Consider the following 144,179-nt stretch of genomic DNA (forward strand, 5'->3'; position numbering starts at 1 on the left):
CCATTTGTATGGAATATCATTTTCCATCCCCTCACTTTCAGTCTGTATGTGTCCCTCGGTCTGAAGTGGGTCTCTTGTAGACAGCATATATATGGGTCTTGTTTTCATATCCATTCAGCCAAGTCTGTGTCTTTTGGTAGGAGCATTTAATCCATTTACATTTAAGGTAATTATCAATATGTATGTTCCTATTCCCATTTTCTTAATTGTTTTGGGTTTGTTATTGTAGGTCTTTTCCTTCTCTTGTGTTTCTTGCCTAGAGAAGTTCCTTTAGCATTTGTTGTAAAGCCGGTTTCATGGTGCTGAACTCTTTGAGCTTTTGCTTGTCTGTAAAGGTTTTAATTTCTCCATCAAATCTGAATGAGATCCTTGCTGGGTAGAGTAATCTTGGTTGTAGGTGTTTCTCCTTCATCACTTTCAATATGTCCTGCCAGTCCCTTCTGGCTTGCAGAGTTTCTGCTGAAAGATCAGCTGTTAACCTTATGGGGATTCCCTTGTGTGTTATTTGTTGTTATTCCCTTGCTGCTTTTAATGTTTTCTTTCATTTAATTTTTGACAGTTTGATTAATATGTGTCTTGGCATGTTTCTCTTTGGATTTATCCTGTGTGGGACTCTCTGTGCTTCCTGGACTTGATTAACTATTTCCTTTCCCATATTAGGGAAGTTTTCAACTATAATCTCTTCAAATATTTTCTCAGTCCCTTTCTTTTGCTCTTCTTTTTCTGGAACCCCTATAATTCGAATGTTGGTGCGTTTAATGTTGTCTCAGAGGTCTCTGAGGCTGTCCTCAGTTCTTTTCATTCTTTTTTCTTTATTCTGCTCTGCAATAGTTATTTCCACTATTTTATCTTCCAGGTCACTTATCCGTTCTTCTGCCTCAGTTATTCTGCTATTGATCCCATCTAGAGTATTTTTTTTTTTTTTTGTGGTATGTGGGCCTCTCCCTGCTGTGGCCTCTCCCGTTGTGGAGCACAGGCTCCGGACGCACAGGGTCAGTGGCCATGGCTCACGGGCCCAGCCGCTCCACGGCATGTGGGATCTTCCTGGACCGGGGCATGAACCCGTGTCCCCTGCATCGGCAGGAAGACTCTCAACCACTGTGCCATCAGGGAAGCCCCCATCTAGAGTATTTTTTATTTCATTTATTGTGTTGTTCATCGTTACTTGTTTCATCTTTAGTTCTTCTAGGTCCTTGATAAATGTTTCTTGCATTTTACCTATTCTATTTCCAAGATTTTGGATCATCTTTACTATCAGTATTCTGAATTCTTTTTCAGGTAGACTGCCTATTTCCTCTTCATTTGTTAGGTCTGGTGGGTTTTTATCTTGCTCCTTAATCTGCTGTGTGTTTTTCTGTCTTCTCATTTTGCTTATCTTACTGTGTTTGGGTCTCCTTTTTGCAGGCTGCAGGTTCATAGTTCCTGTTGTTTTTGGTGTCTGTCCCCAGTGGCTAAGGTTGTTTCAGTAGGCTTCCTGGTGGAGGGGACTTGTGCCTGTGTTCTGGTGGATGAGCTCCATCTTGTCTTTCTGGTGGGCAGGTCCACGTCTGGTGGTGTGTTTTGGGGTGTCTGTGGACTTATGATGATTTTAGGCAGCCTCTTTGCTATGGGTGGGGTTGTGTTCCTGTCTTGCTAGTTGTTTGGCATAGGGTGTCCAGCACTGTAGCTTGCTGATCGTTGAGTGAAGCTGGGTGCTGGTGTTGAGATGGAGATCTCTGGGAGATTTTTGCCATTTGATATTACGTGGAGCTGGGAGGTGTCTTGTGGACCAGTGTCCTGAAGTTGGCTCTCCCACCTCAGAGGCACAGCACTGACTCCTGGCTGGAGCACCAAGAGCCTTTCATCCACACTGCTCAGAATAAAAGGGAGAAAAAGTGAAAGAAAGAAAGAAAGAAAGAAAAGAAAGAAAGAAAGAAAGAAAGAAAGAAAGAAAGAAAAGGAAGGAGGGAAGGAAGGAAGAAAGAAAGAAAGGATAAAATAAAATAAAGTAATATAAAATAAAGTTACTAAAATAAAAACTAATTATTAAGAAAAAAAGTTTTTTAAAGAAAACAGCAACAAAAAAACGGACGGATAGAACCCTAGGACAAATGGTGACAGCAAAGCTATACAGACAAAATCTCACACAGAAGCATATACATACACACTCACAAAAAGAGGAAAAGGGGAAAAAATCATAAATGTTGCTCTCAAAGTCCACCTCCTCAATTTGGGATGATTCGTTGTCTATTCATGTATTCAACAGAGGTAGGGTACATCAAGTTGATTGTGGAGCTTTAATCCGCTGCTTCTGAGGCTGCTGGCAGAGATTTCCCTTTCTCTTCTTTGTTCTCACAGCTCCTAGGGGCTCTGCTTTGGATTTGGCCCCGCCTGTGCGTGTAGGTCGCCGGAGGGCGTCTGTTCTTTGCTCAGACAGGACGGGGTTAAAGGAGCCGCTGATTCGGGGGCTCTGGCGCACTCAGGCTGAGGGGAGGGAGGGGCACGTAGTGCGGGGCGGGCCTGCGTCAGCAGAGGCCGCCGTGTCGTTGCACCAAGGTGAGGCGCGCCGTGCGTTCTCCCGGGGGAGTTGTCCCTGGATCACGGGATCCTGGCAGTGGCGGGCTGCGCAGGCTCCCCGGAAGGGGGGTGTGGATAGTGACCTGTGCTCGCACACAGGCTTCTTGGTGGCGGCAGCAGCAGCCTTAGCATCTCATGTCTGTCTCTGGGGTCCGCGCTGTTAGCAGCGGCTCGCGCCTGTCTCTGGAGCTCCTTTAAGCAGCGTTCTTAATCCCCTCTCCTCGCGCACCAGGAAACAAAGAGGCAGGAAAAAGTCTCTTGCCTCTTCGGCAGGTCCAGACTTTTCCCCGGACTCACTCACGGCTAGCCGCGGCGCACTAACCACGCCAGGCTGTGTTCACGCCACCAGTCCTCTCCCGGAGCTCCAACCGAAGCCCGAGACTCAACTCCAGGCCCTGCCCGCCCCGGCCGGTGAGCAGACAAGCCTCTTGGGCTGGTAAGTGGCACGGTCGGCCCTGATCCTCTGTGCGGGAATCTCTCCGCTTTGCCCTCCGCACCCCTGTTGCTGTGCTCTCCTCCACGGCCCCGAAGCTTCCCGCTCCGCCACCCGCAGTCTCCGCCCGCGAAGGTGCTTCCTAGTGTGTGGAAATCTTTCCTCCTTCACAGCTCCCTCCCGCTGGTGCAGGTCCCGTCCCTATCCTTTTGTCTCTGTTTATTCTTTTTTCTTTTGCCCTACCCAGGTACGGGGAGGGGGTTTCTTGCCTTTTGGGAGGTCTGAGGTCTTCTGCCAGCGTTCAGTAGGTGTTCTGTAGGAGTTGTTCCACATGTAGATGTATTTCTGGTGTATCTGTGGGGGGGAAGGTGATCTCCGCGTCTTACTCTTCTGCCATCTTCCCGATTCCCTCACCCAGGTCTACATTTGAGTTTCAGGTGAACAACACATTATTCTTTGGTATATATATGTCCCATACAATATTTGGACATACTCAAAGAAATTTTATTTTTCTTATCTGAAATTAAAATATATCTGTGCATCTTATATTTTTATTTACTAAATCTGGCAACCCTATCCATCAGTCACCATTTTAATGACAATCTCCTTATTCCCTCAACATTTTAGCCCCTGGATCTATGTCATTTTCCCTTCAAATTGTTCTGTCTTGGTAATATTAATTTTTCTGCAGATAATGTCTCCAGTACTTTGGTCTCTTACGTCCTTAACCTCTTTTCCTCCAGTGATCTTTCTCTATTATGTTAACCACCCTTCTACATTAATTATTATATTCTAGACCTCACCATTCCAAATATATGCACTTCCCTCATAATATTTAATTCCAAGAATTCCACTCTCCAGCTAACACTTCTGATTTTTTTATTGTACATCATTGAAAACCCACAGCTGTAGTATTTGTTCTTTTTTACTCCACTGGAACCTACAGTCCACTGATCCTTCTACCATTTCATTCTTCATGTTCTTAATTCACTCCTTATTTGATAGATTCCACAGTTGTTCATGGCAGTATGGAATTATTATTATATGGATCCAGACTACCTGGAATTAAAGGACTTAAATCCTGCCTTCACCATTCACTATCTATAACTTTCAACAATTTACTTAGTCATTCTGCCTCAGTTTACTCATCTATAAAATGGCAATACTAATAGTTAAACATGCCACATAAGGCTATGGTGAAGAATAAATAATTTATGTAATGTGTTTTGAACAGTTCCCTCCTGGTACAAAGTTTGCACTATAAATTTAGCTTTTGTTATCATTATCATCATTAACATTATTACCATTGGCAACATCAAAATGCCCTAATTTACACTCTTAAATCCTTTGTCCATCTCTCCCTTCACTTTTCTTGTCTGGCAAAACCTAAATCCTATTCAAATCCAACTGTACTCTGTACATGAACATAGAAAGTAGAGGGAAAAATTGCAAAGCAAACAGGCTGTCTGGTTTCACTTTAAATTAATAATTGTGAACTTCAGATTGTCCCTTACTGCTCCCCAGAAATCCAATTACATGTCCAAGATTCATTCTGTCTCTGTTTCACATGTCTCCTTTCTCACCAACCTTAAATGCTTCTCCTCATTCTTACATTGTACTTCACTGAGGAAGTGTGAACTGTCAGAAAAGAACTTCCAAAAACTCACAGCCATGTTTCCCAGCCTCTTGGAGTCTGTCCACCCTTTGGCTTCCCTCCTTTCACTCTGAATGGACTCTCCGTGACCCTACCTTGACCAGTCCCCCCATTTGTGCACTGCATCTCCTCTCCTCCTGGATGTTTGCATTTGGATGGATGTCTAATAGACACCTCAGAGTTAACACATCCAAAACCACACTGCTAAATTTTCCAGCAGATTATCTCATCTCAGGAAATGGCAGCTCCAGCCTCACAGTTCCTCAGGACAAAGCACTTGGCTTCTCTCTTCCTCTCACACCCCACATCCTTTTTGTGAGGCTCTGAAGAGCACCTGATGTACCCAAAAGTTATTTTATCCAATCTTTAGTTTTATAATTTGGAAAAGTAGATGAAACAAATAGTATCATCTATCAAAATTTGGGGAGAGAATTCAACCAATAATGCCTGGAAAGTGCTGGCCGCTGTGTCTGGTGTATAGTAAATATTCAATAAATGTTTGTAGCTATTTTTACTATTATTCATACTACTCCTTTTTCTGTTTCTCCTCCTCCAGACTATGCTAATGTAGGTAAATATACAAACACATGCAGCTGAATATAAAATGCTATGGGCTTAAACATCATTAGACGTGTATTAATACAAAATATACTATTTGCCCCAGTTTTGTAGAAAAGTAATTCCTTTTGGACTGCTTATATGAATTTAGTTTGAGATACCCAAAGAATCTCATCATTTAGTAATGATGTTGTATAATGTAAAAATTCAACTGGAGCCAGACTTCCTGAGCTTGTATTTTGCCTCTAGTATGACTTTGGTCACTTACTTGAACTCTATGCCTCAGTTTTCTCATCTGTAGTATGGGGATTATAATAGTACCTCCTCATAGGATTGTTCCACTGTTTTTCATATTTGTGCAGTTTTAGTGTGGTTACTGAGATATTATAAGTGCTTTATAAGTGTTCACCACTTTTGTTTCTATTTTATTTTTGTTTCTAAGAAGGGGTCTTCTTCATAAGCTTCCAAGGCATGAATTCAAAGGATTGTATTCTAGCTCATTTCTCTTGCAGGTATTATGGTCTATGTATATGAGTATAGTTTTTTACAACTTCAGAAATGTAAAGTACAGTGTGATTTTGCCCCAGATGCTTTGCCGTTTTTTTTGTTTTTTTGCGGTACGCAGGCCTCTCACTGTCGTGGCCTCTCCTGCTGTGGAGCACAGGCTCCGGACGCGCAGGCTCAGCGGCCATGGCTCAGGGGCCTAGCCGCTCCGCGGCGTGTGGGATTTTCCCGGACCGGGGCACGAACCCGTGTCCCCTGCAGCGGCAGGCGGACTCTCAACCACTGCGCCACCAGGGAAGCCCCGTTTTTTTTTGTTTTTGTTTTTGTTTTTTTGACATACATGTTTCTGAAACAAAAATGGATGACTTTGGCTGCATTTAAATTATAGGGAGTATAATCAATACCAAATATCTGTCAATTTCATGCATTCCACAGAGAGCTATTAAACACTAGTATATATATTGTGCACAAAGTTTTGTAGTGGGGTACAATGGTGATTAAACTGAAAAAGCTTTTGCCCTCTTTGAACTTATGGTATGAAACAAGGAAAAGATATTTTTCACATAAATAAGTATAAGCCTATTTCTTTTCTTTTTGCTAGTTGTGTTGGATTAAGGATCTGGCCAACTTTGTAGCATCACATGGTGCCAATTTTTAGGCAGCACTGCAACAACACGGGTTCTTTGGATCTGGTGTGCTAGTTTGCTCAGGTTTTGCCCACGCAATTCCTTACATAACTGGAAAAATTGAATTTGGTCTCCCTTCCACTGAAGTAGACAGTGCTGCTCAGTGTAAACAAATTTGGAAAAGAGAAACTTCTTCATGGGTGCCGCTTGTCCCAGTCAAGTATTTTAGATCTTACACAGGCAAGTTCCAGGTAGAACTACAGATCATGCCTCAGAGCCTGAGGCTGGGAAGCTGTCAGTTGCCTGGAATCAGCAGGTATAGGCAGTCAAAATACTGAAGAAGAGAATAACATTCAGCGTCTGGCTCTTTACCAGGAACCAGTGATTCATTTTATTACCTAACATTTAGACCCTTAAATATGCTTCCCAAGTGGTTGCTCAAAAAAACCGAGAAAACAAACACTAAAGGATTTGAAGGACATTTTGCTGATACAGTAACCAGAGGAAAATAAACTTACGTTCTAATAAGATTTTTTTTTTATTAATTAATTTATTAGTTATATTTGGTTGCATTGGGTCTTCGTTACTGTGCGCGGGCTTTCTCTAGTTGTGGTGAGCGGGGGCTACTCTTTGTTGTTGTTGCGGTGCGTAGGCTTCTCATTGCGGTGACTTGTTGCGGAGTACGGGCTCTAGGCCGTGCGGGCTTCAGTAGTTGCAGCATGTGGGCTCAGTAATTGTGGCTCTCATGCTCTAGAGCGCAGGCTCAGTAGTTGTGGCGCACAGGCTTAGTAGCTCCATGGCATGTGGGATCTTCCCAGACCAGGGCTCGAACCCATGTCCCCTGCATTGGCAGGCAGGTTCTTAACCACTGTGCCACCAGGGAAGCCCCTCTAATAAGATTTTATAACAAAGTAAGTGTAGGTCAGTTTATCTATTCTTGGTAACTATAACACTGTGAAAGGAAAATACATAATTTAAATTTTATGTTCAGAGCATGTAATAAATCTCTTATTTTGAATATAAGAGCTACACGATTAGTACTAATTTAAGAGCAAATGCCTATTCTCATTAAATAGATGCTGTACAAATACCTTAAAATATCAGTTAGAAGACAGTAACATTATCCTACTGCATGATATCCCATAAGGCTTGTTCTGACCATGATGGAGAATGTGCATAGAAGGACTTTAGAATGCTTAATGAATCCTACTCCTGTCTTCTTTGGGGCAAGTCACTTCTTTGTTTAATGTTCAGAGGCCCAAGTTTACAACTCCTGAGTAAAATTTAACATCGTTCACATTGGAAAACTTAGATTCTAATTCTGCCATAAATTTAAGTGATATACTTTTAGAGATTGTGGATTACCTTTTTATTTTTGAGAAAATAACTAAGCATTATTTGGCAGCTAAGGGTCCCGAAATTGGATACTAGTGGTTTTGTAGTTCCCATTCACAGGAAGGCCACATTTAGCACCCAGAAGAGTTTTCTTTCATAGTGTCACGATTCCCACCCATATATTCTACTTCATTAATCAAAGAATTCAGTAGTGTTTAGTTCATTTTGAGCCCTGCATAGACTGAATATGCATAAGAGGTTGACCTTGGATTTGTCAGGGTATGAGTGAACCCACTGGTGACCTCTCATGACATTTTTAGGTAAAGCATCTCAAATAGTCATACTCTGTTAAATACTAAAATATGCATTTTCATATGGGTTTCCTTTCCTTTTTGTTCTTAACTATTATTTGCAGGTAAAACTATATACTGTTGTTGATACTTTTTCTTTGAAAAATAAGAAATGGTTTATTTTTAACACATTTTGATAAATGTAAATAGAAATCTCAAATTTAATCATAGCTTGTTCAGCAAGATTTGCTAGGTGAGAGCCCCTTATTTTTACTTAAACCCTTACATATTGATTGATACTATGACAGTTTTAACAATTCATGTTTTAGCCCACCATCTTCTCGTAGGAATTTGATGAAGGATTTTTAAATGACTTTTTCCATTCATAAGCTTATTCCCCTTTGTATAACCTTCACTTATAGTGCATATACTTTTCAAAAACTTTGGTCCTCTGTTTGTAGAGTGTGAGATATCTATTATTAATGAAATATTGGTGGATTTTTTTTTCTGAATTGTCTTGAGAGAATAATGTTCTCTTACTCAGAAGAAAGTCCTTCAGAATGAGGTATTCTAACAAAAAAATCATTATATCCACATATGTTCATAAGATACACTATTAAATTTAGTAGTCCCATCACATGTAAGCTTCAGATATTGTTGCTTTAATGCATTCTCTCACTACTTTGATAAAAGCCTTAAGATGTTGCCACTAGTTCTTTGATGATTTCCTCTGATGTTACAGTACCTTTCTTTTTTTTCTCCAAAAAATCTGTTTTGCATAAACATGAGAAGTCAAGGCAGTTTGAGTTAACCAGTAAAAAGATTCAAGTTTTTGCAACAAAAGTACATATATTTGTAATCACATATTATAGCCCTCTCTCTCAATGTAAGGGAAGTTTATTTTCTATTTCTGGAAAATTTGAGCCTTTAGGTTTAAGAGAAGCCAAATATGTTATTCAGCTTTATAATTTTGAGCTTTATTCAGTTATTTCCATGTTGAATTCATGAGATTTATTAATGGAATTTAGAAGGAGAAGAGGCATATTGACCTAGATATTGACTTATTCATTTTTCCCCATCATCCCTGCCTGACTCCTGAATGAGTCCTGCATTCTGTTGGATTCAGGCATGGATAATTTTCTTTTTAATGTTTAGTTCTAGCTTCCAAATCTTTTTGCGGCAATTTCATTTAATAAAAAGCCATTCTGGATTACTTATTACATCCATAATTAGGTTTAATATTCCTATAAGGATGAAATATTAACAAATTAATAACAAACTTAAGTTTGTCCATTTTAACTACAAAGTTCTGCTTTCAACTAGACTATAGTTAATAATATGGTGTTACATACTTGAAATTTGCTGAGAGTAGAAAAGTGTTCTCAGCATTTAAAAAAAGAGTTAACTAAGTGAGGTGATGGATATGTTAATTATTTTCATCATGGTGATCATTCCACAATGTATATGTATATCATACTTCTTTTAAAGCCAAGCATGTTCTTCTGTGACTCTATTCTAGAAAAGAATGCCATTCTACCAACTATCAGTGGTACCTGTGGGTTTGCATTCATCTCGTTGTGCTAAAATGTCATTTTTCACTTTGCTACTTATATTCTGTGACTTGATAGTACAGACATCTAAAATCTAACTATTGCATCTGATACTTTTACCTGCATTTCCTTTTCTTTAAAATGAAGCTTACTAGGCACCACTTTCACTATTGTTTTTCCCATGTCACAGTTGTTTTTCTCTAATAACTGATCTGTAGCTTTATATCAGCTTGCCAGCAGAAGGTGAACAGTTGTAGGTCTATATATGGTGTGAGAGATGCATCTTTTGCCCCTTGTTTCAGGAACTGGCTGATTGTGAAGCTTTGCCATATTATTTTTGTGCATGTGTGTGTGTGTGTTTTCCTTGTTTCAGACCTGTCATCCAACACAGGGAGCATAGAACCTCTGAAATCCCTGGGTTTTTCAAAACTCAGCTCTGCCTGCTTTGAGTTGAAACCAGAAAATGAAGTATAGTTTTCTATATGATTAGCAAGATCCATACACATGAGAAAAGAATAACTTCTGAGCACACTATTACTTGTTATAGATTTTCAGATATACCAGCTCTGGTCACTGCCACTTACCAGCTCTCTTTTTCTCTTATTTAACATAGGAAGTTTTCAACGGGTTGAATTTTCCAATATTCTAACTTTATAATTTCTGAAGTATGTTACCTTTTTAAAAACTTTTAAATTACTGCATTTCATATTCAAGTGAAAGCACCTAGCACAGCTCCTGGCACATGACACACATGCCCCAAGTTACTTGAATCTAGAACTGATATCTGAATAGAGTTGTGCTTATATTTTGTAATACTTGGCCGACCTTCTCTAGCAGTTTAGTTGGATATGTATATATATATATATATATATATATATATATATATTCTACTTTTCCCTCATTAGTTGATAGCAAAATGAAAGGAAGCATTACCATATGGGAAATGCAATAAATACAAATGTTATATTGAAAGATAAGGCAATTCACATAGCTTACACCCAGTGTAATTAGTATGCTTACATGCTAGTCTAGATACACCCAGTTATTTATGTTTCAAGAAATATTTCAGTATATTTGACAGATCCTTCTCATTTCAGTGTCACAACAGGAGATAGATACTCAAGTTATGATATTCAAGTTACATTAACTAAGTATCCTGGGAAATTAAGTCTTACCGTTCCCTTGAGGGAAACCTCTACCTAAAAGAATGTGTTTCATTTTAAATTTCCTAAGCCATGGCAGTGTATTTAATTTATCCTAACATTTGAACTCTGACAAAATGAAAGTGAATAATCCAATGTTAATTCTTTAATATCTGGCATAAGAATCACAGTTCCTACAAATGCAAGAACCATTCATGGATTCTGGCGAATCTGGGTTAACCCGTATCAGATAAGGCCCAAATGCCAAAGGTGGGGATGGGAATGTGTTTTAGAAAGTGTAGGATGGTTTTCATTGGCCATGATGTTAGTGGCTCTGTGTCGTGAATATGTGGCTGAACGTTTGTGCTTGCCAGATTTGATGTCGTTAACCCAGGAACTCAAAGCTGACCATCACAACACTGTGCAATTTAAGCATTACAATAGATTCCTAATATGGGGAAAGAAAATAAATAAAAATGGAGTACTTAAAATGCAATTGTAAAACAAAAATAATATTAAAATATCAGGTCTTTCTATTTGTAATTTCTATTTTATGTGCCCTGTAAAAATGGAAATGAAAAGATATTTCCAAATCTAATTTGTGAATTTAGTTTGGCCTCCCTCTTCTGAGCCCAAATGAGGTGAAAAATCTTATTAATAGAAAATATTAATGCTCTTTCTCTCTTTCTCTCTCTGTATGTACATGTCTTCCTCAACTGACGATGGGATTACGTCCCAATAAACCCATTGTAGAAAATATTGTAAGTCGAAAATGTATTTAATACACCTAACTTACCAGACATCATGGCCTAGCCTAGCCTACCTTAAATGTGCTCAGAACACTTATATTAGCCTACAGTTAGGCAAGATCACCTAACTCAAAGCCTATTTTATAATAAAGTTTGAATATCTCATGTTATTTATTGAATACTGCACTGAAAGTGAAAAACAGAATGGTTGTGAGTGTATCTATTGTTTATCCTTGTGATCATGTGGCTGACGGCTCTGCAGCTCACTGATGCTGCCAGCATGGGGAGAGAGTGTCTTACCACATATGGCTAGCCTAGGAAAAGATCCAAATTCAAAATTTGATGCATGATTTCTGCTGAATTCGTATTGCTTTTGCACCATTGTAAAGTCGAAAATCATAAGTTGAACCATTGTAAGTTGGGGACTATCTGTATACATTTTTTTAAAAAATTAAGGAATAAGAACAAATTATGTTGGCTAATTACTAAAACATTATCAATTAAACAAAGACTATTCGTGCCAGTGCCATCATTTTCCTGGCATTTGTTGACACCTTTATTGAAGTCCTATGAGCCCCATTTTCATTTGTTGTATTCCCACATCATGATGCACCTACTGACCAAAGTAAATTTAAATACCACTAGCATTTCTTGTCACCAAGTGTATGAAGTATCCCCAGCAGAACATTTATACCTTGCTTTATTCTACTCTCTTTGTCTAGGTCACACCTAGACTTTGTAGATTATTGCATATTACTTCCTATCTTACTTGAGGAACAAGACAGTCTTACTCCCCTCTTCCCCCTTCTATTTCTTCTTATTTTACTTTGTCAGAGTGTAGTTTTATCGTAGTTAAAAATGTCAACCAAAAATTATAGATTAAAACAAGAGGTATACTTTTTTTTTTTTTTGCGGTATGCGGGCCTCTCACTGTTGTGGCCTCTCCCGTTGCGGAGCACAGGCTCCGGACGCGCAGGCTCAGCGACCATGGCTCACGGGCCCAGCCGCTCTGCGGCATGTGGGATCTTCCCGGACCGGGGCACGAACCCGTGTCCCCTGCATCGGCAGGCGGACTCTCAACCACTGTGTCACCAGGGAAGCCCCCAAGAAGTATACTTTGATGATTCTTTGGTGTGCATGGGCATTTTTTTAAACCTCTAAAGGAATTTTAAAAACCCTCAAAATGGAAATAGGAAACACATTTCTACACTTATCCTTTCTCTATCTCTGATCTTATTACCTTTCCAGATTGTATTCCTTTAAAAATTATTATACTGTTATAATTATTATAGTTTACTCAGGGAAACTTCATGTTTGCTTATAGCAAACTATGAATTTGTGAAGTGTCTCATATTTTTATACTTCTTTGAAGGATGGCAATTCCCTCCTTGCGGATTCCAGAAAGCATTTTGGCATAGATCTTAAGAACAAAAATAACAATACTGATAAGCACATATATACTCATACAGAGAGCTTTTCTTTTATTTTAGTTTTTATCTCCCCAAATCATGGTAATCAAAATTATCATCGTCATCTCTCTGTCAATCTACTCCCTCCCTTATTCCTGTACCTACTCTCTCTTCCTATTTGTATTTATAATGAGTTTCAGAATAAAGTTCATAACTTATTATTGCATGGACTGAATTTGTTTCTTAGGTGACAATACAGGAGAACTAAACTTTACTAAAGAGCGATTCCCTTGGGAAAAGTTGATAAGTTAAAGGCTATTAGGAGAGTTTATAGTCATTGATCCTAATAACAAATATCCCAGTTCTCTCAATATATGGAAGGATTATGCAGGTTAATTTCCTTTGAAGTAGACATGGTCATTGACAGCTCTGGCCAATGAATGACAAACAGAAGCTTTAAGAACCTGCATATGGTTCATTGCATCCTGTTTGCCTGCCTCAGTGGTGTTGAAAGCGTATATGGAGATGGAGCCTCCATTATCCTGGGTTCTTGAGTAACTGTGTGGAACACAGCCTCCCTTCCCCCACCCCCCGCAATCCACACTGGACTTATAGAGTATAAAATAACGTTTTGTTTTTAACACTATGTATTTTTTGAAGGTTTTTGTTACCACAGCATATCCTGTCCTCCCCTGTCTAGCAGAGAACAACTGTACAATTTTGGCAGACTGCAAAAGAATTATAATTTTCCCAATCTCTAGGGAGCTGCAGTGTTAATCATGGGAGATGCCTTCTCATTTGGAACTTCCTAATATTACAAAGGAAGAAGCTTTATACTTTTACTTATTTTACGGATAATAAATACATTGTCTCGTCTGAGTATAGGTTAGATGGTAGCCTCCATGGAATATTTCTGATTTCTGGAATTTTATATATAATTTTCCCTTCCCAATTTTAAATATATCTTCTGTCTTTACCTTAAGGATTTATTACCTTCCAAATGCAAATGCTTTGGGGAAGGAGAATATTTTAAGTCTTATTAGGCATTTATACCTTGGCGAATAAAGTACATAATGAATTAATTAGAGAGTTTCCTAAAAATAGTTTTAGATAGTGGCAAAGTGGGGAGATGATAAGGGATCATGGCACCTGTCTGGCAAAAGGGAAAAAGACATAGAGATTGCATGTTAAAGACAAATTTTGCCTACTTCATAATTTTTAGAAGAGCCGATTCTTTGTTTAATTCTCTGATGTATGCCGAGATTAAACATAAACTCTAGAGAATTCTTAAAGCCCTTGGCATCATAGAAGAATTAAATTATATTAATGCCTTAAAGGTTTGTAGAGACTTCGTGCTCTTCAAAACTGATTTGTTGGGGACAGAAAAACTTGCAAAAGTCATTTGATTCTCCATTTCTCACACAGCAATGTTAAGTCATGCACTTTTGCTGACACTGTGGATTGATGAGTTGATGTTTGTGAAGTTCATTGAAGTAGATGAGAGCATTTTAGAACTGAAAAAGTACTACTATTGCAATTGTATATTTATACTGATCTTACACGTGTTCCACAGCTCTCATGCCTAGTACGCTTCTTAAGGACACAATAACTTTGATGGAATAAAACCTAAATGCAGTTTTAAAAGATATATTGAAAGTTTGCAAATACTACACTTGCTAATGTGCTAGTGAAATAGTAGAAATCTAGATAAGTTTCAGTGTTAGTATTTTAGTGGGATGAACTCCTATATGTTTGATGGCCTGTAATTCTTAAATGATATTGGAATTTAAGATCAGATTTGATATTTAGTGTTTATTTTAAAGTGCTATTCAGGCAAAGTGTAGAGTAATCACATACAAACAGGGAACATTCACTTTCTAACTTACGCACTTCTGGTAATGAAATCAGACTTTTGAATAATCAATGTGAATTTTTTGCCAAATGACCTAATGGTAATATTAATCTCTCTGTAAAAGGATAATTTCTATCCCTGAGGGACATATAAACTCCAGTTCTATATACTCACATCTGATTTTGTTTGTTTTCTATGATAATATTGATTCTGGACTTTTTCTCCAAACTTCTTAGGAGAGTTGTATCTTTTCCTTGAATTTAGCTTTTTAAAAGAGAAGTTAGATTTCTTCAGTGTTTATCAGGTTGGAAGTTTTTAAAAAATTAATGATTATCTTAAACTAGGCTACTTGTTGGTAAGAAAAAGGCATACTTATGGGCATAATGACCCTCAACATCCAGGTATATATGTACAAAATCAATTGCCATTAAAAGGATTCTTTACCAATAATCTTTTATCTTTGAGACTTCTATGAAAGCAGTCTGAAGTTACAATGAATGCCTTGTTTTTCTTCTTTGAAGAGCTGGTATGCAATCTTCTTGTCTGCTTTCTACTTACTTGTAGGAATGTTTTTTGAGTCCATTTCCAAAAGTGCATTAGCTGCCATTTGGCAATCAGAAAATTTTTTTCTTCTATGGTCTGTTCATATGTTTTTAACTTAAACATTCTTTATCACAGACATTATCTATTACTGATTGTTACCTTAGTGCCCCCAAATATGTTTGACTTTAGAAACCAAGCAGCCTCTACTTTTGTGGCATTTCTCATTTCAATATCCCAGTCCTTCACAAAATCAGATGTAAGAAAACAGTCCATTTATTCCTTACATCATTTTTGTTTTGCTATTTCATATATTCATCTACTAAATTACTGTTTCTCCGCCTTTAACTAACTTAAACCATAGGTAATTTATCTTCCAAATTCTATTAGATTTTAATCTCCTTGAGGGTAAGGATCACAACAGCTTGTCTTTGTATCCTACTGCCTGATACATGGTAGACATTCAGTAGAAGCTGATTAATTAATAATAGATAAAATATTGGTTTTGATGGAGAAGCTACTGTGAAGAACATAAGGCTTAGTATTTAATATACATTGTCTATTGTGTGACAGGACTAATTATAAGTACTTGGAGCATATGCTGTCCATGTTCTGTCTATACTTCCATATACCACTTACCATCTCAGGCTTGTCTTCCAATTGCCTGCAATGGAAGTTTTGTCAGAAGGCTGCCCTCAGCAGAACAGATTCCACTTTGCCCAGCTGCAGCTTGGGCAGGATATGCTTGGGTGTTAATGTTCCCTTGGAGGCAGCCTGAAACCAGTGGCTGATGGATTTTAGGGGGGTCTAAATATCCCAGGTCCTTTGTTCCCTGCCTGGAATAAATCTAAGCATTTTACATAATTTCCAGTGTCATGAAACTAAGAATTACCAATACAAAGAAGAAAAAGTTATGGTCCAATCCAGCAATAAGTACATCTTTAGATAAGAAGACAATCAAACCTTTATAATACAGTGTAACGATTACCTACATGTTTTATGATTTAAAGCTAAGGAATAAAAACATTTCCCAAGATTTTTTTTAGTCATTAAAAAGTATTTTTCTTAGAGAGATTTTAATCTGTATGTGGTCAAATACGTTAGACTTTCTTGATATTTTTCTCTACTTTATGAATTACAAAATAGTCACATTTTGGCGGGTGATTTTGAAAATTTTATATTTGCATCTTTAAGATTTTGAAATTGAGTTTTTGGTATAGTAGAAGTATGGGTCTCTGTCTACTTCTCTCTTCCTCTCTCCCTCTCTCCCAACAAATTGCTAGCTATTTGCCCTTAAAGTATTTATTGAGAAATATATCTATTTCCTACTGATGTGAAATACAACCTTCAACATATACTAAATTTCTAAAAATGCATGTTTGAGTTTTCTGTCTACTGTATGCCATCAGTAAGCTGTTTTGATTAGTGTAGTTTTACAGTATGTCCAGTATCTCATTAGTCAAGTCCTTCTTCACTATTTTTTTAATTTCAAAATATTTTGGCTATGTTTTTCATTTATTCTTCTTAGTAAATAATAATAGAAACACCAATAGACTGTAACTAGAATTTTGATGGATATTATATTGAATTTACAAATTTATTTGGGATTAAAATATACTGACATTAATACTTATAGTAGAAAGATATGTAAAGTTCTGTTTGTTCACACACACAAGAGCATTTAATTCTTATCTTTCAAGAAAAGCCTACAGACAGGAGGTCAGACACAATTTAGACTTTGAAAAAGGGAGAGTCTTGTATCAGGACGTTCTAAGCAGAAGGAAGGAAGGATGTTTATGATGAAGCTTGAAATCCAGACTTAGATTTGGTTGTGAGGACTTTTATATGTTATTCTAGAGTAATGGGAATCAGTTTAGGCAGTAGGAATCTTCTGATGGTTACAAGTAAGGAGAATAAAATTATCAAACCTGTGATTTAGAAAAACAATGCTCTAATCACGTGGTTGTTTCCTCTGACAACCAGCCCTCATCCGGAAACTATTTTGGGGCCAAAGAAGTCACCTCTTCAACATAAACTCATGTACTAGTTGAAATGGGCTTACATGATTAACAAAAGATGCTCTTCTCACCCCTATTAAGAACCGTGAACCAGGAACCAAGGATGAAGACCAAATATTTATTTCTTATTATATCACAGTATCACACAAAGTAGTATACTATCCTTAAATGTTTTGGTGTACAAACTATTTTTAAAATCAAAACTATATTTTAATACAAATTACAAACATGTTTATTATATAAAATATAGAAGCTATAGGTAAACAAAACTTTTAAAATATCTTAAGTGCTCCTCTAGACCATCATTAAGATATAAGCACTGTTAACACATTGGTGCCTTTTGCTTCAGGTTTGTGTGTCCACGTGTGCATTTCCAACTTTTCAAAAACCAAAATGTATGCCCTTATAATAATAGAGCTTCAAAACTTACCTTCTGAATCACACAAATGTGTTTTAAATTATAATTCTATCTGAAGTAGTCTCTAATATGAGTTAAAATTCCATATGTTTCTCTTTCTTAACAATGTTTCTTATTAATCTTGTTTTCTTTCTAAAATTAGCTTAAATCAATCACCTTTGCTCTAAATTAAGTACTTACTCCTTCCCATCACCTTAGGAGATTTAAATGTGTGATAACATCATAAGAAGATGTAAGGTGACTCAAAAATTAGTTATTGATAATGAGAGAACTTTTAAAATTTTTACTTAATAGTTTTGCAGTTCTTCAGAGGAGACACAAAGTGCTGAGACATTTTCACATAAACCTCACTCCTTGACAAACATCAATGTCAATTTAATTGCATGATTTTATATATTTTATTTATTTATTTATGGCTGTGTTGGGTCTTCATTTCTGTGCGAGGGCTTTCTCCAGTTGCGGCAAGTGGGGGCCACTCTTCATCGCGGTGTGCGGGGCCTCTCACTATCGCGGCCTCTCTTGTTGCGGAGCACAGGCTCCAGACACGCAGGCTCAGTAATTGTGGCTCACGGGCCTAGTTGCTTCGCGGCATATGGGATCTTCACAGACCAGGGCTCGAACCCGTGTCCCCTGCATTAGCAGGCAGATTCTCAACCACTGTGCCACCAGGGAAGCCCAATTGCATGATTTTATAAAACACAAAGAGAGGAATTTGAATGTAACCTTTGCATGAAACAAAGTTGTATCTTTAGGTTTTTACTTTCATGCAGGTAACTAATATATAAAATGAGACCTCTTTAGATGTTTCATTTATAAAGGTAGTGAGTGAGTAACCAGTACTCATGTCCCTTAAAAATATGTCACACTGGGATATGAAAAATAATAATAAAAATTAGAAATCTTGTAAGTTGAAATATATATCTTCCGACTACATAGGAAAATAAAATATTCCTGGACAAGATGAAAATTATCCTGGAATTTGAGAGCAAAATCATATGTAAGGAAAATGTGATTATATGAAATATGGGAAATTTAATGGCCTAAAGCAAAAACTCAAAATCTGTTAACACTCTTAACAAAACTGCAATTCTTAAAAACTGAAAGTTGGTGCAGGTCAGCTTTTTGAAGAAACGTTAAGTGTGAGACTTGACACGTCGCAATAAATGTGGGACCTTAGTCCATTTTGATAACAACCATTTACTGCTTGTGTTTATTCTGGGAAGAAATGTTGATTATGGGGCAATAATGGGATCAACTAGAGCTTTTACTGTGGTCACATTACTGTGGAGTACTTTTGTTGGAGTGCTATTTCTCAAATTGGTAGCATATTTCACATAAAGAAAGGAAGTCCCCGTACATGAAACTGCTGTGTCATTTCTTCTTCCTTAACTGAAATTCCAACCAAGGTTCAGGAAATGCCCTAATGAGCCACTTCTCTTTTCTCTTTCCTCAACTAAGTGGATTCCAACCAGTCCAAACTATTCATTATTCATGATCAGGACGTTTACTTTGGTTGTCTCCTGTGGCATGGTGCTTATGTTATGGGAAGAGGGATTATAATTTGGTGCTGTTTGTAAAGGTGATAACACTGATAGAATCCAGTCATTGCTGGTAGGTAACTAAACTGGCAAGTTAATTTTCTGTACTTTAAACTGTGAAAGACAAGTCTAATCAATACCTATTTTACTTTGATATGTGTGACTTGCTGATAATTATAGTTTCATCTTGCATGATCACTGGATATCAGGATATTAGAGTAGTTGAGCTATGATTTGCTGTAATTTGGGTAAAATATATCTAAAACTCAATCTATTAATGTCTTATTTTAATCAAGATATAGAAAGCACTGTTTTATTTCATGATAACCAAAGGAATTTCTTCTTCCAGTTTAATATTCCTGGATATTTACTAAATTGGAACATGATTTAACATTTTATTGCATCTTTTATGTTATTTTATGAGTAAATGTTAATTTCTACTTTTAGCAATATATATTTTATTGGCTATTAAAGGTAAGAAAATATGCATACTATTCATAGCAGAAATAACACCAGATAGTATTTTAGCATATATTATTTTTCCAGCATTAAAAGTTATTCTGTTTTTTATGGAGATTTGAATCTGAAAAATTTGTGTAGGAGATGTCAAAATCCCAAAGCAATAACTTTTTATTATAATAGTTTTCAATTAGTTTATTAGTAATAGTTTTCAACTGTAATAATTAGCAGAGTTGTAGTAGGGACTGGAAGATTATATATATATTTGTTTATATATATATGTACATAAAAATATATTTTATATATATTTGTTTATATGAATTATAATCCCATGCTTTCGGTATCATCTTAAAATGTTTCATTGGGAATACACATTTTGAGAAGAAAATAAACCTGAGGTAATCTTTAATTCATTTTGGGTAGCTTTTTAGTAACTTATTTACTAGAAACTTCATTTAAAGTTAAGAGAATTTAAAATAACTTTCACAGTTCTTCCCTGTTCAGAGACTGTGTCAACAAAGCAAAGTGAAACAGAATATAGAGTTCATTATCAAGATTATTCAGACAATTCTGCTTCACTTCTATTTTAGATGAATCTGAGTGTAGCTTTACACTTTCAAGTAACTTTGGAATTAATACTAAATCTTTTACTGTTTTTGGTGGAAGTTACCTTAAATAGGCCAAACTTTGTAATCTCCATTTTGAGAATGAAAACTTTTTTTAGCTATAAAACAAATGGAATAGAGATAATTTTCATGTTGTCTATTTCTTTGGTTTGATTATCATTACTTTTTTAAAAATTTCTATTTCATTACAAAGCAGTAGAATAGTTCAATGTATGAGTAATTTTATTGAACTGGAAGTTGGAGCTGATGTCAAAAATGAAACAAACTGAAAAAAGTTCCTTAAAAATCAGCTTAATTTTAATGACTGTGACACAAGTGTTTATTATAAGTTTTAGATAGCCAAAATAATTATGAGGTATTTAAATCTGATGGAAATGTCTAGCATTAGTGACATTTTCAGAAATTCTGGTAACTAACACAGTGAAAATGGAAAATAATTTTGAAAACAGTGGTTTGAATAGTTAGAAAGGAGAAACTGAAAGAAATAAAATATTCTTACATGATAGTTTCAAATAAACTAGTGAAATATGATTCAAAGGAATAATGATGGATACTGATAAAGTAATAAATATACAAGTGGATGTATAATCATCAATTCTTTATTAATCAATTATAAATAGAAGTCAATTTTATTTTTGTACAAATCATTGTATAAAATGAAATTCACTAGACATACCAGATTCTTCATGGAGGAAAATTTAATTAACTCTTTATAGTAAAAAATATTGGATTAAGCAATGGAGTGATAGCAGATCCAGAGAAGCGATGTTTACAAATAGCAGATTGCAAATTTTATACTATTTGGCAAAAAAACCCAAAACAAATGTATAGTGCAAAATGTAGTTCTTGCTCAGGTTTTACTGATTATATTTACTAAGATTAGGAAGAAGAGTCAGTGAGGCATAGAGCAGAGGATGTATGAGGAAAACAGTAAGAATCACAAGTGTTTTCAAAAACATAACCTATGAGGGGAGAGCTTAACAGTAGTCTTATAGAAAAATGAGTAACAATAAATTAACATACAAAAATATCCCTTATTTTCTAGAGTTGTGAATTGCCAGCCTGTTCAGGAATCTGTAGGTCAGGGTATAGGTGTTTGGAGATACACCAGAATTGGTCAGACATTATTTTGCTTGTGAGAACTTAGTTGATGATAATTTTGTGATTCCATTAAATTGTAGCTATTGGAGCATGGATGTCTTGGCCAATTACTCATCAGCAAAAAAGAATGATATGAGAATGAATTACAGGTAGTTTATGTTAAACATTAGGAAAATTGGGGAATCTGTATTATTGAAAAGTGAGATAGTAAGATAGGTTGTGGAATTTCCTTAGGTGACAATTTTAAGAACAGATTGGTTAAGGACAGAAAACCCTAGGTTCTAATGTTGTAATTGTTCTCAGAATACAGCAGGAGGTTGAGCCTAATGATCTTAAAGCCCATGCGGTTGCTGTTTTTCTTTTTATCACTTCACATTTGAAAGAACATGTGAAATTCAAAAATAGAACTAAAAAAGGCAATTGAAAGGAATGAGTCTAGGAAAGAGATTGAGGTTTAATACGAATTCCCATATCCCCTTACGTTTATTCCCAAGAGTTACCATGGAAGAGTGTTTCCAAATCATTTCTTGCCTTTCCTGAAACACTCCTCCTCAGCCTGTGTACTGGAACAGATTGTGATTCACTTTCTAGCTTCTTCCACTGGGCCAGAGAATCCTTCTATCCCTCCCTTTGTTCCTTTCTTTATTCCTTGTTTTGTGAACATGTTTCCAATACAAAAGTTCTATGCACATGAACAATTAAGTTCTGAAAGATATTTAGCTTCCTTGTGTGGTTTTCCATCCAGAAAAGCATTTGAGCCAGGGTTATGTGTTCAGTCAGACATTTCACTGTATCCCTTTTTTTCTCCATTGGTGAAAACTCATTCTATTAGACATCTTTCCACACTCCCCAAAAATCTAGACCAGTACCTATTTGCCTTGAAAATCTCTCTATAGACAGGTAATGCTGTCAGCTAGTGTCTGCAGGGAATTCCTCAGCAGCTAGGATGTTTACATTCTCTGCTCCCTTTGATCCTGTGCAAATTCAAATAGATTTGAACTTACTGAACTATTGAGGTCTGTAACAGAAGTTTTGTCAGTAGCATTTTTACCATCAGACTCTAAGGTTTGGTAAACTTTTAGGCTTCTCTTTAATTAGTCTTAGGCTAAGAGGCATCTCTCAAATGTTTCTCTCCATTTAATCAATCACTTTTCCTCTTCTATAGCTTATGATTGTCCTACACATATGTAAGGCACTTTTCACATGATGGATGATTTGCTCTTTCCATCAGAGCAGAGATGTGAAAAGCATGGCACATTCAGGGGTCTTTGATTATAGCTTGGAACCATTGTGGGGAATAACATAAAGAAGAGCTGGAGAGTTAAGGTGGGGGCAGACCATAAGAACTATGCTTTTAAGGGTTGTACAGTTTTAACAAGAGTAGCTTGTTCTGATTGTGTTTTAGCAGGATATCTCTGGCCATTTGGAACACAGATTGGTGGGATGAAAGACCAGAGTCATAAGTTTTAGATTTTGTTTGTAGAGTGCTCCTGTATCTGCTTTAAGACAGCAAAGACAATTATATGTCTCTGGATAATACTTTGCAAAGTGGTTGTACCTCTGGCAACAACAGAAGGCAAGTTCTTTATTAAAAATATTGTAGAACCTACTTCATAAGAAAATCAAAGGTGGTGGACTGTGTCATTTTCCACTGTAAAAATAACCACTTAAACTGAACATGGATTAGCTCCCAAACCAGTGGGCCAAGGAAATATTTGCAAGTGATTCAGTGATTTCTTTGTGGTTGCTTTGTTTAGTGCTGATAGAACACACTGTAAAATAGGAAGTCAGAAGTTCAGCATTTTTAGCTTGCTACTAACTTGCCATGTGACTTTAAATAAGGCTGTGTGTGTATATGTGCGAGTGTTAGCTGAATATTTTATATTGAATTAGTACCTAGCGTGGAGAGTGAATGAACAGCTGGGGCTGGGCCTGAGTGTGAAGGAAGAGGGGTCTGGTTGTGTTAAAGTCTCCTGTGCTTGAAGAGTAGTTCTGAATTTGCTCCTAGGATATCAAATTTAGATTGGTCATGGGAGCTCTAAGATTGGAAATAAAGGTCACAACCCAAAGGGAGGACTTCTCTGCTTCTCCCTATGGGATCCCTGATCTCACATTTCTGACAGATTTCTAGAGCACAGAACATAACCAGGGGCTACTGTCTCATATATTCTCTCCTATGAAAATAGCCTTGGAGGACTCTGCCTTAGGACAGAGCTCTCAGAGCAAAATGAAGTAGAGAATGAAGCAACTCTGCATAATTTGCCTTTTCTTCATGGGTCACATCTACTTTTCCATATTTTCTAAAACTGCATTGCCAGTTCATTTTCATTTCTATTTGTTTCAATAGGAAATACTGGTGTACTAAGTAGTATCTGAATTCATTTAGATTCAGCCCCACTGAACACACCAAGTGAAATATGTAACACAACCAGTTGCTTAAGATGTATTTGTCAAAGACAAAACAAGCAGCAACAATGACAAAATAGCAAGCAAAAATATCCTATAATATGTTAGGAGAAGGAAAGAATTTATAAAATAAATGCATAAGCTGAAATATTAAGTCCTCTATTGAGGGATAAAAGAGAGACAGTGAATGTTAATTACTTCTGCTTGATAGCAGTAATCTTAGAAGGAGTTTTAACCAGTATCAAAATCAGATATTGTACATGAAATAGTCTTTTCTCTTCCACAGTTGATAATAGTTAACATCCATTGGGCTCTCAGCATGTACTAAAGACTTTATCACCTCATTTGAGCCTGACATGCCCTTGAGGCAAGTCCGCTCTTGCCATTGTTGAGAAAAGTGAGGCTTTTGAAGGATAGGTAACTTTTCCAAGGTGACCAGTGGGTAAGTGATGGAGCAGCGACCTAGATCTAGGTCTGTAAGGGTCTTAGACCTAAGTAAACTCTGTAGTCTTTTCTGGGGAACTTTTAAACTTAAACTGTATCTTTGTTGTTCTACTTTATTCATTTTGAACAAATGTTCTACTTTATCCCATCTTTATAGCAGAGAAGGGGAAACAGTTCAAGGGAGAAGGGTTGGGGGAAATCAGAAATCACAGCTCTGCTAAAAGTGGTTCCTAGGCTTATACATGGATAACGAGGTCTTTGACTACATTAAATTTGCGAAAATGGCAGTTGCAGAGGTAACAAGGGACCAGAATAGATGGCTCTATTTCATAAAAGAAAGGGGCAAAGTGAAGAGACTCATTAATGTTGAAGCAGTAGATGGATAACCAGTGACAAATATCAAGCAGATTTGCTTCAGTTTGGTCAGAGAAAGGTCATTGATTATTTTTGGTTAAACTGGTTCACAGAGGCCAGGTCTCCACTAAAAAAGGGAATTAATTGCTTCCATTTCCCACTAATTGCCTCAACATTTCCCTATGCTTTGTCATTGGAGATTTGGTCAGAGAGGCAAAAAGTCAAAAGTCAGAGTTTGATGGAATCTACATAAAAAGGGAATCTGAGGAGACCAAATTATGGCATTTGGTGTAATAATGATAATGATATTTAGCATTTTTCCCTGGGAGTGCTGTGGATTTTTAGAGACCTTTTCAATCTTTAATCAGACCATAGGGCACATTTAAGAGAGTTCACTGCTTTTATTTCCATCTAGAGGATAAGGCATCACAGAGAGATGAACTGACCTAGGGCAAATCTCCTGAGATGTTAAACCTCTATGTTGGATTACACCCTCTATGTTGAGTTTTAGCTGGAAGGCTGGGCACTTCCCAGAGGTATCATTCATTCATACTCCTTCAGAGTCTAGACTTTTGGTACATTACTCTCTGAGATTACTACTCTCTGAAAAATCACCCAAGAAATTGGCATGAAATAGTTTTGATGTCACAAGAATTACTTAGTTTTCAGGCTATTAATTGATTCTTGAGCCATCTTCAATTAATGAGATATTCTACCTGTATTTTCTTAATTAACCAGTCTTTAAAATCCTTTATAGCTCTAAATCCTTTGGAATCTGTGAGTTTTGTCGTCCAGAAATTTTGTACTTTTTTGGAACCCAAAGTGGCAGTGTAGAGAGTAGGAAGAACATGGGCTCTGGATATGCCAGGTCAGTGTTCAATCTTCCTGGTTCCTCTGATTTACTTGTAATACCTTTGGAGGCCCAATAGACAAATGTTGCTCTTTAGGAAGTCCCAAACCTGCAATATCAGCTACTCTTCTTTGCTGGAAGAACCAGAAATATGTTATTATTAGTTAGATATTTATTACATTGTAGGTTCTTAGAAACATGGTGTATTAGAATGAGCATAGGTTTTAAAGCAAGGCACTTAGGTTTCAAAACCAGCTCTGTCATAATCACCTGTTTGATCCCAGACAGGTCATGTAATTTGATTGAAACTCATGTGTAAACTCATTTCTTCATGTGTAAACCTGATATACCTCATTGGGTTTCATATTAAATAAGAAAGTAAAGGTAAAGCACCCAGCTCAATGTCCACATATACTTATCAGCCATGTATCTATTAACATCATTATTAGAAATGATAAAGATATTAAATGGTAAAACTATTAATTGGGGCATGACTTAAAACATAAAACCCGAGTATAAAAGAAGTCTAGTACTTTATAAAAATCCTTCCTTTGAATAAGATACTCTCACAGTTATGGTGAACTTGAGGTGGACCATCTTCTGGTCAGATGCCTCACTACAGCAAGTCTTCCTTACCTTCCCCAATAAAAGTGCTTTACTCACATTAAGTCATTTAGTAATCAGAACAATTCTGGAAATTAAGCAGTATTATTGTGCTCAGTGAACAGGTAAGAGTGTTTACATATGGGGAGGGAAATACGTGGTCCAAAGTCATACAACTTGTCAGTGAGGAGCCCAGCTTTGAAGCCAGGTGGGCTGATTCCAAACCCTATAATCCTAACTGCTCCTCTAACACTGCTTTGGAAACATCAGACTGCAGTTCAAGGTTGTCATTTGTGCAAGCTGAGAAATTAAATAGTCCTCACCCTCATTTTTAAATTAAGGGGATTCTTAAAGCTTATCTTTTGTCTGACAGAAATGGCTCTTCGCACCAAGAATCAAAAACCGTTGTTAACAGTGATATCTGTGTCACCAAACCCTTCCTTGGATTCTTTCTAAGTGTTTCTATTTAATTTCAAAAGGTACAACCAGCCCTTGTCAGAACACATATCAGCCCTCTATAACCAAGAAATGTTAGGAGCTGGGCATATGGTTTCTTCCTGCTCCCATGGTGCTTTTCCCTTGTCTGCCCCTGCCCTTGCCTCCCAGGCCCCATGAGCCTTTTCTCCCCAGTGCTGAAGCTGAGGTCCAGCTCTGAGGGGAGCCCTAATTGTCAAACTAGGTGCTCATAACTTTTTTGACTTGTTTCTCTTAAACAATGTAACTTAATAAAACTCTTTCAAATACTTAAACAGGGCACAGCTACTAACACAGGAAGAGCTAAGACCGTGTACACATGGGAAAGCTGGTTTGACTGTTTTGATTAACTTGACTGCACAAGTCAGTCAAAAAGTAATCACCAGTGAAGCAAACCATTCTGACAGATTTTTGACCCACTGTGACTGCTTATTTGACCGGCTTCAGCTTGAAGTGGTCAGATTGACTGGAGACAGTCTAACTGGAAAATTTAACTTTGGAGTATGTGTATACCAGAATCTACTTTAAATAACTTTATTCTAAATCTGTACATATTTTCCTGGGACCAGTGAGAGAAGTTTGCAAGTGACACATTGCAGCATTTGACTTTCTAGAGTGAGATAGATGTCTTGCCACTTGCTAGCACTGGCAATATATTTATAGGCTACAAAACAATCACATTTCACCCCATGCACATATAGAGTTTAATAAAATTGAAACTCTACCTTAACTTGGCCAAGTCCTAATGTAAGGCATTATATTCTCTTACTCTTCTGAAGCGTTGGTGATAGACTTATGACAGCAAATGACTTCTCAGATATCAGGTTACCAATTCAGTCATTAGTGACTAGGGTAAGGCAAAGTTGACCTTACCACTAAGAGTAGTCCTTCTAAGAAGAATTTATGAGAGAAGGAAAAACAAAACAAAACCTTTGATGAGAGGCAAAAGAATCTGGTTGACATTATTATTTGAGCTGCTTTTTCAAAGCAAGCCCCTTTATATCTATCTATCTATCTATCTATCTATCTATATACCTATCTATCTATCCTTATGTTCCTTTAGGAAATTTACTTTGAAATGAGCTCCAGCTTTGGGCAAGACATAAACAACATTATAAGGATGGAAAGAATGATTTATTCTCACATTATAGTGTTGGATTTTATGGGGAGAACATAATGAGGTTATTGTCTGCTGTAAGCACATTTTTATAAGGTCTGGTTTATGCTGGTTGAACATCCTAATACATTTATGTTGAGATTTTGAAATATCCTGTTACTGTTTGAAAGACATTCATGTGCTGCTCTTCAACACTCCTAAAATTCTAACTTTTCCCATGGAAATGTTTTGTAAATGTTCAGGACTTAGATGCTATCTCATGTACTTCTATTAAAGTTCAGTGGTAAGGCTAGATAGAACTTAAAGCCAGAGTGTTAGTAATGACTAAAATAATGATACTTTTCTTAAAATAGCTTGCTTAATAGTCATATTTTCTCTTGTGTTAGAGTCACTTGATATATAATTCTATTTTAAAAATTTTGTGATTAATAGAGAGAAAGGAAGCTTACTTTAACTTTGCTTTCAAAGTTTATGCTTTCTAGTCATTTTACGATTAAGTGGCTTTAGCAGTAAAGCCCTTTGACCTGAGTAAAAGAGAGAAATAAATTAAATCTCACCGTTTGAAGAATGCTATAGAGAGTCCACTGGGGTATATATTTAAATTGTATATTTTCTCTACATTATAGAATCATTGTTAATAATGTTTCAATGATCATCTTGATGCTTTTTACACATCTAGGATTATTTCCTTAAGCTATGCAAATGTACTAATTTACTTCCCCAGCAGCAACTCACACAGATACCTATTGCATTGTTTCCTCCTCAGCCCTAGGTATTATCATTTAAAAATATTGGTTAATTTGAAAGGAAAACAGCTTCATTTTAATAATCAATTCTGATGAGGAACAAAGACTCAGTAGTGAGACCAGTGAGGCTTTGAACTTAGGCTTTGCTTCAGAGCTCCTCAACCTATCCTTTATCTCCACTTTCTCATGAAAGTGCGGAGAAAGGCTACTCACCTCACAGCTTTCTGCGAGGATTATATGAGACATGGTGGGTAGCACTCCGTGCTCTGTGCCTGACACAAAGCAAACTTTCTATACTTATCGGCAATGTATGCCATTATTATCATTATGATTATTAACATACTTTCCGGAGAACACCAGCATAGAGATGAGCAGACTTCGATTGATTTTAACTCTGCGTGCTGCTTTGTTAACATGCTTAACATGAGCCTTAATTAGCTTATCAAAAAAATGGGTCAAATAAGGGATCATAATCATAAGGGATCAAATGAAAAATGAAGTTGAATAGGTAGGTGGGGGACAACCTATCCATAGGCCACGATAAGGAAACTGAACTTTATTCTAGATGAAATGGGAAGCAACTGAAAGATTTTTAATCAGGAGAGAGGTTAATCCATTTTATGATTTAAAAAGTCCATTCTGAAGGGTGTATGAAGAATGGTTGAAGAGAGCAAAGGAGGGGGCTGGGAGATGAGTAATGAGAGAGTCACAGTAAGGGATGATAGTGGCTTGTACTAGAGCTCTGGTAGTTAGAGATAGAGATGACTATATTTGAGGTCCATTTGTGAGTTAGAATGGATGGGGTAGATTATATATGAGGGTAAAGGAAAATGAAGGACAAAAGGAAGACTGCTCAGTTTCTGAGTTGAGAAATTGGATGAATAATTATGCCATTAACTGATTTGGAGAAGAATGAAGAGAAACAGGCTTTGGGGAGGATTATCACAAGTGGTTGGACATGTAAATTTTAAATTTTGCGATATTTGTGAGATATCTATCTATTTATCTAATATACATAAACCTCGGCCTCCCAGAGAGAAACTTTGGGATTTATGTTTTGTTAGTGTGTAACTGGTATTTATAACTGAGGGGATAGACGATATCATCCACATACATGAGAAAGAAGGTGTCTGGTGCTGAGTCCTGTGTCATCTCCAATTCACTTTTCAAGTTACTGCATTCCAGTTTCCATTTCATAGAGAGTTCTGGAAGAGAATTGCAAATTTGGGTATCATTAGCATATTGGTGGTATTTAAAGCCAGGGGAAGAGATGAGACCCTCTTTGGGGAGAGTGTGGAGAGAGAGTAGAAGTGCCTAGTGCTAAGCCCCGAGGTCTCCTCATTTACAATTTGCAATGTCCCTCCTGTCCCTGCAGGCTGACTTCTATTCTCACTGTGTCCCTGAGATCATTCTCCTGAGGGTCACCAGTGACCCAGTTATTTCCCAATCTGCCAGCAATATCTCCTGCTCTTTCTATTTCCTCATCCCTGTGCTATTTGACTCTGTTAACCACTTTTTCCTTGAAATTCTATCCTACTTTGGCTTTGTTATATCATTCTGTCCTAATTTTCATTATACTTTCTTGAGATTTCTTTAGTCTTTTCTGCCCATTACATGTTGATATTCCTCAGAGTTCTTTACCTGGATTTTGTCTTTTTAATTCTAATTCTTTGTCCTGTGTGATTTTAACTAAAACCCTGATTCAGTGATTTGTTCTAAGCTGGCCACCATATCTGTTTCTCTAAATCCACACATCTAGCTGTTGACTAGGCATCCCTGTTGGATGTTTCACAGCCACTCTGACTTCATTATGTCCAATACTGAAGTTATCATCTTTCCTTCTAATCTTTTGCCTCCACTTTTATTCTTTATTTTGATAAATGCCATCTTCTCCACCACTTCATCATATGTGAATCTTCCCCTTCACCACATGTATAAACGAATCAGAAATCCTGTACATATTTTAAAATTTTTATCCTCTATATTATGGGTAATATTTAACCTATCTTTTTAATATCAAATACTATTGCCTTAGCTTGGGCCTTCTATTCTTCTCTCCTGGAATATTACTAAACACTCCTAATTGTTTTCTTTGTGCCTTGGTCTTTCAATAATTCAGTTTCCATATTGTTGCCTAAGGGATATTTCTGAAATAATAGTTGATCATATTACTGTCCTGCTAAAAGTCTTACATGGGACATCAGGGCTATAAGCACAAAGCTTAAGGTTGTATTTATTTCTCTTTATGAGCTGGCTTCTGCCTAGTTTTCTATTTTCATTTGTCCTCACCTACACTTTATTCAGATCATACTGAGGAAGAAAGGAAGGGAGGAAGGGGGTAGGAAAGAACATTTTGTCTTTATAACTTCTGCTATTGGAGCATTTTAATAACATTGAGAGCTTAATTAAAGACATGAGATTTGGGGAACTGAACTCTGTAGGATTTTCCTCAAATGACTTCAGCTATGATGAGGAAATCCCATAGCACTAGAATTTCCAGGCAGGGTGTTTCCTAGAAGCCATCATCAAGATTCTTAATGCTACAAGAATGAGAAACTCAGAATTTAAAAGGAGTACCTATTAGTTTCCTATTGCTGCTGTAACAAAATTACCACAAACTTAGTGATTTAAAACAATACACATTTATTATCTTACAATTCTAGAGGATAGACATCTGAAATCATTTAAACAGGGCTAAAATCAAAGTGTCACCAGGGTTTAGTTTGTTTCTGGAACTTCTAAGGGAAAATCTGTTTCCTTGCCTTTTCTAGCTTCTAGAGGCTGCCCACATTCTTTGGCTTAATTCTCATAACTGTGTCATCTGCTTCCATAGTCATATCTCTCTCCTTTGTCTAATTCTGACACTCCTGTCTCTCTTTTATAAGGACCCTCCCTTGAGGTTACATTGGACCTATCCAGATAATCCAGGATAATTTCCCCATCTCAAGATCCTTAATTTAATCACAGCTACAAAGTTTCTTTTATAGTGTAAGGTCAGATATCCACAGGTTCTGGGGATTAAGATGTGGACATCTTTGGTGAAGGAGGCATTATTTCACCTACCACAAAATAATTGAAAATAAATGGAAAAAGTTTAAAAAGGCTAAAACAAATATGTTCAAATATATTTTTGTTTTCAATGAAAAAGTTTTGTTTTACTTAGTTTGTCTGCTCAAATTAGTGTGGAAAATAGAATCCTGTATCCTCATATATGAAGTTTCAGTAAGAATATTTTCCATATATTCCAAAGCTATAATATTAACTAGCACTTTGATTTTTCTTTATTTCTCAAAAGTAATTGACATAAAAGAAAGCTCTTACAAAGAACTTCTTTATTATTTCAACTCTTACCAACTTTTTATATGCAGTTATTCATTTCTTAAATTTATCCCCGAGAGCAGGAAGTTTAAATATACTGAATAGAATAGTCATGATATTTATTTAGAATAAGCCAAGCTGAAACTAATATTATTTTCTGCTCTTTCCACCTGCTGCCTTCCCATCCACCCTTGTGAAAAGGAGTAAAAGGTTTTTGGGAAAGGTAACAGTAAAATGATATAAGGGAAATAAAATTTCTCATGGGTAAGGAGGCTAATACTCTTCAGAATAGTGTATATTTAATACATAGATCTAGAGACTAAAGTGGAGAAAGCATCTTAAAAAAGGAAACACTTATCTAGAGTTCATATTTTCTGATGGTAGCTTTCAATTATAGCATTACCCCACTTGTATGGAAAACCCAGGTCTTGCACCATAAGGTGGTTACAACATAGATGAAGTGAAACACAAAATAATACAAAATCAAAAGTGAATCAAGCCAAACTCAACTAATAATGGGGAAGCAACCCCAAAGGTTTTTCCACTACAGAGTAGAGTCAATTGATTCATATTTGTATACAGATATGGGACATATTTTTTTCTAATTGCAGGGCCTGGAGTTTTACTATTCTTGTGCACTGATAATAAATAACTTGCAATTGAAAGAATACCCTCCTTGTACTCAAAAGACAAGAAGTCAAATTCACTTTTCTTCCTGTGTGATTGTAAGCGAGTCTGATAACCTGTTTGAGCTTCAGTTTCTTCATCTCTAAAATGAGGATAAAAGTCTTTACTTAAATCGTTGGAGTGTTTGATTCAACTTGTGACTGTGGCTACTATTATCTTGCATTCTGGGGCTTTCAACTAGTCCATGAGGTCCTGTGATCAATCTTCTCAACAAATTGATGTTTCATGGCTATATACTTTCCATAACCATAAAAAAATTAAAATGGCAATATATTTTTTTGATTCTAAAGGAACATTATTCTTCAGGGATAAGTGGAAAGTAAAACTGCAACTTTGTAACTGAAGGCCTTTCGTACATGAGGGCACAATTACTTGAGGAGTTTGATTTATGTAAATGTAGTAACAGGTGCCTTTAAAACATAGAGAACCAAAAGTAATTATATGTACTAGTTAGGTAAAACAAAGACAAGATAAATTTTACTTTTTTTTTTCTCCAGAAATACTAGTAATATCTACGAAAATTGAGTGATAAAATGTACTTATGAAACAAAGCCATTTTCTGCCGTTTGCCAATCAAAATGAATAATTTTAAAGTCTCATTTTCAATTAGATTATTTTAATATTTAACTACCTAAAATGCCCCAATCATATTTTTTAGAAAATGGTTACACTATAATACTGCAGTTCTAATGATGACATTTTATTATGATAAAAATGACTTCATTAATTGATGACCATATATCAACTCATAAAGTAGATAAGGGATATAAAAAGTTTTCAAGTCTAAGGTAATATAAACCAATTTGAATTGTTTAGATTTTCTTTTTTAGGAATAAACATTTATGATCCTTTTATTCTTACAAAATACATAAATTTGTTATAAATTTACCTGCATTAAGTGGCCTATGAATTTCTTTTATAAGGTCTGCATAAGTCGACAATATATTGATATTATCCCAAATCTTACCATTAAGATATACTAAAAATTAAAAATGTAATGTATTTGCAGCATAATGATACAAGAGATGAAAAGTATTATATGGAAGTTTGTCCCAGATATTCCTATTTATGGCTTTGGATCTATTTTAGAATGTGTAAAATTTTTTTTAAAAAAACATTGATGACTTTCCAAGATATTTGAAATATGACCTTTTGAAGAAGTCAGTATTGTTTCTCCTTTATTCTCTGCATCCTTGAAAGAACATTCACAACTTCATAATGAAAATGATATCAAAAAGTCACTATACGGAAGATGAAAAATAGTACATTTAAGCATTACATGAGAGCTTTGTTTTAAGTTGAAAGTAACTGTGAAGTATAAGTCATCATTTAAACACAATTGTTGATTTCTGAAGCAAAATGTCTTTTGTTTTATAAAAGTCTTATTAATAAATATTAATGTTTAAGTCTTAATGCCCTTAGATAAATTTTTTTTTAAAGAAGTTAAGAGTTTTTACTGAATCTAGCTTAAATAATTAGCTTGTATATTTCCACATTTACAGGAAACAATTTAATTGTATGAGAAGCTTCTAAAAAGAATATAAACTGTAGTATTAACTTACTTAAATACAGCCAAAGCACTAAACATAAATATGTCTAATAATATCAAAGTATAATGTTACAACTGGACAATTCTTTCTTATTAAAGGAAGAATACATCATTCATTCATTCAACTGGTTTGTTGAATTGGAAAGGACATTTCTTCATCTTGTTATTTCTCCAAGAGAGAATATGCTCAATTTTAATTTAATTTTTGATACTCTATAATTTCTGAAAACAAAATGCAGTTAAATATTGTACTGAAGTTTTAGAAAATAATTGTGGAGGCCCAATTGAGTATTTATTTATGATATTGTAGGATTAAATAAGATAATATATGCAAAGTATATAGCATAGTCCTTTCTATAGGCTGTTCACTCAATAAACAAGAAAAGGTACAAAATTTATTATTTAAAAACCTAGGGCTAGATGTGTTTCAAAATTATCAATACTTTAAATTTTGAAAGGTAATATGGTACATATTCCTTGATACCCTGCAGCAGTCCAAGACAGCATCCCATAATCAAACACATTAATATACCTGCAACAGTACATGTGAATATCTACTGTAAGTAGGATAAAGAAAGACTTTAACTAACCTTACTTCATTTCAAGTTTGATTTTGCCACCAATTGGGTTTGTGTCAAACATAAAAAGAAAAGAAGAAAACTCCTACTTTCAGAGCTTTTTGGATTTTGGAATTGCAGTTAAGAGGTAGAGGACTGATAGAATTGTAATGCAATTGGACTAGGAAAATAGGGCTGTATCTACATCAAAAGGTTGAATGCATAATTTTAGAAATAGGGCAAACTAACTATTAATTAAGGAGGATTTACCTGACAATGTAACACACACAAACTTCAAATAAGCATTTTGCAAAATGTGAGAAAAAAAATCAATGGAGCCAAAGGGAAAAATAAACTTTAGAATCGGAATAGATTTCCCTATGTGTAGTTAGAACATGGGAGTTAACCATCTTTGGCACTAGGTCCTCTCATCTTCTATTCTGTACGTCCTCCAACGATCATCTCAGTTATCACCTCAGTGTAGATGTTATGTAAATTTTATCCAGAGTCCATACCTTACCTCTGAATTCCATACCCATAAATGCAGCTGCCTACTTCACATACCTTCTTGGACACTTGCAAAACATCACAAACTCAACGTGTTCAAAACTGACCTTATAATTCTCTGTCCCCCTCAAAAAACCTAGTCTTCTCTGTGAAAGCCATCACTAACTATTTAGTCACTTAAGCCAGAAACCTCAGGTGTCATTTCTTAATCCATTTCTAAACATCTCTTGAATCCATCTACTTGTTTCCATGTGACTATGCAACCCTTATCACATGACCCTAGTTCAAGCAGCCCTTTTTTCTTTCCTAGACTCTCTCATTTTACCTCTCTAAAATTCATCCCGCTGAACTGCTACTGCCCCTTTTCTTATGATAAAGAAAGTAAGACATCTTTGTATACCGAAAAATTGCATGAATTGGCCCTACTGGCCTCCCCAGCCTCATACCACACTCTGCTCTAGTCCTATCATCTCCTTTCAGTGCATTTTTTTCATCTTGTTTCTTCCCACCAGGGTCTTCACATATGCTGCTTTATCTCTCTAAATGTTTTTTCTACTCTTCCTCTCTTTATTTCCTACTCATCCTCCAGATCCAGCCCTATCATCCCTTCTTTAGGAAAGTTGTCCCTAACTTCTGTCTAGATAATCTTTTTCTACAGGCTCCTAGTCATGTGTTATCTCTCCTGCCTATCACTTGTTACACTTGAAAATTTACAGTCATTTGTGTGATTATTAGATTAAAATCTGTCTCTTCCACATGTCCATAAGCTGCATGGGGAAAGGGACCATGTTTCACTTTATTCATCATTGTTACCCACACAACTGGCTACTACTATATATAGTAGCCAGTATATATATATATAGGCACACACATATCTATTAAGTGAATGAATCAGTGAAATTAATAGCAGAAACTGTCATTTGAATGACTCTTTCCCATTTTATCTAGGTCTTTCTGCTTGATTTTGTGACACCTTTTACTTTCACAGGGTTTATCACATTGTGTTATAATTATATTTTAATTATCTATTTCTCCTAGTAGACTGTGAACTCTTTGAAGACTGGGTTATGTCTATTTTGTTCATAATTATATCCCCAGAGCTTATCACAGTTGCATAAAACCTGATGTGTAGTGGCACTCAAAAATATTTATAGAATTAATGAATACTAAGCCTGAGAATGCATTGTCAAATATATTTTAAAGTATTATGGCTTAAGTTATCTGCATTTTTCATATTAACTTATTTTCGTTATTGATGATATTGCCGGTTGACTTTAGTGTGTACATGGCTGCTCTGTAATTTTGAAGTCAGTGGGAAGTGGTCAGTGTCTGCTGTGATTCTTAGTTGCTATTTATGGCTCTATATTTCTATATACACATACACTTATAAAACAGATCAGACTAAATAAACCACAGTTATTTCTGGCATTAGTTCTAATTCTTTTAAAGATATAAAATGGTAATTTTCCTGAGATACTAACATAAACAAATCAAATCAATGCAAGTATAAATGGAGATAGATGGAGTTGTAAGGGAAGCTTAGTCTTTACAGTAATAATATAAGTGCTCATAGAGTGCAAGCATTTTTACTTCTAGAACACTATCGAATTAGGAAAACTACGCTTAATAATATTCATGCCTCTTTAAAGTCTCTTAAGTGTGGATCTCTTCTAAAGACACACCATTGGAATTATCCAAATTCAAGTGATAGGGACTGAAGGAATATGTTACAATCACATTTTATATTATTATCCATTAAATAGCTTTGGATTATATAATGCTCCGCTGAAATATGCTGACAGTTATTCAGAAACCTAAGTAAAACTTTTGATGAACCCGGCCCTACTTTGTTCAGTAGTTATATCTCAATCAGACAAGCTCGACTGTATAATTTTAGGTTTAGTCAGGATGAGATTTATGGGTATATCATATCCAAAGACTGCTGTGAAGAAAGTAAGATTTGAAGAAACGAGTTATTAATCTTTGCTACAGAATATTAACAAACATCATGTGGCTTTTATGAGTAGGTATCTATGAGGTAGTAGATTCATAAGCCCCCCAAAATAGATTTCTTCTTATATACCTCTGCTACTAGGAACATAATTAATAGTTACCTATTACTCACTTGTGAAGTCCAAGCTTTTACTTCATTTATTAATTTCAACCTTAGTACAAAATTAACAAAATTAAATGAGGGTTGTCATGTTGTAGTGAATGGGATTGTCTGTCTTGCTTTTTGATGGGGCTGTGTGTATACACCTGCCTGTATGTGTATGTGTGTGTGTGTTTAGCGGTAGTGCATGTGTTTTTATTTACTATCACTACATAGTAAATATGTATAGAATAAATATTTTTCTTGCTGAAAATATTTCTGTTTCTCTTTTTGCAGATAATCTAAACACACTCATTAAGTAGGTGCCCATATTTGCCTGATTGATTTGTTTGGCTAGTCAAATTAATGGTGATAAAATGTCTTATTATTCAGATGATTGCTTGTGTGATGTTTGCCACGACTTTTTAGTTTTGAATTTCAAAAGGCCAGTACCCAGAGGGTGTTTCATCTCCTCCCAGGTTCTGTGCCCTCAGTTTAGATAAGTGATCTCCAGGTGGATGGTGACACATGGATCATAGACCTGCTTTCTGGAGAGGAATGACTTTCCCTTGGGACTGGCGTTAACAAAGAACAAACTCTCATTAAATGTTTGCTGAGTGAATGTTAAAAGAATTAGCTGAGGGCTTTTATGATTATCTTATGGTTTCTCTATAAAAAGGTAACTTTTTAAAGAGGCTATCATATATATGCATATATATGAATTATGTTTAAAAGTATTTATATGATTTGTAGCAATATTTAAGAAGATATGATACAAGTAGACAATATTATAGACAGAGAATCACAGGGTTGGTGTTTTTGTTTTTTTGTACAACTATCCACCCAATTGTTTCTAAAATTTCCTCATTCAAAATACTCTCCTTGTCCGCCTGCCGATGCAGGGGACACGGGTTCGTGCCCCGGGCAGGGAAGATCCCACATGCCGCGGAGCGGCTGGGCCCGTGAGCCATGGCCGCTGAGCCTGCGCGTCCGGAGCCTGTGCTCCGCAACGGGAGAGGCCACAACGGTGAGAGGCCCGCGTACCGCAAAAAAACCCAAAAAACAAAAAACAACTCTCCTTGTTGTTTATCTACTGGATAGGACTGAAACCCATATGAGAACTAAATCAAAAGACTACAGTGTGGAACAATGAAACGTAAATTGGGAGAATTAATTCATGTATTTAGGAGCATAATTTGAAAACCACTGTGTGAAAATAAGAATGCCTCCACTGCTTGCCTGGCCCACATTACTCCATAGCTCTTCTACCTACCAGCAGATTTTAAATACAAATGCATATAGGGCCACATAACATTTTGTTAGCCTTAATTTCTAATTAAATATTTGCTGATTTACAGAGTTGAAACCTCCCAAGACTGGATCTAAACTCTGGAATTAAAAAAACAAACAAAAGAAAATTTCAGGTATCAGATACCCTAAATCATCTTCTGTAGTGTCAGAGAATGAGATCTGACCTTTTTCTATGGCATTGGGCTGCTGGCTCATGAATTTCCATCAATGCTCTCAATAGTCAGGATTCCTGCATCTCTTCTAGTCTAAAAATAGGAGAAGGAAAAAAAACCCTACAGATACATAAATTTTTTTTTAACATCTTTATTGGAGTATAATTGCTTTACAATGGTGTGTTTGTTTCTGCTATATAACAAAGTGAATCAGCTATACATATATCCCCGTATCTCCTCTCTCTTGCGTCTCCCTCCCACCCTACCTATCCCACCCCTCTAGGTAGACACAAAGCACAGAGCTGATCTCCCTGTGCCGTGCAGCTGCTCTCCACTAGCTATCTGTTTTACATTTGGTAGTGTATATATGTCAATGCTACTCTCTCACTTCGTCCTAGCTTACCCTTTCCCCTCCCCGTGTCCTCAAGTCCATTCTCTATGTCTGCGTCTTTACTCCTGTCCTGACCCCAGGTTCTTCAGAACTTTTTTTTTTTTTAGATTCCATATATAGGTGTTAGCATACGGTATTTGTTTTCCTCGTTCCTCGTTACTTCACTCTGTATGAGTCTCTAGGTCCATCCACCTCACTACAAATAACTCAATTTTTTTTCTTTTTACGGCTGAGTAATATTCCATTGTATATATGTGCCACATCTTCTTTATCCATTCATCTGTCGATGGACACTTAGGTTGCTTCCATGTCCTGGCTATTGTAAATAGAGCTGCAATGAACATTGTGGTACATGACTCTTTTTGAATTAGATACATACATTTTGTATTTGTGATTGTGATTCCCCAGTGATTATATTTTCTACAACCAGAATGCTTTTTTCTTCCCAACCAATTTCTTCCCATTAGCTTGTTGTACTTGCAGGAATTTATGTATTTCTAATTTTAAAAAAATACTTCAATTGACCCATTAAGCACATTGCTTGGTTCTCTTATTAATGAATCTAAGCATTTTTTAAAACTCATCAATACATGCATTTCTAATTTTTTAAAATATCCACATCCCTTTATATGAGAACTTAACTACATTTGAAACATATTTTAAAAAATAATTGGATGTTTTAAGCTAAGTTTCATTTTTGTAACTCCAAATAATGGAACTTTTTGGAAAAAAACAACATAATTTCTATTGAAAGCCTAGGTTGAGATAATTGATATTGGGTTAATGGTCTAACCAGGTGATCCTCTAGGTTAGTGTATTTAAATATGGAGTCTGAAATATAAATTGATTTGGAAAACATTGCTCTGCCTGCTCTAAGTGCTGTCTAAGGTATCTAAGGGTCAAGTCAGATCACTATAAAGTTATATGTTCGGGCTTTCACTTGAGCTGATTCATATTATGCTTTGGGCCTTTGATCAAGCATAAATGTAGTGGATGTTACGGTGCATGGCCAACATTATCCCCTTCATGACTGAACCGCTCTTGCCTCCACCTGATCCTGTTTCCCTCACCCTACTGCAGCGCCGATTCTGAGAGCACCCCCCAATAAACATCCTACAGGCAAGTTTCAGATTATGTTTCCCAGCTAACTCAATTGAAGATGATAAATATTTATTTTTAAATATGGGCATATAAAGAACTTCACTGCCTATTTTGCAAGTTGGAATTTTGTTCAAGATATCATTCAAGTCTTCCGTGAAAATATCTGGTTTATAAATTCTCAGATATTATTCTGAAAAATATTTGTCTTTCCTCAGAGCTGGCATGATTTAATTACTTATTAAGAAATATATATTAGGTTGAACTATACAGAAGGGACAATTCGTAGATCAAAAATTGTCAAATATCTGCAATTTCACAAGGCTCCACCTAATATGTTTTTAAAATTTTCCTTTTCCTTGGCTGTCAGGATGCTCGTGGGTAAATTTTGTACTCGATTGCAATATTAATCTTCAGCCTACATTTTCTGGTATAAATACCTCTCACCACATTTATGCCTTATATTTATTTATAATGTTTTGGAAAAGAGGGAGAATTAAGTAAATAAATTCTTTTAATTTAAATAAAACAGATCTCTGCACATAGACAAAACCTTGAACTTAAGCTGACCATCATTATTTTTAGTTTGCAATAACAGCATGCCAGAGAGATAATGCTGAGACATAATTCAGAGTTAGGAGATAATGTTTTACTTATTACTGTCAATAGCAAAACTTCCCTACATCTGGGTGGTCTTAATCTCTTTGATAGTCCAAAGAACCAAAATCACAATCTACAGCTGCTCTAGCCTTCTAGGTGAAGACTTTGGTATTCTGATTATGGTTTCCCTGCTTCCTCTAGTGGGTTCTCAAAGCTCTCTGCCACTGTACTTTAATGATTGATTCATAAAATCACTCATTGAACACATGTGAACACATATTTTTAAGTGCCTGCTGTGTGCCCCTCTCTGGGTTATGTATAGGAAGTATGGCAGTCCAGCAGCCAGCAAGATAAATGCAGCCCTTGCCCTTGGAGATCTATTTTTCTTCCCTGACTAGACTACGAGCTCTTTGAAGGCAGATACTGTGGTTATCTCCCTTTTACCTTCAATGCATGACTCAGCGCACACACACTTGACACTCAAAAGTATTTCTTAAATAAATGAATAAATGAACAATGGCAACATATAGTTTCATTTACCTCATCTCACCAACTACCAAGACCTTCAGTGAAACCAATCCAACAGATAGTTTTATAGTTGTGTCTTCAGATCCCAGGCAATTTAAAAGTATTTTAAAATTGACTGCACATGGTTTAACTGATGTTTTACAGTTAGTTGTCTCATTGTTCTGATATCAGTCCATGCTTGGAAAAGATGGAGGTTTACTGGGGAGTAATTTCATTGCATTCCATTTAATCTTCCCTGGCTCCACTGATCTTTCAGATTCTCATGCTTAGTTTATAGCTGTTGTATACAGATGTTGTATATCTATGTAGGATCCAAGAGAGTCTTCACTTTTGCCTGCTAAACCCTTGTAATTCCCTATAAATAACCAATAATTTAGGCAGAATTAGAATTTCATATTTTTTATTGCATCTCTGTATAGAGTGATCTAATGAGATGGTAGTTTTGCTTTGAGAAAGGAAAAGTATTCATGTGAATTCCTTTTCATGACTAATATTTGTGACTGTCTCCCAACTTCTTTTCTTCTTTCATTTTGATCTTTTACATTTGAGTTTTCCTTCTTTCTGTCCCCTATCCCAGGACCATCTCCTTCCAACACCTGATTTATAACCATTTTCTCTTTCAATTAGTTTTTTAAAACCACTGCTTCTTGTGGCATTCTAAATTCATTGTATACATTACTGAGCTTTTTCTTTGTATTCCAGTCATTTCAATCAGGAGCCAATATCATGTAGTGTTTAGGAAGCCAGGCCCTGTATTCCAGTTCCATCTCTTACTAGCAGAGTGATAACAGCCACACCATTTAACCTCTCTAAGTCTCAGTGGCTTCAATTATATGGTGCAATGGGGGTACTATTGATACCTATCTCCTAATGTTGTAACAAGGATTAAATGAAACAATGTGTGTAAAATGCTTAGCACAGTGCCTGATACCTGCTGCATATTATTATTTTTATCATCATCATCATTTTGGCTGTAGTTGATATTAATATTGCCCAAGTATATTGTAAATTCCTAGAGCCCTAGGATCACATTTATGACTTCCCTTGGACTCCTGATGTAACACAAAACACAATAAGTACTATAATGATGCTTTTAGCATCCATAGATGAAAAGTGAAAAATGAATTAGTTAATGAATGTTGTAAATTCTGATTCAACATACTTTTCTTAAAATAATATACAATGTTCTTTAACATTCAGTTACGTTGTGTGAAAGTCATTCAGATTTGTGAATCTGAAAATGCTGTTTATAGTGTATATTTTGTAAATGTATGTGGATTAAGGATTAATTTAAAACTGTAGGATAATCTAAATAGCTATCCCCCAAAAATTACCACAGGCATTTTAATGAAATGTTGTTTTACAACTTTAAAGCTCACAGCAATATAATTAGTAATATGTGTAATCTTTATTACCAATCTTAATCTTTTTTATATGACTGAAAAATTATTTTATGGTAGTACAATTAAAATAATGCTAAAAATGTCAGCATAACAGAATTAAACTAAAGTAACTACTACAATATTGTACCCCAAACCAGCTAATTTAAATGCAAAATACTTTGTAAAGGCTATTTATCTGAGCTAATGCATGTTAAGGGATTTAAGGAGTAGTTTGTGTAGCTGAAATAAAAGGAAAAATAAGCACTGTACAGCAATCTTTACTATTGTTTAACACGAGGGAAATATTAAATAGGTTTATATATAGGCCTCTTGAGGAAAATGTATTAGAAGTCACATCGCAGCATAGTAAATATAAAGGGGACTGGCAGGCAATACTATTTTCAGAGGTTTTTAAAGGGAAAGCTTGAAATACTTAAAATTGTCCTTATACAAATAATGGTATATCATTAACTATGATAGCTACACTGAAGATGCCCAGAATTTTATGTCTATGATTTGAAAAAGGGATTTCAATATACTGGATAGTTGCTTAGTTGGCACATGACACTGGTTAGATTTTTCTCTGAATGCTTCTTTCTGTCAATTCATAATGATTCTACCAAAGTATTGTTATTATAAAGTGAGAATATGGAAGAGTTTAAAATTAAGATTTTTAAAAAATTAAAATAAAACTCAGTATAGAAACTCTGGAAAATACAGAAAACTGAAAAAAATCACCTAGATTTTCACCACCCATAAAGTATCAGACAATATTTAGTATATATATTTCTAGTCTCTGCTCCCTCATGGATAATTTTTTAAAATCTTTCATTAAAAATAGAGATTATAGCCAATGGAATATTTATATGTAATATAAAGGAATACAAGAGATATATGTTATATAAAAATCACTAATAATAGTAAATCAGCTGTGTTTTCCTTTTATTATTTTAGTCATTCTTTTTCAGACCCTCAAAAAGTTTTGCTGCTTTTTTATTTATTCCAAGTTGGTTTCAGTTGCATATTATTTTAAGAGCTGTTCTTAAACACTTGGTTAGCATTTAAAATATTTTAGTAAAGTTTTAATGACTTCTCAAAAACTATAGTCCATTAATATCTTATGTAAATTATGACAGAAGCATAGACAATAAATTAGAAACAAACTAGATGTTACAGTGTTTATTGTCATAATCCAGTTGTTGAAAGTGGAACTCATTTACCAGATGATGCTACACATTGCATTTGTTTGGTTTTTATTTGGTAGGTCCCAGCACACCTGGAAAGTTCTGCTAGGACTCAGCTACAGAAAGTTCAGAGACAGCAAGTAAAACCTTTCATGACCCTTGACCACCAGATCGTCCACCAGACTCTTAAACGGTCACACCCTCCAACACCAAGCAGTGCACTTCTGGTACAGCATGGACACCAGTCTCCTGAGAGTAACACTGGACCCACTGGAAATCCACTCACCAAGTTGCTAACTCTTGGGAAAGAAGATGACAATGTGGAATGGCATGTATGTCTAATGGCTGCTTATGAAAATATATCATCAGTTTCTTGGGAAAAAAAATACCTCAAGAAATTGAAGTCAAATTTTTATAGTAAACATTCCATATGCAAATTTATTTAACAAAAGGATGTCTTAATTTATTAATTTGTAGTAATTAGTTATGCCCATAAGAATTGTTATGCATAAAATATAACAATTCATTTTTTAACACTCATTTCAGTTTTGTATCAATGTGAGTCAAAGCAGGTTCTAATAGTAATATGTTAAGAAGATTTAGCTTTAATTGTAATGGTTTTCTGATAACTTTAGTTAAAACATTTATCAACAGTTACATTATCTGAAGTACCCATTAAGATAAAACAAGCAAAAGAATAAATAACAGTAAACATGTGCTCTAGAAATGTTTATCAGAATGAGACTAATAATCTTCTTGCACTTAATATTTTGTAGAATTATATCGGAATTTATTACTATTGATTATCTATCCATTCATTTCTATTTTCAACAAATACTTGCCTACCATTTACTAAATAAGAGGAAATTAGAGGTGCTGAGGATACAAAATTAATGAGTGTCTAGCTTCGTGGAGTTCATAATTATTGTGACTTGCTTGTAAATGAACCTTCAAAAAATACTGAAGAATGAGTAGAAGTGGGAGAAAACTAGAACTAGAAAACTAGAACTGGGAAAAAGAGTTCCTTTAATATCTCAATGTAGAAAAACTACATCAGTAACTGAGCTTTCTATTCTTTTCTTTTTCTTTTTTTCCATTTGATTTTTAGATGGAGACATGGTTCTATGATCTCCCAGATTTAATCTCCCAATCTACATTCCTGGTGATTATTACTGATTTCAGGTCACTGCTTTTTAGCTAAGTCTGTAGCCTCCAGGTACAAAATAGATGTTAAGTATATCATTATTTGAATTCCAAATGTTAGAGGAAGATTTTCTTTTGCAAATTTTATGTTAATCTAGAAAAGAGAAAAGAATAAGGACCTGGTAGATTGTTTAATGTAATATAAAACAACCACAAAACAGGACTAGTTGAAATCTAAAACTAAACATAGATCTCTACATGTATATTTACTTAAACTTTTCAGTAGTGGATATACAAAGAATTTTCAAAAAAAATGTAGAACTAGGTTCTCTATTCACTCTATGAAGATAATAAAAATATATGTAGGTTGAAAATCATCTGTACAATAAATATTAGAACTCACCCAATACAACTTTTCTTACAACCACCTTCTTCCCAAGTTCATTTCCTTGTGTGGAAGAGTGATTCCCAAAGGAAAAAACAAACCGCAAAGGATATGCATATGCCAGTCAATTCTAGGCAAAACCCAGAAAATGATCTTATTATGTGTCTTATGAAATATGTCTTCTAAAAGATGAGAAAGGATAACTAACATATATCAGTCTTCTCGGTTTTTCTTAGATAACATTTTTATTCCTTAGGCACACAGATTACCTTTTATTTTATAATAAGTTTGTATAAGAGAAATTTACCTGATCTTAGTGGACCTTTAGGTGGTGTCAGTCAAAAGGAGTTGCATGGCTGGGAAGGGTTGAAAGCCTCATTAAGTGCAGTGGTCTAGGGACAACATGCACATTGGCTGCAGACAAACACTTTCTATTTTTTTAACCATTGTTCTTTAAACTGTGTATATAAGTCTCTTCAACCATTAATGTCAATCACAATTTTATTCCATCTGTTATAGTTTTAATGTGTGTTTTCTTTGAATTTGACTTATCGTGTACACATTTTCACATAGTGCCGTCAATTCCAGTCTTGCTATCTTTAGTAGCTAAGATGTATCCTACCTTGTTGCCATTTCCTAATATTCTTTTTTTTTTAAACATCTTTATTGGAGTATAATTGCTTTACAATGTTGCGTTAGTTTCTGCTGTATAACAAAGTGAATCAGCTATATGTATACATATATCCCAATATCCCCTCCCTGTTGCGTCTCCCTCCCACCCTCCCTACCCCACCCCTCTAGGTGGTCACAAAGCAATGAGCTGATTTCCCTGTGCTATGCGGCTGCTTCCCACTAGCTATCTGTTTTACATTTGGTAGTGTATATGTGTCAATGCTACTCTCTCACTTCGTCCCAGCTCACCCTTCCCCTTCCCTGTGTCCTCAAGTCCATTCTCTACATCTGCGTCTTTATTCCTGTCCTTCCCCTAGGTTCATCAGAAACATTTTTTTTTTTTTCGATTCCATATATATGTGTTAGCATGCGGTATTTGTTTTTCTCTTTCTGACTTACTTCACTCTGTATGACAGACTCTAGATCCATCCACCTCAATACAAATAACTCAGTTTCGTTTCTTTTTATGAGTCAGTAATATTCTATTGTATATATGTGCCACATCTTCTTCATCCATTCATCTGTGAGTGGACACCTAGGTTGCTTCCATGTTCCAGCTATTGAGAATAATGCTGCAATGAACATGTGGTACATGACTCTTTTTGAATTATGGTTTTCTCAGGGTATATGCCCAGTAGTGGGATTGCTGGGTCATATGGTAGTTCTATTTTTAGTTTTTTAGGGAAACTCCATACTGTTCTCCATAGTGGCTGTATCAATTCACATTCCCACCGACAGTGCAAGAGGGTTCCCTTTTCTCCACCCCTCTCCAGCATTTATTGTTTGTAGATTTTTTGATGCTGGCCATTCTGACTGGTGTGAGGTGATACCTCATTGTAGCTTTGATTTGCATTTCTCTAATAATTTGTGATGTTGAGCATCCTTTCATATGTTTGTTGGCAATCTGTATATCTTCTCTGGAGAAATGTCTATTTAGATCTTCTGCCCAGTTTTGGATTGCGTTGTTTGTATTTTTGATATTGAGCTGCATGAGCTCCTTGTATATTTTGGAAGTTCATCCTTTGTCGGTTGTTTCATTTGCAAATATTTTCTCCCTTTCTGAGCATTGTCTTTTCATCTTGTTTATGGTTTCCTTTGCTGTGCAAAAGCTTTTAAGTTTCATTAGGTCCCACTTGTTTATTTGAACTGTGATTAAAAATCTTCAAACAAACAAAGCCCAGGACCAGATGGCTTCACAGGCGAATTCTATCAAACATTTAGAGAAGAGCCAACACTTATGCTTCTCACTCTTCCAAAATATAGCAGAGGGAGGAACACTCCCAAACTCAATCTATGAGGCCACCATCACCCTGATACCAAAACCCGACAAAGATGTCACAAAAAAAGAAAACTACAGACCAATATCACTGATAAACATTGATGCAAAATCCTCAACAAACTACTAGCAAACAGATTCCAACAGCACATTAAAAGGATCACACACCACCATCAAGTGGGGTTTATCCCAGGAATACAAGGATTCTTCAATATTCACAAATCAATGTGATACACCATATTAACAAACTGAAGGATAAAAACCATATGATCATCTGAATAGATGCAGAAAAAGCTTTTGACAAAATTCAACACCGATTTATGATAAAAAAACTCTCCAGAAAGTAGACATAGAGGGAACTTACCTCAACATCCTAATATTCTTTGATTGGTGCTAAGAGTCATTGTCACAAAGCAGAAAGTTTGGAGTCTTCAGAGTCAGGCACCATGAGATTAGCACCACCACTTAGTTGTTGTGTGGTCTCAATCCTTAACCTCTCTCACCAACATTTCTATGGTTTGAAGAGTTGTCTTATATATAAATTTATATATTTATTTACATTTTATTTTTGGCTGTGTTGGGTCTTCATTGCGGCAAGTGGGGGCTACTCTTCATTGTGGTGTGTGAGCTTCTCATTGCAGTGGCTTCTCTTGTTGTGGAGCACGGGCTGTAGGCACACGGGCTTCAGTAGTTGTTGTATGTGGGCTCAGTACTTGTGGCTCGCGGGCTCTAGAGTGCAGGCTCAGTAGTTATGGCACACGAGCTTTGTTGCTCCACGGCATGTGGGATCTTCCTGGACCAGGGCTCGAACCTGTGTCCTCTACATTGGCAGGCGGATTCCTAACCACTGCACCACCAAGGAATTCCTTGAAGAGTTGTTTTGATGCTTACATTTCCAGGTGGGTTGTGGGGAGCTTCTGTCATCTTTTATTTTTATAATTATTTTAACATTATTTTATTTTTTCAGCTTGATTGTGAAATAATTGACATAATCATTATATATGTTTGAGGAATACAGCATGATGATTTAATTTACACATACTGTGACATGATTACCACAATAGGTTCAGCTAACATCCATCTTATCATATAGATACAGTAAAAAAAAAAAACAAAAAGAAGAAAAGAAAAAATTTCCTCTTAATGACTTTCCTGTATGTCATACAACATTGTTAAATATAGTCATCACGTTGTAGTACATTATATTATATAAGTACTAGTTGTAGTACTTATATAAGTACTAAGGTACTTATTTATCTTAGTACTGAAGTTTGTACCTTTTCACCACCTTCCTCCAATTCCTCACCACTCCGACCACCAACTTCTGGTAGCCACAAGTCTGGTCTCTTTTTTTTGTTTGTTTTTTAACATCTTTCTTGGAGTATAATTGCTTTACAATGTTGTGTTAGTTTCTGCTCTATAACAAAGTGAATCAGTTACACGTATACATATGTCCCAATATCTCTTCCCTCTTGCATCTCCCTCCCTCCTAACCTCCCTATCCCACCCCGCTAGGTGGTCACAAAGCACCAAGCTGATCTCCCTGTGCTATGCGGCTACTTCCCAATAGCTATCTATTTTACATTTGGTAGTGTATATATGTCCATGTCACTCTCTCACTTTGTCCCAGCTTACCCTTCCCCCTCCCCATATCCTCAAGTCCATTCTCTAGTAGGTCTGCATCTTTATTCCTGTCTTGCCCCTAGGTTCTTCTGACTATTTTTTTTCTTTTATTCTTTTCTTTTAGATTCCATATATATGTGTTAGCATATGGTATTTGTTTTTCTCTTTCTGACTTACTTCACTCTGTATGACAGTATCTAGGTCCATCCACCTCACTACAAATAACTCAGTTTCATTCCTTTTTATGGCTGAGTGATATTCCATTGTATATATGTGTCACATCTTCTTTATCCATTCATCTGTTGATGGACACTTAGGTTGCTTCCATGTCCTGGCTATTGTAAATAGAACTGCAATGAACATTTTGGTATATGACTATTTTTGAACTATGGTTTTCTCAGGGTATATGCCCAGTAGTGGGATTGCTGGGTCGTATGCTAGTTCTATTTTTAGTTTCTTAAGGAACCTCCATACTGTTCTCTATAGTGGCTGTATCAATTTACATTCCCACCAACAGTGCAAGAGTGTTCCCTTTTCTCCACACCCTCTCCAGCATTTATTGTTTGTAGATTTTTTGATGATGTCTATTCTGACCAGTATGAGATGATATCTCATTGCAGTTTTGATTTGCATTTCTCTAATGATTAATGATGTTGAGCATTCTTTCACATGTTTGTTGGCAATCTGTATATCTTCTTTGGAGAAGTGTCTATTTAGGACTTCTGCCGCTTTTTGGATTGGGTTGTTTGTTTTTTTGATATTGAGCTGCATGTATTGCTTGTATGTTTCGGAGATTAATCCTTTGTCAGTTGCTTCATTTGCAAATATTTTCTCCCATTCTGAGCGTTGTCTATTCATCTTGTTTATGGTTTCCTTTGCTGTGCAAAAGCTTTAAGTTTCATTAGGTCCCATTTGTTTATTTTTGTTTTTATTTCCATTTCTCTAGGAGGTGGGTCAAAAGGATCTTGCTGTGATTTATGTCATAGAGTGTTCTGCCTATGTTATCCTCTAAGAGTTTGATGGTGTCTGGCCTTACATTTAGGTCTTTAATCCATTTTGAGTTTAATTTTGTGTATGGTGTTAGGGAGAGTTCTAATTTCATTGTTTTACATGTAGCTGTCCAGTTTTCCCAGCACCACTTATTGAAGAGGCTGTCTTTTATCCACTATATATTCTTGCCTCCTTTATCAAAGATAAGGTGACCATATGTGCGTGGGTTTATCTATGGGCTTTCTATCCTGTTCCATTGATCTATATTTCTGTTTTTGTGCCAGTACCATACTGTCTTGATTACTGTAGCTTTGTAGTATAGTCTGAAGTCAGGGAGCCTGATTCTTCCAGCTCCATTTTTCTTTCACAAGATTGCTTTGGCTACTTGGGGTCTTTTGTGTTTCCATACAAATTGTGAAATTTTTGGTTCTAGTTCTGTGAAAAATGCCAGTGGTAGTTTGATAGGGATTGCATTGAATCTGTAGACTGCTTTGGGTAGTAAAGTCATTTTCACAATGCTGATTCTTCCAATCCAAGAACATGGTATATCTCTCCATCCGTTTGTATCATCTTTAATTTCTTGCATCAGTTTCTTATAGTTTTCTGCATACAGGTTTTTTGTCTTCTTAAGTAGGTTTATTCTTAGGTATTTTATTCTTCATGTTGCAATGGTAAATAGGAGTATTTCCTTAATTTCTCTTTCAGATATTTCATCATTAGTGTAGAGGCATGCAAGAGATTTCTGTACATTCATTGTGTATCCTGCTACTTTACCAAATTCATTGATTAGCTCTAGTAGTTTTCTGGTAGCATCTTTAGGATTCTCTATGTATAGTATCATGTCATCTGCAAACAGTGACAGCTTTACTTCTTCTTTTCCAATTTGGATTCCTTTTATTTCTTTTTCTTCTCTGATTGCTGTGGCTAAAACTTCAAAAACTATGGTGAATAATAGTGGTGAGAGTGGGCAACCTTGTCTTGTTCCTGATCTTACTGGAGATGGTTTCAGTTTTTCACCATTGAGTACAATGTTAGCTGTGCGTTTGTCATATATGGCCTTTGTTATGTTGAGTTAAGTTCCCTCTATTTATTGTCATTTGCTTCTAGGTATTTTTGATTTCCTCTTGATTTCTTCGGTGATCTCTTGGTTATTAAGTAGTGTGTTGTTTACCCTCCATGTGTTTGTATTTCTTACAAATTTTTTCCTGTAATTGATATCTAGCCTCATAGCGTTGTGGTCAGAAAAGATACTTGATATGATTTCAATTTTCTTAAATTTACCAAGGCTTTATTTGTGACCCAAGATATGATCTATCCTGGAGAATGTTCCATGAGCACTTGAGAAGAATGTGTATTCTGTTGTTTTTGGATGGAATGTCCTATAAATATCAACTAAGTCCATCTTGTTTGATGTATCATTTAAAGCTTGTGTTTCCTTATTTATTTTCTTTTTTGATGATCTGTCCATTGGTGAAAGTGGGGTGTTAAAGTCCCCTACTATGATTGTGTTAATTTCCCCTTTTAGGCTGTTAGTAATTTCCTTATGTATTGAGGTGCTCCTCTGTTGAGAGCATAAATATTTACAATTGTTATATCTTCTTCTTGGATTGATCCCTTGATCATTATGTAGTGTCCTTCTTTGCCTCTTGTAATAGTCTTTGTTTTAAAGTCTATTTTGTCTGATATGAGAATTGCTACTCCAGCTTTCTTTTGATTTCCATTTGCATGGAATATCTTTTTCCATCCCCTCACTTTCAGTCTGTATGAAGTGGGTCTCTTGTAGACAGCATATATATGGGTCTTGTTTTTGTTTCCATTCAGCAAGCCTGTGTCTTTTGGTTGGAACATTTAATCCATTCACGTTTACAGTAATTATGGATATGTATGTTCCTATTACCATTTTCTTAATTGTTTGGGGTGTTTTTTTGTAGGTCCTTTTCTTCTCTTGTGTTTCCCACTTAGAGAAGTTCCTTTAGCACTTGTTGTAGAGCTGATTTGGTGCTGCTGAATTCTCTTAGCTTTTGCTTGTCTGTAAAGCTTTTAATTTCTCCGTCAAATCTGAATGAGACCCTTGCTGGGTAGAGTAATCTTGGTTGTAGGTGTTTCTCTTTCATCACTTTAAGTATGACCTGCCAGTCCCTTCTGGCTTGCAGAGCTTCTGCTGAAAGATCAGCTGTTAACCTTATGGAGATTCCCTTATTTGTTACTTGTTGTTTTTCCCCTGCTGGTTTTAATATTTATTTTTTGTATTTAATTTTTTATAGTTTGATTAATATGTGTCTTGGCATATTTCTCCTTGGATTTATCCTGTATGGGACTCTCTGTGCTTCCTGGACTTGATTAACTATTTCTTTTTCCATATTAGGAAGTTTTCAACTATAATCTCTTCAAATATTTTCTCAGTCCCTTTCTTTTTCTCTTCTTCTTCTGGGACCCCTATAATTCAAATGTTGGTGTGTTTAATGTTGTCCCAGAGGTCTCTAAGACTGTCTTCAATTCTTTTCATTCTTTTTTCTTTATTCCTCTCTGCAGTAGTTATTTCCACTATTTTATCTTCCAGGTCACTTATCTGTTCTTCTGCCTCAGTTATTCTGGTATTGATCCCTTCTAGAGAATTTTTAATTTCATTTATTGTGTTGTTCATCACTGTTTGTTTGCTCTTTAGTTCTTCTAGGTCCTTGTTAAATGTTTCTTGTATTTTCTACATTCTATTTCCAAGATTTTGGATCATCTTTACTATCATTATTCTGAATTATTTTTCAGGTAGACTGCCTATTTCCTCTTCATTTTTTAGGTCTGGTGGGTTTTTGCCTTACTCCTTCATATGCTGTGTGTTTCTCTGTCTTCTCATTTTGCTTAACTTACTGTGTTTGGGGTCTCCTTATTGCAGGCTGCAGGTTTGTAGTTTCCATTGTTTTTGGTATCTGTCCCCAGTGGCTAAGGTCGGTTCAGTGGGTTGTGTAGGCTTCATGGTGGAGGAGACTAATGCCTGTGTTCTGGGGGATGAGGCTGGATCTTGTCTTTCTGGTTGGCAGGTCCATGTCTGGTGGTGTGTTTTGGGGTATCTGTGGCCTTATTATGATTTTAGGCAGCCTCTGTGCTAATGGGTGGGGTTGTGTTCCTTTCTTGCTAGTTGTTTGGCATAGGGTGTCCTGCACTCCAGCTTGCTGGTCGTTGACTGGATTTGGGTCTTGGCATTGTGATGGGGATCTCTGGAAGATTTTCACTGTTTGATATTACATGCAGCTGGGAGGTCTGTTGTGGACCAGTGTCCTGAACTTGGCTCTCCCATCTCAGTGGCAGAGTCCTGATGCCTGTTTGGAGCACCAAGAGCCTGTCCTCCACACGGCTCAGAATAAAAGGGAGAAAAGAAAGAAAGAAAGAAAGAAAGAAGAAGATAAAATAAAATAAAATAAACTATTAAAATAAAAAATAATTATTTAGAGAAAAAAATTTTTAAGCAGTAAAAAAAAAAAAAAAAAGGCAAGACAGAACCCTAGGACAAATGGTAAAAGCAAAGCTATACAGAAAAAATCACATAGAAGCATAGACATACTCACAAAAAGAGAAAAAGGGAAATATACATATATATATCATTGCTCCCTAAGTCCCCCTCCTCAATTTGTGATGATTCGTTGTCTATTCATGTATTCCACAGATGCAGGGTACATCAAGTTGATTGTGGAGATTTAATCCACTGCTTCTGAGGCTGCTGGGTGAAATTTCCCTTTCTTTTCTTTGTTCGCACAGCTCCCAGGTTTCAGCTTTGGATTTGGGCCTGCCTCTGCATGTATTTCGCCTGAGGGCGTCTGTTCGTCGCTCAGACAGGATGGGGTTAAAGGAACCGCTGATTCGGGGGCTCTGGCTCACTCAAGCCGGGAGGAGGGAGGGGTACGGAGTACGGGGCGAGCCTGCGGCGGCAGAGGCCGGCAGGACGTTGCACCGGCCTGAGGCGCGCTGTGTGTTCTCCCGGGGAAGTTGCCCCTGGATCACTGGATCCTGGCAGTGGCGGGCTGCAGAGGCTCCCAGGAGGGGAGGTGTGGATAGTGACCTGTGCTCGCACACAGGCTTCTTGGTGGCAGCAGCAGCAGCCTGAGTGTCTCATGCGCAAACAATCCTCTCGGGCTGGTGAGTGCTGGTCAGCTCCGATCCTCTGTGCGGGAATCTCTCCACTTTGCCCTCCGCACTCCGGTGGCTGCATTCTCCTCCGTGGCTCTGAAGCTTCCCCGCTCCGCGCCCCTGCAGTCTCTGCCCGCTAAGGGGCTTCCTAGTGTGTGGAAACCTTTCCTCCTTAACAGCTCCCTCCCCCGGTGCAGGGCCCGTCCCTATCCTTTTGTCTCTGTTTATTCTTTTTTCTTTTGCCCTACCCAGGTACGTGGGGAGTTTCTTGCCTTTTGGGAGGTCTGAGGTCTTCTGCCAGCGTTCAGTAGGTGTTCTGTGGGAGTTTTTCCACGTGTAGATGTATTTCTGATGTATTTCTGGGAAGGTAATCTCCAGGTCTTACTGTTCTGCCATCTTGAAGGTCCTCTGATCTCTTTTTTTTTTTTTTGGCGGTACGCGGGCCTCTCACTTTTGTGGCCTCTCCCATTGCGGAGCACAGGCTCCGGACGTGCAGGCTCAGCAGCCATGGCTCACGGGCCTAGCTGCTCCACAGCATGTGGGATCTTCCCGGACCGGGACACAAACCCCCGTCCCCTGCATCGGCAGGCGGACTCTCAACCACTGCACCACCAAGGAAGCCCCTCTGATCTCTTTTTCTACGAGTTTTTTTTGTTTTTGTTTTTGCTTTAGTTTCCACATATAAGTGAGATCATGCAGTATTTGTCTTTCTTTGTCTGACTTCCTTCACTTAGCATAATGCCTTCAAGGCCTGCTTTTGCTGTATCCCGTAAGTTCTGGTTTGTCATGTCTCTAGTTTTGTTTGTCTTAATAAACATTTTTATTTCCCTTTTAATTTCCTCTTTGATCCATTGAATGTTCAGGAGAGTGTTGTGTAATTTCAATGTGTTTGTGAATTTTCTAGTTTCCTCTTGTTGATTTCTAGTTTCATGCCATTGTGATTAGCAAAGACACTTAGTATTACTCCATTCTTGAATTTGTTAAGACTTGTTTTGTGGTCTAACATATGGTCTATCCTAGAAAATGTCACATGTATACTTGAGAGTACACATGTGTATTCTGCTGTCAATGGACAGAATGTTCTTTGTGTATCTTTTAGGTCCAGGACATGTATAGTGTTGATCAAATCCACTGTTTCCTTATTGATTCTCTGTGTGGATGATCTATCCATTGTTGAGAGTGGGGTACAAAAGTCTTCAAATATTATTGTTTATAGTAACTATACCATTTATTTTTCTCTTTAGCGCTGTTAGTTTTTTCTTTATATACTTAGGTGCTGTGATGTTGGACTCATAAATAGTTACATCTTTTTGATGCATTGACCCCTGTATCATTATATAATGACCTTCTTTGTCTCTTTTTACCATTTTTAGTTTAGTCTGTTTTGTCTGATGTAAGCAATATAAGCTGTCTACCCCTGCTTTCTTTTGGTTACCACTGCTTGAAATGTCTTTTTCCATCCCTTCACTCTCAGTCTATTTGTGTCTTTAAGGTGAAAGTGAGTCTCCTGTAGACAGCACATTTTGGATCTTCTATTTTTAATCCATTCATCCATACTATGTCTTTGAATTGGAGAATTTAATTCATTTATATTTAAAGTAATTACTGATAGATAAGGGCTCACTACAATAAAATGTTTTTAGTTGTTTTCTGGTTATTTTGTAGCTCCATCATTCCCTGTTTCTTATCCTGCTATCATTTTTTGTGTTCTGCCTTTTGGTATCAATATGCTTTGACTTCTTTATTGAGTTCTTTTGCGTAATTACAATACTATAAGATTTTCCTGTGTTTATCATGAGGCTTACATAAAATAACTTAAACTTATAACACCCTATTTTAAATTGCTAGCAACTTAACTTCAATAGAATTTGTATTCTTTACACTTTTACTTCTTCTCCCCGTCACACTTTAGGTTATTGCTGTTAAAATTTATACTTTTTTAAATATTGGGTTATTAATAATAGATTATTGTATTTCTTAATTTTGTTTAGTTACCTGTCTATGTTTCCATGTAGGTCACTAAACTTCCTTAAAAGGATTATTCTGAATTCTTTATCTGACAGTTCATAGATCTCCATTTCTTTAGGGTCAGTTATTGGAGTTTAATTAGTTTCCTTTGGTGGTGTCATATTTACCTGATTTTTTATGATCCTTAATTCCTTATGTTGGTATCTGTGCATTTGAGTAATAGGGCTCCTCTTGCAGACTTTACAGGTTTGCTTTGCCAGAGACAGTTCTTCATCAGTCTGCTCATTTTGGGTTTCTGGTGTGTCTGCCACTAATGCCTTTGGGCAGGTGGAGCCTGATATTATGATATATTTGGGTGAGGCAACTGTTAGAACTCTGAAGACAGGGATTGGGGGTTGTGCCGCTAGCTGAGAGCAGTTGGATAGGACTGTTGGCTTTGTTTCTTACTCAAGTGAGGCTGTAGAATGGGCTCCACAGTTGCCTGAATTCTCTGATCAGGCTTACTAGATGGTTGGGACTGGATGTAGCTGGTGGGGCTATGAATTAGCTTCCCTGTCCTAGCAGGGAAGTAGGTCAGGGCCCGGGGCCTGTGCAGTTCATTGTTTGGAGGCCTGAATAAGGCCTGAGTATGCACTGAATACCCTGGTCAGATGAGGCCACTGATTTTGCTCTGCAGATAGGGGAAGCCATGGCTGTGCTCTCTGTTCAAGTGCCACTGTATGTGGGACTGTTGAATGGGCTATGCAACTTCCCATGTGTTCTGATTAGGTTTCCTTGTTGGATGGGCTGAAGGCTGTATTCAATGATGAGCAAGACTATGAATTAGATTCTCTGCCCAGACACAGTTGCAGAAGCTGCTCTAAAACAAGTGAAGCTCTTTGTTGTCTTAACTCAAGCTGACCCACACCCAAGTTCCTTGGCTGAACAGGGCTGCTGGCTTTGCTCTCCAGACTATCAGTTCTGTCTGCCCTTTGCTCAACTTGAGTGCTGCTGTGCTGCAAAACTTTCAGGTATTTTTGCTAGCCCTTCTGATCAGTTGGGGCCAGAGGAATAGCCTTCCAGACTATTCTCAATTTTCCAAGGAGGTTCTCAGTTTGAGAGACACCAAGAGCTACCCTTGGCTATGAATTAATCTTCCTGCCTGTGCATAGCATGGGAAGACCCCATGACTGGTACTGGCTTTGCTCTGTGGGTGATCTGCTCTGCCTGTCCACCTGCCTCTTGACTCAAGCCCCACTGTGCCACACAACTTCCAGGAGTTGTCACTAGCTCTTCTGTTCAGATGGGGCTGGAAAGTACTTTTCACTGTGGGTGGGGCCATGACTCAGCACCGTGACTGGGTGTGGACAAATGGGCTCTAGGGCTGATAAAACTCCTTGAGTATCTGAATCAGTCAGATCTGTGCCCCCTCCCCCCAAGTTACCTGGTCAAAGTGTACCCCTGATTTGGTTCTGCAGACCAACGATGTCGCTGGTTGGATTTACTAGGCAGGCACTGCAGATACGAACTGTCTGCCAAGATCTGTGTGTTGATTGTTGCAAGCCCCTCCCTGCTTCTCTGTCACAGATTCCCAGTGGCTGGGCCCCATAGATTCCTCTGCAATTACCATAGTGCGAGATCAAAGTAGGGGCTCCCACAGAGCAGCCCACAATGTTGAAGGAGATTGGTTGTCCGCCCTGGGTTCTCTTTCCCTCTGGACGAACCAGTGGCTCAGAGAAGACCTCTCTGCATAGTGTTGCACTGTCCTACGGGAGGGTCAATGTGGTCAACGTGTAGCTGCTTCTCTCGCCTTCTGATGCAGTCTGCCTTGATCTCTGAGGTTCAGTGGGTATTTCAGCCTCACCCCCGTGCTCTAGGATTCTCTTAGTGGTGTCTTGTTTCTGAATAGATGTTAATTGTTCTTCTCATGATGGTGAGTGAATTCAGGAGCTAACTAAGTTGCCATCTTGGTGATGTCACTCTGATGCTTACATTTTTTGAAGTTTCTAACACAAGGGCAGTGAGATTGCTCAGGATTTGGTGGCTGTTGCCATATTTTTGTGTTTCTTTCTTCTATGCTTGTCCTCCTGTGACATCACGGAACATTTCATTAATTCAAAGACCCCAGAAATCATAGCTACCACAGAAGAAATCTATGAGAGCATCCATAGATTTAGGATTTGGGGGTTGCAATTAGGAGTAATTAGGTGATTAAAGCGCTCCAAGACAATCAGATATAAAGTCAAATAAGCATTTTATAGCATGGGTCTTTCCAAGATAAAATTCAAATTTGTACTCACGGCACACAGGACTCTTCCACACTTAACCCTTGCTACCCTACCCAGACTTATCATTACACATCTGCATGGTACTGTGTTCTTCAGCCATATGGTTCACTAGTGATTTTCACAGCGGCCAGGTTCTTCCTTATATCCTTTCTTTACCAACTACTCATTCAGTCTCCATTTATCTGGATAATTCTGACTGACTCTTCAAAATTCGTCTCAGGTTTCTTCTTTCCCTGGGGGTATTCTGTGTGGATTAGGTGCCTATTCTCTGAGTTTTCATAGTAACACCTATATCATGTGGATAAAAATTGCTCTTGTCATAGCATTTTTACAGCACATGCTATATTTTAATTATTCCTTGTCTTGTTTTTCTTATCCTCTGTACTCTACAAGAACTCTAAGTTGAAGGGAAGAGAAAAAAAGGGAAGCAAATACTTATACTATTATGTAGAAAAAGCTATGGTATATGTAGAAGTGCAGAAGTGCTGTTCTGCTTCAGAAGTATGTCAAGTAGACTTAGAGGAAAATGGCTAGTGGGGCAATTTAGCCAAGTAAGATAGCATGAGCAAAGAATAGGAAACAGCATGAGGTGATGACAAAAGGTCACACTAGAGAAGCAGGTAATAGACAAATCACAGAAAGGCTGGTGCTCCATGTTAAGTAATTTCAAATCCTTGAAAGGCTTAAATGTAAGGGCTAGGGCGACATAATCAGATTTGACTTTAATATCACTCTGTCAACTATGTAGAAGAAGAAACCTGGGGGGAGGGAGCGACCAGTGGGGAGGTTATTTCTATAGTACAATGAGAGATGATGAGGCCTTATATTAGAACATGTTAGAACTGAGGTATCTGTGAGACCACAACGTGGAGATGCTGGTGACAGCTAGATATCCAAGTTTGTCTTGAGGAGGAGTAATCTAGACTGGAGGAAGAGATTTAAGAGTTGTCAGCCTATGGGTAGTACTTGAAAATTTGAATGAGGAAGAAAGCTCCTGAAGAACATGAAAACAATGAGGAGAGTAGGAAACCAAGGGTGGGATTGAGGAGATCACCCACATTTAAGGGGTGGTCAGAGGAAAAGGACTGTAAAGGTAAAGTAAGAAGATAACTAGTGTGGTGCCACTGAAGGAACCTGTTTAAAGAAGGAGGAAATGACCCACACACTCAAATGTAGTGACTGAGTCTAGTAAATAAGGACTGATAAATATCTATTGAATTTATCAGTCAAGCAGTCAAAGAAAATAGCAACAAAAGGAATTTCAGTAAGGTGGTGAGCAAGAACCATTCTACTTTGAATTCAGAGTTAACAGGAAGTAGAGAGAATGAACTCCTGGGGAGTTAGGGGTGGTTGGGCAGAAAGATAATAGGGTAAAAGCATAGAGAGTCATAATGAAAATTGTTCAGTTGATTTGCCATAGGGGGTCTAAATTGGATCTAAATGGAATATTGCATTTGATGAGTGAGATAATTGAATTTAAAATTTCAGAAATGGAGTGGTATAGACTAGAAGGTGATAGGACCCAGGCATGGCCTAGAGAATAGGTGAAGAGAAGGCTAAATTCAGATTTATGACTTTGAGAGTGGTGAGCTAAAATATTCAACTACAATTGAATTTATTTTTCATAGATTTCTGACAGCTGTTGCTACAGAGTTTTTTAGGTTTTTCTTTTTAGGTTTTTTAGGTTTCATGGTTACTTGGTATTATTTTTTTATTATTTTTGCTTTAACATTTGATCTTGAATTTTATATGGTCTAATATTAACATTGTTACTGTTGCTTTCCTTTTGGTCATTTTTGTGGTTCATCTTTGCACTTTATTTTCTGCTTTCTCTATTGTTTTATTTTAAATGTGTCCTTTATAGACAAAGTATTACAATACCTTTGAAAAATCCAATTTGAATGATAATTTCTTGAGCACTATGTTAACTCATTTACATTCTTGTAATTACTTTACCATTAGTATTTAATACTTACCTTTTTTCACGTTTTTTTTTAATTACTATGCTTTCTGTTTCCTTATTTGCCATCTTTTTTTCTATCCTCTATTGGATAGGTTAAATTTCTCTCTCTCTCTTTTTGGTTACACCTAACTTAAGACACATAGCTATATTTCTTCTTTATCTATGTCATTGTTTAACAATATCTATGTCATACCCTTAAGTAAAAGTCTGTCTGAGTATGGTCTTCTCCTTCTTGTTCTCACCTATCTTTCTGAAGTGATATTTTTAGAATGAATACACACACATACATTCTTCTTATTTAGACCACAAACATTTTACTGTTACTTCCTCATTCTTAAATTTTGTATTGATTTCATAGTTTTATTTATTATCTGACTAGTATACTTCCTGAAAGAGTGTTTTCCGAAGGTCTTTTTGCCCTAAAACTTGAGTTTTTATGTCTAAGAAAAGCTTTATTTCATGCACACACTTAAAGGATATTTTATTGGTTATAAATGTCTAGGTTCAAAATTCTTTACCTTTAACACTTCAAATGTTATCCCATTGTTTTCTTGCACCCAGGGTTGTTGAAAAGCTTGATTCTTAGTCTTTTGTAGACCTTTGCTTACAATCTTTTCCTTTGTCCTTGAGCCTCATTCTTTCCATAACTATTATTTCTATTTTTATTTTAGTAAAAATATTGTGTTCTTCCTTTGTATTTCATCATCTTCATTTATCACTTTGAGGACGCTTATTCTGCTGATTTGTAATTCTTCTTTTGTCTAATCTGTTCATTCTGTTTCATCTGATATAAAATGATGTGTTTGTTGTCTTTCTTAAAGTAGCAACTGGATTCCAAGGTGATTAATTATGAAGATTCCTGGAAGCTGTGAAGCAAAGTTTTGGTTTAGATTTTAAAGTCAATTTAGAATAATAGAAGAGACAGCAACTCCAACAAATTAGGGGAAAAGATAGTCATGTAGGTGGATGACAGAAATTATGGATAGAAGTGTTAGAGGCAAAAGTAGAGTCTCCAAGGAGGATGAACTTTGACATGTAGGAAAGAAGGGTTTCCTTCTGGAATAGAAGAAACCTGAGTATGTTTATAGGTAAGAGGAAAAAATGAGAGATGCAGGAGACTGAGTAATTTATGATGTAAGCTTCCAGAAAGAAAAGGGACAAATGACATGTGTAATTTTTATTGAAACTATCAGAAATGCTCCAAAGTAAACCACTTACCATGAATTGTGTTTAGCATCCTTCTTCCCTCAGGTTTCCTTCACATCTGTTCAATACAAATTTGTTGTCCATTTAATGGTGGAGTAGTAATAAGAAAACTGTCATGAAATTAAAATTTGAGTTTGGTAACAATCAATAATATACTTGAAAACTTTCAGAAAGTGGACTAACCAAAAGAAAGAAAACATGTATATTTATTTTCCTAGATCCTTTAGAGATCTCTCAGTGCACATGGAATAACATCTAAAGTCCAGAACAGGGCCTAGAGCCACACTCTGGAATATGGTACCCAATGGCCACGTGTGTGTGTATGTGTGTGTGTGTTTGTTTTTATTTTTTTGTGGTACGCGGACCTCTCACTGTTGTGGCCTCTCCCGTTGTGGAGCACAGGCTCCGGACGTGCAGGCTTAGCGGCCGTGGCTCACGGGCCCAGCCGCTCCGCGGCATGTGGGATCTTCCCTGCCCGGGGCACGAACCCATGTCCCCTGCATCGGCAGGCGGACTCTCAACCGCTGCGCCACCAGGGAAGCCCCCTATCAAAACATTTTAAAAGAAAAATAAAGTTTGTAGGAAGTCATCTCTCTACAAGCTAAGTATATGAGCTCTGGCTCAAGGTATTCATGATAATCACTCTATTTATGCAGATACTAATTTCCAAAGGACTAACCCAGGGTGATTTGCCCAGCCATCACCTGCCAGCTGGCGTAAGCTAATGCAAGGAAAAGCAACACAGATCAGAGTGTCAGGATTACTTCATTTTAAGTTCTAAAATATTCTGCGTTTTGATACACATATAATCTAAATATTCTAAAAAAACTTTTAAAGATTGCTAAAATTTTTCTCTCTGAACTCAGACTGACGTGCAACTTTTATCATTATGCACAATATTCTAAATGTATTATATTTTGCTAGATGGAGGACGTTATTGAGGATATAATCGGTACGGAATCGAGTTTTAAAGAGGAAGGAACAGACTCTCCTCTGCTAATGCAAAGAACAGTAAGTGTTTCCAGACCTGAGGAGGTCAATGAGATTAAAATCAATAATAGCATATGATGATAAAACAAGAAATTTCATTTGATTAATAAGTGGTGTTTTCTGCTGCACTTTTGAAACAGGTACAAGATAGATAAATATTAAAAAATATTTATTGGGGCAGAAAAAAAGATACATAATTTTATTGAGGAAGATAATAGGACGTGTACTATTCTATCTGTCTATCTATCTATCTACTTACCTACCTAATCTCTATAAACACCATCTAATTATATATCTAGTCTGCTATAGCATTTTCTGTGAAATCTTCAGATTTCCGTTTGAAGCACAACATATCATAATACCCTCATAAGTTCATGGCTAAATTTTAACTATTTTACCATGACTAACAGCTATCAGATTCAGAGGCTCTACACCTTATAGAGGAAAGAAAAAAATTATAACAACAAAAATATAACTTTACTTCTGAGCCAATAACCAGAGGTTAAAGATGAACTGAAGAAAGCTAGAAGAGCCTCACACTACTTTAAGGCATGTAGACAGATTTCTGTGTTGAAATCACAAATTCCTGGAATAATATGCAGTGAAGAGTTATCTTATCTCCTATTTGATTACTGTTGCCTTCTCATTGTTCATTTATTAATCTCTAGAAATGAATCTGTAAAGGGTGTGCAAGCTCTTTCTATACAGTTTGAAGGGTTGTTGTTGGTTTGTTTGTTTATGGTTTTAGACCTTTGAGAAAACATGAGAAAAAATATGAAAGATTGTGATTTAATTGTTAAACATTTCATTTAAAGAAAGTGAATTCTGACTAGATACTGTTCATCAGTAAATCAGTGGGCTAAGTTGTATTAATATTAACAATGGACATTTTAAATTTAAAACTTTAAGAAAAAAATTAGACAAAGCATCCCTCTTTTCTTTATTAATTCCCAAATAGACTACAAAAAGGAGAATTATCTCTTTCCTCCTTTTCTCTCGTACAAAGGACCTCCACTTTATAACAAGTCATTAATACCACTATTAGACAAAGATCAAATGAGGTTTAAAATCTAGGTTTTTTTTGGAGGTTTTTTTGGTGGATTTTTTTTGTTTGTTTTTTGCCTGTTTGTTCGTTCGTTTTTTAGAATGAAGTGACAATTCTTTCTACCTCTTCTCTCTTCAGGTTTTAAGCAGCATATTTATAGGAAATCTAACAAATTATCTATATAAATGTTATTAATGCTAAGTTTCCCCATCTAATTCAACAGCATGAGGTTACTATTTTCTTAACTAGTATTCAACTTCTGGGTCTGAGGAAATGATATTAATTTCCTGCAATCTTCTCTTCCTTGTATGTGGTACTTATTTCATTGAAATTGTATATTGAAACATTCTCTTTGTCAAATTATCTTACTTGTTTTGTAGAGGTTGCATAGATTGCTTATTCCATGCAAACTGGTGACAGTGAGTATTGGGAATTTGCTTTTGATATACAGAATGTAAAAGATAGATACTACTGGCCTATTTGTACTTATATAAAGAAGTATCTGCTGTTGGCCAATCAATAATCATTGATAAATCAGGATCAAGATATAACCCCAAGCAGTTCAACTGACCAAATATTTATTCAATAGTTATTATATGCAAAGCACAATACGTGCACTATAGGAAACTAAAAGTTGAGTGAGACACAATTCACATATCAAGAGGCAACATGATAGTGAGGCAGTGCAGTGAGGCACACCTGAGAGACAGGGAGGGAAAGAATATGGATCTTGGTATTAACCCAAGTTGTCATCTAGGTATTGTGCAAGTCACTTCTCTTTATTTCACTTTCTTCTTCTGCATTATGAGAATAATTGAAAATATTTATTGCCAAAGCTATTTTTATATTAAATCTTGGTAGATGGCATATATATATATATATATATATATATATATATATAATTTTTTTAAATGCTAGTCAGAGAGTTGCCCTGGAGTTTGACTAAAGTAGAAACCATGCGAAATTGAGATATTTTTGGAATGCTTTAGGAAAAGATGATATTTGAGATATAGTTATAAAGGAAGGTTAAGATTTTAAGAGGTAGACATGAAGGCAGCAAAGTATAACAAGTTGAGAGAACAACATAAGAAAAGGCAAGAAGTCAGAAAAAAAGAATGTATAAGAATAGGTGGTAGAACAGAGATAGGAAATTCTGAAGGATATTTATAGTTCATGTGGATAAAAATAAAGACCTGTTAGATTCAGAGGAATGCTTTGAGTAAGCATTTTAGCTAGTGAACTTTTGGTTGTAGATGATAGAACCTGGCTAATATGGGGCTTAAGTATGAAAGGAATTTGTTGGCTCATGTCATCCACAAATTCCTAAGTAATATTGTATGTGAACATCCCTCCATAACTTTGCCTTTGTTCTGTACTGGCCTTATTCTCAGCTGTTGAGCAGACACTATCACAGCTTATTCCTAGCTATGCACACAATTCTTCCTTGCTAACCCAGTTTTTTTTCAGACATCCAGTCCTTCACAAGGAAGAGGAAGTTTCTGATTAATTTAAGCCAACCCTGGTGACCCTGTTTCCCTGGCCAGAGATTGTTTTAAGAATGAGCTTGTGTTGCAATTCTGGCAAATTGAGCAGGTTCCTGGGGTCTTCTAGAATTTACTTTAGCCTTTAAAGGAGACCCAAGAAAGAGAAGGTTTTGCCTCTCCATGATGTTGTAAGACAATGTGACTTATGTAGTCATTTTATTGCCCAGAAGGTAAATAAACTGAGGAAAAACTAAAGAAACAAAGAGAGAGGAAAATCTAAACGGAATGCAAAGAAATACTGCTTATATGCCCCTGGAGAATTCTTTACCTATGGATCTCACACATTAAGTAAGATTTTTTTCCTTTATTTTATAAGCTAATTGTGTCAGGATTTTCTGATTGTCATAACCAAATGCATCCTGGTGGATACATTAAGTCAAGCTTAAAAACTTAAGAGGAGAGCTTCCTTTCCCGCTTAGTTCCAGTTCAATCTCTGGGCTAATTCCTTGTGGAGCAATTTCTGTCATATATCTAACTGTCAGCTAATTTTTCTGGGTCTTGGGCCCACGCTAGAGCTGTGAATCAGGCAGCTCCACAAAACAAATTATCTAGGTTAAGAGTGAGAACCAGGAGAGCAGGAGTTGTTACCAAAATAAATGTAAATGAATTCTAGAGAGGCTGAAACAACAGATGCCCATAATGGTAAGCTTCAAAAGTGAGGATATTTATCAATAATAATAATTTTTCTTAATGTCTCACCTACTATGTCACAGGCACGTTGCTGAGTATTTTACATATTTTCTGTAGTTCTCACAGAAATTGCAAAGTCTTAGGGGCAGTCTACTGATTGTGCTGTTAGTCACTTTGGGGTTCTTTTGTTGTGACTTAAGCAGAAAACCTTGAGTGTAGATTTATCCCAGGACCACTGCATATAGGCTTAATTAAAAATCATGTTCTAACTTCTGTTGGTGGAAAGCTTGGAAGCTGCTAAGGGTCCACTTGTGGTGGTCCTTCACATTTCCCCAGATTGAATGGAATAGTTCAAGGTTTTCACAGATCAATTTAGCCCAGGTATTTCTGACCCAGAAATGAATATTGAGTGATTAGTGACTAGACTCAGAATAATTAAGCAGAAGTTACCTCTCAATTCCTATTTGACCAAGAGAACTAGGCAACTGTCAATTCGTTCTTACTGCAACAATTTTGTAAATTGGACTGAAAAGACCCAAAGTGCAAGAAACATTCAGTGAAATCAGCTGTGTTTTCATCAACACCTTAACCTCTCAGTTTCTCAGTCTCCTTGGTGTCAATGGTATTTTTCTCCTTCCTATCCAGCGATCCCTTCACATGACGGTATCTTAGATCTTGTTATTATGTATTTCTCTATCCTATAACATTTTTATTTCATACTTTTTGACCATTACATTCTGTTTTTCAGTGCACCTACTCTAATGTTCTTACTTCACCATTGCTCAAGCTTGTGGAGACTCCAAATCAATTGACTCTACCACTGTTTTTCTCAATAGCTATTATTTCTCACTCATGACATCTTTTTTGATATAGAATATGTTTATTATACATAATCTAGGTATATTGAGTATAAAATAACTATCAGTGCAAATAATTACACACACACATTATTAGGGTTAAGCGTCAGGTTAGGGTTTTTGTGTCTCAAAGGCTTGTGTTGTGCAACTTCTCAGTCTGTTTTCCAGATGATCGCCATTCTCAGATACAACATTTGCAAATCAGTGTTTTCTCACATTCGGTCCACTGCCTCTTTCGTCATGCATACGCTTGCCTGTGCTGTTGAAAACCTTTTCAGTCACCTGGAGCCCCAACTGGATTTATTGTGCTTCTCTTTCCCTTGCTTGGGGACACCAATCCACAAACATGGTTCCAAGACTGAGGTCCAAGAACGCAGTACCTATGGGTTTCTTCTAGGCCTCGCCTGGCTTCAGGTTTTACGTTGCAGTAGTCGATTTGGTGTGAGTTTCTTGTTGTAGGTGGCATTGTGATGCTTGTGCATGGAGCGGTCCTGTTTCCCCAACACCATTCATTGCACAGGCTATCATATCCCCACGGGACCTTCTCACCTCCTTTGTCAGAGACGAATAGACACATAAGCGTGGCTTTCTTTCTGGCCTCTCCTTTCTCCTCCATGGATCTATGTGGATGTCTTGTGTGCCTATACCATGATGTCTTGATGATGGCAGGTTGGCAGGCTAGTTGGAAATCAGGCAGTGTGGGAAGTCTGAAGTCTGTGCTTCTGTCTGAAGAGCGTACTGACACTCTCTAGGTTCTTTTGTGTTTCCAGACGCATTTTGGAATTCTTGGTTGTACTTGTCTGAGAAAATCTGTGGGTATTTTGAGAGGAATGGCATTGCATCTCTGGATTGCCTTGGGGGTGTGGAATCATTTCCACAAGACGGACTTTTGCGATCCATGAGCACCACCTATCTTTCCATGTTTTGTGTGTATCATTTTCATTTTCTTTCATTGGTATGTCTCTCATCCAGTTTTCTGAGTTACGGGTCTTGTAGGTCATGGGTTAGACGGACTCCTAGGTATTTTTTTTGTGTTGTTGCCGTCATTGTCCACAGGGTTCTCTTCTTCCTTCCTCATTCAGATAGTTTGTTGTGAGTGCACAGAAAGCAACCGATTTCTGTAGTGTCGATGAAGTTTCTACCCTGCAATCAAACTGAGTTTCCTGACGAGTTTTGTTCTGTTTTGTTCTGTTTTCTTTTGGGGGAAGAGGGGGTCACCTTCAGCATTCTCTGTGCAGAGAATCAGGTCCATTGGACTCTTTCCTCTGCAGTTGGATACCTCTTCTTTCTTTTTTCCATGCCATTAATATGGTGAGGATTTCCTCCACCTTGGAAGATGAAAGCGGCCAGTGTATGCAATAACTGGCCCCCTTCTCCTTCCTCCGTCTCTATCTCTCTGAGACCTCCAGGAAGGGCAGGACAAGGCCAGGGCTGCATAGAGCTCAGCTTGGTGAGCTGGATCACTGTTCGTCTGCCCCTCCATCCAGGGCGTAATTTGCTCTACCATCTGTGGCCGGGGGTGTGGTCGTGCGGGGTTGGGGGTCCCGTCAGCCTTTTCCCTCTTTGAACCAATCTTTTCTTCGTTATGTGTTGGCAAACTGCAGTCCACCAGACGGGTTGTCTGAGGCCAGCCTTTGGTTCGGGCCGAACACCAGCCTCTGTGGGTCACCCTGTGGTGCCCAGCATACAGCCCCACCCTGCTCACCTTTGTACTCCAACTGGCTGTACTCTGGGTCCTCCAGCTGACACTGGGGGAAGCGTGGCATGGTGCTCCAGGTCAGTGCCAGATGTGCTGTGCTCTTTTCAAAGCCGGGATTGGGTCCCGTGGACCTCTGGGCCCTGATTCCGGAGAACCCTCCATGGCCACACTCACCCAGAGCCCACGCTGGCCCTCGTAGGCAGTGGGGACGGGGCGGTGGGGTGGGCTGCCCCGGCCCCTCACTCATGACATTTTGACAATTTCTTTCTTAATCTATTCTTGGTCAAGTACTATAACCATTTCTCTTGCGAACACTCTTAGCACATACCCATTTTTCTTCATTTTATTCTCCTAACAAAAGCCCAACCCTGATTAAACTTATTTTTCATCTTACTCCACATCTTCACCTGGGTAGCTGAATGGATAAAATTTTACCACATTGCTCATAGTACTCACCTCCTATACATCACCAGAATTTCACAGGGGCTTTCACTACTACCAGACAATGCTACAGCTATTCCTTGGTGAAAATTCTCATTAATTAAGACAACATTATACTTCCTCTTCTCTTCTCAAATCTCCACCATTCCCCATCCATTCTCCATTTTCTAGCTGATTTCTCTTTCACAACATACTTCAGAGAGAAAATATATGCAATCAGGTTAGAACTTACTTGTTAGCTTTGCATCACAAATTCTATAAGACCACCTGCATCTGTTTTGATTTTCTCTGCCATCCCTTCTGTTAGAATAGAATTGTCCCAGCTCATAATCTGAAGCCAGCCCAACTACTTGTGTCCTAGATCTCACAAATTCTTACCTTCTCAAGCACTCTCCCTCTCTAAATAGCAGCTCCTCCTATATCATCAGTCTATTCTGATGTATTGAATTATAAATATCAGCATTACACTTGTCTTTACTAAGATTCCCCCCAAATAAAACCAAATCAAACAACTCCCTTTGAATGCAGTTCCTCTCCAGCTACCACATCATTTCCTGACTCCCTACCCCTCAGAACTCTCTCTGCTTCCATTTCCTTACCTCCCATTCTCTACTCTCCAATACAGCTGTTGCCCTTACAATTCTAAAAGAGCTCTTAAAACCAACCAGTACCGAAGCCAATAGTAAATTCTCCATTCTCACCAGGCTTGGTTTCTCTGTGGCAGTAGCCATGGTTGACCACTCCCTCCTTCTTGAAGTATTATCTGGGATTCTGTAGCGCCATATTTTTTGGCTTTTCACCCACCTTACTGGTTCTTTCTCTTCTAATAGACATCTACATGCTAAAGTGCTCCCAGGCTTAGACTTCAGTCTTCTTTTCTCACATATCTATACATTCTGTTGGTGATCTCAACTCTTCTCCAGCCTAGCTGTCTCCCCTAATGCTAGATTTGTATGTCTTACTGCTACCTTAACATCTTTTGTGCTTCCAACAGACATGTCAAACCTAATCTGACTGAAAAGAAGTTTTTGTCCCCCTCCTTATCCATCTAGAACCAACACCCTCCAAAAAAAGTAATTCTTCTTCTCTCTCTTACTTCCACACAACCACATTTACCAGTATGCCCTCCTACTCTGCATCCCAGATTTCCTGAATCTCACAGCTTATCAGCTCCTCTACTAAAACCCTTTTCCAGGCTATGATCATCTCTCACTTGAACTTCAGAACTAAGCTCTCTGCTACTTCTTTCCCCCGTACGGCTGTTGATCACACAGCAGCCAGAACGATCTTCACATAGCAAAACTCAGATCCTGTTTCTCTGACTGCTGAGCATTCTGTTAACTTCCTGAAATCCTCAGAATATAACCAGGACCCTTTGCCATAGTCAGCACTTCCCTGTAACTTTAGGCTCTGGTCTTGATAGCCTTCTTCCTACTCCTTGAATATGACATGCATATTATCATTTTAGGACCATGGAATTTCCTTTTTTGGGCTTGGAATGATTTTGTCCCAGATCTTTGCATGACTATCTCTTTATGCCTCAGATCTTTAGTCCATATCAACTTGTCAGAGAGGTCTTCCACAATCACCCTATTTGGAACACCCCATCCCACACTTCCTAAATCAATATCTTATTTAATTCCCTGGGACACTTAGGATTAGAGTTACAAAAATTATCTTGTGTTTTATTTTATTTACCTATTTATTGTGTGCTCCCACCCTTAAAATGTGAACTCCTGGAAGCTGGTGATCTTGTCTGTCTTGTTCACTGCTGTGTCCCTAAAGCCTAAAAGAGTGACCTGTTCATTATTTTATTCTCAGTACCCAGCACAAATGTCTAGCACATCATAGGTGCTCAGCAAATACATATGAAATAAATACTTTAAAATTCACACACAATATTTTAAAAAATTGTTCCCATTATACATTACCATTTAGGAAATTTTTTAATGGCTAAAATCGGCAGCAATAAGGATAACAACAATAATAATAGCTACTATGCCTTGGGTACTTGCTATGTGACAAGGATTGTGCAAAACACTTTTCATGAAAATTTAATCACCACAACAAACATATGAGATAGAGACTATTATTATGGATTATCATTTTACAAATGAGGAAAGAGGCTTAGAGAAGTTCAGTAACTCACTCACGTTCATATAGTTAGTGAATGTCAAGAGAGGGGTTTGAATCCAATCCTGTATGACACCAAATGCACAATCTTACCCACTCTGCTGTGCTAGCAGCCTCAGAAGGAAGCCATTTCATAGAATTGTAGAATCTTAGAATCTGAAGGGACCTTAGCCTGATCCGATCCTCTGTCACATTCCAGCCAAAGGATTGTTTAGCCTCTGAGTTTAAATCTGTCTCCCTATAATTTCTACCCTTTAGTCTTAGTTTCACCTCTCCCTTTCAGAGATGTGGTTGTGCACAGTAACTCACTTCTTTTATCATAGATGGGTATTTTTCAATCAAGTGTCTGTAAATGCTGGTGGCGTTTGACAATCTCAGTATACTGTTATAGTTCAAGACTATTTCAGAGACAAGGACTGAGTAAATATTAACAACCCCCTGTGCTTGGTTGGAACTTGAAAGGACTACAGAACACCAACAAGCAAGCTTTTGTCAATCACAATCTAGAGCAGATTAGACTTAAAGTCCAAGGAAGAACCAAAGTTCACCTTAGAAGTTTCTGCACAGCTCTCCCAGTTATTGCTTGCAAGTGTAAGGAAAAGAAAATGATGAAGGAGAAAGAGAAAACCATTGCTATTGTGAAGGTTATAGACACTTCAAAGTTAAAACTGGTGAGCAAGTGCATTTTGGAATTCTTTCAATGTTTGGAGATGAAACCACCTTAAATACTGAATTTAAACTTTATAAACTAATAGTCAATAAAATAAGGTATGTAGAAGTTGAGCATTGAAAAGTGTAACATATAGTCTGCTGTACTGACAAGCTTATTTACTTAGAAGATAGTTTTTAATGCTTTGGCTACAGTAAAAATATTTTTATAGTCTATTTAGTTAAACAATTGTTAAAAATAATGTTATATTGTGACCTTTTTATCAAAAAGTGAAGGTTCTACTAATTATTTGTTGCAGCGTTTACATTTGGTACTAAACAGATTATATATATATAAAGTGTATGATGCAAAAGCATTTATTATGTTACCATTCTCTGTTTTGTATTTTATCTTTTCTATTTGCTTTATGAACCAGCTGGTCAAGGACAGGAATCTCCCACTCCCGCCCAAAAGATTATTTTTATTCACTCATAATAGAACGAAAAAAAAAATAACTCAGTGGGATTTCTCTTTTCAATGTTTATCATTCAAACCTCATAGCCCTGCTTCAGCAAATAAAATAAAGTTAGGGGGAGATCAATTGTACATGTCCTAAAACTGGAAAAATCTAGTTTACTATGTTTAAAGGTAAACTAGAGGAAAGAATAAATACACAAAAGGAAAGAAAATATTCTCTTAAATGCCAGTTTTTATGTATGCTTACATTGTGTGATATATGCTCTCCTACAGTGTTCACTCTTTATTCCTGAAGTTTATCTTCTTTCTATGCCTACAATTATTCTATCTAACAGTATCAAGCTCAATTTTGCCATTTTGCATTCACAGTAAATGTCTTCAGAGAAAAGCAAAATAGAGGGTCCAAACAACTCAAAATCCCCTCACTTTCCCATGAAACTCACACTAAATATTTGATATAGATATAGATATATAGATATCACACATACACATCTATGTATGAGTTTAGAAGTTTTTCTTCTTTTAGTCTCTATACTGAAAAATTGTCTGGAAATATATGTATATATATATATGATTTTATTTCTTTTTTTGTATTTATAATGAGATTATCTGGGGGATAGGTACATCACACACACACCACACACACCCATATGTAATATACATATATGCATATTATATGTATGTATGCATATCCACAAATGCACATGTATGTATCTCCAGGAAATTCTCAGGGTTTTACATAATCAGTTTTCAGAAACATGATGAGTGTTCCTGGGTACTATAGTACCCTCTCTCTTGCTGAGTGAATATAAATGAAGAGGGGTAAAACAATAAAAATGAATTAAATTATTGAATTTGTGGTCAAGTTTCCTCATACTATAGCATTTTGGTGAAGAAAAAAATTAAGCCAGGTTGCCGTAGGGAGAGTGTTGGAGATGTTTGGACCTTAAGTTGAGCCTTAGAGAGTAGGTTGTAGTTTGATACTTAAAGAAAGCGTGAGGACATTTGAGGTGCAGAAAATAGTAGTGGGAAAGAATAAAACTGAGAAAAATATTCTCCAATGGCCTCCAACTTTTTTGAGTTTTCAAAACACTTCTTACCATTAAAAGTGTTAAGGCAAGAGCCCTTCCACAATGGGATAGGTAGTAAAGAATCCAGCCTCTGTGTTAGACGGACCTAGGTTTTAATCTCAAGTCTTTTATTTATTACAACTGTATGATCTTGAGATAAGTACTTAATTTTTCAGAGTTTTAATTATTTATATTTAAAATGGGAACTATGAGACTTCACTCACAAAGTTATTATAAAGATTACCTGAGAAGCTGTTTTTTGTTATTACTATGAAACATGCTTATCTGAATATCTGGTGTATAATAAATACTCAACTACCTATAATGTTGCATATATATATTATGATATTGCTTGTATTTTATTATCATTTAAAAATTCTCCATATGTGGATTCATAGGTTCCGTTTGGCAACATTCTATCTTCTTGCCTCTTCCCTCCCACTGGAGTAGGAGATCTATTTTTACAAGCTGTGACATAGTCTACATATATGTATGTGGTGATGAGAAACCTTTCAGAACTTGAGGGTAGTGGGAAATAATGTTGACCAGATAATGTGGGGCCATTTAATGAGATTTTGAAAGCTGGACACAAGGATTTGAACTTAATATATGAGTTAAAGGGGAGAGGTTTAAATTTTAGGTTTTTGAGCTGGGAGAGATCAGAAGAAAGTTGTATTTTTTAAAACATGAGTTGGTTTGAGAGGAGCAGTTGGAAACTAACTGAGAGGGATGGAAGGCTACTGGAGGGAGGGACATATCTTAGGCTGAAGGCCCTGAGGATCTTGAGATACGAGGATAGGGAAGACAATTTAAACTGACTAATGATTTAAAAGAAAAAAAATGTCATAACTGGGTAATAGATTGGACCTAGTACATGGAGAGGGAAGAGGGCAAAACAGAAAAAACATATGTGGAATTTAGGTCAGATCATTTATGCTGCCCTTTACTGTATTTGGCCTGAGAGTAAATGGTTGTATGAATATTTGTACAATAATTTTGGACACAGATTTTATTTTCTCATAGGGAAACACTGATTTTAAACACTGGCAAAGCTATATTTTTCTATTATTGAAAGTTATTGTCCTCTCACAAACTAAGAATTTTATAATAAATGGGATTGAATTTTATCACTTTTTAAAAATCTATTGAGATGACCATAGAGTTTTTTTTTTCTTTTTTAACGTCATAAAATATATTTATGGGAAATCCAACTTGATTATGGTAAGTTACCTTGTTTATATTCTCTTGAATTAAAATTACTAATAATATTTTGCTTAAGATTTATAGAATGAATGAAATGGGTCTATAATATTTGTTTCTAATAATGTTTTCATATGTTTTCAGTCTCAATGAATTGGAACATATTTTCTGTTGTCTCTATTGTCTGGAAATGCTTGTACAAAATTGAGATGGTATGTTTCTTGAAAATGTGACAGTTTTGCCCATAAAACTGTCTAGTCCAGATATTTTCTTGTGTAATATGTTTAAAGCTTGTTTTGATTTCTTCAGTAATCATACGACTATTCAAGACTATTAATTACTTGTGTAGTAAGTTCTACCAAATAATACTTTTCTAGAAGTTTATGTATTTTTCCTAAGCATTCACAGTCATTGGAAAATTATTATAGGTATTCTCTGTTATTATAGGTATTATAGGTATTATAGGTATTCTCTGTTATTATCTTTTTTATTGTGGTAAAACATGTATAACATAAAATTTGCTGTTATAAACATTTTAAAGTGTACAATTCAGTGGCATAACATAGATTCACATTGTTGTGCAACCATTACTGCTATACATTCCCAGAGCTTTTTCATTCTTCCAAACAGAAACCCTGAACCCATTAAACAATAACTTCCCATTTTCCCTTACCTCTAGCCCTTAGTAACCTCTATTCTCCTTTCTTCCTGCATAAATTTGACTATTCTAGGTACCTCATGTGAGTGGAATCATACAATATTTGTCCTTTTCTATTGGCTTATTTCACTTAGCATAATGTTTTCAAGACTCATACATGTTGTAACATGTATCCGTACTTCATTACCTTTTATGGCTGAATAATATCCCATTATGTATATACCACGTTTTACTTATCCATTCATCTATTGATGGGCATTTGGATTGTTTCTACCCTTTGGCTCTTTAATGCTTCTATGGACATTGGTGCAAATATCTGTTTGAGTATCTGCTTTCAACTCTTACTGGTATATACCTAGAGGTGAGAAATTGTTGGTCATATGCTAATTTTATGTTTAACTTTTGAAGAACTGTCATACTGTTTTCCACAGTGGCTGCATCATTTCACATTCTCAGTGGCAATGAACAAGGGTAATATTTTTTCCATAGCCTCACCAACATGTTTTCCTTTCTTTTTTTTTTTTTTTTTTGCGGTACGCGGGCCTCTCACTATTGTGGCCTCTCCCTTTGCGGAGCAAAGGCTCCGGACGCGCAGGCTCAGCGGCCATGGCTCACGGGCCTAGCTCTCCGCGGCATGTGGGATCTTCCCAGACCAGGGCATGAACCCGTGTCCCCTGCATCGGCAGGCAGACTCTCAACCACTGTGCCACCAGGGAAGTCCTCCTTTCTTTTAATAATAGTCATCTTAATGAGTGTGAAGTTATAAAACATTGTGGTATTGATTTATATTTCCCTAATGACTAATGATGTTGAGTATCTTTAAATGTCCTTATTGGTCATTTGTGTATCTTTTTCAGAGAAACGTCTATTCAAGTTCTTTGCTCATTTTTTAAATTGGATTGCTTTTGTTGTTGTTTTTGTGAGTCATATGAGTTTATTTTATGTAGTCTAGATATTAATCTCTGAACAGATATGTGATTTGCAAGTAATTTCTCCCATTTTGTGAGTTGTCCTTTCACTCACTTGATAGTGTCCTTCGATGTACAAAAGTTTTAGATTTTGATGAAGTCCAATTTATCTGTTTTGGTTGTTGTTGTTGCCTGTAATTTTGCTATCATATCCAAAAAATCATCACCAAACCCAATATCATGAAGATTTTCCCTCATCTTTTCTTCTAGGAGTGTTATAGCCTTAACTCTTATGTTTAAGTCGTTGATCCATTTAGAGAAATTTTTGTTTATGGTGTGAGAATCCAACCTCACCTTCTGCATGTGGCTATCCAGTTTCTCAAGATTGTTTGTTGAAAAAACTGTCTTGGTCTTGGCACTCTTGTCAAAACTCATTTGACCATATATTTGAGGACTAATTTCTGGGCTCTCTATTCCACTCTGTATGTCTGTCTTCATGTCAGTACCACACTGTTTTGATTATTGTTGCTTTGTAGTGAGCTTTGAAATATGGAAATTTGAGTCCTCCAACTTCGTTCTCTTTGAAGATTGTTTTTGCTATTCAGGGTCCTTTGAGATTCCATATGAGTTTTAATATGGGTTTTTCTATTTCTGCAAAAACTACTGTTAGGATTTTAATAGGGTTTGGATCGCATCTGTAGATTGCTCTGGGTAGAACTGTCATCTTAACAATATTAAGTCTTCTCATCAAAAAACATGGGATATCTTTCCATTTATTTATATCTTCTTTAATTTCTTTAAGCAATGTTTTTTAGTTTTCAGTGTCTAAGTCTTTTCCTCCTTGGGTAAATTTATTACCAAATATTTTATTCTTTTTGATGTTATTGTGAATGGAATTGACTTAATATCCTTTTCAGATTGTTCTTTGTTAGTGTGTAAAGATGCAACATATTTTGCATGTTGATTTTGTATCCTGCAACTTTGAATTTAGTTATTAGCTTTCATACTTGTGTGTGTGTGTGTGTGTGTGTGTGTAGCCTCATGATTTTCTAAATATAGGATCATATCATCTGTGAACAATATCATTTTACTTACTCTTTTCCAATTTGGATGACTTTCTTTTCCATGCCTAATTGCTCTGGCTAGGACTTCCAACACTATGTTAAAAAGAAGTGGCGAAAGAAAGTGGGTGGTGTCCCAGTCTTGTTTGTTCCTGATTCTTGAGGAAAAAAACTTATAAATCTCAACTTGTACTGTGGTTATATCCTCCTTTCATTTAAGATATCATTTGTTTAGTCTTCATTCTTTTTAATCAATCTTGTAAGAGGCATGTCAAGTTTGTTAATTGAAAAAACAAAACAAAACTTGTCTTTTGCATTGTTTTGTTTTTCACTGATTTATGATCTTATATTACTATCTATTTTACTTGCTTTGGGTTTATTTGGTTATTCTAACTTCTTGAGAAATTTACTTAGTTTATCAAATTTCAAATTTTTATCTATTTTTCTCATATTTAAGGGCATAAATTTCCTTCAAAGCATTATTTTGCCATATTCCAGAAGTTTCTTTATGTGTGTTTTCAGTATCTTTCATTTATTTTTAAATTACAGTATGATTTGGTCTTTACTCTTGAGTCACTTAAGAATTTCTAAATATATAGGAAATCAAGGACTCTATGAAATGTTTGAAATTTTTTTGGGGGGAGGAGTTGGTTTTAGTATTTTTTCTGCGTACGTGATCAATATTTATGTACGTTCCATACGTACTTGGAAAACTGTGTGTCCTCTAATTTGTAGATGTAGAACTATATATATATATTAGGCCAAGACTTTACTTTTATTGTTCACATCTAGAACATTACTGATTATTTTTGTCTACTTGATTTTTCAAAAAACAGGGAGAAATGTGTTGAAATCTCCCAATATGTTGATGGATTTATTAATTTCTCCTTTTAGTTACAAACATTTTGTTTCATATTTTGAGGTTATTCTATTAGGTACAAGCCTGCTCATAATTGCTGTGCCTTTTTGGAGAATTGAATTCTTTATTATTAGATAGTGACTCTCTCTAGCCCTAATTTTTCTAATTTTAAAGCCTATTTTCCTCTGATATTAATGTAGTTCACTGGTTTCCTATGGTTATAATTTGCTGGACATATCTTTTCTCATCTTTTAACTTTCAATCTTTTGTGTCCTTTTGCAATGTAGTGGTGTCTCTTTTAAGCTACATAGATCTAAATACTGTCTTTTTAACCAAACTGTCAACCTTTTAGCTGAGGAGTTTGACCTATTTACATTAATTATTCTTATTGATATATTTTCATCTGTTCCTCTCATCTTATTTTATTATTTAAGTGAGTCCTATATTTTAATATGTTTTTCTTTAGTAATTTTTTTTAACCACTTTCACATCCATTGGCTTTTTTACTACTCCAATCCAATCATACTGATATTATCTAGACTTTAATACTGAGTCATATGGTTATACATTTCTTTTTTTTTTTTTTTTTTTTTTTGCGGTACGCGGGCCTCTCACTGTTGTGGCCTCTCCCATTGTGGAGCACAGGCTCCAGACGTGCAGGCTCAGCAGCCATGGCTCACGGGCCCAGCCACTCCGCGGCATGTGGGATCTTCCGAGACCGGGGCACGAACCTGTGTCCCCTGCATCAGCAGGTGGACTCCCAACCACTGCGACACCAGGGAAGCCCTATACATTTCATTTTATCTTTGATTTTGATTCCCTTCTTCTTTTTTAGACTACAACCACTTTACCAAGATATTTGATTATTTTTTATGACATATTTTATTATATCATATTTACTTCATCCAAAACTGTTTTCAATGTTAGTCTTTGAGAGAAAATATTCTTAAGCATTTTATACCTCTAAGAATATTTTTCGTCATGACCTCATATGTGGATGATATTTGGGCTGGATATAAAACTCTGTATTTTAAGTCCTTTTCTTTAAACATTTGAAAAATACTGATTCACTTTCTTCTTTCATCCATTTTGCTATTGAAAAATTTTATGTTAATCAGATTCTTGTTCCTTTGAGCATGATCTTCTCTTTTTCTCTTTAGGCTTTTCGATCTTTCTCTTTGTCATTGTATACTCTTAAATTTCACTATAATGTGTCTGGGTGTAGGTTTTTCTTCTTTGATATTCTATAGGCCCTTTGATTTTTAAATCAAAATAAAACAATGATAAAATAAGATGAGATAAAATAAAAGACTTTTTGGTCTTTTATTTAGTGTTAATTCTAGGAAATGCATCTCCATTATTTCTTAAAATTTTTTCTTCCTTCCAGTTTTATTTATTCTTTTCCTCTGAGAGTCCTAATACCTGTCTGTATTTTAGTTCTAATAGTTCTATCCTACATACTAATTAGATTTTCTTTCATATGCTTTGTTTCTTGGTTCTTTTCATTACCCTCCTGAGAGATTACTTTAATTTGGTAATTCCTTTATATTTATGCTGTTTCTCCATAGTTTTATTTTGTTCAAGTATTATATTTTCATGGCTCCTATTTCTGCTTCATCACTTCAGCCATTTTATGCTTTCTTGTTATTATTTTATATTATAAATTATTACAAGTTATTTTATATTATAAAGATATTACAAATATCTTTGTTTCTTTTAGAATGTACACTAGGTCAATTTTAAAAACTTGGTTTCATGTGATCTTTTACTTTTTATTTCTAAAATTTTTGCTTTTGATGTTATTTCTAACACTCCATATTGTTTAACTTTTAAAATAGTCATTTTCCTCTAACGTTTTGATATATTGACCTGTGAGCTAATTTTCTTTAGGGAATATTGGCTACTCTGAAAGGTAGCATATGTGTGGAAAGGCCAGTGCTCAGTCCACTTAAGTCTCTATGATCTTAGTAATGAGATGTGACTAAAATCTAGGGTAGAGAATCTTGGACATCAGGAACCACTGCCAATCACTTCTCACTTCAAAGCAACTTCTTAGATCAGGAGTTCACTTTTTTCTACTGGAAAGAAGAATTGTCTTGAGGAGTATGTTTTTTACCTTGTTGAAAATATTTTATAATTAATTCTTTATTAGATGTCTTTAAAATTTGTGAGTTTATTTCTAATAATCATATTTCCCATTGTTATGTCAATGATTTTGCTTTTCTGAAAAAGTAACCTGTGTTTTAATCAGAATAATAAATGCTTCTTCATAAAATATCTATCAAGTTGCCTACTACTCTATAAAATAAAGCTAAGACTTAGACCTTAATACCTAAGTAACTTATACCTTTAAAAAAAGTAATTATAATTTTGCTTTGTAAGCCTTTTCCAATGTCTATGTAATCTTTAAATTTTCACTAACACTGTACCCTTATATCTTTTAATGGAGAAAAGGCTCTTTAGATTATGTGAGATGTATTACATACTTTGAAATTGAAACCAATTGTTTAATGATATTCAAAAAGTGATTAGCTATTTACATGAAATAGAGTAGTACCTACAGCATAAAATTAAATAGGATATTAATCATTGTGCTTCAGGGCATAAATTGACAATAACCAAGGTCAAGAGAGGATGTAATATACCCACAGTTAAGCAGGATTAGATTCATTTTCAGAATTCCAGACCCACTTCTAAGGAAAAATGCATTGGGTACAGTCTGATGAGGTAATATGGACCCAGTGAGATGCTATAGTTAGGAATCTATCACTTTATTGTTGCAGTGTATATGTAATATGGCTCCTTTTCTTCTCAAACATTTCTGCTATTTGCCACTGCTGCATTGAAATCCATCAGAATTCAAACTCTTCAGAGAAAAGTGCCCTTTTCCTAGTTCTTTCCCCCTTCCTTCTCCCTCACTCCCTGTCTTTTTGTTCAGCATGTCCATTATGTTTCTTAAAGGCACAGTGGAAATGAACAATTCAGGTTGGTGATGCCCCAGCTTATAACCAACAGGGTTTTCAAAAAAAGATTTTGGAAACTTTTAAATTTTACCAATATAACTAAATGACTCACATGTTAGGGAAATATCTGCCTTTAGGACTTCTTCCTAATTGTGTTGTACTGATACTAATACTCATCATCTATCCAATTTGGTCAACTTTGTCCCTGTCCCTACTTTTCAGTTGAGGAAATTGAGAGGGAATAAATATCCCACTTAAGGCGCTCCCTTCTAAGGTCCCAGAAGCAAAAATACATTTTAAAACAATGAATTTATATAAAATAAAGATGAGGAGTCCAAATAAAGTAAATAATGAGAAGAACCAATATATGAAAACATACATCAGAATACCATATGCAATCTATAATGTCTTTATTGATATGCACATACACTTAAATATTAGCCTGATTTCCACTGTATTTTCAATGATTTTTTTCCCTCAGAAATATACAATATTATTATATAGTTTAATAGATTATTATGTCAGAAACTAATTTTGGTCTTTCTTCACATTTATTTTCAGTCTGATTTTATAAGTATTAAAAAATTTCCCTCAGTTTGAACTGGAGTTTTACAAAAAGTGGGAATAAGATGTTAGAGTCTCCATAATAATCTGGTTATAGCTTTGCTTGGTTACTTGTATTATTTTTAGTTCTTTAGGAAATTAAAAAGATACTGCTTATTCAGCTCTTGGTTGACTTCCCAGAAATGAAATAAAGATACTTAGAATGGAAATATTTTAAACATTCAAATCATATATTTTAAATGTAGCTTGTTCTGGAATAATGAATATTAACTTGAGTTACAAATATTATTTAAATTTTTTTCTTGGGAGATCAAATCAATAAGCACATTTTAACTAACAAATTGGTACGATTTTAAATTGTGTATAAAGTATCTTAGCTTTCTGAAAAATTGTTCCCAAGAAGCACTTTAAGAATTGCAGTGTTGCTATAATTAGACATACCCTATATCCACTAGAGGTAAAAGCAGTTTTAGACTACTTTTGGTTACCAGCTAGGATATTTATAATAATCTAGAACATTAGGTGTACATTGAGAAAAGTATGCCTTCCAGGAAGGAAAGAAAGTTTTTCACTTAATTAACAGTGTAGAACACCTCTTGACTGTGAGTTGCTGGTAGCACTGATGGTATTAAGAAGGCTTCCAAAATGTTCAACCATTATACCTAATTTATGATATGCAATGAACTTTCCAGCTTTGCTAATATGTATATTGATTTTTGTCAAAAATGATATTTTCAATCTTTTTCATTTATAACCAGGTAATGTGCTGGATCAAATTCCCATAACTTTGTAAATATTAATCAAAATTTTTCTTCGTGAGTGAACTAATTTCTCCTTTTGCTTAAATACAAATAGCTTTTTTCAACATAACTTATCCATAAGCATGCCACAATGATTTTACAAAGTTAAGGCATACTCACTTTTGTTTAAAATTAAAATGCTATATATTACAAATTACTATTAATAAAGTGGTAAATTTAAAATGAACATCTAAATACTTTGTCAATATCCAACGAAGATTTGATTGATCTTTTCTTCCTTTTTCCTCTAAAGCTTTCTGGAAGTATTTTGGATGTGTATAGTGGTGAGCAGGGAATTTCACCAGTTAATATGGGCCTTACAAGTGCTTCTTGTCCAAGTAGTCTACCAATGAAAAGAGAAATTACAGGTAACATTGCTTTTGTAGTTTTATCCTTTTTAAAAATCAACTACATAAGACGTGAGTGACATATATTTCCAAGCTAAAGAGGATTTTAAAAATATTATTAAAATAGTTAGTTAAAATGGAAGACATTTAGAGAGTAAATCTATCTTTTTTTCCTCTATGACAACCAAACAGCAAGTTAGCATAACTTACAGTTCAATTGAATTAATTAATTATTTTAGGAATTGGGTGAATGTACACATAACTTCTATTCATATGTATATGACAGTTTGACTAAGTTCTTCACTTAACACAGGTTCATTTTGATATTGAATAGATGCAATTTATTAACATGATTGCAAAAGAACAGATTAATAGATTAAGGAAAATTAGATTTTCCCCTTTTTAGCTTGTTTTATGGATTTCATGATTCACATTTAATTTTCTCATGTGGGTAAAAAACCCTCAGTTTTCAATAGTAAATCTCAAAATTGTTACAACTCAAAGGAATTATAGGGGCACTGTCAAGTTCCTCCAATATGTTGATGTGGGAATCAAGAGTCAGAGGAGTTATTTTCCCAAAGTCATACAGCTGATTAGAAGCAGAAGTGGATCAAAATAAGGATTTCATGGCTTACCAGACCAGTGTTAGTTTCTCCATAAGAATAAAATAAAACTCAGTCGAAATTTCTATAACAAATTTTTAGTTTGGAGCTCAAACACTGATCTTTAAATATTTTTATACAGTTAATATAAACATTTTTAATAAATGCAATATACCCATTCTTGGAGTCTAACCAATAACTCAAAAATATCTATGCATTCAAATTATTTAGACTAAAATTAATGAATGTAGCCTTAACTAAATTTAAATAAATGTATTTTAAAACTAGAATAATTCAAAGAACATTGTATTAATTATCTATTGCTATATAACAAATTACTCAAAATTTAACAGCTTGAAATAATAAACATTTATTATCTCATACAATCCCTATGGTTCGGAAATTCCGGGGGTGACCTGTAAAACTGGTTTTGGCTCAGAGTCTCTCATAAGGTTGCAGTCAAGATGTTGGCCAGAGGTACAGACATTTGCCACTTGACGGGCTAGAGGATGCACTCCCAAGGTGGTTCACTCACAGGTCTTCCAAGTCGGTGCTGCTTGTTGGCAAGTGGCCTTGGTTCTTTACCACATTGACCTCTCCACAGGACTGCTGAGGTGTCCACATGACATGACAACTAGCAATTCAAGGGACACCAAAGTGGGAAGCTGAAAATGTCTTTTATGGTGTAGTCTGGGAAGCCACACTAATCATTCCCACAAAATTCTGTTGGTTTCACGGGTCAGCTTTATTCAGTGTGGAAGGGCACTAACAAAGGTGTGAATATCATGAGTGAGAATCATCGTGGGCCATATTGGAGACTGACTATCACAAATGCTCACAAGTACATAGCACATGAAGTGTCACTTACTGAAAGTATGGAGTTGTCCAATAGGAATATCTGAGAAATGTAGTTAGTTCCAATTCTTGGGATGTAGAAATCATAATTTTTTATAAAAAATTAAGGTTGTAATAATTTTGAATAATCTTAAAATTCTGAGAACAATACTAATAAAAATGATTAAGCAGTTTAATATTTTCTGTGTGCTGTACCCATTTTAATCATCACAGTGATTATCAGGTAAGTATTATATTATATCAGTTTTACAGATAAGAAGCCTGAGACACAGAGAACTTAGGTAACAGTTCACAAGGCTATTAAATGGAGGGCCAGAATACAAATCCAGGTTTTACTGCTCAAAGCCCATAGGTTTTGTCACTGCCTTCTTACTAAAGAGCACTCTGTTCCAAATTTCTGAATATTTGCAAAAAATATGTATATATATTTTACCACTTGGAGCAAGTAATATTGTATTTTCACTAGTATTTCTGAATTATGTTGACTGGAAGGATTGTAAGGTAAAAATAAGGACTGTTTCAATTGTCTTCCTTTCGATCAGAAACTGATACTCGAGCTTTGGCAAAAGAGAGACAAAAAAAGGACAACCACAACCTCAGTGAGTATATTTTCCTTTTTTCGAAACAAAATTAATTAGTGCAAGAGGAAATGCAGAATTTAAAATGTGTGATGTTTTATTGTTGCCCCATAAATATTTTGAGGTCAGATGACCAGAAGTGTACATGCTCACTGGTAGAGCTATGTTGGGAAATTAAAACAATGCGAACTCTCAGAAAAACTAGACATTTTTATGCAGTTCAGCATCTCAAGTTCTCTCCTTGATCATTCTCTCTCTCTCTCTCTCTCTCTCTCTCTCTCTCTCTCTCTCTCTCTCAGGCTGCATGTGAGCATTGAGTTATGTCTGAACTCAGTTGTGACTCATGACTCCAAGGTTTAAAGAGATAAAAGTGACTTTAGAAAATATACACCATTTAAATAGCAAGAAATGTGACTCCAGGTTCTTATCTTTCTGTGTCAATCTGCTCCTCCCTTCCTAATGATAAGGCCTCTTACACCTTCCTGGGGGTCAATTTGACTCTGATAATGGGTCACATGAGATGGGTAAATGCAGTCCAGGGAAGTTGTTGAGGGGCAAGTTGAGTTTTAGAGTGCTTTGTCATGTCTCAAATGCTTAACTGTCTTAAGTGAGCTTGACTAATTGGGTGTGAAGCTTTTTTGTTCTCGGAGCCAAATCAAAAAATGAGAAAAAAATAGAATAGAATAAAATTAAATAAAAACTTTAAAGCCCTAAAACAAACCAGGAATTTCCTTACATGTGGTTAGTTGAAATTGATTCTACATGTACCTGTGAAACCTGCATATATCTGTTCATCAAGCATCTGCCTACGTCACAGAGTAGGTTGACTGTGTGACTGAGGAGAGGGCTGACCTGTGGTTATAACGGTCCTTAGAGTAATTGTGGAGAGGGAAATGATTTGATTCTGATCACTTAGTGGCAGAGCAGATAAGTGTTGGTGCAGTTTATGAGACAAGTAGAACCTGAAAGACAGAGCTAGTTGTTGCCAGAAGGAATTAATGATACATCGAGGAGATAAAGGCTTCTCTCTTAGTTTTAAGCCTGCTAACTATTACCTTCCTTGCTCCTTTCTTCTCTCCTCTATGTTTGCACTTTAAATAACAGGTCACTTAATGTAAAGTATGATAGGTGCCTGGTATGACCATTATCAAAGAGTTTTCTAATTTGGATTCTCTTACTTAGGGATCTTCCTTTTTGGAGATATCAATGTTACAAAAAATTAATATCACATTTTAAATATGAATCTAGGATATCCCTTAACATTTGTGAGGATCATGGCTGGAGGACAAATAAAGTCCCACTTACCAGATGTCTAAATACTTAAAAGCTATAACTCAAGCTAGAAATGCTAAATTAAGTATGTTCTATCCTTCCTAAAGATTGGAAGGCCAGGTGTGAAATAACAATTCTCAGATCCTTGGAATTCTGAGTAGGAATATCAGGGTGGGGCAATGCCAGCCTTTAGCCAGCAGCCCATCTCACTTCTCTGTCTACCCCCTAGAGGCCACTTGCATTTCTATGCTGCAAGTGGCCTCAAACACGAGTGGGAACCCCTCATTCTGTATATTCAAGTTCTATACATATCTCTGCAAACAGTTGCCCCTTGTCTGCATCTTGGGACTAGGGTAAGCACCTTGGTGTCCTGATCCTCCTTCAAGAGGATGGACCTGGGAAGCAGCCTGAACAGGCTCAGGGTGTTTGGGAAGATATTCCTGTTGCAAATTAGCCGGAATATAGTTTAGAAGGGGGATCCCTTTGTCCTGTGGCTGCCTTGCTCAGTGTGGATGGGTGTGGTAAGAAAAGGCAAAGGGGGCTCCTCATCAGTATGGGGTCTGAGAAGAGAGGCCCCTTTTGCTTGGATCTAAGGACAGGAATGAGTGAATATATCAAAAACTTGGTGACGAGTGAAATCACGTGTAGCATGAAATAGTTTAGTAATTTCTTAAAACTTGACTCCTTTACAGACAACTAGTACTGGAGATGAAAACATTGAGGAACGAAACTTCTCATCATAATTAGCCATTAAAAGTTTTACTGGGCACAATCTAAGAAGAGCTGGGTAGGAATTTCTGATATTTTACGTAAGGTGCATCTAAATAATAGATTTTGATAAAACATTATAGGACTAAACCAGTCTCCTATTTTGAGATAAAACTGTGAACATCCTTCCTAGCTGCTCTTCATCTTATATTTAAAAGTCTGTTTTATAATATAGGAGTGAATATGTGTGAACATAGACTTACTAATAAATTCTCACTGTAAAATATAAATGTATTTCTATCAGCATTATCTTTGTTTATTTTCTTTTCAGTTTTTTATATGGTGTCAGTTTTTTGAATCACATGCATAGGAAAACAGGATTGGTAAAGAGGGAAAATAAACTCTCCCAAGAATCAATTATATCCTAATTTCAGAGGAATCCCAATGTATTATTTTTGAAGGTCAAGTTCATTCATGGTAAATTGCTTTGTAGAGTAGGTTCACCAAGACAATTGATATATTTTTGATGACTTTCCTTGTTTCTAGTAGCAGATCTTATTTTTGAAGCACGTATGGTTTAATGTTTTTGACATAGTTTTCTTCTTCTTCATGACATTTTACTTCCTTCGTTTCCCTAAAAAGCTTTAAAAATGTTATCTACTTAAACAATATTATGCATAAGTTGTGGTTCCTGATACTGGAAATATAGAGCACTGGGAATATAGGACTACTCTGTGCTCTGTAAGACTGCTCTTAGGTAAGGGTCAATATAGAAAACTCTACTTATTTGTATATTTGACATTTATTGAACATTTACTAGATGCACAAAATTTCTATAAGCAATGGATGCATAGAAATGCAAACAGAGAAAACAGTCTCTGAATAAAAACCTACATCAGTAGTTCTCAAAGTGTGAGCCCTAGACGAGCAGCGTCGGCATCACCTGGGAACTTGTTAGAAATGCAAATTCTTGGGCCCAACCCAATCCTACTAAAATCAGAATCTCTAGGTGCGGGGTACAAATTTATTTTAACTATCCCTCCAGGTGTGTCTGATGCATGCCAGAGTTTAAGAATCACTGCTCTATGTATTATTGAAAGTTGTTAATTAGAAAACTATATTTATAGTCTAATCAACGTACATTTATTTAGCACCTTTTACATGCCAAGGCCGCTGGAGATACAAAAGAAATGGTCCCTGCCCTCAAAGAGGTCATAGTCTATTTGGGCACACATACCTACCATGTAGCAAACTTTGTGTTAGCCTTTCAGTGGCGTGTATGAGAAAGGAGAGTGTATAAATATATATATATATCAGTATGAGTGAATATTATTGCATTTCAAAGAATGATAAAAATGTTGTTTTTGAGAGAAAATGTTTTAAAATAATTGTGAATAATAGACTCACAATTCTAATATTGTTATTTTTACTTTTAGAATAAAATGTGTTTGAATTTTTTTATTTTTGAGAAGTACCCTTTTCACTAAATGAAACTTTTTTGCTCATTGTTTTTCCAAGATTGTTAAGAAAGTTTACAGCTGACCAAAAATGAATTATGCTTTAATGAGAATAATCAATAATATTTCTTTTTTAATAGTTGAAAGAAGAAGAAGGTATAATATTAATTACCGAATCAAGGAGCTTGGCACTCTTATTCCAAAGTCTAATGATCCGTGAGTTCACCAATCATTTATTAATAATGTTATGGTTTCAATCCCCCCCCCCAAAAAATGGGTGGGAGAGAGAGGGGGAGGGGAGAACCAAAGACTAGGAAACTAACCAGCTGTGGTAAAGATAAGGCTACTGCTGGTCTCATTTTTTAATATCTATTCAAGGCTGATAGTTATCAAGCATCAACGTTGTTACTAACACTTGTCCTATTGAGCTATAGGAAATAAGTAAATTATTTCTTCTCAGTATTTAGTGGATTTTTCTGTATGGCACCAATATTTGCAAATTTAGTGGTAGTACCAAATGCTTTCATGATACTGACTGGCATCCTCAATTTATGATTATAGCACTCCTTCCAATTTAAGATTTATGTGTACGTGAAAATTGGAATGTTGAATTTTCAGAGGTTCCAAAATTCTGGCGATATGCAAGCAGAAAAAATAGAATTGTAAAAACAGGCTGATTGATGCCAGTCAATAATCGGTTATTGCAATTAAATTTTCAGCTAGGTTATGGTGTCATACAGTCACAAAGTCAGTTAAACAAGATGTTTGAGGTTGTAAATTTCAAGAAATAGTTGATAAAACAAAATGTCAATTTAGCATGTTAAGTGTTTCTCTAAAAACATGAAAACATTGTAGCATTAATAATGACTAGAAAAAAATGTTTTGTTCAGACTGAGAACTGGACTCTCCAGACACTGGCAAAAATCCATTATTCAGAAATGATGATGTTTGATAAAGTGATATTTGTGAAATTTGAAAGTATTCTTTCCCTAAATGTAAATGTGCTAGTTCACTTGGACAATTCATCCATTTATAATAGAAGGGAATGCCATATTTATTCTTATGGGCATAGTAGATAGTGAAGGCATCTCCAGTAGAATGGCAGAAAGAGCACTGGACAGAAAGTCTGAAGAGCTCAATCTTGGTGTAGGTCCTACCATAATTTTTCAAATCTTTTGAAGTCTCTAAGCATGCAACTCTTTCTGTTAGCAGAAGGGAACATCCATTTTCCAGATAAGACTTTTTTTAACACTTAAAATATGAATGCACATTTATTCACCAAACATTTGATGTAAGACCAAGACCTTTTAGTTTGAGTGTGTTTCAATATTTCTTTCGTACATAAACTGCACAAAAGTGTATAGTCTATTTCAATTTCTTAAAGATAAAACAAAAACCTACGGGCCAACCACCTAAGTATAGATGGATATTTTTTTAATGTTTGCACTCTAATTTCTTACAGCATATTTTTTAGCAACCTATCTCTACCTACATTTTACTTCAGCTTTTCCAAAGCTTTTAATATACTTTTCCTAAGAACAATAGCTATCTTTATAAATGCTTTTTCTTCTTTTGTATTCGTATTTCATTAGTTAACATACATATAATTTAATTATACTATCACAATAATAAGTACAATGGGCATTCATTTAACAGCCTGTCAGTAAGTACATGTCACCACAAGGATAACAGAAGTACCTGGGTGTCTCAGAAGGTAGCCTAGTGTCTACTTTGTTCTGTCAACAGTCAGTGAGTATCACAAAGGGAATGGAGAACATTAATTACTCCTGAAAGTGATTAGATAAGGTCAGTTAAGAGAGCTTCCCTTGTAACCGGTAGAGCTAACCCACAGTGCCAGGCCCAGGTTATATGCAGAAAACAGATGAGACTCTAAAATTGGACTCTGAAGCCTGACTGAACATCTTTAGATGTCACCATGCCTGTAAAGCACCAACTATATGGCTGGGTTTTTATAAAAATAAAATCAAGTAATATGTATGAGAATATCTTAAAAATTATAAAGCTTGTGTGAGGGATAATTATTACTCTACATTTTTATAGAAGCTTTGGTTGTAAAATGGCTCCTTTCTGGTTCTAATTCATTGTCCAGAACAGGGGATGGAAAACTTTTCCTCTAAAGGGCCAGATAGTAATTATTTCAAGCTTTGTGAGCATAAAGTCTCTCAAAATTATTCAACTCTACCATTGTAGCATGAAAGCAGACATAGACAATATATATATGAAAGAGCATGACTGCATCCAATGAAACTTTATTGACAAAAACAGGTTGCAGGCTATAGTTTGTCTACCCCTGATCTAGAATATGGAAAATCAATTTATCACAGAATCACATCTGAAAGGGACCATAATTGGGAAAGCTTCATTTTAAGTATTCTTAAGGGACTTTCTCTTCTTTGTGGATTTCAGAAAGAGGAATTATTAATTGTTTTAATTCTATTATATGTAGGCACTGAAAACATCAGAGTATTACATATTACACGTTAGAAGGATAGTAATACCACATGAATCCTTTGTTGCTGTTATAAGTACAAAGAGCGCACTGGGTCACAATAGAAAACACATTTCTTATGGCAGATGCATTTGAAAAAGTGAGAAAGCCACAGATTTGCAGATACAGCACTGAACTGAGAGAGGAGACCTAGGACTCATCTTCTAAACACCGCATGCTCTTGGGCAAGTAGCAGGAACTCTGAAGCTTTGGTTATAAAAAGGCTCTGAGGACCTTTCCAGCTCATGGCTAGAATAAACTTACGGTTTGGCTTAGCAAATGAAAGCTAATACCTGAAAGCATTTTGAATTCTATGAAGTTGCCATTTTTGTGTATGAAAAACATTCAGAAATTTGTACTTCTTTCTTCTTTGCTGGGTCAAAATAGTATGGTCAGAAGGGAAAAAATATAGTAAAGAGCTATCGTTGAGGTATATATGTTGAGAAAATGAAATGAAAAGCACACAGTCTCTTAACTGTCAGTGAAAAATAAAACCAAACAAAACTAGCAAATACAAAAAGTGAAGCATTTCTACAGACGTGTGGTAGTGATTTACTTCATATGTGTTTTTAATCATATTTACAAAAAAATCATATTTGTAGATATAAAAATGCCAACAGAGCATGAATTATTCTAGTTGTGCTATCAAATTATTCTTTTCTTTCTACTTTTTTATATATAAAATTAAGGTATTTTTGTATTGATTTTTTTATCTTCTACAGTCAGAACTTTCTCTGGCCTTTGTGTAAGAATGGCAGTTGAGGTAGTAAGTGAGACCTAACAAGACTTTCTAAATCAGAAGTTATAAAATGTTGATCAAAGCAAGAAGAATCAGACGTGTCTTGGTGTTTTCTTGCTTTTTTATTTTTTTAATGTTTCTAAGTGAATGGGCACTCCTAAGATGACAACAGATTGTACATTTTCCATAGTTTTGCCTCGCAGCATTCTTACTCCAACTTACATATTTCTGTTACCTGCTTTAGCCCTATATACATTCAAGCTTTTAACTTTCTCAACGATGTAAGTTCTTCAAAGAAAATTATTTTGTAGAAAATGAAAAGCCAGTATCAACATTCACTCCTTAGGTATGTCTTTGTATGTGTTAGTGTTTATAGTATAATGTCATATATAATGTTTTTTAATGCCTAACTGCATGAAATTATCTTGGGAGAGAGGTAAACATCTCTTTAATATATTTGGAAAACTTGAAATATTTTCAGAAGCAACCTCATATATTAAAATGGCTTTAAATAGAGTGAACTTTTAAACATTTAGTGAAATGACATCAAGTAGATATTGTAGCAAAACCCATTGTGTGTTTTCTACCACAACTTTTTTTTTAACATCTTTATTGGAGTATAATTGCTCTACAATGGTGTGTTAGTTTCTGTTTTATAACAAAGTGAATCAGCCATACATATATATATATCCCCATATCTCCTCCCTCTTGCGTCTCCCTCCCACCCTCGCTATCCCACCCCTCTAGGTGGTCACAAAGCACTGAGCTGATCTCCCTGTGCTATGTGGCTGCTTCCCACTAGCTATCAGTTTTACATTTGGTAGTGTATATATGTCCATGCCACTCTCTCACTTCGCCCCGGCTTACCCTTCCCCCTCCCCGTGTCCTCAAGTCCATTCTCTATGTCTGCATCTTTATTCCTGTCCTGGCCAAGGTTCTTCAGAACCATTTTTTTTTTTTTTAGATTCCATATATATGTGTTAGCATATCGTATTTGTTTTTCTTTTTCTGACTGACTTCATTCTGTATGAGAAAGACCATATTTCAAAAAGAGTCATGTACCACAATGTTCATTGCAGCTCTATTTACAATAGCCAGGACATGGAAGCAACCTAAGTGTCCATCGACAGATGAATGGATACAGAAGATGTGGGACATATATACAATGGAATATTACTCAGCCATAAAAAGAAATGAAATTGAGTTATTTGTAGTAAGGTGGATGGATCTACCACAACTTTGAAGGTTTATTTTAGATCTAAATAAACAGTACCTTAAACTTCAAAGTTGACTAGGGTTATTGTTTTCATCCTATTCCTTCTGTCCTTCAAGTTTTTCTTCCCATGAGAAGAAATAAAACAAAATTAGGGCCTTTAGGCTCCTGTTACTGCTTAGAGTTTTAACTCAGGAGTTCACTACACTTTTCAGTGACAGATAACTTCTTGGTTTAATGACAAAAGTAGCCTCTTTTCCCCCTACCCTTCCCACCACTAGATAATTCACTGTGCTTGGAAAGATATCAACAGCAGTAGTGGCCCCAGAGAACTGACAAAGCATTTTCAAGCTTGAGACAGATGTGGCAATGGTTTGGTGCTTTTCAGTAGAAGATGGCTTATTCCAGCATTCTCACCTAATAAGCATTTTCACCTGTGGTAGAATAATATATCTTCCTTTAATTTGTTACAGCTAATGAATTGTCGTCTAACCTGAACTTCCAATGAGGCACATGCCAGTCAGGTTTTTCATAAACTACATTTTCCCATTTCTGAACATTTAATAAATACATATTAAGTTCCATGTATTTCATGTAGATCACGTAAACCAAAAATACATGCAGTGTAATGTCTTTTAAAATTTTCCCTACAAGTTTACTTTCTGTTGTATTAAAAGAAATCTCATGATTCTAAATGGAAAATTCATCCAGATTTTTCAACAGCTCTAACTTTTAGCAATCAGTTTGGCCCTATTCTCCATACATATTATGAATTGTCAGATAGTAGTAAATATATTGATGTATGTTTTTAGATATTAAACTCAGTAGCCTGTTCTGTAGTTCCAAATTTATCATCTCTCCTGTCTAACAATAAGTTTTAATAAAATATTTTTTCTATGCTACAGTCTTAAGATTATTGGCAATGTTCAACTGTATTTACTTATTGTACACTTACTTAAAAATAGATAACCAGCTTTTTAAAAAAAAATGTTGATGCTTTTTGTGTAGAAAAATTTGCCTAATGATTCTAGAAAGTTTTGCTCTATTGCATAAAGTGATGTTGCCAAACTCCAATTTGTTTCACAATTACTCAGGATCACCATTCAGGAGGGACTTTATTTTTCTTTTCCTAGAAGCATAAAAGCAACCTTATAGAAAGTAGGTTAAAAGATTGGTGCATTTGAAATGATCTTAAAAAATGTAGGCTTAAGTCCTCAGTAATGTACATTTCCTCGTTCATTAATGCAGAAATACCGCACATAGATTTTAATCTCAGAGTTAATAATAAAAGCAATTTTCACTAAAAATATAAAAACTGTAATGGTAGAATCATGATATTGCATTTAGCTCTCCCACAAAAAGTCACTTTATTACTTTCTTTTGACACTTATTTTCATTCTGGGATTAATTTTACTATATAAGGGCTTCTTAACTATTCTATTAAAATTTCTATTCAGAAGCAATAATATCTAAGAGTGAATAATAGTCATGTAAATCATTATTTCATATTAATGTGAAAGATTTTGTAAGTTCTTATGAATTCTGCTGACATGCACAATTGTGAAAAGGTTATCTCTCCTTTCTACAGTGATATGCGCTGGAACAAAGGAACCATTCTAAAAGCATCAGTGGAGTACATCAAGTGGCTACAAAAAGAACAACAGAGAGCTCGAGAATTAGAACACAGACAGAAGAAATTAGAGCAGGCTAACAGGCGCCTTCTACTCCGGATTCAGGTTTTTATAAGAACGTTGCCATGAACCATGTAGCTTACATATGACTTATCCATCATCAGTTTTATTCATTGGTCTCATTTATTTTTTTCTCATTAACAATTATTTTTTCTTCCCAAGGATAATTTTATTGCCTTTTAGAAGTTCATGAATTAGATTGATTCAATTAGGTTTTGATTAGAAATCTAGGATCAAGTTGGCTTTAAAAGTATATAATGAATGACGACAACTAATTGCAAAAATGCAGAAAATAGAATCAATTTTATAAACACACAAATATTATCCCAGTCAAAAAATAATAATAAGCAGAACCTTTGTTTCTCTGGATAATATTGGACATTAAGTTCTCCTCTCCCCCTTTTATTTCTATAGTAACATTGCTATGGATTTCATTGCCTTAAGGCATATTATGCCAGTTTATATTGTTACTCCTCATCTGTTCATGTGACACAAAATCTCAGAATATAGGTTTTCATAAGCCTCAAGCTTTTTTCTTTAATATGTGAGCAGGCTTACTGCCAGGTAAAACACTCCTGTTTCCATGAAATGGACCTATAGAGAGAAATTAATCAGGAAGAATGACTGGAAGATTTCCACTATCTCCAAATAGTTGTACTGTAGCCTGAGCCACTATGGGACCATTATATGTCATGTATTCCTTTAACGAACAATCTGAGTAGTTTTTAAAACTCTGAGTATTTTCCTCAGGGTTATTTTTCAGGCATTAGAAATATACCACACTCTGTTATTTGCAAAGAATATTTATAATATGTATTAGTCTTCATTTTGAGTGCTTGTTAATATTTTAAATCTATTTGTGGCTTATTCTATAGAATTGAGTTTACTTTCAAAGTCGTTATTTAATTATTCTTGTTTGAAATTGCAGGAACTAGAAATACAGGCTCGTGCTCATGGTCTGCCAACCCTGGCTTCACTTGGCACAGTTGATTTAGGTGCTCACATCACCAAACAACAGGCCCATCTTGAGCAGAATTCAGTAGACTATTGCCAACAATTGGTTCTGTCTCAGGGGACAAGCCCTGAGCTCTGTGATCAAGCTATGGCCTTCTCTGATCCTTTGTCACACTTCACAGATTTATCATTTAGTGCGGCTTTGAAGGAGGAACAAAGATTGGATGACATGCTACTGGATGACACAATATCTCCATTTGGAACAGATCCTCTGCTATCTGCCACTTCCCCTGCAGTTTCCAAAGAGAGCAGTAGGAGAAGTAGCTTTAGCTCAGATGATGGTGATGACTTATAAGAAATAAACAGGCTCAATTCATCAACTGGGAATCAATTCTATGCTGGTGCTATGCAATGAAGTTCTGTGTTTCATATATTGCTTTGGCTCAATTTTTCTGAAAGGAATATATTGTTCATGAAAAACTGATTGGTTAGAAACAACAGAATTCACAGGAAGAAGAAGCACAGTGTCGAAGGATTATTAAGAGCAAAAAAGACTTTTTTTTCTCTTTGACTACTGAGTCCAAATCTACTTAAATTTTGTTTTCCTGGAAAGAGGCACAACATAAGAAAAAGCTCTCTACTGATATTTTAAAAGTAGTGACTCGGTGGTGTACTATTGGAACTAACAGACTGCAAAGAATAGACCTTCTGAAATATACATTTTCTTACTTCCGTCTCCTTCCTATTCAGCTCTGACAATGTTAATTTTCAAGAATCAAGATCGACAGATCTGGTTGTTCATTGCCTTTTTTCCACTGTCTGGGGGATAGTTGTCTAAAGTTCAAGCCTTATAGGGGAACTAATTAAAAAATAGATTATCTACCACTTATAATTGAAAAGTGAATCTACAATAAACATTAGAATTTTCCACAATAAAATACAGAAAATTTATAAAAACTTAGGATTCTAAAATTAGACTCTAATTCCCTTGGTCAGTTCAATCACACTAACTCTAAAAGCATCTTTGCATATTTATGGAGACATGCTCAGTTCAGAAAAAGAACACATTGAATGCTGTCCTCAAGAATACTGGCTAGAATTGTTATTGCTTCACACAAGCATACCCACCACCCTCCCAAACAGGTACACAATGCAGATAATACATGTTCTTTTTTTCCCCCTTCATTCTTCTGATTTTCTAATCAGCATCTGAAATTACACTCCAAATCCTTTTTACTTTGTCAAGAAGAGATATTGGATAATCAGTTTCAGCAAATAAAATATCGAAAGCCCCCCTACTAGGACAATTTGTTAATTTGTTAAATAAAACTTATCACTGTTTCCAAAATTGGATTTAAATTAATTAGTTGATATAATTTTGCTCCAAATTGATGAAATACTGAAAACTGGATTGCCAACTGACAAAATAATTAGTAAAACAAAAAATCTTTCTTATTACATTCAGCTCTGAGCAGAGGATAAAGTTCTATTCCTGTGAGTACTTAGAGTACCCTACGATCTCTCTTAGCCTTGTTAGCATTTATTATTTATATCTATGGTGCTTCACTCAAATTATTCTCTCTTGAGCTTCTTCAAAGCATTGGGAATTGACTTACCAAGGATATTACTCTGTGCTAGACCTGCATGAATGATCATCTGATCAATGAGTATTTATGGAGGGATACTCAAAACTGCAGTAAGTTCTGTGAAAATATAGAACAGATGAGCAAAATATGGTCTTACTCCTCAGGGAGTTAAAATGACTGCATGAGAAACCACAACAAAAGATAGAAGACATTTAAAATTAAAGCCTACATGGTGCAGCATAAGCTGCAAATACAGGAGGTCAGAAAAACTAAAAATGAAGATTGGAGAATCACAAAAATGTATGGGCATAGCAGAATTTAACTTCTTTTAAAAAGCATACATTTGGTGGAGGGGAGGCTATACAGGTGAATAATATCAACCAAATGATAAAAGCGAGAATAAGTTGGGGAAGTGTCTTCATGATACATTCATTAGAAAGATCTGACCACCCTAGAAGACGTCTGTTCGGAGTCCTGAAAAATACTGGCAACAAGTTATGAAAGCCTTTGAAAACCAAGATGAAATGATGTAGCAGGAATAGATTTTTTAATTAAGAGGAAGAAGCCTAAAAATTAAAATGCTACTGTATATTACTAATGTGATTGACATGTAATCTTTCATGAATATTAACTTTGGGATAAACTTTTGAAAGGGTGCTTCAGGTATTACATGAAAAATACGTCATCACAAAATTTGAGATTTTAATGCTAATGAAAGTGGAAAATATTAGATCTTTATGGTGTGCTTATTATCTCAGGCTTAGCTTACAATTAGCTCAGAGTTTGGAGAATTAAAATAATTTTCATTTTTTGACATGAAAAAACTCTTGATTTATAGGAATAGTTGTCAAAGCCAGATAAATAAATTCATCTGAAATAGATCACGTGAAAGAGAGCCATAAGATACATTTCCTCAAGAATTTTCAAGGGAACATTATATACTTTATGACAAAATTCCACTTCATTATCGGAATTGATAAGTTAACATTGCAAATCATAGAGAAGGAATATATCTTGAAGTCAATGGAAAACACATCATTCTAGATAGAGGCTAATTTCTGTTCTCATTTTATACATTATTCTAATTTCTTCATATTCTGAGAAAACTTACACTGAGGATTTCTTCACTCTGTCATCATTTTCCATTCTGCTAAAATACTACTACTCAGCCTTGAAAGCCATTTCTCATAATCTTAGCTAGTGAATGGCTTGACACAGGATGGTAGAGTCTGGATGAAGGAGATCTGGAAAGGGTAATAATATTTGCTACTACTTACAGATTATAATAACTATCAGCGGATTGTAAAACAGGTAATGGATTTTTAAAGACAGAGAGAAGAGTAGTGTTGTGTCACAGTCAACTGAAGTAGATTAAAAAATTAATTTTAGTCATTAGTTCTTAACTTTTAAGGCCTTGATAATCTGTTGAAAGTTACAGACTTTCTCCCTGGAAAAGTACAGAATATATATATATATATATATATATATATATATATATATCCCAAAATTTGTATGTGTTAAGAGGTGTGGGGGATCTCCTAAATATCTCCTTGGATCACAGATGAAGAACTCCCACATCAGGTCTGTTGCTCAACTGATAGCATAGTAGCTGTGTATCTATCAAGAGCTAAGTGTACAGTTAATGTCATATGTAATGATGGAGGAGGGAGCCCTAGTTATCTGAATATCATTATCCCAGCCCCAGAAATGATAAGGTTGCATAGGTAAGTGAAAGTGTACCAAACACTAAACTATTCACTAAAGAAGTTGTTCACTTATAAAGTAGCCCCTTTCTAACATCCCCTGTTATATATATGCCTCTGTTATATGCTTATACATTGATGGGTCAGTTTCTCTATGACACATAGATGTTGTAACCATCTGACAATAACATTTAAAAGTTATATAGATATATATAACTTTATATATATCTATATAACTTTATATATATATATATATATATATAAAAGTAGAAATAATGTAAATTCACAGGCAAATTATTTGAATATCTAAGAATCAAGAGTGATCCTTGGGAAAATTGATGCCTACAATATGTTTTCAGAAATGAGACTTACAACAGTAAAAGAGGCATATTGTTTACCAAATAATTTTGTCACAGAAAATATCAGCTACCACTGAACTATTAATACACAATTAACCGAACCTTGTTCATTCAAATAATTATTACATAATTTCTATAATAATAAAAACTTTGTTAAAAATTAAATAAAACAATTTAAAAATTATTGTTAATTATCTTTTCAAGATAAGGTCCCATGCAATCTTTTTTCTCTAAAATGGCTTCCTTTTCGTGGACTCACACTAAACAACCTTTCCAACTCCCAGTTGTCTTGAAATAACAAGGGCCTCTTACGAGTAGATGTAGCTTTTCATATTTTTTTCTTCTTAGTGTCCTTTCTTATTGAATTTTCCCCATAACTGGAGAATATATATACAGATCATATTTTCTCAGTTTACAGATGTGAAGTCAGTGACTATAGCTTTCTAGATGTGGGTACAAGAGCTCTAAATAATAAATAGCCAGATGAGCTGGGGACATTGAGAAACAGCCTTTCTCCTCCTTTTTAAACTCATTCTTTTCCACTCATATGACTGTAAATAAAATAGTTAATAGCTCTTACTTAAAAAAAAAAATAGACATAATGAGTTTCTTGATTGGTGTGCTCATTTACCTTCATTGTCAGGGGAGAAGTTAGATTACACAAGGTAAAAAAGAATTTATTTTTTTCTTTGTTTTGATAGATTGAGCCATGCTTGAATTTTCTTATACTTCAAAGTATCATGAAAATATTTTTTTGCTGCTCTGGTATCGTGGAATTTTGATATTTAAATAAATGGCATAACTAAATGTTCCAATGTTTTTACAATATCTCTAGGCTGATATTTATCGACCTTATAATATCTAAGATGTAGATGAAAACTGGAATCAATTAATCTTTTGCTATGTTATCAACACTAGATCAACCATCTGGGTTTCTTGAAAATACCTGAAGGATTGAATTTTGCTTCAGTATTGATAATGGCACAGCCTATATCTGCTACATGGAATTACATCCTTTGCCCTTCTGGTGCCCTGCTTGTTGATAAATACAAGATGTCAATTTGAGTTAGTGTAAGTTACATATACAGAGATTTCATTTCATTTACTTAATAAATACTTAATACATTTAGAGTGTTGCTGATCTAATGCATCTTATGACCTTTCTGTAATCATTATTCATTGTATACACCAATATCTTATCATTTGTATGATTTCTAATTTGTAAACAAAGTATTCAAAATGATAAAAATAGTTTTCTTAAAATTTTTCTGTGCTACATTTGTTTTCTGTGAGAGTCATAGAGAATTTTAGTATATAGGAGATCATCAGAAAATAATTATTTTGATTAAAAAAACCTCCCACTGGATTCAACCAATTTAATGATGAAATACTGCTATCTGCTGCTTTATACATAAAAGGGAACTTTTAATCTTTTTCTTGTAAAGGGATCTGTGTATGTATTTCTACATATCCAAATGATTTCTATTGTGTTTTCTACTGATGAAATCTTCAGTAATATATCTTTTTTCCTACATTTATCCAACATGCTTCAAGAATAAAGTTAAAGACTTTTGTGTTTCCAATTCTACCTCTCCTATTCCTGCACTACCATTTTATTTCAAAAGTTCTGTATTTTCAACTTTGCTTTTGCCACAGAAATAAATTTTATCTGTACATCGTTTAAAGCTGGTGATTATATATAACAAACAAAATAGGAAATATGCAAAATATGCTGAAAGAATTATATGCAATCAGGAAGTTACATATTATATTATTCTTTACTACATGACTACTGAAGTTTAAAAGCTAACTAAATTCAAGGATCCCATCTAAAAGCACTGCAGTTGCTTATGGCATACAAGGCTACAATTAATTCAGCTATTTAATCTTAATAATAACAATGTAGTTAAAAATCTTTGACTTTAATAGCATTTTATATATATGAATAGCTGAAGTAATATTCCTATAATTTTAATCTAACATTGGTTAGATCAAGAAAACATTGTTAGTATAATAAGACTGTAGAATTTGTAACTATTGCTATTTTTCATTTTTAATAACAAAGTAATGTCTTATTTTCTAAGAAAATAGAGAGCACTGGTGTTCTCTAACACATAAATGAATGCTTATACACATACTTTTAAAAAATGTACCAAAATTTTCTTTGCATATGTATAAAATGAAAGCATAGAATCATTAAATGCTTTAACATACTTTTTGTTCTGCCTTTGTGTATAGATTGCACTGGAAAATATAGAATGTGGGTTAATCATCTGAAAGGATACTTAACAGCCATGAGACTTCACAACTGACAACTGCTTACTTCATAGTCCATGCTGAAAACAGTAATCCAGTATTTCCTTATTAATGAAAATAATTGTTACATTTTAAAATATAGTCTCCTGCCATCTGCTTCTTAAGCTGTTATGATTTTGATTTATGGAAAATGTTCATCAAAATGTTGCAAAATTGCTAACAGGCATACTTGTAGCAATGAAATCACTAAGAAACTCTGCAAAATCTTTTAATATACTAGATAGTCCCCAGACAATCTAGGATAAACAGAATATTGTATTTTAATATGTAAAACATTTTAAAGCTGCTAATTGGTATTGACTAGACCTATCCCTTGATAATGAAATTAATAAGAATTTCAGTTAAATGTTAAGACTTTCTAATATTTAATACCATGTTTGTGAATTTTTTTCTACACACCTGCCTCAGAAATAATAAAAAGGATGGCTCTGAGTTGACTATAAAAAGATGCTATTCTGTGTTCAAATATAGGTTCATTGATTTTTAAAAAATGTTATATCAGATAAATTTTTTTCTTAATGCATTATCAATGCCAAAAATACTGATCAATACAATAATTTCTGTGTAGAAAGGAATAACCACTCTAATAAGGTACAGGTAAGTCAGGATGATTTTCTGACACTATATAGACTGAAAAAAGGATGACTGAATGGGTTCTATACTTGATTGTTTATTGTATGTGTATGTACATATGTGGTGTATTTGGATACAGACACATGTCTGCCTATGTGGGAGCTTATAAAAAAGTCTTCTAATCTCTTGATACTAGGAAAGACTCCACATATAAGAATATGCTATTCTTATGTTATTTTTTTATTGGAACCTACATGTAGGCAACATTTGAAGCTATCCGCAAATCCCTTCTGCTAGAAACACACACACACCCATACACACACACCTTACACTGAGTTGAGTCAAAAAGATGGAAAAAATGAAGAAAGTTGTAAAAAGTTTTAATGTTTTTGTTAAAATAAGTGATGTTTGCAGCTATAAACCTTTTAAATATATTACAAACATTGATTTTATTGACCACCAAAAGGAATATTGAAACCCACCTAAAAAATTGTTATTATTATTATCGCCTGCAGAGTTCTAGCTGTGGAGTGGTTAAGTGGTAAAATACAATAAGGTTTATGGGTTAAGGACTGTTAAATATATATCAGTTTCATTAGTTGGCATCATGTTAAATATATATCAGTTTCATGTTAAATATATATCAGTTTCATTAGTTGGCAACCATAAGACAAGAGTACAGCATTCTAGATGGTGATGATTTTGATAGGACTGACCACAATGTGGTTAAGTATATAATTCATGTAATAAGAAAAAGGTGCCTGCAGCCTATTGTTCCTAGCATGGATTAAAATTTACATTTTGCTTCTCCTTGTGTCAAAACATCTGGTGCCTGCAAATGCTAACATTTTGTTGAAAAGTTTCACAAGCCAAGAAAAGTAGATTGGAAACATTGCATGTGAATTATTCAAGCATTATAATAGAATAAGAGCTATGTTCAGAAAAAATTAAATTGCTGCAAACAATACTGTAGTCAAGATTATAATTTATTTGCTTACACAAGTGAAAGGTGATGCTGTGTTTTTCTGTGGAGAAAAATAGTGTTTGAGTTATGTGGTTGTCTCTTCAAAAATACTTATTTCATATAATTACATAGAACAAGTAGGTTTCTAAGTCCTTCAAGACTTTAAAATCACTCTAACTATGTTAGAAGCAGTATGTAGTTGTATAAAACCCATTGTAATATTCCTAAGGACAGGAAGAGGGGATCCCTGAGACTTTATTCTGACATTAAATTTCTATTTATTCATTGGTAAATATAAAAAGTAGGTTTCAGATATAGATGAATTACCTTTTCTTTAAAATTTTATTTTTATTGAATAGATGAGTCACCTTTTCTACCTAGGTCCTCAAATCAATAAAGATAGTTCTTCCAGCTTCCATTCTAGTCCGGCCTTCTGTTCTTTAATCTAAGACCACTTTAAGATTTTCCAACTTTGAGGATTTTTCTCACTACCCTAATCAACGGTTATCATTGTCATGGTCCTTTATAGCTATAGCAGCTAGCTGCTACTTAAAATCTATCTTTGTATTGCTGTTTTTCATAGCCATGCATATATTACCTTCTTCAGTAGATGGATGAGCATTGGAAGCAAAAATTAGCTTTCTCTGTATCTCACATTATTTAACACAGTGTCTTGCTTAACATGCTATTTTATTAATAAATGATTAAGTGATTGTTAATTATAGGTGAGGGAAGTGTGCCAGTGTAAGATTCTTCAGATAATGAAATGGTGATCACTCAAGGCTGTGACCATTCATTGAAATGAATCTCTTCCAGTCTCTCTTTGTCAGTTCTTTGAATTGCAGTGAGATAAGCATTTGTGTCTTCTTTTGGTTTATCTAAAAGGTGAGGTCAGAAGTGAAAATAATATCTAAATGCTGCAACAATGGATATAGAGAAATCTTCTACTCTAGAATTCATCCTTTAATTCATTCACTGTTTCTTTAATAAGCATCCCCCAAAGAACAGTGATTGTTGATGAGGGGAATATAAAAGATGATATTTCAGTAAAGTGTAGTATGTGCTATGCTGGCAAGATTAAGTGTGATAGGGAAGCACAGGTCAGGGCATCTGGACCAATCTCAGGGAAACTGAGACCTAAAGGCAATGTGAGGGCTAGCCTGGTTCAAGAAGGGGAGGTGAGAAAGAGAAGGGGAAGGGTTCCTTAAATAGAGACAATCAGTCAGATTACTATGACTAATTCAGGAGGCTCGTGAGTGCTTTTGGTATAAGGAATGTAACTCTTTGGGGTCAGAAAATTTAGACGTTTTTGGAGTAATTAGCCTTAAAATCTTCTCAATTCTTTATCACATAAGACCCAAGTTATTCAGGTACTAGGTCAGAGGACCTTTGAGTCCCTTCTCCTAGGCCCAGAGTAAGAAAGTACTGTGTGTGTGTGTGTGTGTGTGTGTGTGTGTGTGTGTGTGTGTGTGGAGGAGGTGGAGGAAGAAGTATACTGAGAAGGTGAACCGAGACATACTATTCTCAAATAGCTTCCCAGACAGGGGATCTTTTTCTTATTAGTATTAATCAAGGAGATGGAGACTGCTCATAGTAGACTTGATATTCAAATCTATGAGTGTGAGTGAGGTCTCAGAAAAAGGAAAAAGAGAAAAAGAAGGATGGAGGGGCTAAGAGTAAAAGAGAGTAAAGAGGAGGAAGAAAGAAGAAGAGGGAAGGCAAAAGATAAGGGGAAAGGGGGAGTGGAAGACGAGTACAATGATGAAGAAGAGGAGGAGATGAAGATGTATCATTTCAATGAAAAAAAGCCTATCTGTTTTCTTTTTTAAATTACTCATGAAAGGAAGAAGGTTGAGTTTCTGAATGACCTTTTGCTTTTCAGTTTTTATTCTCCACTCTAGATCTTATTGCTTTCAGCAACTCTTTTGAGTAACACCAATCACTTTAGGTATTTTTCCAGAGAGATCACATTCATTTAGTAGACAAGAAAATGTGAAGGTTCTTAGAGACTTTCATATCAGATGCGGAGACAGCATGTAATATCTGAGATATCTGTAATAATTTGAGAGCCCCACAGTGTTTGTAGTCAGACAAAGTTGGTTCAAGTCCCTGCACTACAATTTAAGGTCTGTGTGACCTCAAGGATTCGCTTCATCTCTCTGTGCATCAATGTGTAAATTGGCAACATATTAAGTTGTTAGTGAGGATTAAAAGAGAGAAATTGCATAAAGAATTTAGCACAGTCCCCTGCATATGTTTAGTTAGCACCCAGTAAATAATAGCTATGGCAACTATTATCAACTATTTGCTATTTCCTAACAAGTTTGTCTTTATTTAATTTTTAGGTAAGCTATTTGGTGGCATGCTGTTATCATAGTTTCTGTTAACATATTCAGCCATGTCTTTCTGTCTGTCTATCTAGCCATCTATCCATCCATCAAAAAACTTGATTATTACAGAAAGAATTTGAAGTGCATAGAATTTTTATAATTTTCAAGGAGCTTCCCTATACAATAGTTCATTTATACATCATAAATATTCAAAATCTCAGCATAAAAATGATGAATGACAGGCCTTAGATCACATAACCCAGATCACAGCTTCTCACTCTAAACTATTTGCACTTTTCACCACAAAAATGGTGTTTGTGCTTTGTTGGACATTATTACAGATACAGAGACATTGTAGTAAATAAGACCAAGATGCTGCCTTCATTTAACTTAGGTTTAAATAGGGAATATAGGCAATTAACAAATTAAAAAATAGAAAACAGCAAAATTTAGTAAAAATATAATACTCTGAAGTACTATTAGTCCTATGAAGAAAATAAAGGATGATAATATTACAGACTGTGATGAGAATAGAGATATATGCTTTGAACACATAATCAGGGAGAGTACCATAGGTTAGGTGACATCTGAACAAAGATCACAAAGCTATGAGTGTACAAGTTGCACAAAGGACCAGGCTAGGTAGAAGAGAGAGCAAATGTGAAAAGGGCGCACTGTGGAAACAACTTGGCCTGCCTGAATAATAGAAAGGCCAATGTGCTGTATTGTAGAGAAAGAGGAAGAATATATTAGGAAATGTGGGTACAGAGACAGAGTCTTCTAGTTCTGCAGGTATCAACTCCATAGCTTCCTGCTACAGCATAATCTTCCAAATGGATCTCATAATAATAGGACAGTCTGGACTTGCTTGTAGGCTAAAATTATGGCCATACGTGTCTGGTAATATTAAGCTGTTTATTCTCCAATTTTACCATGACTAGATTATTACCTGTTAGGATATAAGCAAGTTATTTATTACAACTTCTCCTTTACAGCACTAATTAAAGTAGTGTGGTTAGCACACTAGTGTCTAGGATATTTCTTGTCAGTCATTTGTAGTACTGAATGTGTTTCTCTGCCAAATACCTTGCAGATAGAGACGACTCATGAGTATTAGAAGGCATTTACTGCAAATATGTCAAAAGTCTACTCTAAAACATTTGAATGTTGGCAAAAGCATTCAGGGCCTTCTTCAACAGTATGGAAATGACGTAGATCATCATTCATTCCAGCCCTTCCCCCTTGAGAAGAAGCTGTGTCACTTTGGCAGAACAGATTCCACCCCGAGTTTCGATTATGTGTTCTTGCAATAGGGGTTGGTTCAGGTAACTCAGGCTTACAACAATCAGCTCATGGCTTTTCCTTGGCAACATAATTGGTAGTAAAGGGTAGTAAAGTTCAGGAAGCTCAAAACTCTCATTTAATCACTTCGAAAAGTGATTTGCTTGCTGTCTCTCCATGTTTGTGAACAGAGCAATATGTGGGACCAGTTAATGCTGGTGGCCATCCCATCATATGGAGGAAAGTCAGCCCAAGAACAAAGCTGATATATGTGGGGACGAAGGAGCTTTGAGAATTCCAGAGAAACATGGCAGGGAGACCAACTGACTCCCACCTAAAGCCTACATTATCACATGTCTTTTTAAGTTCTGTGGTTTAAAAAAAATTCTTCTTTAATATTTCAGCCAGTTTGGGTGGGAATTTCTGTTACTGGCAAATGAAAATATAGTAATAGATACACCAGGACTAAGGGGCCATTGCCTAATCTTCTGACAGACTTGGCCTTGTGTGTAAGACATGGTCACTTGCAGAGCAGCAGGCGTGACTCCCATGTGTTGATGTTTAATTCGGGAACAGGGGATTGAGAGATTCTCCATCTGAGCTCTTTGCAAGCATCATAAAGTAGTTCTCATACTGAAACCTCCATTTCCTTGTCTTAGGGACATGTGACCAATATGATAAGTCCCTCTAAGCTTGAGATATGTGCATGAGGAAATATAGGATGTCAGAGAAACACTTCTTTTTCCTTTTCAAATGCAGCAAAACTTGGTCACAATTCTTTTTTGCATCCCCCCCCCCTTACTGTTCCTAGATTATTTCTCCTATTGGTGAAAATAATTTATATCATTTAAAAAGTTGTTCTCTTGATATTCACAGAATGCAAGTAATTCTGAACACAAAATGGGCAGAATCACTGTGAAACTGTAGCTTCACCCATTCACTCATTTATCTATTTATCAAACATCTCTTGATTTCCTGCCAGGTGTCCTATGTTTTACATTCTATCAGTGGTTAACAGTGATAATGTTTCCTTAGTACCCATCCTTAAGGAACTCACTGGTGGAGGAGAGGAACCAATATACCCACAATTACACACAAGATCACATAGGAGGACCCAGTAACCCAGACTTACGGGGGTCAGGAGAGGATTCCTGAAGGAAGTGTCTTATTCCCTGAGTGTATGGTGAATGCCGCTATTCCAAGTCATGGTAAGCAGATTTCTTATAATTTTTAGTAAATTATTTCTTTCATTTTTTTAAAGTAAACTAGTATTTATGATTTTTAAAAGAAAGAGTTAATAGCTAAATAGCCCAAATATATAAAATAATATGAACAACATGATATATAAAAAGATAAATGTGAAATTATATATTCAAACTTCTAAAATATATACAACTGATTTATTAGTAAAAATAAATACAAGAAAATTTAGATATGAACACTCATATTCCCATTATGTAAAGAAAGATTTCTACTGATATTTTATCTGTTATATGTGTATATGTGTTTGTGCATGTGTGTGAATATGTGATTCAGTGTACATAACATGTATAAGATTTGTTTTTGCAAAAATAAGATCATATTACGTTTTACTTTTTTCACTTATTGTGTTAGGGGTATCTTTTTTGTCATGGAATAATCTACATTGTTATAATGGCTTCATAAGTGTGTCTCCTAGTATACATGTAGAACTTTTTCTCTAGGGCACATATCTAGACAATTAATAGCTGGAATATGGGGTAATATCCTTCAAAGTAGGAGTATTATTTTGTATCCCTAGTTGAAGCATTTGATCATTCTCTGTGGCCACAACTCAGCAATGCTTAGTTTTGTCTTCTGTTTTATTTTTATCAATTTAATGGGATAAAATGTTACTGTTTTGCCTTATTTTACATTTCACTGACTACTCTAGGACTAAATTTTTAAAATATTTTTGGCCATTTGGGTTACTTTTGTGAGTATTCTCTTTCTATCCTTTGCCTCCTTTGGCTGTTTTATTGTTTGTTGTCTGAAACTATTTTTAATTGATTATAAAGATTTTAAATATATTCTGGGTGGCAGTTCTTTGTTGGTTGTACCTTTGTAGGTATGTTTTGCTAGTCTGTGGCTTTTTTTTTTTTTACTTTGTTGGTGATATGTCTTTTTAAAAAGAAATTTTAATCTCTGATGTAGTCAAATTTTTCAATCATTCTTTCTGAGATGTATTTCTTACATCTTATTTAGGAAATTTTTTGCACTCTTGTTGATTGAAGATATTTCATATAATACCTTTTGATAGTTTAAAATTTTTATTTTACACATATGAATCAAAATCTTCTGGAGTTTATTCTTGTATATATTGTAAGACAGCAATTAAATTTTCTTTTATTCCAACTTATTTCAATATCATTTCTTCAGTAATCTCTCTTTTCTAAAATGATTGTATTGTACTATGTCATGGTATATACTTGGGCAATTTTCTGTGTTCTCTTATCCTTTTTGCTTTTCTGTTAAATATAATTTTGCCAGTATCACACTGCTTTTCTGCTGCAGTTTTATAATAAGCCTTAATAATAGGAGAATAGGTTCTTTCCTTCAAAACTGTCTTTTTGTCTTCATGTGAGTATGAAAAATAGCTGTCTATTTTTGCAAATCATGTACATATTTTTATTAAAATTACATTTAATTTAAAGATTAACTGAGGGAAATTTACACCTTTAATGTGTCAAGCCTTTCCCTCTATGGCAAGTTTCATGTAGCTAACAGTGTTTTGTAATTTTTTTCTAAGATCTTCCACATTTTTTATTAGGTTTATACCTCTGTTTTAAAATTTTTTCTTCCATCAAGATGCAAATTTTTTTACATTAAAATTTTTCTATGCTTACATTTGGGGTAGAGGAAAGCTATAGATTTTTGTATTTCTAGGAACTTGTCCATTTCATCTGAGTTTTCTAATTTGTTAGCACACAGTTATTCACAGTATTTCTTTATAATCCATTTTATTTTTGTAAGATTAGTAGTGAACTCTCTTTTATTCCTGATTTTAGTAATTTGAGTCTCTTACTCAAATTTCCTTTTTTTCTTGGTCAGTCTAAGCCAGTGATCCTTGTATGTTGACATTTAATCAAAAGAATCATGCTGGATTTTTGTTGTTGTTGTTATAATAATACATTTGTAGATGTTCTTGAATTTTCTACGTTGACAGTCTCTGAAATTTTTTTTCTTCCTTTGTAATGCTTATATCTTTTAGTTCTTTTATAAGTATCAGTTTATTGACTTCTATCAACAGTAGAGTGTTAAATTAACAATGACTCAGGCTTCTTGACTTTAGCAGTGTAAATAAAAATTACCCTTTCACGAAAAAAGTATTCAAAATTGGAAAAATGTAAAAGAGAATACTGGATGCTTTTCCAGTGCTTGTAACTTTGACTTTTTAATTGACTAAATGATTTTACAACTCTGAAGGGGTAGATCTGAACCGGCAGAAAATTGATTGAGATGTAAATTATTCTTGTATTAGAGAAAAGCAAATGATCCTTGTCCATAGCAGCGCAAAGAAATTTTGTCTGGTAGTCATGCAATTGATTTTCTTTTTTGATTTTTTTATACTCATTTTATTTTATTTTATTTTATTACATCTTTATTGGAGTATAATTGTTTTACAATGGGGTGTTAGTTTCTGCTTTATAACAAAGTGAATCAGTTTTATATATACATATGTTCCCATATCTCTTCCCTCTTGCGTCTCCCTCCCTCCCACCCTCCCTATCCCACCCCTCCAGGCGGTCACAAAGCACTGAGCTGATCTCCCTGTGCTATGTGCTGCTTCCCACTAGCTACCTACCTTACGTTTGGTAGTGTATATATGTCAATGCCTCATTCTCGCTTTGTCACAGCTTATATCCTCAAGTCCATTCTCTAGTAGGTCTGTGTCTTTATTCCTGTCTTACCCCTAGGTTCTTCATGACATTTTTTTTTTTCTTAAATTCCATATATATGTGCTAGCATACGGTATTTGTCTTTCTGTTTCTGACTTACTTCACTCTGTATGACAGACTCTAGGTCCATCCACCTCATTACAAATAGCTCAATTTCATTTCTTTTTATGGCTGAGTAATATTCCATTGTATATATGTGCCACATCTTCTTTATCCATTCATCTGATGATGGACACTTAGGTTGTTTTCATCTCTGGGCTATTGCAAATAGAGCTGCAATGAACATTTTGGTACATGACTCTTTTTGATTTATGGTTTTCTCAGGGTATATGCCCAGTAGTGGGATTGCTGGGTCATATGGTAGTTCTATTTGTAGTTTTTTAAGGAACCTCCATACTGTTCTCCACAGTGGCTGTATCAATTTACATTCCCACCAACAGTGCAAGAGGGTTCCCTTTTCTCCACACCCTCTCCAGCATTTATTGTTTCTACATTTTTTGATGATGTCCATTCTGACTGGTGTGAGATGATATCTCATTGTAGTTTTGATTTGCATTTCTCTAATGATTAATGATGTTGAGCATTCTTTCATGTGTTTGTTGGCAGTCTGTATATCTTCTTTGGAGAAATGTCTATTTAGGTCTTCTGCCCATTTTTGGATTGGGTTGTTTGTTTTTTTGTTATTGAGCTGCATGAGCTGCTTATAAATTTTGGAGATTAATCCTTTGTGAGTTGCTTCATTTGCAAATATTTTCTCCCATTCTGAGGGTCGTCTTGTGGTCTTGTTTATGGTTTCATTTGCTGTGCAAAAGCTTTGAAGTTTCATTTGGTCCCATTCGTTTATTTTTGTTTTTATGTCCATTCCTCTAGGAGGTGGGTGAAAAAGGATCTTGCTGTGATTTATGTCATAGAGTGTTCTGCCTATGTTTTGCTCTAAGAGTTTGATAATTTCTGGCCTTACATTTAGGCCTTTAATTCATTTTGAGCTTATTTTTGTGTATGGTGTTAGGGAGTGCTCTAATCTCATACTTTTACATGTACCTGTCCAGTTTTCCCAGCACCACTTATTAAAGAGTCTGTCCTTTCTCCACTGTACATTCCTGCCTCCTTTATCAAAGATAAGGTGACCATATGTGTGTGGGTTTATCTCTGGGCTTTCTATCCTGTTCCATTGATCTATCTTTCTGTTTTTGTGCCAGTACCATACTGTCTTGATTACTGTAGCTTTGTAGTATAGTCTGAAGTCAGGGAGCCTGATTCCTCCAGCTCCATTTCTTGTTCTCAAGATTGCTTTCGCTATTCGAGGTCTTTTGTGTTTCCATAAAAATTGTGAAATTTTTTGTTCTAGTTCTGTGAAAAATACCAGCGGTAGTTTGATAGGGATTGCATTGAATCTGTAGATTGCTTTGGGTAGTAGAGTCATTTTCACAATGTTGATTCTTCCAATCCAAGAACATGGTATATCTCTCCATCTATTTGTATCATTTTTAATTTCTTTCATCAGTGTCTTATAATATTCTGCATACAGGTCTTTTGTCTCTTTAGATAGGTTTATTCCTAGATATTTTATTCTTTTTGTTGCAATGGTAAATGGGAGTGATTTCTTGATTTCACTTTCAGATTTTTCATCATTAGTGTATAGGAATGCCAGAGATTTCTGTGCATTCATTTTGTATCCTGCTACTTTACCAAATTTATCGATTAGCTCAAGTAGTTTTCTGGTAGCATCTTTAGGATTCTCTATGTATAGTATCATGTCATCTGCAAACAGTGACAGCTTTACTTCTTCTTTTCCGATTTGGATTCCTTTTATTTCCTTTTCTTCTCTGATTGCTGTGGCTAAAACTTCCAAAATTATGGTGAATAAGAGTGGTGAGAGTGGGCAACCTTGTCTTGTTCCTGATCTTAGTGGAAATGCTTTCAGTTTTTCACCATTGAGGACGATGTTGGCTGTGGGTTTGTCATATATGGCCTTTATTATGTTGAGAAAAGTTCCCTCTATGGCTACTTTCTGCAGGGTTTTTATCATAAATGGTGTTGAATTTTGTTGAAAGCTTTCTCTGCATCTATTGAGATGATCATATGGTTTTTCTCCTTCAATTTGTTAATATGGTGTATCACGTTGATTGATTTGTGTATATTGAAGAATCCTTTATTCCTGGAATAAAGCCCACTTGATCATGGTGTATGATCCTTTTAATGTGCTGTTGGATTCTGTTTGCTAGTATTTTGTTGAGGATTTTTGCATCTATGTTCATCAGTGATATTGGCCTGTAGTTATCTTTGTGATTTCCTTGTCTGGTTTTGGTATCAGGGTGATGGTGGCCTCGTAGAATGAGCTTGGGAGTGTTCTTCCCTCTGCTATATTTTGGAAGAGTTTGAGAAGGATAGGTGTTAGCTCTTCTCTAAACGTTTGATAGAATACGCCTGTGAAGCCATCTGGTCCTGGGCTTTTGTTTGTTGGAAGATTTTTAATGACAGTTTCAATTTCAGTGCTTGTGATTGGTCTGTTCTTATTTTCTATTTCTTCCTCATTCAGTCTTGGCAGGTTGTACATTTCTAAGAATTTGTCCATTTCTTCCAGGTTGTCCATTTTATTGGCATAGAGTTGCTTGTAGTAATCTCTCATAATTTTTTGTATTTCTGCAGTGTCATTTGTTACTTCTCCTTTTTCATTTCTAATTCTATTGATTTGAGTGTTCTCCCTTTTTTTCTTGATGAGTCTGGCTAATGGTTTATCAATTTTGTTTATCTTCTCCAAGAACCAGCTTTTAGTTTTATTGATCTTTGCTATCATTTCCTTCATTTCTTTTTCATTTATTTCTGATCTGATCTTTATGATTTCTTTCCTTCTGCTAACTTTGGGGTTTTTTTGTTCTTCTTTCTCTAATTGCTTTAGGTGCAAGGTTAGGCTATTTACTCGAGATGTTTCCTGTTTCTTAAGGTAGGATTGTATTGCTATAAACTTCTCTCTTAGAACTGCTTTTGCTGCATCCCATAGATTTTGGGTCGTCGTGTCTCCATTGTCATTTGTTTCTATGTATTTTTGTATTTCCTCTTTGATTTCTTCAGTAATCACTTCATTATTAAGTAGTGTATTGTTTAGCCCCCATGTGTTTGGATTTTTTACAGATCTTTTCCTGTAATTGATATCTAGTCTCATAGCATTGTGGTCGGAAAAGACACTTGATACAATTTCAATCTTCTTAAATTTACCAAGGCTTGATTTGTGACCCAAGATATGATCTATCCTGGAGAATGTTCCATGAGCACTTGAGAAAAATGTGTATTCTGTTGTTTTTGGATGGAATGTCCTATAAATATCCATTAAGTCCATCTTGTTGAATGTATTATTTAAAGCTTGGGTTTCCTTATTTATTTTCATTTTGGATGATCTGTCCATTGGTGAAAGTGGGGTGTGGAAGTCCCGTACTATGAATGTGTTACTGTCAATTTCCCCTTTTATGGCTGTTAGTATTTGCCTTATGTATTGAGGTGCTCCTATGTTGGATGCATAAATATTTGCAATTGTTATATCTTCTTCTTGGATCGATCCCTTGATCATTATGTAGTGTCCTTTTTTGTCTCTTCTAATAGTTTTTATTTTAAAGTCTATTTTGTCTGATATGAGAATTGCTACTCCAGCTTTCTTTTGGTTTCCATTTGCATGAAATATCTTTTTCCATTCCCCTAGTTTCAGTCTGTATGTGTCTCTAGGTCTGAAGTGGGTCTCTTGTGGACAGTATATATATGGGTCTTGTTTTTGTATCCATTCAGCTAATCTGTGTCTTTTGGTGGGATCATTTAGTTCATTTACATTTAAGGTAATTATCGATATGTATGTTCCTATTCCCATTTTCTTAATTGTTTTGGGTTCGTTATTGTAGGTCTTTTCTTTCTCTTGTGTTTCTTGCCTAGAGAGGTTCCTTTAGCAGTTGTTGTAAAGATGGTTTGGTGGTGCTGAACTCTCAGCTTTTGCTTGTCTGTAAAGGTTTTAATTTCTCCATCAGATCTGAATGAGATCCTTGCTGGGTAGAGTAATCTTGGTTGCAGGTTTTTCTCCTTCATCACTTTAAATATGTCCTGCCAGTCCCTTCTGGCTTGCAGAGTTTCTGCTGAAAGATCAGCTGTTAACCTTATGGGGATTCCGTTGTGTGTTATTTGTTGTTTTTCCCTTGCTGCTTTTAATATGTTTTCTTTGTATTTAATTTTTGACAGCTTGATTAATATGTGTCTTGGTATATTTCTCCTTGGATTTATCCTGTATGGGACTCTCTGTGCTTTCTGAACTTGATTAACTATTTCCTTTCCCATATTAGGGAAGTTTTCAACTATAATCTCTTCAAATATTTTCTCAGTCCCCTTCTTTTTCTCTTCTTCTTCTGGAACCCCTGTAATTCGAATGTTGGTGTTAATGTTGGTTCGAATGTTTAATCTTGTCCCAGTGGTCTCTGAGACTGTCCTCAGTTCTTTTCATTCTTTTTCTTTATTCTGCTCTGCAGTAGTTATTTCCACTATTTTATCTTCCAGGGCACTTATCCGTTCTTCCGCCTCAGTTATTCTGCTATTGATCCCTTCTAGAGAATTTTAAATTTCATTTATTGTGTTGTACATCACTGTTTGTTTGCTCTTTAGTTCTTCTAGGTCCTTGTTAAACGTTTCTTGTATTTTCTACATTCTATTTCCAAGATTTTGGATCATCTTTACTATCATTATTCTGAATTCTTTTTCAGGTAGACTGCCTATTTCCTCTTCATTTGTTAGATCTGGTGGGTTTTTATCTTGCTCCTTCATCTGCTGTGTGTTTTTCTGTCTTCTCAGTTTGCTTATCTTACTGTGTTTGGGGTCTCCTTTTTGCAGGCTGCAGGTTTGTAGTTCCCGTTGCTTTTGGTGTCTGCCCCCAGGGTCTATGGTTGGTTCAGTGGGTTGTGTAGGCTTCCTGGTGGAGGGAACTAGTGCCTGTGTTCTGGTGGATGAGGCTGGATCTTGTCTTTCTGGTGGGCAGGCCCACGTTTGGTGGTGTGTTTTGGAGTGTCTGTGGACTTATGATGCTTTTAGGCAGCCTCTGTGCTAATGGGTGGGGTTGTGTTCCTGTCTTGCTAGTTGTTTGGGTTAGGATGTCCAGCACTGTAGCTTGCTGGTCGTTGAGTGAAGCTGGGTGTTGGTGTTGAGATGGAGATCTCTGGGAGATTTTCGCCATTTGATATTATGTGGAGCTAGGAGGTCTCTTGTGGACCAGTGTCCTGAAGTTGTCTCTCCCAACTCAGAGGCACAGCACTAACTCCTGGCTGCAGCACCAAAAGCCTTTCATCCACACGGCTCAGAATAAAAGGGAGAAAAAGTAGAAAGAAAGAATTAGTAGAAGTAGAAAGAAAGAAAGAAAGAAAGGAGGGAGGGAGGGAGGAAGGAAGGAAGGAGGGAAGGAAGGAAGGAAAAAAAGAAAAGATAAAGTAAAATAAAATAAAGTAAGATAAAATATAATAAAGTTATTAAAATAAAAAATAAGAAAAAAAAGAAAAAAATTTAAAAAACAAAACAAACAAAAAGTGGACGGATAGAACCCTAGGACAAACGGTGGAAGCAAAGCTATACAGACAAAATCTCACAGACGCATATGCATACACACTCACAAAAAGAGGAAAAGGGGAATAAATCTTGCTCTCAAATCCACCTACTCAATTTGGGATGATTGGTTGTCTATTCATGTATTCCATAGATGCAGAGTACATCAAGTTGATTGTGGAGCTTTAATCCGCTGCTTCCTTTCTCTTCTTTGTTCTCACAGCTCCCAGGGCCTCAGCTTTGGATTTGGCCCCGCCTCTCCATGTAGGTCGCCGGAGGGCGTCTGTTTTTCGCTCAGACAGGACGGGGTTAAAGGAGCCGCTGATTCGGGGGTTCTGGCTCACTCAGGCCGAGGGGAGGGAGGGGCACGGAGTGCGGGGCGAGCCTGCGTCAGCAGAGGCCGGCGTGACGTTGCACCAGCGTGAGGCGCGCAGTGCGTTCTCCCGGGGGAGTTGTCCCTGGATCCCGGGACCCTGGCAGTGGCGGGCTGCACAGGCTCCCTGTAAGGGGGGTGTGGATAGTGACCTGTGCTCGCACACAGGCTTCTTGGTGGCAGCAGCAGCAGCCTTAGCGTCTCATGCCCGTCTCTGGGGTCCGCGCTGTTAGCCGCGGCTCGCGCCCGCCTCTGGAGCTCCTTTAAGCAGCACTCTGATCCCCTCTCCTCGCGCACCAGGAAACAAAAAGGGAAGAAAAAGTCTCTTGCCTCTTCGGCAAGTCCAGACGTTTCCCTGGACTCCCTCCCGGCTAGCCTTGGCGCACTAACCTCCTTCAGGCTGTGTTCACGCCGCCAACCCCAGTCCTCTCCCGGCGCTCCGACCGAAGCCCGAGCCTCAGCTACCAGCCCCGCCCGCCCCGGCGAGTGAGCAGACAAGCCTCTCGGGCTGGTAAGTGCCGGTCGGCCCCGATCCTCTGTGCGGGAATCTCTCCGCTTTGCCCTCCGCACCCCTGTTGCTGCGCTCTCCTCCACAGCTGCGAAGCTTTCCCCTTCCGCCACCGGCAGTCTCTGCCCGCGAAGGGGCTTCTTGTGTGTGGAAATCTTTCCTCCTTCACAGCTCCCTCCCACTGGTGCAGGTCCCGTCTCCATCCTTTTGTCTCTGTTTATTCTTTTTTCTTTTGCCCTACCCAGGTACGGGGAGGGGGTTTCTTGCCTTTTGGGAGGTCTGAGGTCTTCTGCCAGCGTTCAGTAGGTGTTCTGTAGGAGTTGTTCCACGTGTAGATGTATTTCTGGTGTATCTGTGGGGAGGAGGGTGATCTCCGCGTCTTACTCTTCCGCCATCTTCCCGGAAGCTCTGATGCAATTGATTTTAATACAAGTTTATGTTTATATGAAGGTTATGTTTTAACTTTTTAAAACTATGCTTTGACAATGAAAACATGTATACTTTTTTTAACTATAAACATGAAACTTGCTATAAATTTTTAGTAAATTGTTTTTATTAGTGTAGGGAGGTTCAATCTGTTCATATATGTGGTGGAGGAGGTGTATTTGTCTCTCTTTTTTTCATTTTTTACTTTAGTTTTTTTTCTTTTTATTTTACGCATATGGATATCCAATTTTCAATTACCATTTGTCAAAAAAATTACTCTTCCTCCATTGAATTGTCTTTGTACCTTTGTTGAAAATCAATTGGCCATGTGTTTGTATTTCTGGACTATATTCTGTTCTATTGACCTCTTTGACTAATTTATGTCAATACCACACTGTCTGGATTACTGTACCTTTATAACTTGTCTTGAAAGCACATAGTGTAGGTTTAAGAACTTATTTCTTCTTTTTCAAGATCCTTTACTTTTCCATATGAATTTTAGAATCAGCTTGTCAATTTTGCAAATAGACAGCTGAATTTTTGATTGGGATTATTTTGAATCTATAAATCAATTTTCAAAGAAATAGCTTCTTAACAAAATGGAGCCTTCTGACCCCTGAATTTTGTAGAGTCCATCAGATTTTCTACATGTTGTCTGTTAAAAAGACAGTTTTACTTATCCTTTCTCAAAGTGGATTCGTTTTATTGTTTTTTCTTGCCTGACTGTTTCATCGGCTAAACCCACAGTAGAAATTGAACAACAGTGGTGAGAGCATAATTTCTTATATGCTTCTGATCTTTTGGGTAGAAAATATTCATTGTTTCACCACTAAATGTGTTTGGTGTATGTGTTTCATCAATGCCCTTTGTCAGGTTGTGGAAGTTTCCTTCTGTATTAGTTATCTTTTGCTACATAAATAATTACACCAAATTTTAATGGTTTAAAACAATATTTATTATCCCACAGTTTCTGTGGGTCAGGAATCCAGACATAACTTAGCTGTATCCTTTGATTCTGAGCCTCTGCAAGGCTGCAGTCATTTCAATGTTCATCTGGGAAAGAGCCACTTCCTGGCTCACTCACATGGATGTTTGTTCTGAAATGTAGTTGAGTTACTCGGAGAAAAGTTTGATCCTTTTGAGTCTTACTTTATGACTTTTCAGGAGTCTGGAGCAGTGCTCAATCTAGGGCTAAATATTCCCCATTGAGGCAAGACCTTCCTAAGTACTGTATGCAAACCCTATGAAGAAATTTTTTCAATTTGCTTCAGAAAGCAAAGAGTGATATAAAGAAATTAAAGTTCAGACTCAGTCAAAGAGTCGTCAGGAAATATCTCAGGCTTTTATTTGAGAAAGTTTATGCCCCAGGAGTCAGGATGCCTGACTAAGATGCCTCTTAACCCTAAGAGTAATGGATCTGCCTTTGGAGTAATAGCAAAGCTGAATCATACTCATTTTAACAAGCCCTAAAAACAAGACTTGATAGCTGTAATTCACTTCCAATAATGTAACATTTTGCCAAAAGAAAAATTTACACTCTACAGAGGAAAATAACATAATCCAGAGTTTTTCTACTATAACTTTTACAACTTTGGGAATATAATTTGCTATCACTAGACCTGTGAAGAAGGAAAATGTTACTGATAAGCAAGAATTTTTTTTTAAGTCAATAGGAGCAAATCCAGGGATGATCCTGATATTGGATTTAGCAGAAGACGACTTCAAAAATAAGTTAACTTTTCAAATATTTTTACTTCTGCAAAAAATTTTATTTTGGATTGAGAAACTAATTAAAAACCTTTGTTTCTCTTTCTACTTCTGTGGTAATAATTCTAACATTCTCATAGGTAAATGAATGGCCTTGTAAAAGTAGGAAAGAGACCAGTGTAAGAACGTAAAAAGGAGAAACATCATAAATAAAGTTTAATAATGCCTTATCCTTGTTGAAATTGCAAATTTAAAGATAAATAAAATGCAATGTTATGCCTGTCAAATTGAGAAAGATGATAATAATTATTAAGATGACACTATTACTACTTGAAGGGTTAAATTGTATATACTCAGCAACATGGTATTATATATCGAAAACCTTAAAGTCTTTAACATTTTTGACACTAATTTCACTTCTCAAAATATATCACAAGAAGACAATGTTAATTGCAGGCAAAGATTTATATGTAAGTTTGTTTATTCTAACCTTATTAACAATAGCAAAATGTGAGGAGCACATAAATTTCCCATAAAGTTGAATGATTAATTAATTGTTCATCCTTATTAAGAAAAAGTAAGAGCAGTCATTTAAAATATTCATCTAATTATTTAAAATAAATAATATAAATGTATATGACATACATGTATACACATATGCATATATGTATATAATCATATATATACAATACATTTTCAATTATTTAAATAAAATTATATACATGAAACAACTATAAAAATGTATAGCAACATTAATATTGATCACTTTTAGCTGCAAGACTATAATTCAAAGTTATTATTTTCTTTTATACATGCTTCTGTATCTCCTTCCAATAGTGATAGGATAGAGTGTCTTATCCTCTATTTCACACACTCAGAAATTCCCACTTTCTTGCCCTTGTGCCCTAAGCTCCTCCAGAATGGGCATCCCTCTTATCTCTGCATGCTAGTTAATCTTCATGAATCAGTTCAAATTTCGTCTCCTCCAAGAAGCTTTCCATAGGACTTCTGGCTGGAAGTCATTTTTACCATGTCTAAACTGTCATAGCACATTATCTCTACCTTCTTTATGGCTTTATCACTTTCCATCTTGGATTATAACTATTTATGTATAATAAAATTTAAGTTCATTGAGAAAAAGGATCTTTTAAAACTTTTTTTGTGTATTTCATAGCATCTAGCTTAGCATGTGTGTTTAAAAAATCTGTTGAATGAATAAATTTATGAAACTATAGATAACAATCAAAATCAATAATTCAATAATCCAGAATTTACTTTGTAAAAATTTGTGTTTATATTTTAGAATATTGGCTATTTAAGCTCTTTCTTAGACAACAATTTACTCTCTTAATGACAAACATATATATGATGATTTTCATTTATTAGTCATTGATGTGGGTATTCTATATAAATTAAAGTACTAAATCTTCTATATGAAGAAATTTAGGCATAGAGAAGTTAAGTAACTTGACCAAAGTCACACAGCTAGTAAGAATTGTAACCCAGGTAGTCTTATTTTTGAAATCTTGCTCTTAGACGTATTACAGTGTTATAAGTCTTTCTTGCATCTTCTGAAATGTTGTATGCCTCTGCAAATCAGTGGCTATGAAAAATTTTTCTTCTGAGTGGAACTAAGGTTTGGGGATGAATTACATATATATACATATTTATATTTATTTATATGTATATGTGTGTGTATATATGAGGGTGTGTGTATAAATATATATATATTTTTTTCATGATGAATGGAATTCAATGCCCAAACAATTCAAATTAAGTGCTAACACTGGCTTGCCACAATATCAACTGCCCATTCGATTTGCCTTCATGTTTAATCTTTGGATTAATTAACTCTAGAGTTATTACCAGAAAGTATCTTGAAAATGCTCTCCATATAGTAATCGATGCCTTTGCAAATAAATGCAGATCGTTTATTAGACAGTTAATTATTATCCTTCTCCTGCAGGAATAAAACTAGAACCAATTTGTTTCTGTGGAAAGGGAAATATGGCCGCAACAAACAAAAATGATAGGACATGGCTCTGACAGGTGACAATCCAGAAGAATAGCTCTTGAGTACCCTATCTGATTCTTGGGAAACTAGAGGTAAGCTTGGGGTTGATGGACATTGCTGTTCAATGCCTGAGAGAGAAAAGTAGGAGATGCTCAAGTCTTAACTTATTTTAGCATATTCCTGGGAGATTGACTTCATTTGGGGTAATTAATCAGAAGAGCCAACCTAGAATATTCTGAAATTACTTGTGATATCCCGCTGTATATTATCTTAGTTTCTTTGAGAAAAAAATTAAAATAACAGATGGAAGAATTGTTTGGCTACAATCCAGGCCATCTGGCTTAGTCACATAGACACATCCACTAGGACAGTTTACTCAAAACAGAAAAATATAACTAAATGAGCTAGAAGACTGGAGTTCCTCTTCATCATCAAAGATATGCCCAGAATAGTTGAAGAACCACCATTGTCATTTTATCTTCCCAGAAAAGAAACTTGGAAATACATTATTTCAGAGTTTCAGAATGGCTATATGTCAACAAAAACCAGTCCGTTCAGTGGAAAATTAATTCCATCATAATTGTAATTTTCCTGTAGAGAGCACTAACAGGGTGGTTGATATTTTACACTCTTCAACTAGTTTTTAGAACATCATACTGTCATAGGCACTGTGGTGTTATGTCTTTTTGTGTACTAAGAAAACTTATTAAATTTGCTGGTAACACATATGCAGATAGTCTTTTGTACTTCTAGCAATTAGGTTATGTATGACTGGTCAGAATATGTTCTAACTATTATGGTTTACTCTCAGAGCGCACAAATACTTTCTCCAGAATGACAGATACTCTACAACCCTGGATTTCTTATTTTATCCAAAAACACATCTTCTTGCATAAAAGAAGCCTGTAAATACCAAGAAAAATGACATTCCCATATATGTGTTTTGTAAAACTTCATCCCCAATTACAAATAATAATAACTGCATGTGATACATAATTCTAATGATATAATCCAGTCTTAGTGTTTTACTACCATTCATAAACTGCTTCAGCAGAACTCCCTGTGATTTACAGCATCAATAGAACCCTTTAAATTACATCCTATATTATGTCGTAGGGCATGTATTGCCCTATGGTCTCACATGCAATGTCAGAGACAGAGCGAACAGGAAATGAAGAATTGTGATTTCACTGCAAATCAAAAGCTAAATGTTGTTTATGAGCACTGGGGTTTTAGCTCATGGTATCATTTCCCTTTTTTTTTTCCTTATAGCAGTTAACCTGATGTGGGACAAACTTAATCCAATCAATAATTATTTACCCTTTAACATCTTTGGTATCAATAAGCAAAAGGCAAGTACTAAACATATAATTTATTTCCCTAAAATTAGTCTATTATTTTAAAAATTGGCTGGATTTTTACTGTAAGAATAAAAAGAATATTGAAATATGTGTATACTTAATCCCAATGTCATGTATATATCGTGCGCACTCTATAAACATTTGTTGACTTTTCCCTTAGTTTTAAAAATAAAATTTCCAAATTAAACCAATTTATTAATTTGTATTTAACTAAGAATATAAAACAATGAAGGTTGCACTTGAGAAGCCATCTATAGTCACCAATGAATTTGTTATTTTATAATTTTGATTAAATATTTTAATAACATTTAATAACATTTTCGATGTCACAGACACCCAAACACAAAAGTTGGATTCAGAGGAGACACTCAATTTGTTTCATGGCCAAGTATTTGAAGTGTTCACATCAACTTCAGTGATTTATTTTGAGACTTAAGAAGACAATTACGATTTTTCAAAGCATTTTAGGACAGCTTGACCTTGATTTTTCACAGAATAAATGTGTCTTTTGACTTCAGATTTCCTCACAAAGTCTGAGCCTAGTAATAAGTAGTTATAAATGAGGGCAATAATAATATGTGATTCAAATGCAAGCATCTCATCTGAGCAAAACCATTGGTCTTGTAACCATGACTTAGCCCTGGTGCACACATAGGGAGGTATGCTGCTTCCTAATGAATATTATCTTCTCTCTTCCAATTGTGATTTGATGTCTTCAAATCCTGTGCATATCATAAGCAGCAACTCTGTGAAATTTCCATGAACAAAAGATACATATACAGATAGAAAGAGTTGTTTAAATAAATAGATCCTCAAGCCCATTTGGATTCAGTTAGTCTCTAAAGAGGCTGGTTAAGAAATCAAAGAAGTAGATGGGGTTCTTTCTATATTCTATGTGTCTAATATTTACCCGCAGGCATATATGAAATAATTCTTAAATAACTGTGGCTACTTAAAATTTACAGAATTGAACCTATGCAAGGAGTAGTTGATCTTAAACTGACACAAACCAGATAGTCTCTTAATGTTACTCTAAGGAATTTTAAACTGACTCTGTTAAAGCTGAGGTTATTTGCCTTGGGGATGCCTAATGGAAGGGTTATTATAACATTGTCCACAAATAGGGGTCTTGAGAGAGTCAGGCCATAGCACTCCATTGACAGCTAATACACTGGGCCATTGCCATGTCACACAGATCTCCAAGGTCAAAGGTCATATCTCTCCCTTAATATTTAAATAAAGATACTTGACAAAAGCAGAAAACACCTTATTGTCAGTGATGGCTGCTGCTCAACTTATAAGAACCTTTACAAAGTCATGCTAATTCTCGGCCTTCTTAGAATGCATGGTAACCTTTCATAAATCCATCTTTTCCAGATGTCCTTGGAAATGACAGTTATAAAACTACAAATGATTTGTAATGCAAAATGGGACTGACACACTTGAAGATTAGGGCTCTGTGTACTAAAATGACTGAGATTATAGCTAACAAAAGGCATAAAATGCATCAATAAATAGCTGCAGAAGTAACTCAAGATTATTTTAAACATCCCTAGTAAATGCTGGAACAACAACAGCAACAAAAACTTATGCTTATAATTTTACAAGTAGCAGCTTACTTCAAAATAATGGAACAAAATTCCTCTGTGTAGGTCAGCTGGAAGACAGATAGCAAACCAGTTATGCTTTTTTTTTTCTAGGCAGTATCATTTTTTTCTCTTATGTCATTTTTTTACATGTCAACATATGAACTTGATTTTTTAAATCTTTAAGGAACACTGGACAAGTTGAACTTAATTATATATTCTTTTTTCCTTAACTTTTTAAAAACGAATCAACCAAATGCCTTATCCTATTAACATATCTAAATGAGTCACAAATTAAAACCTAATGAAAAATAATTTTCATACTTAATCTTTACTGCTGAGATGACTTACGTTAACAGGGTAAGTTGGGGCAATCTATTTAAGCAATACACACTAACGGATATTTTCAACTGCCTGATTTCAGGGAGACTGAAAGTCAGGAAATAATTTGAGGCATATAACCTGAGATGCTATAACCTGAGCTTTTGAATAATACTTGAAGAAATGACTAAATACTACTTTTTTCTGTATAATCTTCAAAAACCTACATGATAAGCCTCTTGCCCTGTTGCACTTGCAAATAGCAAGTATAAGACCTGCCTCTGAAAGCATCAGGAAAGTGCTAAGAGCTTGGATCCAAAGTGACCTTCTGCTGGAGAGGAAGCTCATGGCTGACCCATTTTCAATGCTTTGGTTCTGTTTGCTTCCTATCCTTTTTTTCTCCGTATGTCCTCTACTTGAATTTAATCCCTTCCATTTTATTCTCTCTTCTCCTCTGCCTAATGACTGTTCAGTAAAAATGAGACCGAGCCCATAGTTGTGATTCTGCTAGGTGTGGGGGAGAAAAACAACTTAAAATCCATCGAAACCTTCAAATATTAGTCCTTTATTTGCATGCTGAGAGCTTGAAAGTGAGCCATAAGCCTTTCAATATTAGTGACCGAGAACTAGAATTATAGTAAAGACTTTTTTGTAGAGGAGCTAATACATCTTTGGAAACAGGAAATAATACATTTCCAAGGAATCTCTAAGTTTTGCTGTGAATAGTTGCATTCATTAGCTCAACTTTACTCAAAGTAGGAAGTTCATTTCTGAACATTTCTGGAAACCCCATGTGTGCTAAGTTTAGTTAACTGTAAAATATATTTGACCAAAGCATGGAGGAAGGATATTTCCTTTCCTTGCTTATTTTTCCAGTGCCATAAAATACGCTATCACATTTACAGTATGTCAGAGTGATGTCATATGCAGAACATAAAAACAGATTGTTTTCAGTATGTGGGTAAAAAAACCCTCAGGACTCCCTAGGAGCCCTAAAACCAAGATATTATACTGAGACTGTATGGACTGTACGGAGTAGGCTAGGTCCCTATGGAAACCAGGGTGTGACTTACCTATCACATGGTCAACTTATTCTCCTTTCTCACTTAGTCCATCTTATGAAATGATTAAGTTGTTGGGTGAAAAATACAGTGCAGTGTGAGGTCAAGCTACTCATGCAAGAAAACTTGCCATTTCTAGATATTTTGAGCACCAGGCCTGCAGTATATCTTTCATTCACCCTTAGCTTAACATTTATTTACTCACCAGAGCCAAGGAAACTGACTCTTCTGGGGTTCTTTGAGTGCAATGTTTATTCACTCATTCATTCATTCATTCACAAGCCCCTGCAAAGCTTCCAGGCACCGCGGGGATAAAGATGAACAATGCAGTGCCTCCTTCTTTAAAGGCCTAATAATCACCTTGGCATTATACCCTCATCAAGTGACTTGGCCTTCTTCGTTTTGACTCTCATCTTCAATATTAACTGATATGTTTTCACTGAAAGAGACAATTGCATTTGTCTTTCTTACCTCACTAAGCTGTGGATTTCTGCTGGGAAAGAACTATGCTTCATCATTTTTATAAACCCAGAGTAAATGGTCAATAAAAATGTATAGCATGAATGAGTGAATGAGGGGATGAATGAATGAGTGAACAGGATACATAACAGCACAATTATACTTGCCTTGTGATCTGCAGCTTGCTAGTGTTCAGTCTGAGATGCTCAAACATCCCCATGGCACAGTATTTCCAGTAATCTTAAACATTCTTTTATTCCAAACCTTGGTTTGGGGAAATTTAAAAGAAAAAGCAGAAGGGGAAGCTCATGATTCAAATATGGGACAGAGGTGCCACTGCTTACTGTGTAGCTTAGCTATACTTGAGAATAAAATAGACTCAAAATCAGGATGAGATCCCCAGAACTTTCTACGTTTATTCCAATCAAGATATGTCATATTGACGTTTAGAACATTTAACACTCTTTAAATGATTCCTCAGTTGATATTTCCTTATGCAGCTTGTATCTCGTTTGATCTACTGTTTAATTATCATGAGTGTCATATGGTCTGATTGTCTTAATGATTCTTTATAATATTTCTCCCGTATACACAGGATGTCATCGTCGCCCTAGCCCCCTGCGTCACCACCCCTCTGGTTGCAACACAGAAGCTTTTTGGGTAACATATTCTTTTTTCTCTTTTTAATACAAATCCAGCCTGGCAGGCACAGTGCTATGTATAGACTGGATTGAATCAAAGCACTATTCTCCTACTTTTCCCATGTATAGGAAGTGATACTAACAAGAATCAGATTTTCCTGGACCCGTAACAGAGGAAACAACTTCTGGCACAGTAATTCTTTGAACTGGAACCATGAGGGCAAGTACTAACGTATCCTTCTATTGCATGCAATGTCTTATGCACAAAAGCAGTTTTTTTGACAGCTGAAATGAACTGAATCAGATTTGTGTTACTAAATTTTTTAGGGTATGTGAATATTTTTATTTATTTTGAGAGATCCTGTGTTCACAATTCATCTGGTCAGATCAGGAGTTTCATTTTTATTCCATGTAATTTACTTATGGAATGGATTTAAGACAGATGTTTAGGAAGATGTTTTATAAATATTTTCATTTGATCAGAAGAAGAAAACTAATAATCCAAAAATATTAGTAATCCAACAACACAATCTTGTATTGTTGGATTACTATTCGTTAAGCACCCACAGGATTTGGGGTAAGAAGCCTAGAGCCTGTGATCTGCCATTGATTAGCTGAGTGACCTGAAGCAACATAATTAACCTCTGAGAAACTCACTTTCCTCATCTGTAAAAATGAAGCTAATTATACCAACCTCAAATGGTTGTTAAGGTTCAAAGGATATCATGGAAGTAAATGTGCTTTTCAAACTGTATGGTTGCTAAAATCATGTAATATAATATTATTTTATTTCCATTAGACTGTGAGCTCTTTTAGGGCTAGGATCATATATTCATCTTCGTAAAAATTTCTACACTTAACAATATTCCTGGCATGTAGCAGGTGCTCAATAAATGCAGAATGAATGCACAAATGAATAAATTCAGGATATTAGAGCTACGAAGATTCCTATGATCCTTGCCCTCAGAAAACTCATAATCTAATAAAGGAGGTGGATATATGTACAGTATACTATAACACAATCTAAAATTACACCTCAGCACAACCTCAGCAGTGTTATGTTAATCACTATCTGGTAATTTCTCTATTCCTTCTTTTCTGTGTGCAAACATCTGCAGAACAACATGCAAACACAAATTGAAGCTCACGCTGATGTGTGCTATTTTCAAATTACTATGAATTTTACCATATGAACAAAGAAAAATAAAATCAAAGGTTTTAGAGTTGGAAGAGATACTTTAGATAACGTATCTAGTGAGGAAAGTAAGCCCATATTATGTGCACGTTCTTTTAAAGAAGATAGGTGAACAACCCCCATTTACTATTTCCCTATATTTGATGTAGGAACAATGGTCTTCCAGAAAATCTATGCTAACTGACCTTTGTGATTTCTCATGATAAAGGGAAAGTAAGCGTAATGTTTAACTCTAGTGAAAAAATCTTGAATTGATTAAGATGTCGGGTATAATAACTTACATCTCAAGGATATTTCCTACGAGAAATGTTCTTGTTCACAAACCAGAGAAAGCTCTGCTTACTTAGTAGGTGCTTAAATAATTCCTGTTTTATGAATGAACCAGGTAACCTCTTAGATCCTTCTTTCCTCTGAAATTCCTTGAGGATGAAAAGCCTAGAACAATAAGGGATTAGACACTCTAGCCCTCTTTGATGCAGTTTGCATCTGGAACCTGAAATCGCTTCTCAGCTGGAAGATGGTGTTGAACACTAATTGGCCACAGCTGCTTTATTGGCAAAGGGAAGAAAACACAGGTCACTTCAAAGTTTGGCTTAGTCTCACCCACAATTCAGCGTCAGTCATTTGTGTGGCTCTAGTAAGGTCCCAAAGCAATGGGCAAAGGATTTAAGCTGGAGGATTTCAAGTACAGCCATCAATTCTATTAAGCAGAGGAATTCTAACAGCATCCGACAGCTGCTGTCTTCATTTTCAGATGCATAATTTTACCTTGTATTTTTATTTCTTCCAAGCATTTCATCTTTATATCAACATTCCATTAGGGCAAATAGTGATATCTTTATATGTTGAGGATAGACAAACCAAAAAACAGAGGAGTTAGGGACCTCCTAAGGTGACCTGTTTAGTGACAGAGCAGTGACAATAATCCAACGCTGCAGGAATGAGAAGTTGGGTCGACTGAGTGCCATTCCAAGGGTGTTTGTTTTTCGCTAGAATGCTTTTCTGTAACAGCACATCTGGTGCCTACTTGGTGGTCCCTGCAGTTAGAATGGGAATAAGGGTGAGGATGACATTGAATGGTGGGAAATGATAAATTCTGAATCAGTTTATTGCAGCCTGAAAGAAGTGTATGAAAACACAGCCCCAAACTAAAAAGTGAAATGAAAAATATTGCCCATGTTTAGGGCAGAAAGGACTCTGATTCTCTTCCTTCCTTCTTTTCTTTCTTTATTCCCCCCCCCCACCTTGTTTGCACCCAAAAGAGAAGCATAAAGGGCAATAGTAGGTGTATAAAAATTAATAATTAAGACAAGGGTCTGAAACAAACCTAAAATAAGAATGAAATTGTATTTGCAGAGTTCTTTCTTGTTGCCAGTATGTGTGTGTGTGTGTGTGTGTGTGTGTGTGTATGAACGAGGCCCTCAAGCAAGGCATAAGGTAGTAAGTGAAGAATGGTTTGCATTTACGCCCCTTAGCCAGACCGGATTGTGACTTTTCGTTTTCCAACGAGAATTCTGGCAAACTCGGAAGGCTTTTGTTTTCACCTTCACTCTTTCTCACGTACTATGGTGCTTGTGGAAATTAGTCTTTTTGTGGAACATGAATGGTGAGATCTATTAAGATCAGAAAGAGTGCAAGGAAACCACTCACAAGGTGTACATGCCGATAGAGACAGGGTTCAACATTGTTAGGGGAAATAGTTATAAACTGAAATGTGCAGTTTCATTTGAAGAACACACAGCAAGCTAGGAATGTGAATAGCTTTATTTTAAAGAAGAAAGAATCAGAAAGGACAGACAAATATGTTGCTTTATGTTCTTCTACCTTCGGACACTTTCTGTTAGCCATTATAAATATTTTTAAATATAAAAAAACCTCATTCAAAGCCTTTAAAATTTGAAGCTGTTTTTTTCTCTGAAGAAATGCCATTCTAAACTGGAAACAAAGTCAGGGAAATAAAATTTGAGTGACACTCTCCAGTAACCCCTACCCTCCCTACTACCAATTCTCATTTAACTGGCTGCCAGCCACCAGCCCAAATTTGAAAAGATTCATGAAGCACGCTTCCTCGGAATTATGATGTCCTGTTTTATGGGATGTTCAGACTTTGGTAAGAATGGAAAGATAGATCCTCTTCAGCATTAACTGAGATATATTAGTATGAGGAATATAAGGGCTGTTAATAACCTGCCTTGCAAATAGGCTCTAAAATTTCATTGACCTAAGGAGAAATTGAAGAGAGTTTTATTAAAGACAATAAGAAGAATTAAAAATGGATAAGAAAACTAGGGACTACACTGAAAGTAAAAAATAGCCTCACAAAATACTCCTTTCCTAAATTTTGATGAACATCTGAACAATAACAAAACCTAAGCTCTATTGTGGTTAAATTTTTAAAAGAGTATGTAACAGTTGTCATTATTACAGAAGCGAATTTCAGAAATTGTTACTGTAAGCAACTGGTTCCCACAGCTATAATACTTTTCTTAAAAATTGTGACCATATTTCAGTGCTGAGTTAATACTACACCTTTGGATTATCAACTTCTTTCACTTTCTTCCTTATGCCTGGAGCACTTTCTTAAATTACATAGCTCTGGGTCATGGTGTTTTTCTGAACTCAAGTGGATGTCCTAATTTAAATTAGAACTTATTACCTAGTTCGTAAACACAGTTAGTAGACCCAGATTTCCCTGGGATTTACTGCTATATCTCTAGCCAGAAAACATATCCTAATTATCATATTTACCATTACCGTTGTTTAAAGTAGAAAACTGTAATAAGTGATTAAAATTAGTTATACATCAGAGGGAGAATTAAATGCAATCGTATGAAGGACAGAGGAAAACTAATCTTAAAACTAAGGAGCACCAGTCGAATGAGACACTAATCCAGAGGCAACTATTTTCTCTAAATAACCTGTACTTGGGTGCCTTCTTACACTGCATTTGCCAGCCTTTGCTGTTTCTCTTAAAAAATAACATTGAATTAATATTTTATTATTAAAAGTTATGGTTTATGAAAATATGGAAAATCCCCAATCCCTGCTCCACCCTCCACTCATAGAACAGTGCTTTGATATTTTATATGTAAAACAATTACCTACAATTAAAGTATAATTCAACAAACAAATAAGGCTATAGTTCCTAGCTTATGGAATGCCTCCAAATTCTGGTTGCCCTCTTCTACAAATCTTGTCTTTCTTCTTAGACACCTGTAACATGTTTTCCAAAATCTAATGTCTAAGAAGTTGTCTCCCTCAAGCACTTTGTTGGCTCCGTTCGGAAAATCATTATTTGCCTAAACAAATCGCACGTACTCAGGATGAAAGAGGAGTTTAGTTTGCTGTCTTGTGGATGCTGTCTTAAAATAGCGTATGCAAGTTCCGTTTCTCAGATGAAGCATAAACAATAAAACCCCTTTCCAAGGCACTTGCATTTTTTTCCACTAGAGGTCTCTCTCGTAACAGCTTTCCTTTTGCTGGGCTCATTAATTATTTTACTCAAAGGAACAATTTTACCTTTTAGATTGGAATGCTGCACTTAACATGTTATGCTAGAGAAAGATATAATACCTTCTCAGCTTGTTCTCTTCCTTGATGAGTAGATATCAGGTTGACTGAATGAATCACCTTGGGTATTTTATTACACAATGGCTATACTTTAGTAAAGAAGTTTGAATTTTCACCTACGCTTCCAAAAGTCTCAAAATTTGACCAGTTAAAACAATGTACTACAATAAATATGCCTTATCAATGAGCACTAAATGGTCAGGCTTTGAATTCTTCAGAGAACATCCATGATTTGGTGCCAACTTAGATCATATAATTGCAAGCCTGAATCATTTTACATTCATTTCTTCCACTTTTGCAAGAAAAGAAAGCATATTTTCTCATTTGTGTAAGGGTATTTAGTTTTTGCCATTTCCTTTTATATCCCTTTTATAGAAAATAAACTACTCAAACAGATCTATATTATATTATGAAGGGTTTTTTTGTTTTTAATGTATGTTTTCTGGGGGAAATACTAATTAAGAACTTTGTTTTTTACTCAAAAAAGTCTTGTCATTAATTCAGACAAAAAGACCAATAAGATTCAACAGCATTGAAATAGAAAGAATCAGAAATGAAAATGAGCACTGACTACTCTCAAAGATTAATACAAAATTGTATTGAACACAGTACTATAGAATGAATCACACTGACATCAGTCTCAAAGCCACTTAAATATTCAGAAAACCCAAAGAGTGTTCAGATTTCTGAGGATGGAAGTAGAAAGATAGTGCTGTGCTCCTGACACAAGAAATTCAATGGGAAGATGTGAAATGTGAAGAAGCAAAGGAAAGTCTAGCAAATCAATTTTCGTGTTACACTGAAGGTAGAGTGTGTCTGCATGCATGGATACAGTGGCTAAGCACAGAGCAATGCTGTATAATGAAAAAGGGCGCGGGGAAATTTGACAAGCTGAAAAATGTACCACCACCTGGCCGGGAGAACACAGACCTGTCAGACAATAGTTTGGAGAATCAGAAACTATACTATAACAGAAGCAGAAAATAGATAATGTGCTATTTACATTATTGAAATTTTATTCTGCTACCCAAAGAGTTTACCTGATACCCCTTCCTCCAGTTGTGATTTATTAACCAGTTTAAGTACGTATTTTCTTTCAACACCAGTTCAGACATGTCAATCAATGTATTTTATAACTGAATTACTGGTCAATTAATAACCCAAAAAATGGTGAAATTAAATATAAGGTTGGCACATTTTTCAACTTGAGTGACTAGATTGAACAGATATTTTTACAAAGTTTTGGTCTCTTTGTGGTAGTGACAGCCCTCCCATTCACCCTCCGTCCCCCTCCCCCCCCAAAAAAAGCACATGCTGGTGATCAGTTTGAGCTGTTCAGATGGCTGAAATAATAGCATAGGCATGACAAACAGGAAGGAGTCTTAGAGACCAAATTTTTATTTTACATTTGAAGAGATTGTTCAAATCGGTTAAGTGACTACTGTTGGACCCTTATATGACTGGATTATTCTGGTAGTTGAGAAAAAGACCTAATTTGTTGAAAAACAAATAAACAGCAGCTTGGTAGCATCATAGACAAAGGGTATACACCACAGAGAAATACAGATTCTAAAAGCTTTGAGAGTTAAGGACATGTTAATAGCATCTTATTATGGAAAAACTTATTTTTGAATATTAATTGGCTCATTTTAGCGGAATGTAAAATAAGCGCTATCTTTAAGAAAGATGGTTTTTCAGGATAGGCATTCAATGCAGGAGGGTTTTTTATCTATCAGAGGACACTATGCCCCTAAAGGTATGTTTCTGTTCTTAACTTATGAACTATTATCTCTGGTTTCAGGCAGATCTTCTTTATTTTTTATTTAATTCAGAAAATTCTAATTAATAAGCGGATAGATTGACCTAGTCATCCACACCCAATAGAACTAACAACAAAATGATGCAAATTAGAACAATGAAGAAGCGTTCTATTTAAGTGTTTGTTTTTTCTTTCTTTCTTTCTTTTTCTTTCTTTTATTTTTTTTTTGCTCTTCCTAAGCCAGTTTGTCATTGAATTTAGTCCATAGTCAAACTTGTGCATTTTGAAGTACAATTTTGAAAAAGGGATAATAAAATAAATTGTCATTAATATACGGAAGCTGAAAATCTCTACAAGAGAAATTAGAAGTGAAGGAACAAACCAGGCTCTTTCTTTGAAAAATATGATATTGCATCTTTATGAGATCTTTTTTCCACAAATCTACCTAAGCAGGGTAGTTGACAACTATATTTCTGTGTGTTTGTCAAGTCACTTTTATTCAGGCAAATTATTGACATTCTGATGTTGAACATATTATGGAAGAAAAATATTATAAGCAATTTCCAAACTTTAAAAAGTCACATTAAATTTTTTTCTTAGTAGCCCTTTAGGTAAAAATAATGTGTTTATTCTGTTAGTTACCAGGGAATTATAAAGGAATGCAATTGGTTTGAATTAGATTGGTTCAGACTTCAATGCAATCTTAATAATTAGAAGGCTTTACTTTTTTTTTTTTTTGCGGTACGCGGGCATCTCACTGTTGTGGCCTCTCCCGTTGTGGAGCACAGGCTCCAGACATGCGCAGGCTCAGTGACCGTGGCTCACGGGCCCAGCCTCTCCGCGGCATGTGGGATCTTCCCGGACCGGAGCACGAACCCATGTCCTCTGCATTGGCAGGCGGACTCTCAACCACTGTGCCACCAGGGAAGCCCGAAGGCTTTACTTTTAATATGTTATGGAGTGAGGGAAAAACAACCTAGAACCGCCCCCCTCAAATGCTTTTCTCATTTCTTCCTCCTTTTTCATTATTTCTCCCTCTTTTAATCCTTCTTTAATGCCTTTCTCTTTCATTGTCCTGTGATATTTTAGAAAGTTATTTGCTTAACTTTTGTTCCCACTTCCATTTTAAGTCCTTGATGAGTTTCATGAGGTCAATGAAAACCATTTGGAAGACAACGTAAATTCATTTTGGTGATTTTTAAAGGATGTACTTCTTAATTCATGTGTATATATCGATTTTTTCCCCTTTTTTGTCTACCACGGGAATAGAACTATTCAGGTACTCCCTCCCAGTATTAAATTATACGCTGTAGTAATCCCTGATCGGAGATAAAAATGTCAGGAAGATATGGATGAACGGTGTGTTCCCTCCACTGAGAAAACTGGGTTTACTGCCTAGGCAATAAGTTGAGCCTTCTTGCTGTGTGGCCAATCAGGGTGTGGGTGCAATTTATTAGAAAAACCCAGGAATAGGTTCTTGTTTTGGAAATTTGCATGTTTTTTTTTTCTCTGCCCATTAAGCTTTTAACAAGTGTTTCACTTGATGGCGTGATTTACAGCTGGTTGTTAAGGTAAAATAGCATATTATCCTGCCTGCCCAGTGACTTTTCTCTGATTAAATCATGCAGAAGTTTGTGTAGGGAAGAGCAACAGGCACTTGGATTTAGCTCTGACTTGGGTGAACTTAAAAGGAGAATTTGTCTTTTCTTTCTTTAAAGGACTTTTTCTTAATGGAGAAATTATTTTTCTGAAGCAAATGTTTCAAACCATCTTATTGACAGTTCTTTCAGTCTGGCAGGTAACTAAAATGGTACAGGAAACAAATAATGATGGAATGTCACTGGCTTTATTTTACTTTTAAAAGGAGCTACTTTATTTTCATAGGACTTTGACATATTTATGTGATTTCTCTTTCCTTTAAAGTACAAGTGAGTAGTTTTTAAAAAACTTTTTGTCAGTAGCCATCTGATACATCATTTCAATTGCTTTGTTTACAGCAAAATTTTGACATAAATAAATAAGAATATTGAACTAGTACAAATGCCTTGAGCAGTCAGCATAGTGAATCAGACATCAGCTGTCATAGTGAGCTGAAACACGTCTACATACTGAGTAGCATGTTTGGTGTGCCTAATCAGAACAGTATGTAATCTGCAAGTACATATGAGGACTTGCCAAGCCAGAATTATTTACAAGTTGCAGTTTCTGTCCTGGAAAGTTTCATAAATGAAGAAAAAAATATCTGAAAAAAAAAATGGGAAAGAAACATGTAAGTTTCAAATATACAACTTAAAGAATGAATAAAAAATTTTTGAGCTTTTTATTCAATAGATGCTAGCAAACAGCTGAAGTTTTATAGCTCAATTCCAATCAAAAAAAGTTTTCATTAAAATTTCTTGTTTGTATTATTTTTTATACTGATTCTCTGCTCCTGGTTCCTTGTGGATCTGGCCTCAGAAAAAATCTCTTTTTGGTTAGTTTTCTGTTTTCTAATTCTCAACTCAAAATGCCAAAGCATGATTGGTTGACAACTTAGTCATATAAAAGAATATGCCTGTGGTTGTATAGTCCATGCAGGTTGAGGTAAACCTTGCTTGTTGAAGGTAAAATAACATGTGCAATATTAAGAAGGGCATATGTGGATCCTTGAAAGAGAAGGAAGGAGACAGTCAAGTTTAAGAGCTTGGAATGAGCAAAATTTATTTTTAAGGACCTCGGAGTCCTCTTCTATACCCTTCTTTCAACTTCAAACCCTAAGCATTCTTATGCTTTCTTTCCTTCTTTACATAATTTTTCCTGATCCCACTCACTATTTTCAAAGCATTTTAATGGCCATTAAATTGTTAAATAAAATGGGGTAAAAATGTGTCTTTGACATTTCAGAAAAATTTTACCTACTTCCTGTCCCTAAATTCACACCACAGATTATTTACCCATATATTAGCCTGTTTGAGCTCACTTTGCCTACATACATGTATTTTCAAATACAATATAAAAAGCTAGATCTCTATTTGACTAGTTTAATTCTATGTTTATTAAATAATCAATAACCATGATAAATAGTATGATATTATTAAAATGCAACTTTTAAAGAAGTGGCTAATAACTGATAAACAGGTAATAATTTCATAATTACAGTTCAAGTCACTTTTTCTCCAATTAGTGTCTAAAGGTAGCTGGCATACGTAGATATCAAAATGTTGTAGTATATTTTGAGTGTCTCTTCTTAGAAGAAAAGTTTTTCACTGTCTTATTTTTCACCTTATTTTCTCTTATTTTTCACCTCGTGATAAATTGTTCACACATGAGACACAGCTAGATAGAAGAGGTAGGGATGAAAGCATTTTGTGGTAAATAGGTTATTGGTTATTAGTTATATGAACATGAGGATTTCTTTTTAGTTTAACAATAGCATATCTAAAAGTGTCTTTTTTGAAAAAGGCTTGCTATTTTATGTCTCACACTACTTAATTATCACCTAAAATTTGTCAGTAAATAGGTCTATGTGAACTTTTTAAAACTTACATTGGCTGTTAACCCTTTCTTACCTTATGATATTTCAATCTGTTAAAACCTAATGTCTTTTCTTAAATTCATGCTGCCAAATCACTACGAGAATCATCATTAGAACTTAGCTTGAAAACATGGCATTGATCAAACTTGATGAGAAAAGTTAGTGCTTTTTTTTGTCCACAAGAAAATAAGATTCCAAAGATTTTGTGTAACTTTTAAATAAAGCCTTAAAGTATGTACTTGTAGGGGAAAAAAGCAGAAATAGATCTCTTTCTTGTCAGTAAGAAATTAACTTTTAGAAGTGCTGGCAGCAATATTGGATAGTGACGCTCTTTGTAGAATCTTACTATCTAAGTGACTGCTGTGTCTGTATGACATTTGATGGTATTAGTAAAACAAATAGTTTTAGGTAATTAGAAATTTCAAGATGTTAGTCATTGTGTAGGGAATAATCTGGATTTGGGAATAATTCTGATTTGTTTTTGTTTTGTCTAAATGCTTACTTCTATGTATACATTGACCATAATATTCCAGTCAGTTAGAGTAAAAATGGAAGAATGTGCCCAAACAGCTCCTTATTTTTTGCGATTAAAAGTGGCAGAGACTTAAATTTTTATAATAAATAAGGACGATATTTAAAGATATAAATGGAGAGTTATAGGTACAAAGTTTTATAACTCAAGTGTTCATTCAGTAGAAAGCTACTCTATCAGTTCTTGTTCTCAAGTATTCCTCATAATCCACAGCGTTGTTTAAAATAGGTTCTGTTACTAGAAAACATAGAAGAAAATTTATTTTGAAAATAAATGTCCATTTTTCAGAAAATATATGAGAATATCTATGAAGCCAGAAATTTTGTTACTTATTTAAAGATGTAAAGAACTTAAAAACATAAATTTGTCCAGTTAAAGGAAATTACTAAATATATACTCCCCATTGAAATAAATAAGAGTAAATAAAAAATGAGTGTAGTAAGATTAGTTATTCCATTTGGATATGGGCATGTTTCTTGTCATGGTCTGTTCCATAAACATTTTTTCAGTGGTCACTGAGATTGTGAATCAGACCTAATTAGTCCTTAACCATGTTAAAACTCTGAGGCTTTTCAAGTACTCAGACTTGGCACTAAGATAATGAGAATTATTTTGAACTCTATGTAAGAAAAAAAAGTTCCTTATGCAGAAAAAAAAAACAGTTGCTATCATAAACAATGTATTGTCTGTGTTTTAATGTGCCTTTAAGTGTGAAGGTGTGACAGCATTCCAGTGCACTGTGGGGTGTGCAGAAAGCCAGGCTATGGGCCTCCTGACTATAAGGGCTCACCCAAAGTTGGAGAGGTTTTACATCCTCACAGGAGCAGTTAGGTAACTCTTACAAAGCAACACCAGCCATGAAACCAAGTATGTGGTATCAACTGTAGGGTCCATGGCAAGGTTTCTGCGTCTGCAGCAGCCCTGGACTATGGAATTTTAGAGAATGAGAAGAATGTTGTGGAAGAGGTGGGAACCTCTATAGAAGAAATCCATTGGTAGAGTCATGCTCTGCAAGATTGGAATACTCTTTGTTGTTCATTATCGTGTGTATACATTTCACTTATGTGTTTAAAAAATCCATTGTCCTGCTATATCAAATATTTCTCCTTGCTCATTGAAGTAACATACTTATTGATTAGGTAAACATAAACATAACAAAAGTTGATGATGTCTCTTGTGGTAAGAGGTTACCACAGTGATTTTAATTTTGAAGGTATCTACTGAACTACTCATTGGTAACTACATAATCACTAATAATTCTGATGGCTGACAAAATAAATACAGAAAACAACTAAGCAGGTAAAATTTTATTTGAAAATATATCTTACATGAATTTTCACTTTCGAGCCAGATATTTTGGTGTTGCATAAGCACAGCCTATGTTTACTTTATGAACTATAAACTTAACTTACTTTATCATATATGCAAGATTTAGCCCAGGTGCTTTTTTACCTGCAGTAAAACCTAATTTCACTTTACACTTGAAATATAATTCATTGTTTTTTAAAGAGTTTTCAAATAAACAATGATTCTCAAAATAATCATGATCATGTGAATATATAATGAGTCCCATTTTATAAACATGGAAATGAGGGCTCAGAGAGATGAGATGGCTATTCCAAGGCCAAACTGCTATTTAAAAAATAGAACTGGGTTTAGACATTGAGATATCTTGAACCAGTGCTCTTTTCTGTTAAAAATATTGCCTCTTACATCAGAAGGTATATTTGAATTGCTTACCGTAGCCTTCATTTAAATATACATATACTTAACATTGTCATTAAAAATAATTGAACTCTGTAATTTTAGGGAAAGAGGAAATATGAAATGTATTGGCTCCTAGCAGGAGGTAGTCCTGACTAAAAGAGCCAGGGGGCACTCTATCAGAAACTCCAGAAAGTATTTGTAAAATGTGTCACAGGAAAAACATCACTGGATGACAAACTGTAATGGCCAGTTTCACTTAAGAATATCCTGGATGCTGTGTGACAGGGTGAACCAGCTATACGTATACATATATCCCCATGTCCCCTCCCTCTTGTGTCAGCTAACACAACAATGTAAAGCAATTATACTCCGATGAAGATGTTAAAAAAAAAATCACTGGATTCAGATATTAATCTTCACTTCTAGTCCAGAATTCACTCATAGGAAACAAAATTTATATTCCTCATAGGAAGGAGAAATATAAAACGTATCTGCCTAAATACCTACAAAAGAGGCTGTGTTACGCTGAAGAAATATACATTTGACTTCTTCAGAGGGATGTTCAAAGTTCGTAAAACACATTAGTTAATAATGCAACCATATAGATAGTTGCCTGAATGCTTATTTAGAAATATTCATTAAAATGCTTGAAATTTCAAAACCGACTTGATGAAAATCCCAAAGTATTCCTCAGAACTTTAAATGAATGCTAAAAACTAAGGAATGCTAAAACGTGAGAATACGAAAACAAACCTAACGGTGATTGGTCTTCAACATTGTTTTTAGAGGTCCCTAGTTTCTATTATACTATTTGCCTTGTCTAAAAAAATATGGTGAGAGTTCGGTTTCCATGGTGACACAACTCTTTTCATACATATTTATAATTGAAATGCCAGAAACCCACCACTTTCTATCAAAGAATGCTACTTTAGCACTTAATAATTGAAGTTAAAGCTGATTTATTTTTTATGTCAGAGTGTTTTAAACAGATCCCTCTATCACTGAAAACTGAGGCAGCATTACAGTCATTTTCTCGTAAGCAGTTTATTTCATACATGACTTCTGAAAAATGCTTCTGGTTTTTAAAAACTGGAGAAGACTTTGCTTCCTTTTTTCCTTAAGTCAGCACCACAGGGATTCCAAACTAAGCTTTCAAAATGTTGCAGAACATACACTGCATAAAGCACACAACCTTCAATTTCATTAATACAGTGTTCAAAAGGAGAACATGCACATCTTGCCTTTGCCAATAATCAGAGAGCAATGAAGTTATTACTTACTATGAAATTAATATTTTGGAAAGCAAAATGCTTAACTTTTGCTCCAATTACTGCTTTTTACAGTTGTCTAATTTACTTTAGGTCTGATGAGAGCTTCTAGTTTTTCTTCTACCAAGGTCCTTCCTTTTAAAAATAAACCCCATAATTGGGTATATACTTATATCATCTTAAATGGTTCCTCCGTTGTTCCTATATCTTACATGGCCTCTAATTGACAGTATTCTCATTTTGAGGTCTAAGTTTCATGGTGAGCTTATTATTTTAACTCATTTTGCATATTAAAATCACCAAAAAGGAGAAAAAATGTAATTAAGGCAGTTAATTGCCTTTGTTGAAACACAACTATAGTAATGTATTTAAGAAATGAATGAAAATATGATGAGTTAAAAAAAAGGCTGATCCACAAATAAGACCTGTTTAAAAACCCTTTAGAATACATTAAAACAATATAAAATAAAATGTATTGGAACCTCAAAGAAAGAAAGTTGAATAAACAGGTAAAGGTCTAATGTGTCACTTAAAAACTAAATTAGATCTAGATAGTTAAAATACGTCTATCCCCTATTAGGGTAAAATATTCAGTAGCATTTATTTATTCCAAGGAGAAATGAGGGAACCTCTGAGTGTGGTACAATTAAATGGCTTTGGTCAACTTCCTTAGCATCATTTTAGGTATATATCCATGAGAATGCCAGCTCAACTGTATGACACGCCTTGATATTTGTTTTCTACAAATAAACCTTCTTAATGACTAAAAATTCAAGAATAAGAAGGAAAAATTTTCAAAATTTTTATATGAGAGGCTGACTTATTCCAATTTAGATGGTTCTCCCATTTTCATTTTCTCTGGAGAAATTTTTCTTCTTAACAAGATGCAACAATTTTCTTTGAGGAAAGTAAATTCTTTGACTGGGATGATTATAAATGATAAGATTTTTATGGTGTCCTGTGCACATTCCACTGTGGTCCAGAGACATTGCAGCTTTCACCAATATTCCTGAAATTAAGTGAGTAGAATGGGCTATTCAGAGAAAACTTAAAAAGGCATTAAAAAAAAGTATCACTTTAGAATCTGGATTTTAAAGCACACTCATTTATTATAAAATAATATATTCATTTACAGAAATTAGAAAACATTAAAGTATTAATAAATGTGAATAAATGTAAAAGTATGAAAAAATATATATGCCATGCAAACAACAACCATAGTAGAGCTGGAGTGGCTACACCATCAGACAAAATAGACTTTAAGACAAAACAAAACAAAAATGTTACTAGAGATAGAGAAAGATATTTTATAATAATAAAAATCTCAATCCATCAGGAAGTTCTAACAATTATACATATATATGTACCTTACAACAACGTTCCAAAATTCATGAAGCAAAGATGGACAGAACTAAGAGGAAAAATAGACAATTCAACAATAATATTTGCAGACTTCAATATTCCACTTTTAATTACAGATTAGAGCAAATAAGTAGAAGATCAAGAATATAGAAGACATGAAGAACATTATCAACCAAACAGACCTAACTGACTTCTACTGAACATTCTACTCAAGCACAGTAAAATATACAGTCGTCTCAAGCACACATGGGACATTCTCCAGAATGGACAATATGTTAGGTCATACACAAGCGTTAGTACATTTAAAAGGATTAAAATAATAAAAAGCATGTTCTCAGAACATAATGGAATTAAATTAGAAATCAGTAACACATGGAAAGTTGAGAATTTCACAAATATGTGGAAATTAAACAACATGTTCCTAAGCCATTGGTGGATCAAAGAAGAAATCAAAAGGAAAATTAGACAACACTTTGAGATGAATGAAACTAAAACACATCACATAAGAATTTATGGGCCGCAGCTAAAGCCATGCTTCGATGGAAATTTAAAACTGGAAGAATTTATATTTATTTATTTTTAGTTTAATTTTTTTCACATCATTATTGGAGTATAAATGCTTTACAGTGTTGTGTTAGTTTCTGCTGTACAACAAAGTGAATCAGCTATATGTATACATATATCCCCATATCCCCCCCAACTTGAGCCTCCCTCCTACCCTCCGTATCCCATCCCTCTAGGTCATCACAAAGCAACGAGTTGATCTCCTTGTGCTATGCAGCAGCATCCCACTAGCCATCCATTTTACATTTGGTAGTGTATATATGTCAATGCTACTCTCTCACTGCATTCCAACTTCCCCTTCCCGCCCTGTGCCCTCAAGTCCGTTATCTACGTCTGCGTCTTTAATCCTGCCCTGCCACTAGGTTCTTCAGTACCGCTTTTTTTAAATATAAATTTATTTATTTTATTTTATTTATTTGGCTGTATTGGGTCTTCGTTGCTGCCCATGGGCTTTCTCTAGTTGCGGCAAGCAGCGGCTACCCTTCGTTGCGGTCCGCGGGCTTTTTATTGCGGTGTCCTCTCGTTCCAGAGCACGGGCTCTCGGCGCGCGGGTTTCAGTAGTTGTTGCACGTGAGCTAAGTAGTTGTGTTGCACGGGCTTAGTTGCTCTGTGGCATGTGGGTTCTTCCTGGACTAGGGCTAAAACCCGTGTCCCCTGCGTTGGCAGGTGGATTCTTAACCACTGTGCCACCAGGGAAGTCCCAGTACCTTTTTGTTTGTTTGTTTGTCTGTTTGTTTGCTTGTTTTTGTGGTACGCGGGCCTCTCACTGTCGTGGCCTCTCCCGTCGTGGAGCACAGGCTCCGGACGCACAGGCTCAGCGGCCATGGCTCATGGGCCCAGCCGCTCTGCGGCATGTGGGGTCTTCCCGGACCAGGGCACGAACCCGTGTCCCCTGCATCGGCCGGCGGACTCTCAACCACTGCACCACCAGCGAAGCCCCAGGTACCGCTTGTTAAAATTTCATATACATGCGTTAGCATACGGTATTTGTTTTTCTCTTTCTGGCTTACTTCACTCTGTATGACAGATTCTAGGTCCATCCACCTCACTACAACTAACTCAATTTCGTTCCCTTTTATGGCTGAGTAATATTCCATTGTATATATGTGCCACATCTTCTTTATCCATTTATCTGTTGATGGACATTTAGGTTGCTTCCATGTCCTGGCTATTGTAAATAGTGCTGCAATGAACATTGTGGTACATGTATCTTTTTGAATTATTGTTTTCTCACGGTTATATGCCCAGTAGTGGGATTGCTGGGTCATATGTTAGTTCTATTTTTAGTTTTTTAAAGAACCGCCATACTGTTCTCCATAGTGGCTGTATCAATTTACATTCCCACCAACAGTGCAAGAGGGTTCCTTTTCTCCACACCCTCTCCACCATTTTTGTTTGTAGATATTTTGATGATGGCCATTCTGAGTGTTGTGAGGTGATACCTCATTGTAGTTTTGATTTTCATTTCTCTAATGATTAATGATGTTGAGCATCTTTTCATGTATTTGTTGGCCATCTGTATGTCTTCTTTGGGGAAATGTCTATTTAGGTCTTACGCCCATTTTTGGATAGGGTTTTTTGTTTTTGTGATATTGAGCTGCATGAGCTGCTTGTATATTTTGAAGATTAATCCTTTGTCAGTTGCTTCATTTGCAAATATTTTCTCCCACTCTGAGGGGTGTCTTTTCATCTTATTTATGGTTTCCTTTGCTGTGCAAAAGCTTTTAACTTTCATTAGATCCCATTTGTTTATTTTTGTTTTTATTTCCACTTCTCTAGGAGGTAGGTCAAAAAGGACCTTGCTGTGATTTATGTCATGGAATGTTCTGCCTATGTTTCTTCTAAGAGATTTATAGTGTCTGGCCTTACATTTAGGTCTTTAATCCATTTTGAGTTTACTTTTGTGTATCGTGTTAAGGTGTGTTCTAATCTCATTCTTTTACAGGTATCTATCCATTTTTCCCAGCACCACTTATTGAAGAGGCTGTCTTTTCTCCATTGTATATTCTTGCCTCCTTTGTCAAAGATAAGGTGACCATATGTATATGGATTTATCTTTGGGCTTTCTATCCTGTTCCATTGATCTATGTTTCTGTTTTTGTGCCAGTACCATACTGTCTTGATTACTGTAGATTTGTAATATAGTCTGAAGTCCGGGAGCCTCATTCCTCCAGCTCCGTTTTTATTTCTTAGTATTGCTTTGGCTATTCGGGGTCTTTTGTGTTTCCATACATATTGTAAAATTTCTTGTTCTAGTTCTGTAAAAAATGCCATTGGTAATTTCATAGGGATTGCATTGAATCTGTAGATTGCTTTGGGTAGTATAGTCATTTTTACAATATTGATTCTTCCAATCCAGGAGCATGGTATATCTCTCCATCTGTTTACATTATCTTTGATTTCTTTCATCAATGTTTTATAGTTTTCTGAATACAGGTCTTTTGCCTCCTTAGGTAGGTTTATTCCTAGGTATTTTATTCTTTTTGTTGTGATGGTAAATGGGATTGTTTCCTTAATTTCTCTTTCCAGTCTTTTGTTGTTAGTGTATAGGCATGCAAGAGATTTCTGTGCATTAATCTTGTATCCTGCAAACTTACCAAATTCATTGATTAGTTCTCATAGTTTTCTAGCGGCATCTTTAGGATTTTCTATGTATAGCATCATGTCATTGGCAAACAGTGACCATTTTACTTCTTCTTTTCTAATTTGCATTCCTTTTATTTCTTTTTCTTCTCTGATTGCTGTGTCTAGGACTTCCAGTACCATGATGAATAATACTGGCTAGAGTGGATATCCTTGTTTTGTTCCTGATCTTAGAGGAAATGGTTTCAGTTTTTCACCATTGAGAATGATGTTTGCTGTGGGTT

General features: G+C 35.6%; 1 protein-coding gene across 3 annotated transcripts; it reads left to right on the top strand.

The window, feature by feature from the left end:
• Positions 1-19,136: 19,136 nt before the first annotated feature.
• On the top strand, positions 19,137-95,642 carry TFEC (transcription factor EC; the record flags this gene model as incomplete). Of its 3 annotated transcripts, XM_082661575.1 has the most annotated exons (8): positions 19,137-19,245; positions 43,789-44,040; positions 62,245-62,331; positions 82,122-82,236; positions 84,215-84,271; positions 87,828-87,903; positions 93,737-93,884; positions 94,768-95,642. In XM_082661575.1, 7 exons carry the CDS (start codon positions 43,861-43,863, stop codon positions 95,146-95,148), a joined length of 1,044 nt encoding a protein of 347 aa, XP_082517701.1. In that variant the 3' UTR covers positions 95,149-95,642. The 3 variants fall into 3 exon arrangements, with proteins under 3 accessions (XP_082517701.1, XP_082517700.1, XP_082517702.1); XM_082661574.1 differs by lacking the exons at positions 19,137-19,245; positions 62,245-62,331 and having other exon boundaries at positions 43,846-44,040; XM_082661576.1 differs by lacking the exons at positions 19,137-19,245; positions 43,789-44,040; positions 62,245-62,331 and adding an exon at positions 71,265-71,330.
• Positions 95,643-144,179: the final 48,537 nt, after the last annotated feature.

Source organism: Grampus griseus, assembly GCF_964374135.1.
Source record: "Grampus griseus genome assembly, chromosome: 9".
Taxonomy (NCBI): domain Eukaryota; kingdom Metazoa; phylum Chordata; class Mammalia; order Artiodactyla; family Delphinidae; genus Grampus; species Grampus griseus.